At 41.0% G+C, this 144,179-nt stretch overlaps 3 protein-coding genes, 2 non-coding genes and 1 pseudogene across 7 annotated transcripts in view; 3 read left to right on the top strand and 3 right to left on the bottom strand.

Moving 5' to 3' along the window:
- The window catches only part of CIBAR1 (CBY1 interacting BAR domain containing 1), a 23,331-nt gene extending 17,730 nt beyond the window's left edge, over nt 1-5,601 (top strand). Inside the window, exons 8-9 of the mRNA XM_049781937.1 lie at nt 1,470-1,589; nt 4,752-5,601. Of these exons, the coding sequence (XP_049637894.1) occupies nt 1,470-1,589; nt 4,752-4,838 (207 nt within the window). The 3' untranslated portion in view covers nt 4,839-5,601. The remainder of the gene's footprint in view (nt 1-1,469; nt 1,590-4,751) is intronic.
- A 3,594-nt stretch (nt 5,602-9,195) lies between these two features.
- Nucleotides 9,196-12,330, bottom strand: RBM12B (RNA binding motif protein 12B). Of its 3 annotated transcripts, none has more exons than XM_049781907.1 (2): nt 10,215-12,330; nt 9,196-10,166 (listed from the first exon to the last, which is right to left on the bottom strand). In XM_049781907.1, exons 1-2 carry the CDS (start codon nt 12,302-12,304, stop codon nt 9,218-9,220), a joined length of 3,039 nt encoding a protein of 1,012 aa, XP_049637864.1. In that variant the 5' UTR covers nt 12,305-12,330; the 3' UTR covers nt 9,196-9,217. The 3 variants fall into 3 exon arrangements, with proteins under 3 accessions (XP_049637864.1, XP_049637865.1, XP_049637866.1); XM_049781908.1 differs by having other exon boundaries at nt 9,196-10,094; XM_049781909.1 differs by having other exon boundaries at nt 9,196-10,070.
- Nucleotides 12,331-55,425: 43,095 nt separating this feature from the next.
- Nucleotides 55,426-56,720, bottom strand: LOC126020458 (hypoxanthine-guanine phosphoribosyltransferase-like; annotated as a pseudogene).
- Nucleotides 56,721-61,001: 4,281 nt separating this feature from the next.
- TMEM67 (transmembrane protein 67) lies at nt 61,002-122,591 on the top strand. Its single transcript, XM_049781935.1, has 28 exons — nt 61,002-61,203; nt 64,718-64,806; nt 69,786-69,879; nt 72,080-72,179; nt 76,513-76,582; nt 76,670-76,744; nt 83,392-83,454; nt 89,495-89,652; nt 89,775-89,883; nt 91,054-91,140; nt 91,632-91,697; nt 92,889-93,045; nt 94,000-94,123; nt 95,791-95,896; nt 97,841-97,897; nt 99,167-99,265; nt 101,231-101,329; nt 102,411-102,497; nt 104,794-104,893; nt 104,988-105,127; nt 107,907-108,047; nt 112,813-112,893; nt 113,562-113,678; nt 114,501-114,617; nt 114,710-114,814; nt 115,660-115,762; nt 120,881-121,023; nt 122,235-122,591. Exons 1-28 carry the CDS (start codon nt 61,005-61,007, stop codon nt 122,313-122,315), a joined length of 2,967 nt encoding a protein of 988 aa, XP_049637892.1. The 5' UTR covers nt 61,002-61,004; the 3' UTR covers nt 122,316-122,591.
- On the bottom strand, nt 66,493-66,625 carry LOC126021153 (small nucleolar RNA SNORA51). The gene has a single exon (XR_007499762.1). It is a non-coding gene; the product is annotated as a small nucleolar RNA SNORA51 (small nucleolar RNA).
- LOC126021347 (U2 spliceosomal RNA) lies at nt 76,873-77,057 on the top strand. The gene has a single exon (XR_007499891.1). It is a non-coding gene; the product is annotated as a U2 spliceosomal RNA (small nuclear RNA).
- Nucleotides 122,592-144,179: the final 21,588 nt, after the last annotated feature.

Here is a 144,179-nt window from a genome sequence, read left to right as displayed (position 1 = left end):
TTCAGTCCCTAGCATCCCATGTGATCCCCCAAGCCTCCCAGGATTAATTTCTGACCACAGAACCAGGAGTTAACCGAGTGCTACAAAGTATGACTCAAGAAAATGTGTTTTCATTTTCTGGAAAAAGAAAATGGAATGTTTTAAGGGGTGAAATTAATCCTGTGATTTTTTAAAATTTATTTTGTAAAAAAAAAAGAAATTATTGAATTTATACCTGGAATTTTAAAAACATAATTCATTTTGTGGAAAGACTTTTTATTTGGGGGCCACAACTGGCTGTACTTAGGGGATACTCCTGGCTCTATTCACTCCTGGTGATGTTCAGGAGACCATTGGAATGCCAGGGATTGAACTTCAGCTACATGCAAGACAAGCACTCTACCCACTGTATTATTGCTCCTGCTTCCCCCCCTCCCCCCCCCCCCCCCGCAAAAGAGACTAAAAGGAAGATGCACCTTGGAAAGGATCAAAATGATACTTGCTTTAAAAAAAGTGGTAAGAGTTGAAGTAAAAGAAGCTGAAAAAATTTACATTTGATAACTTTAAATGACCTATAAATATGAACTATATAGAATATATATTTCATAAGATAAGCAAATTGGCAAAAAATTAATTGATGAAAATTATAGTGGTAGCCATAAAAGGGGAAGGTGTAAGTCAAGGGATCATTTTGGTGATGAGGTGCTTTGGATGCTATTCTATGTGTATAGGGAGTGTACACTTACACCCCTAAAAATTCACGACATTGTAAACAAGTGATAAACCAGTAACAACTTAAATAAGCAAATGGGGGGATGGTATGGTTCACTTTTAAAAGGGGAGGCACGCAGAGTGAGAGTATAACAGGTATAACAGTGATAGTATAACTCTTGCCTAGTGCAAGGGTGACCCTGGTTTGATCTCCAGAATCTCATATGATCCCCCAAGCATCATCTGTGTAGCTCAAAAAATAAATTAAAAGGTAAAGAGAAGCAGGCAGGTTCAGAGAGCTTTAAGATTTGGAACTCCTATTTTTTTAAATGTCATTCCTGAGCCAAGTGATAACACAGCAGATTAGATATGTGCCTTGTACCTGGCAGACCTGGGTTCAGCCCCAGGCATCTTATATGGTCCCTGGAGCACCACCAGGAATGACCCCTGATGTGACTTAAATAAAGATTACTATTTTGTTTAAATTTATATTAAACTGTGGGGTTGATATGGCTGATATGTTTACCTGAAATGAATTCTACATGGCTTTTTTTTTTTTTTTTGGTTTTGCCACACCCAGTGACACTCAGGGGTTATTCCTGGCTCTGCACTCAAATCACCAGTCTTGGGGTATCATACAGAATGCCAGGGGATCAAACCACGGTCCATCCTAAGTTATCGTGGGCAAGGCAAACACCCTATTGCCTGCACCACTGCTCTACAAGGCTTTCTTGATTTTCAGTGCTTACTATCAACTTTTGTCTTATCATTGCCAACAGGTATTCAGAAATTCTCTGTATCCAGCAGACTACTCATCTCGTTTAGATATTGTCCGAGCAAACTCAAAATCACCTCTTCAGAGATCACTATCATCTAAATGCGTATCTGGAACAGGACAGGTGAGTTGGAGGTCATTTGATTTAATGTGGTCTGAGCTGCCCCTTTGGGACAGCTTTTAGGACTAAACCGTTGCCCTCTATCTTAACTTCATATAACCCTCTATGTAATATGGAAAAAGGCTGTAGTTGTTATATCTTACATTGTATGATACACTTTACTCTCTAAAATAGAACACTTTAATTTTCTTGGTTTTGGTGCCACACCCAGCTGTGTTTAGGATTTACTCCTAGCTCTGTGCTCAGGAATCACTCCCAGTGTGTCCAGCAGACCATACAGAATGCTGGGGAGCCAATCCAGGTCTGCCAGTACAAGGCAAATGCCCTTCCTGCTGTACTATTCTCCCCAGCCCTAAAACAGAACACCATAAAGTAGTCTTAAAAGATAGAGAATTTATTCTCTGGTATAATAAGAACACAGATTATAACATTACATATATTATTGGGCTGGAGCAATAGGACTACAGGTCAGGCTCTTCTGCCTTGTGTGTGGCTGATTTCCAGCCAGAAGTAAGCCCTGAGCAACACCAGGTATGTCCCCACAATAAAATAAAAGTAGTCACTAGTCCAGTGCTAAAAAAAAAAAAAAAAAAAAAAAAAAAATGGTTAAAAAAAAAAAAAAAGTAAAATGTCCTCCGCAGAGGCAGGTGTGGTGGTGGGGGTGGGGGGGGTGGGGATTGGGACACTGGTGGAGGGAAAATTGCACTGGTGAAGGGTGCTGTACACTGGTATGACTGACTGAAACTCAGTCATGAACAATTTTATAAACATGATGCTTAAATAAGGTAATAATTAAAAAAATGTTTTTAGCAATGACACTCACTGAAAAAAGAGGGGTAGGAATAGACATAGTCTCACTCATCTGTGGGATATAAGAAAATTAAAGGACAGTTTGGCAATAGTATAAAGAGACAGTAGAGATTAGGGGAGGACCAGGCTATGATAGGAAGCTCGCCAAAGAGTGGTGAGTGCATAACTGCACTGACAACTACCATGACAATGATAGAGAAGTGGAATGCCTGTCGCCGACAGTCTTATTTTTCTTAAACCCATAGATGAGTGAGACTATTCTGTCTATAGCTCTCTCCCTCTGACTTATTTTATTCAACATAATAGTAGTTTTTGTGTTCCTAAGGTATATCCCTACGACTAATATAACTGGATTATACGGGTGCTCAAGTTCAGTTTTTCGAGGAATCTCCATATTGTTTCCCATAAAGTCTGGACTAGACGGCATTCCCACCAGCAGTGAATGAGAGTTCCTTTCTGTCCACATCCCCGCCAGCACTGATTGTTCTTGTTCTTTGTGATGTGTGCCAGTCTCTGTGCTATGAGATGGTACTTCACTGTTTTGGTTCAGCATTTTTGAGCTGCAAATTTTTTAGCTTAAACTTGAACCCACACCTATTTTTTTCATTTACTCTTTAAGCACAGATTGTATGTTTATGTATCTTTCTTCCTTCCACCTAACTTTAGCCTCATGATTAAACTCTATAAACCTATTACAGAACAAATTTTTTACCATTTGATACTATATCTATGTTAAAAATACATTGTTAGGGGCCAGAGATAATACAGTGTATAGGGCATTTGGACCAATACAAGTTCAATCCCTAGTATCCTATGTGGTTCCCCAAACCTGCTGAGCAAGCCAGAAATAACCCCTAACCACCACAAGAATTATTTAAAAACAAATTATCCCAGGGCTTCTCAATCATAGTCAGAGAATATTGCTGCCCTGTGCAATGTAAAGATGAGCAAAATCCTTAGCCTCTACCTACACACTGTCAGCACATATGAATGGGTAAATATATTCATGAGCATATACACTCTAATCAGTAATGTTTTTAGACACTTATCAAAATGTACCCTAAAAAGTCATATTTACTCTCAGAAAGGTCTGAAGCAAGATAATCCATGTGGCAAAAATGTGGGGAATTTAGATTCTGAACTCATTGTATTTAAATCCATACTTAATGTTCTTCCGATCCTGGTCCCCCTTCCAGCCTTGCTTTACGATCTACCTCTGCCCCACCAACACCAACACCAGTTGTGTCTCATTTAGTTCTTGGGTCTCTCCGTTTTACAGGATTTTCACATATGGCTCTCTTGGAATATCCTGGAGGATAATCAAGAATAATCCATTGAGAAAAATTCATTTAAATATATTAACTTGGGGCTGGGGCAATAGTACATAAGGTAGAGCCCCTGCCTGGTGCATGGCCAATCAGGTTTCAGTCCCTGGCATCTCACATGTTTGGTCCCCCAGCACTGCATTCCTGATTGCAGAGGATCTAAATTTGTTGGGGTCACAGCAGCAATGCCCAGATGCTACTCCAATAATGTTACTGAGGTGTCATTCAGGGGTCCTCATTCTTTTTTTGTTTGTTTTTTGTTTTGGGGTCACACCCGGCAGCGCTCAGGGGTCACTCCTGGCAGGCTCAGGGGACCACATGGGATGCCGGAATTCGAAACACTGTCCTTCTGTATGAAAGGCAAATGCCCTCCACCTCCATGCGATCTTTCCGGCCCAGGCGGTCCTCATTCTTATAAAGCATATGTTGCAGCCCTTTGACATATCTCCCCAGTCCTTAAAATATTTTTGACGCTCAAACTGAGATTATACTCTTCTCTAAAAGCTGCTGCTTCTACTTTGCTGAGGATGGACCTGAAGCCTCACACACGATTTATGTTCTATCACTGAGCTACAACCCTAGCTAAACTTTTGTCATCGGATTACTTATGTGCTATCCGTGGGCTGGCAAGATAAAGAGGCTAAAGTGCTTGCCTTGCATGCCACTAATTCCATTTAGATCCATGACACCACACATGAACCCTTGAGCCAGGAGTGATCTCTGGACATAGGAGCTAAGTAAGCTCTGAGCCACTGCGAAGTATGGCCAAAAACAACACAAATTAAAAAAATATTAACATACATAACATAGTATCCAATGGAAGCAAACTGTTAATTTCACACCTTTATTAAAAAAAATAACATGAATAAATTTGTAACTGTTTCAGTTTAATACAATAGTTCATAGGAGTATTAAGAATTAATACATATGGAAATTCTGAAATATTCACTTTGTGCCCTTTTCTGTAAAGGCATATAAAATAACACATGTAAAAATAATTTCAAATTAGTTTCTTTTAAATTTTCAACAGGTAACCACTGGTCGACTAAGAAAGGATCAGCAAGCAGATGATGATGATGAGGATGAAGACTTAGATATTACAGAAGATGAAAGTTAATTTTTATTTTCATCTTTAATTACTTGGAATTCAGTATTATTATTATTATTATTATAAAATTTTATACTGGCTTATATTAAATCCCAAAAAGAAGTTAACTGGAAATGGAAAAAAATTAAATGAAATGTAACTGACCAAAAATGAAAGTTTATAAGACTATTACACTATTATAAGAATACTATACAACTGTCATTTCAACACTGTACCTAGTGGAATATCTTTTGTATAGGTGCCATTTTTAACTGTATATTCCAAAATAATTCATAATGCATTGTATTATATACCTAGATGAGATTGCTGTAACAAGTAAGTAGACACAACCCAAAAGATCTACATTTTCACTATTTAGAGGAACATGATTTAATCACCAGAAAATGGTCCTACATACTTTCTCTGATTAAATATAAATATTTCATAAACCTTAGAAAAGCTTTCTTTTTTTCTTTGGCTTTTTATCCATTTTACTAAACCTAGTTTTATGATTCACATGTATATTGGCTTTTCAGGAAAGCAAAAGTATTGTAATCACTCAAAGGTAAAGGATGTTAGGATATCACTGTTTCACAAATACACAGAGAACAAAGTTTGCTTACTACTTTTTTTTTTAGAAAGCCATCAGTCTCATTCTGGTTTGAAAATCAAACCACTATGATATATTATACATAATTCAGTGTACAACTGAAAAATTGTAATTTTGTTTAAGGAAATGTTATGGGGAAGCCATAAATAAAAATTCAATAAAAAATTTACCAGTTATAATCTACTTATAGATTTATTTATGTATTTATAGTCGCTTATTCTGGAAATATAAAACAAGAACCATTCAGTACAGCTGATGCTTTTGTTTCTTTGAATGGGAAACTGTACTTCTTGTTTGTGGCTCACAGTCAGGCATATAGAATCATAAAGTTTAAAAAAGCAATTATAATAGAAAAATAAAGACACTCTTTTAGGACTGTTATTCGTAACTCTCTTAACAAAGGCATTGCTTCCTGAGGATAGTTCTAAGTGATAAAATTAATTTGATAACTCTTAAAAATATTTTAAGTCCTTAAATTGATGCTCTTAAATTGAAATATAATTGCAGTTTTCTGTACTATTTGCGTGACGTAGTGGGGGAAACAAAAGTTATGTTTTTCTTTCCCTTTTGTAGCAAATCACTTATTTTGAACATCAGTTGCTCTATCCTGAAGGTTAAAAAGTACCTGACATAAAAACCAATAGGCTAAGAATTAATATAAAATGCCTAACTCAAAAAAATTTGTTCTATGAAAACAGGAATACAACATGACACTTTCATCAATGTAAAATCAAGTTTTAGAGTGATGTAGTTTGGCAACTTTTTTCTTAAAAGACTAGATAGTAAATATTTTCTGTGTGAGCTTTTAATTAGATATAATTAAGGCCATCACAAAATCATAATCATTAAAGAACTAGCCACATTTATAAATGGAAAAGCCACTTCTCCCTTCTTTACTGCAAAAGAAACACAAGCAACCAAGTTATTCAACAGTCCTCCATTCATTACCACCATATTTAAGACTAGTGGCACCAAATAAATGATAGTCACAATAAACCACTATCTGATATTTACTATAAAGAGTGAAGTGACAATATCACTATTAATAGGATCGAGAACTATTGCTTTTGACAGTGTTCTTAGTATAAAAGAACATTTCTAACATGATTCTTAGCTATCTAAAAGCATTAAGCTTACTTTCTAGATATTCTTTAGCTACTAGAATGTAGCCAGAATGGTAAAACACTAGTATCACTGGATATTACATTAAGAATCAACATGCTTCCAGTGTACTTCATGCAATGAAAGCAATATTTGCTGAGATAATAATCACAGCTGGATAAAGGTGTATGAGGATCTAGCACACTATTTTTTTGTATTGAAATTGGTGATACAGGGGCCGGGTAGGTGGCGCTAGAGGTAAGGTGTCTGCCTTGCAAGCGCTAGCCAAGGAAGGACCGCGGTTCGATCCCCCGGCGTCCCATATGGTCCCCCCAAGCCAGGGGCGATTTCTGAGCACATAGCCAGGAGTAACCCCTGAGCGTCAAACGGGTGTGGCCCAAAAACCAAAAAAAAAAAAAAAAAAAAAAGAAAGAAATTGGTGGTACGCTGTTAAATTGGTTTTCTAGGAGTGGAAAATATAGCCTGGTTTGCTGCATTTCCCTATTTCCATGGTGAAAACTCCTACCATGGCCAATTTCAGTTGTAAAGATACCATTGAAGGCAAAATTGGGAAGAGAGGTGCAATAACGACTCCCAATATGTAAAAGACAGTTCCTATAATAAACATTTTAGGAAGAAAAATATATATTAATAAATTATAGAGTAAAATATGAGTTTCATAATCAAAATACAAAGCTTGCCACCTCCCAGTTAACTACGACAGTCCTACTCTGATGTAGAGAAGCATGTCCATACTATTTACTGTTCACATTTTCATTTCACCTTCGCTTGATACTTATTGGAGAAGTGCTCCCATATATTTGTCATGAAGGCAGATCAAATAAATCATCCGTGTAATTCTTAAGGATTTAAATTATATCTTGCTGATTTGTATGTTACAAAGAACAGATTTACCCTTCTGGCTATTGGTAAGCTACTTTAGTTAAACTGATTTTTTTTTGAACCATATTTACTAGTTAACTCTCTAGCAAGCAGGATAATCACTAAAATGAAAACACAAACTTTAGTTGGCTTCTTTAGGCTTTGTCATTAAATCAATGCCAAATACTTACTGTTCAGATTAAGTACTGACAAAGTATTCTACTTTGGCAATGTCCTATTATTAAATTACTAAACTACCAAAGATAAATTCAAATTTTATTATGCCATTTGGGGAATATGTGGATCACAAAACTGAGGGCAATTGTTTTATGTAAACTCTGAGGTTAACTTATTTTTTTATCAAATCATATCTCATATAATGAACAAGTGATATATAAATAACCAAATTCTTTAGCAACTACATCCTAATTTTATCCTTTTAAATAATGCTTTTAAAAGAACACGGGAGTAAGAAAATATCTTCTACTCATGAAAATATATTTAATATATTTAAATTACAAAAATTTTTAAAATGCCACTGAACAAAGTAGGCAAATATATTATGAGCATGAAAGTTTGGGCTGAAATTGGTCCATGATTTACTAGCAATTACTTCAAGTAAGTTTCTTAGCTAATCTAAATATCAATATCTCATCTATGAGATTAAAAAAAATATACTGGGCAATGTGAAGATTCCACAGGCAAAACACACTGCTGAACACACAATAAGAGCCCAATAAAACATTAATATAATGAATACAGAAAACCAAGTCCAGTAATTGCAAAATATACAAACTATGTGCTGTTTATCAGAGAAGTCAAAAATTCAAGCACAAGTCTTATTGTTGAATCTCTAAATGAATGAAGTTTCGAAATTAAAAAAACTCAATAAAAAATGTCTGTCATCAGTAAATTCTTCCTAGAAACAAACTCTATCCTTGTACCAAAAGTTTTATGTAAACATTCTGTGCTGAATACAGATTCTTTCCAGTAGTAAGCCTAAGTGTCCCCTGGTACTTATCGTTAATCTTATATTAATCTGTATTTTATTCATTTTGTTGATGAGATGTTTAAGAAACCATAAAACTACATTAACACTGGCTACTATAGAATGATTGTTGGTCCCCACCTATCATAAACACATACTAATCTATCTGCTGTAAAACATCACAAAGCAGCGGATTGTGTTTTCTTTTTATAAATACAAGTTAATTCCTCCATTCAGTTGCAACATTTTTATTTCTATAAAAATTTTGCAATGTTACACACAAGGAAACGAAGAATATCCTAGGCTCTTTACACGTAAGTAAGTTCATAGGCTGTCCATTTTTTAACTATATTAACAGGAATACTGACAGTAATATCTGAAAACAAGGAAGAGGGCCTGGCATTAATTTCGCAGGCAGCTAGCAATGAAAACACCTAACCTGAACAGTCAGTCACTGACCATTTCATTAGACAATTTGAATAAAAGGGGTACACTACAGATTAGAAACTCATGTGAACATAAAATGTATCCTCCCCAAATACAACTCTGCTATCTCTATATTTTGAGGTCTATCAGGATATCAACAAAAAGTGACGAAATCAGGGAATTATTCTCCCCCACTGTCAAAAACATATTTTAAATTAGGGAAAAAAAATGAATGGCAATCTGCAGGCAAAAGTAAACAAGACTCACATTCTATAACACACTTGTTCTACTCAAAGGTCAAAACAAACGTTTTCTTTCATAAAATTAAAAACAAAACACTGATAAAAATGCATTTTACTGCCTCAATACTGTCGGGAGGTAATTCTGAACTGGAGGTTTTCTTTAGATCAAAATTAACTTAACTTTGCGGGGGCCCACTGGCCTATCATTAAGATCTTTAATAGCAGCCACAGCTTCATTATAGTTGATCATAGAAACAAGGGCTTCCCCTGTAGGTAATCCTTGGTCATTATATTGTATTGAAACTGAGTCATTTACGACTCGATAACCATGGAAAAAACCTAGAATTTCATTAACACTGGCTTTAAATGGAAGATTCATAATTTTAATAGGCGTTATCCTGGCTGCACTACGATTTGAATTTGGATCGGGAACAAATCTCTCCTCAGAAAAACGTCCTACATTACGCTTTCCAGAGTCATACTTGTCACTTTCTGGACGGCCAAAATTTACAACAGTACGATGACTCCTAAAACCGTCAGGTGGGCCCCTCTTCTTTACAGGTGGTCTGAAATGATCAGAAAGTCTAGAGTCCTCTGGAGCTTCCCGGACATCTTCCTCAGGCAGCCACTGGAAGTCCTCATCCGAAGGGCATCTAAAATCTTCCTCCTGGGAGCTCCTGAAGTGCCTATCAGGAGTATGCCTGAAATCTCCATCAGGAGGCCCCCTAAAGTCTTCATCTGACAGGTGCCTGAAATCTTCCTCTCGGGAACGCTTAAAATGCTCTTGAGGCGGTCGCCTGAAATGCTCCGGAGGTGGTCGCTTGAAATGCTCCTGAGGTGGTCGCCTGAAATGCTCCTGTGGCAGTCGTCTGAAAGGCTCCTGAGATGGTCTCCGAAAGTTCTCCTGGGGAGACCGCCTGCAATGCTCCTGGGGAGACTGCCTGTAATACTCCTGGGAAGACCGCCTGTAATGCTCCTGGGGAGACCGCCTGCCATGCTCCTGGGGGGACCGCCTGCCATGCTCCTGGGGGGACCGCCTGCCATGCTCCTGGGGAGTCCGCCTGTAATGCTCCCGGGGAGACTGCCTGCTATGCTCCTGAGGGGACCGCCTGCCATGCTCCTGGGGAGACCGCTTGTAATGCTCCTGGGGAGACCACCTGAAATGTTCCTGGGGAGGATTGTGAAAATACTCCTTGGATGTCTTCCTGAAATGTTCTGGTGATGGTCGCCGCCTAAAGTGTTCTTGAGGTGGTTGCCTGAAGTGTTCCTTAGGATAACTACTGAAATCCTCTTCAGGAGAATGTCTGAAATCCTCATCAAGCTGCCTAAAATTCTTCGTAGGAAGTTGCCTTGAATCCTCCGGTAGCCGCCTGAAGTTTCCCTCAGCAGGCCTCCTGGAATCCTCCTCAGAGGGTTGTCTAAAATCTTCCTCTGATGGTTGCCTCCAGTCCTCCACCCGTTGGTGCCTGAAGCCCTCTTCCTGTGAGTGTCTGAAATCCTCCCAAGGGTGCCTGAGGTCCTCAGGAGATCTTCCTAAGTGTTCTTCCCGAGGGGGCCTAAATTCTTCTGGAGAATATCTGAAGTCCTCGGAGGAATGCTGAAAGTCTCTGGGAAGGTGCCTATCAAGCTGCCTGGAATCCTTCTGCGGATGTCTGAAATTGTCTGGTTGCTTTAAATCCTCATGACGTCGCCAGTTTTCCAAACGGTCAACTGAGTACATGGGTGGATCATTGGACTCAAACGAATGGAAATGGTCATCTCTATCACATGACTGAGAATTCTCTTGAATTCTTTCACTGAACGTCACTGGAAAATTTACACCGAATTCCTGCATTTGTGCTTCGGAGATAAGTCTCAGTAATACCTCTGTCCCCAAGAATCTTCGCCGGTTTAAACTTAGTTCAGCTCTCATGGCCTGTTCTTCTGACTTGAATCTCACCAATGCTTCTCCCAGACCAACTCCCTTGTCATCATAAAGCAAGTAAATATCATCCTCAGCAAGAAGAAAGTCTGCAAAGAACTTCTGCACTTCAATTTTTGTGACATCAAATGGAAAATTTCTTATATATATGCAGAGTTTCTGGCCAGAATAGCCTTCTTGAGATTTTTGTGATACAGACCCAAGCCTCTTTTTCTCTACTGACACCGGCCTTTGCTTTTCATAATATTTAATTAACTTCAACATATCTTTTCTAGATACTGGATCAATATGAACCGGACGATACTGTAAAACAGTCTTATGTAAACCTCGAGCGGTATTATAGTCTCTCAGAGTCTTGAACATCACAACGGCATTCCTTGTTCTTCTGTCATCTTTATATAAAAACTTTATCTGTTCATTAGCCAGATCCGTATCTCTAAAGAAATTTCTCAAATCTTTTTTGTTAACAGTGAGGGACAGGTTTTTTAATTGGACATAATATCCATGAGGAGAAAGAGGACGTGTTCTTCTGGGAGACTTTGAAAGAGATCGTCTTCGAGAATGTCTATCATTGATTTCTCTTGGTGGAGAGTGCTCATCAGTTCTCACAGAAATGTTACCTTCATTAATGGCATTACCACCAAATTCAATCCATTGCTCTTCTGAGCCTTGCATTACTTCTATAAATCTTGAGCCCATAAAATTCCTGTGACGCTTAAGACCACCTGAAGCATCGACACAGGAAGCAAATTTTACTATGGCATCACCGTTATTTCGACCATCATGATGTTTTAAGAAAATGACTCCATCCACCCACAAGCCAGAGAAAAAAACACGAACATCATCTTCATTTACTAAGTAAGGCAAGCCCCGGAGAAACAAGTAAGGACTCTCAGCTTTTGACGGCCGTGTCTTTCTTGGCTCTAAATCACCACATTCTGTTCCATTAGTAGGAAACTCAGCATCTTGAGCAATCAGAGAGCCATATTCAGAGTTCCTTGCTTGCTTCTTAATATCCTCAATGAAATTCGAAAAGCTGCCAACCCCCAAGGCTTCAGATCCTGGTGGCTCTATTCCTATAATCCTTTGCATTTCTGCCTTACTACTAAGAAAAAGCTCTACAGATGAATTTAAGATAAGCCCTCCAGAGCGACTTATGGCACGTCTTGCATCTTCATCTGTTGCGAAAATAATAAAAGCCTCCCCTATTTTCCCTCCAATTATATGTACTCCTCCATCAAGAATAGTCAATCCCGTGAAGAAGCGACGAATATCCACAGGCCCCGCAATAAAAGGAAGCCCCTTTAAACGGATGACTACAGCCATGCTGAGTTCAAACCACAGCAATTTTTTGACCTGCAGACAAAAAGGTACACATAATAGCAAGTCTTATTTTGAAGCACCTTATCCCAAAGTAATATCGACTTTGTTTCTGCCTTCTTCAGCATTTAGAAATGGAAACAAAATACAAGTTCACACATTAAAAAAAGTCAATTGTATCAAATTCTTTTTTAAAAACAATAAGCTTTCTCATCTACAAATAAACCAACTACTTTGAAAAAACATTTCGTATCATCTGATCTGTACAGTATGAGACTCAATATAGCAAATCTTTGTAAATATGCCAAGTGCTGCTTCACCACAAGACCACATCATTTTCATACTCAAAACATACCTTCCATTGAAAGAGAAGCACTTCACGTATTAAGGAGTTTTACCAACCACAATTCATTTTACAAATTGTGAAATGTCATCTACATTCAGAACTTCACTTCTGTTCATGATAACAAATTGACTTCAACTAGCGAGTGCCCTAGTGAGTACTTTAGCCAGACTAAAGTACAGAAGTCATGTGTACCAAAGTACAGAAGCCATGTGTACCCAGAGGTACTATTTACTGATTGATTTAAATTAAGTTTGTTAAAAGCTTTAAGCTCTGGTATCTTACCTTTTTTTTTTTTTAATTTCTTGGAGACCTGTTAATTCTGTAAAAGCAATTTAACTGTGGAAAGAAAATGGAATATAATTAATCTTTAGATCCTGTAATTGATTGTTAGAGAACAATGCCAGATTAGGATAGTCACTTTAAACTTACATATTCTAAGTGAAGTAATATGTGAAACAACTACAGGAATATTACAAAATGACCTTCTTTGTTCAAAGAGTTAAGTAATCATCCTTCAGCAAAAAGGAAGTACAAATTCTGGGTAGATATCTGCTACATACTTAAAAATGAAAAATGTACTGAAAATCAAACAACAGTTCCTGAGTTGGAAGTAACATAAGGAAAGAAGTAGTTTGTTTTATAGTTTGACTACAGTAGTAGTTACTTGTGTATAAATTTATTAAGACTGAATTCTATGCTTGCTTAAATTCTGTGTTCGCTGTCTGTAAATGTTATATCCACATTTATAAAAAAAAAAAAAAAAGCCACTGTCCTACAGGCAAACTCACTATTTAAAAACATAAAAAATTCTCAAGACCCATCACTTTCCTCAGTGAAAACCAAACCATATAGTTCATTATGTTCAAGTCTCTTGCAATTCTATTTCCCTCCAAACAGAAGGCCTAATCAAATGAACCACCACTTAAAATAACAATGAATACTGTTTCAAATTCATAAACCAACTTTCAAAATTATAAATCTAAGCCCATGGTTGCCATTTGGATATGATTTTAAATTTCATATATATTGCTCACAATTCCAAATGTAAGAGGAACCAGAACTCCAATATAATTAAGACAAATACTAAAATAACCATAAAATCCTCAGTCTACTACTGCTATTCCTTCTCATCTTTTTTTATTTTTATTTATTTATTTATTTATTTGGTTTTTGGGTCACACCCGGCAGCACTCAGGGGTTTACTCCTGGCTCTATGCTCCTGGCAGGCTGAGGGGACCATATGGGATGCCGGGATTCAAACCACCATCCTTCTGCATGAAAGGCAAATGCCTTACCTCCATGCTATCTCTCCGGCCCCATATTCTTCCTCATCTTAAACTAAAACTTACTAAATTACTAAACTTAACCTTAAGTCAGATAGAAAACATTCATAAATATACAGAAACTTAAAGTCAATAAATGTATTCCATTTCAAACAACAACCTCCTATACTGAGGAACTCAAATGGCAATGGAGAAAAAGTAAAAGCACATATAATAAAATACACTCATTTAGACTATTTGGTGATTAACCAAAAAAAAAAAAAGAATATCTTAACTAGAGATCTTTCTGGAAGGGAAACTAATATTTAATGCTTTTAGAGATGCCAAATTAGCAATATTTAATAAAGTCTTGTCAAATGTTTTATTAGCCCTCTAATAACTACAAATACGTGGTTTTAATATGCAAATAAAAGTGTTACCATTATACTAATTTTCTAATGTAAAGTGTGGTCTTGAAAACATTTTATTAGGCCTGCAAGTTCTGTTTCATTTCCATATGGCCAGTTTAAATTTGAACTGAAAAGTAAACCAGCAAAGATATCAAGAAATCACTTGACATAAGACATGTTCTATATCTATATTGTGGTTAAATGCTAACAGTAATAACAAGGGCTAGTGACAGACTACAGGAGGTAAGCCACTTGTTTGCCTTGCATGCAGAGATTCCCTCTGTCACTACACTCTGCCCAAAGTACTACCAGTCATGCCTAAGCACAGAGCTAGGTATAGATCAAGAGCACAATAAGAGCACAATAAAACCCAAATCAAAAAAAAATATGAGTATTAATAAGGTTTACTATTAAAATAGATGCGAGGCAGGGCTATATGATAAATTCTTATGCCTTCTGCTCAGTATTGTGAACTGAAAATCATCTAAAGAAGTAGATTACAAATCTGAAGTTCTTCAAGAAACATCCTAACAAAAAGTATAGCTTCCAAAATAGTATTAAAAGTTTTGGGACCGGAGAGATAGCATGGAGGCAAGGCGTTTGCCTTGCGTGCAGAGAGAGGTGGTTCGAATTCCAGCATCCCATAGGGTCCCCGTGCCTGCCAGGGGCAATTTCTGAGCATAGAGCCAGGAGTAAGTCCTGAGCACTGCAGGGTGTGACCCAAAAACAAAACAAAACAAAAAAGTTCTAAGACTCCTTCCTATTCAAATTGACTTAACAATCCTTTTCCATTAGAAAAATAAAAATCAGCAAGATACACTGTCATTTTATCACTCCTAAACTTCTTTAAAAAGAGATTGAACCTGAAAACAGGTCTTTCTAGGAATTAAGGAAGTTTTAGGAATTATATGTCCAATTTTAACTGACTAAATTAAAAAACAAAGCTCTAAGGAATTCCTTAACTACGAATCTCATAAATTGCAACTCAAGATTGTAAAAACTTCTAATTTGCCACCATCATATACAACTTAACACACCCCTCCCCCCGAGAAATATAAGGTACCACAATCAATTTCAACAACAGAGCATCTAAGAGGCCTCTCTCCCCTCTTCAACAAGAGAACAGCTGTCAAACACTTTTCCAGGTTCCCCTGTTACTTCCTAACAGCAATTCCCCAGAAATCCAATTCTACATTAGTAAAACACAGAAAAACCACTACTCTGCTTTTAAAACTTTCTACTCATGAAGGCCACAAAGTATGACTGTTGATTTCCGAAATGTTAGAAGTTCTTCTTAATGAAAAGATCTAAGGGGGAAAGGGGTTAAAGCACTAGGTTCTAAAAACTCATTTTACCATGTTTATTTTATTCAGTGACTCATCCCAACGTGACCACCATGAACAGCAAACTGTCTAGAATGTGCTTAGAGTCTAAATGATGAGGAAGCCTGAGAGGGAAATAAATGAATGGGAGGGAGACCGGATTTAAGTATCTATCAGCTCAAACTTGACATGAAACTCAAGAGTTAAGGAGCCATTTTCCAGAAACGATTGGGGGGGGGGGGGGGGTGGAGGGACAAGCAAACCAACAACAAAACCTGTGACTGTGTCCTGAAACGCAGAGTGGAGGGGCACAGCACAATCATAGCCACATTCTAACCTGAAGAAATCGCGCCCTTCAATCAATCAATCGACCCCCCACAGCCCCACACATTGGTTGTATGGTGATGATCTGCTTTCTTGCTTTTTTTTTTTTTCCTTTCCTAATGTGAACCTTGAAAAAGATGAATCAAAGGCTGTGAAGATGGAAGTTGACACAGAGCCAGTCCCCTCAGGGTGGTGATGGTGATGGTGTGTGAAGTTCAATCCAGCTTAGGCTGGGGCTTTCTCCAAAGTGGGGGGCACCATGCTCCAGAGAGGAGGCCTCCTCTTCAGCTGGGAAAATCGCTTCAGAACCCCTCTCCCTTGTGGGGCGTGGGGAGGTCGCAGCGTCCTGGGGTTCGCTTCAGGCCAGAATCCTGGGGTGGAATCCATGCTGTTGCTCTTGCTGTCACAGTCTGGCAGTTGCAGAGCCCTTTGGCTCCTGGAGGCACCGAATCTGCACCGCCCCACCCCTTCCTCGCAGGCCTCCCCCTCAGAACTCCTTCCTGAGGGAGGGCGCCCTTTTTCTCCACCCACCCCCACACAGGGACCCCCCAAACTGCTTCAAGCAGCTTTTCCTGTCAGGAAAAGGCCCCCCCAGGCCTCAGGGCCAGAATTTCTCTTGTCACCACAGACAGGCCTGGCCACGCCACAGCCAAGCAGAAGAGGGAGGGAAGTAAAAAAACAAAACAAAAAATACCTAGAAAATCCTTCAGAGATCTTCAGGGTCAAGAAGAAGAAGAAGAGCACTGACTGGAGGAGTGGCCAGAGGAGCACTGGAGTGGGGAGCAAAGGCCCCCCCCAACTTTTCCTCACTCAAGCTCCTTCCCAGCTCTGCCCGGGATAGGAACACATTCCAAAGGCTGTCACGTCTGGCAGACAGACAGAAAGACAGACACACAGGCCAGCTACGGGCCCGCCTGCTGAGAAGTGAGCTTCCTCCCCACAAGAGCTCAGGAGAAGATGGCGCCCACGCTAGCCACGCCCCGCGGCTCTGGGACAACGGGCGCTGCGCGTGCGCTCTCCGCCCGAACCGACGCCTCGCGCGCGTCCCCGCCCCTCCGGCCCCGTCTGCGCACGCGCACTGCCGCCGCGCGTTCACTTCCCGCGGTCGGAGACCGGTCCCGAAGGCGGGGCTGGCTGTCATCGCGGGTTTGGTACCCTGGAGCGGCTAAACTGCGCGTGCGCAGGCTGTTTGGGCTCAGTTGCCGGTTGGGATGCTGTTATTCCTTCTGCAGCTGCGGGCTGGAGAAGGGACAGCGAGGAGGAGTAGGGTGTTTGTCTTGCTTGCGTGCAGAAGGATGGTGGTTCGAGTCCCGTCATCCCATATGGTCCCCTGAGCCTGCAGAATCGATTTTTGAGCGCATCTGACCTGAAAAAAAAAAAGAGAGGATGTATAATCTTATGGTGCTAAATATCTATAGAAAAGTTAATGAGATTTAAATTTACATTGACTTTACTTTATATATTTATCATTTTAACAATAAATAGATTTAAGATTTATGTTGCATAGTCACTTAACATTAATTCAATAAATATTAAGGGTTATTGTATACTCCCCCAAAAAAGAACTTGTAATCATAATGCTTAAATATTTATAATAATAAAAAAAAGTTCAAAATGATATTTAAATTTACATTGACTTTATTTTATATATTTATCATTTTCACAATAAGTAGATTTAAGGTTTCTGTTGCATAATTACTTAACATTAATTCAATAAATATTAATGATTATTATAAAGCAAAAAAGAACTTGTAATCATGGTGATTAAATATTGATAATAAAAAATAATAAAGTTTTAAAAATAATGATATTTAAATTCACATTAACTTTATTTTATATATTTATCACCTTCACAATAGATATATTTAAGGTTTATGTTTCATAGTTAATTAACATTAATTCAATAAATACTAATATTATTGTTAACCAAAAAAAAGAATTTGTAATCATGGTGCTTAAATTTTTTTTATTTATTTATTTATTTTTTTTTTTTTGGTTTTTGGGCCACACCCGGCATTGCTCAGGGGTTACTCGTGGCTGTCTGCTCAAAAATAGCTCCTGGCAGGCACGGGGGACCAGATGGGACACCAGGATTCGAACCAACCACCTTTGATCCTGGATCGGCTGCTTGCAAGGCCAACACCGCTGTGCTATCTCTCCGGGCCCGGTGCTTAAATATTTATAATAAAAATAGTTTTAAAAAATGATATTTAGGGGCCGGGAAGGTGGCGCTAGAGATAAGGTGTCTGCCTTGTAAGCGCTACCAAGGAACGGACCGCGGTTCGATCCCCCCGGCGTCCCATATGGTCCCCCCAAGCCAGGGGCGATTTCTGAGCACATAGCCAGGAGTAACCCCTGAGCGTCAAACGGGTGTGGCCCAAAAACAAAAAAAAAAAAAAAAAAAAAAACAAAAAGAAAAAAAATGATATTTAAATTCACATTGACTTTATTTTACATATTTATCATTTTCACAATAGATATGTTTAAGATGTATGTTTCATAGTTAATTAACATTAATTCAATAAATATTAATGATTATTGTAAACCAAAAAAAATAAAAAACTTGACCCCAGGGCTGGAGCGGTGGTGGCAGAGGTAAGGCATCTGCCTTGCAAGCTCTAGCCTAGGACAGACAGCCCACAGTTCAATTCCCCTGGCGTCCTTTATGGTTTTCCCCAAGCCAGAAGCGATTTATGAGCACATAATCAGGAATAACCCTTGAGCATCACCGGGGGTGGCCCCCCCAAAAACAAACAAACAAACAAAAAGAACTTGACCCCAATTTGACTCTGCAGTTCAGGAGCAAAGTTCAGGGGTTCAGCCTGGTGGCGATGGTGGAAGCTGCCTGCACAGATGCTCTGCATTCCCAAAGTTGGAGACACAGAGAAGCTGAGCTGTGGCTTTTGTAGTGCTGCAGTTTCAGCAGACTCACTGAATTCGATTTTTTTCTTTTTAAAATAAGTTTTACTTTGACCGAAGTGAATTACATCTTTTACAGTAATATTTTAGGTACATAGTGACATTGAATCAGGGGCATTCCCACCACTAGTGTCCTCCCTCCAACTCTGTTCCCAGCATGCATCCCATATTTCCCTTCTTTGCCACTGGGTTGCTAGAATAAGTGGTCCCCTCTGTGTCTGGCTTGTTGTAGATTGGGTATTTTGTTGCTGTTGGTTTTGGATTTGGTGTTTGTCTGATTATTTATTTCTACTCAATGTTCATATGCCTGTTTGGTCTTGGTACCATCCATTATTTCCCCCTCAATTTATGAGGCAGAACAAAATGATTCAAGTTATGTGGTTCTGTTCGAAGGGAAAAGGGGGGGCAAAAAACAACAACAACAACAAAAGAACACCCCCCTTCACCAGTGCAACATTCCCATCACCAATGCCCCCAATCTCCCTCCTCCCTCCCCAGCCTCTTCATTGAATTCTAAAAGGCTACTTTTATTACTGCTAGTTTTCACTACTAGTTTTTACTAGTTTTTTACTAGTTTTTTTTTTTTAGTAATTTTTATTATGCTACTTTTACTGCAGTTCAACACCTACTATAATGTCAGCACCCAAAGGGTATAATAAACTCAAGTTTATTCCATTTCATACGTTCATCACTTGGTGAGGATGTGTCACTTCTGTATTGGTTTTCCCTGCCTTCTGATTTCATTAAACGTGCTTAAAAGAAAAAAAAAAAAAAAAAAAAGATCCAGTCTTCAATACTGAGAAGTGGAAAGTATGGTTTATAGACCATACTCTTCTGACCCTCTGTTATGTATTGGGTTTTATTATTTGCAGTTAGGGAAAGCACCACAATATGTCGTTGCATGATGCATGTACAGGTGAATTTAACAGACTCTAGGTAAAAACTGCATTTTTAAAACATGGTTATAGATGAGAGAGAAATTAGTCTTGAAATTATGGCTGCAAAGTACTCATCTAATTTAATGATAGGATGCGAACAAGACGACCTGTGTTTTCTAAGAATGTAAAAAGTGAGTTCCTAGAGTGAGAGCCAATTAGCAAATGTGTCTCAGATTTCTTGTTTGCAAAATGAGGATTGTAAAATAAAAATAGAAATACCCACACGTTGGATGAAGCCACACTAGGCACCGTGTTTCTAACCCCTCTGGCAGACAGGTCAGATGAAGCAGAGTAGCTGCTGAGAAATAGTACACTAAGCAGTGAGGAAAAGATTAACCAATGTTAGCCTGCTTTTTGCTTCAGGGCCTCTCTCTGCCAGGTGTTGCCTATCTGCCATGTGCTCGTTCTCTCAAGCCCAATGCCAGAACTTTATTTATTATTTATTATATTATCTTTATTATTCAGAACACCACCCTAGGCCCTGTAATCCAGGTGGGTTTTTCCATACCGAAAGAGGAGGTTAGGGAAAAAGGAAGTTGGGGGAAGGCTTCATCTACAGAAGATGATTGTAGAATCTGCTCTTGGAGCCAGAATAGCACAGCCTTTAAGGCAGCATTTTTCAACCACTGTACGTACCATGGTATACTAGAGTGTCGTGAAATATTGTCTGGTATGCCGTGGGAAAAATTCCAATTTCATCTGGAACATGAGGCTTCAGCTCAGAAATAGACCAATTATTAGATTCTTTTTTTATTAATATCTTTATTTAAACACCTTGATTACAAATATGATTGCAGTTGGTTTCAGTCATGTAAAGAACACCCCCTCTTTACCAGTGAAACATTCTCATCATCGATTTCCCAAATCTTCTTCCTCCCCACCCCACCCCCGCCTGTGCTCTAGACAGGCTTTCTACTTTCCTCATTCATTCCCATTCTTATGACAGTTCTCAGTGTAGTGATTTCTCTAACTGCACTCTGTGGTGAGCTTCATGTTGTGAGCTGGATATTCCAACCCTCCTCTCTTTTGTCTCTGAGAATGATTGCAAAAAATGTCTTTTGTTTTTCTTAAAACCCATAGATGAGATTATTCTGTGTCTATCTCTCTCCCTCTGGCTTATTTTACTTAGCATAAAAGAAACTGTGGTGCACATACACAATGGAATATTATGCAGCCGTCAGGAGAGATGAAGTCATGAAATTTTCCTATACATGGATGTACATGGACTCTATTATGCTGATCGAAATAAGCCAATCATTAGATTCTAAAGACAGAGAGAGACTGAAAGCTCTTGATGAAGAGCTACATGTGTCTTTCTTCGATTCCTGCCAGAATATCAGCTTTGTGTTCAGCCAAACAGGCCCAGGTTTCACACTGAGTAAGTGAACTGAAATATGAACAGTTATAAAATACTTTATTATTTCATAAAGTCATTATAAAATAATTTCTTTGTGTTTGATTTCTATTCAAGAGAGTTACTTTATATGTAGTCAATATAGGCACAGTTAAATTTTTCTGATGGTGTGCCTCATGATTTTTTTTCTATGAAAAAAGTGTGCCTTTGCACAAAAAGGTTGAAAAACACTGTTTAAGGGACTTGCATTGCAGGCATCTGACCTAAGTTTGATCCCTGGATAATCTACGGTGGCCTCAGCCCTAGCAGGAGTAATCCTTGAGCCCAGAGTAAACCCTGAGCACCTCCAGGTGTGTCCCAAAACATATACTATCTACTTGGGGCTGGAGAGAGAACACATCCAGCAGGGAGCTTGCCTTGTATGCTGCCATCTGAGTTTTCATCCCTAGCATCCCATAGCCCTGAGCCTGCGAAGTGTGATTCCTGTGTGCAGAGCCAGGAGTAATCCCTGAGCACCTTCTAGTGTGGAAAAAAATAGTTTAAAAATTAAAAATATATATAGCATGTGTTCTTCTGCTTGCCAGAAAATGTTGCTTTGTTTTTGTTTTTGTTTGTTTTTGGCCACACCTGGCAGTGCTCAGGGATTATTCCTGGCTTTGTGCTCAGAAATCACTCCTGGCAGGCTCAGGGGACCATGTGGTGCCACGGCCTCCTTGTCTGGGAACTTCAGGGAGTTCTCAGGGTCTCCAGGAAAGTGGGTGCAGGGTTCGGTGAAGGAAGGTGACACACTCAGTTGTTGTGGTGGATCAAAATTGTGTGTCTGTCTATTAAATACTACAGCATGTATTTAAACATGAATTTCACATGTGAGAGAATGGCTATACCTGCTTTCTTGCAAGGTTAAAAAAATATACTTTCTTGTTAGCAACAAGCTCATCAATACATACTGTTTGATCTATAAGTTTCTTTGCAACAGATAATTCACAGGCCTTTAGTGTGGGTTACAAATCTTCAGAATGATAAATTCCAATTAAAAGACAGAGTGGAGTTGAGCAGAGGCTTCTCTGGTATCTAAGGGCAAACTTGAACATCTCAAAGTTTTTTACTCTGAGGCTGGACCTTGGGTGTCAATTCTGATATAAATTAAAAGATTAAGTTTGCCAAGTGTTCCTACAAAGGGCTCCTTTTATCTGAGTGAGCAAAATATCTTTTAAAAGACTAACTGTACTTTGAGAATTACAAAATTATTTCTATGTTTCTCTTGATGCTGATTTTCCCGGTAAAGTGATATTTAATCAAGGCCATATTTGTATGTACTAATTTGGAAGTAAATGTTCAACTCTATACATACTTAGCACGGCAGCAGGAAGATTCTTATTAGGCCAAACATGTGTTTGCAACTATTGTTTGAAACTATTACTAAGCTTGAGAAATACCAACCTCACTTTTCAAGGAAGCAACCTTTTTGGGGGGTCTTTTCTCAGCCATCCGCACTGGTGGAGCCCAGCGGGCCTTCTAACTTTAACTTTCCTTAAATTGTGACAGCAGTAAATCTTTTTTTTTAATTTAATTATCTTTATTTAAACACTGTGATTACAAATATAATTGTAGTTGTATGATTACAGTCATGTAAAGAACACCCCCCTTCTCCAGTGCAGGATTCCCACCACCAATTTCCCAGATCTACCTACTCCCAACCCCAGCCACACCTGTACTCGAGACAGGCTTTCTTTTTCCCTCATTCATTCACATTATTATGACAGTTTTCAGTGTAGTTATTTCTCTAACTGCACTTATCATTCTATGTGGTGAGCTTCATGTCATTAGCTGCACCTACATGGGAGGATGGGGGGAAGTAAGGGTTGGGACTGAGGCAGTAAAATATTAGAAATGAGCTTTGTAGGGCAGTATCAAGGTCCCAATACAAGATGGATATTATGAATTTATAGAAAATATGCACACAATACTATCAATATGAAAACAAAGAGAAAAAATTTCCACTGACTGTTCCAATATAAACCAGTGCTAGAACAGCCTGCCCTCCTCCCAGAGTGCATTACCATTAGTGTAGGGAGAGATAGGGGGAAAGCCTGTTGACCCCTATAGAGTCCACCTAGACCAGTGCCCAGGGAAAAATTGAAGTCCAGGGGAGAAAAACCCTATACCTGGCAAGAGCTGGCCTGTTGACCCCTATAGAGTCCACCTAGGCCAGTGCCCAGGGAAAAACTGAAGTCCAGGGGAGAAAAACCCTATACCTGGCAAGAGCTGGCCTGTTGACCCCTATAGAGTCCACCTAGACCAGTGCCCAGGGAAAAACTGAAGTCCAGGGGAGAAAAACCCTATACCTGGCAAGAGCTGGTCTCCTGAATCAAGGACGAAATCGGAAGCCAGATGTCTGCCCGCCCTCCTCCCCATGCACCTCCCCACTGGAGTACAGAGGGAGGGGGGAACCTGAGGACCACTAAGAGTCCACCTGAACCCACTTCTGGCCATCTGAGCTGGCACCCAGGGGAAGGCCTGGAGTCAGGGGAAAAAGACAAGGATGGCTGGGGGCCTGCCAAGCCTCCCAGCACGCCCCAGGCTAGGGAGAGCAGTAAATCTTGATCCTTTTAAATACATTTAATCTCAAACAGCTGTTTTTTCTAACTCTCCATCATCCATAGGAACAACCTTTCATCTCTTGATCTGAGTTCCAAGGACCTCTATCCCTCTTGTTTTTCTTGACTTGTATCAATTCTCCTTGCATTTATTGAGCATAGACTGTCAAGCACCTTGCTAATACTTCTGAAACACAGAAAATAAAGAATTCACAGACATTTTTCCTAGTAAGCTCAGATTCTAGAGGAAACAGCACATTATACAATGAGTCATCACACACAGGAGAGAGGACAGGAGTTCATGCTTTGAGGTCTAGGATTAGACAGATCCAACAATGAATATCCAGTTCTGCAATTTCATGACTGCGAACCAATTTTTATCTTTATATTTCTAACATTTGTAGAGTATAAGTAGTCGTACTAGAGGTACTGCTGCTATAGTATCGTAGATCTCTATAATACTATTATGAAGACAAAATGAATTAATGTTTGTCAAGAACTTGATGTAGTGTTAAATAATTAAAGATGGTGCTGGATGGACGTGGATGGATGGAGGGATTTTTCTCTGCCATCCCAGGCCACGTGGCTCTGCAACCCCTATTCAGCTGGTGGGTCCCAGGTTTAGGTGAACGGTGGAATCAGACTCATCCAGAGACAGGCATCAGAAAGTATTAGCTTTATTCATGCCCTATCCACCACATGTGTGGCCTATATTCTAACCTTTTAAGCATTCAGCCATTCTTAGCTAGCGCTGCATCTTAACTCCTTTCAGCCATCTTGCCTTTGACCTCCATGCTGGCAAAAGACCAAAAGGAGAGCTAATCCCCTGGGTCAAAGGCTTTATATAACCTTCCAAGACCCCTCCCAGAAATGGGCGGGTCTCAGGTAGGTACGCCTAAATCCAGGGTGGAGTTACACTTGACACTGTCCATAACATACAATAAACTCAATCAAGAAGCAATCAAGAAGGCTGGAAAACAAGAAGGCTGGGAGGCCTGATTGCATAGCAGATAGGGTGGTTTGCCTTGCACACAGCAGACCTGGGTTCAATTCCCAGCATCCTATATGGTCATCTGAGTAATGTCAGGAGTAATTCTCAAGTTCAGTGACAAGAGTAATCCTTGAGCATTGCCAGGTGTGACCAAAAAAAAACAAACAAAAAATAATAAGGATGAGGTCGGAGAGATTTACAGCGGGCAAAACACTTGCCTTTCACTTGGTTGGATCCCTGGCACCACATTGTGGCCTCCCAGGCCCCTCTATGAGTGAGAATGCTGAGTGTGGTCCAAGAACTCCAAAACAACAACAAAAAGTTGAGTAGGCTGACTCAAATCAGAGTACCATAGTTCTGTGCCTAACTCTGCTTCTTGGTGCTTTTTATCACTTTAGTTGTTGAATTCCTCTTCTCACTTTCATCAGCTATTAAATGAGGACGATAATAGGGGAGCTGTGTGTAGATGAAATGAGCTAATAAATATGAAGACATTAAACATGCATAGAAAAGGAATAAGAAAGGCATATTTCATTAACTATATACATATATGTATGTATACACATATATATGTAGCCATTAGTAGTTCTTGAGACATTTCTTACAAAAATCCTTGAGACTATCTTGGAGACTTTTAATGATGTTTTGCTTATTCAATTGTAGTTTATTTTTTAACATTTTAAATAAAAATATAACAATTTCTTTTTGAAAATAATTTCTTTACTTAAGCAATGTGGTTACAAAAATTTCATAGTTCGATAGCAGTCACTGAATGTACATAATCCTTCCCCAGTATAAGGTCCCTGCTACCAATATTCACTATCTCTCTTCCTCCCCAATCCCCTGCCTGTCTTCAGGACAGGTATTCTATTTCTATATCTCACTACCATTGTCACAATAGTTGTTAGTGTAAGTATTTCTCTAACTATGTTCACCACTCATTGTGTTGAACTTCATAGCATGGGCCAGTCCCTCCAGCCCTCATCTCTAATGTCTCTGGGTTCTATTCCCTTACTGTCTTGTTAATCATAAAATCAACAGATGAGTGAGACTATCTCTCACTTTCTGACTCATTTCACTCAGCAAAATAGTCTTCATGTCCATCCATGAATAAGCAAATTTCATGACTTCATTGTTCCTAAGAGCTGAGTACTATTTCATTGTGTTGATGTACCACAGTTCTGTTAGCAAGTCATCTGTTGTCAGGTACCTGGGTTGTTTCCAGATTATGGCTATTGCACTGCAATAAACAAGCATGGAGAGGGCATTTCTTTAATTGCGCTTTTGTGTTCCTAGGGTATATCCCTAGAAGTGGTATTGCTTGATCAAATGGGAGCCCAATATTCAGGGCTTTTTTTTAGGAATATCTACATTGTTTACCAGAAAGGCTATACTAGACAGCATTATCACCAGCAGTGAATGAGCATTCCATTCTCCCTGCATCCACGCCATTTCAACTATGAAGTTTTCAGTCTAATATTTTACTTTGAAGTTTTCTCATTTCTGTTTTCATAAACTCTTGACATTTTTGTTTTTTTGGTTTTGGGGTCACACCCAGCTGTGCTCAAGGGTTACTCCTGGCTTTGTGCTCAGAAATCACTTTAGGCAAACATGGGGGACCATATGGGATGCCAGGATTCGAACTATCATTTATCCTGGATCGGCTGCTTTCAAGGCAAACACCCTCTGGCCTCAAACTCTTGATTCTTAGTTGTGGTTCATTCAGTTTGTTCCAAGCTTTTTTTGAGTTCTTTGAGCATCCTATATTTTTCTCATCTAAGTCCTTTAGACTCTAAAAAGGTGGTTGGTACTATTTGGGTTATCAGAGCTCGCATCTTCTTTCTCTAATCATGCTGAAAGCCTGTATTTTGGGTCACAGTTGCAGTGTGGTGTTTTGCATGTGTTCCCCGTGGATTCCATTATCTGTCTCTGTCTATATTGGCGGGGTCACTTAACTGTGAAAATTTCTAGGCACCAAGCTGATAACCCTTTCTGTCTTTCATGGTGGGGGGGGTCCCTTTCCCTGGTAAAGCTTTCTGGACTCCTGGTGCCAAGCAGATTTACCTTTCTATCTCTCTCTTTGATTGCAGAGGTCCACTCACCTGGCGAACCTTTCTGGGCTGCTGGCACCAAGCAGATTCCCTGTTCTGTCTCTGTCCTTGAAGGCAGGGATCTGCTCACCTGTGGAGGCTTATAGGATCCAGCAGCAAGCATTTCCCATTTCTGTCTGTGTTCTTGATGATGGGAGTCTTTTTACCTGGAGAGAATTTCTGGACACCCGGCACCAAATAGATTCCCGTTTCTGACTCTGTCCTTGATGATGGGGTTCCACTAACCTAACAAGATTTTCCGGGCTTCCAGCACTAATTCGATTCCCATTTCTATCTCTGTCCTTGATGGGAGAGATCCGCTTACCTGATGAGGCTTTCAGCGTGCCTTGGGCCAGGAGATTCCTTCCTTCTTTCTATTGTGGTGAGGGTCAATTTATCTGGTGATGCTTTCTGCTGCCTGTGCCAAGCAGATTTCCCTTTCTGTCTATGAGTTTGATGGCAATGATCATGTACCCTGCATGACTTCTGGACTCTCCACACCAAAAAAGATTTTCATTTCTGTCTGTCATTAATAGCTGAAATCTGCTTAATGATGAGGCCTTCTGGTCTTCTGTACCCAAAGTCAAGCAGATTTTCCTTTCTCCGTCTGACCTTGAGGAACAGAGCTGATTTATCTGATAAGGTTTTCTGGGCTCCATGTATCAAGGAGATTCCCTGTTCTGTCTCTGTCTTTGATGAAGGAAGTCCTTGTACCTTGGTAGGCTTTTTGGGCTCTTGATGCTAAGTCAATTCTGCTTTTTCTCTCTATCCTTGATGGTAGGGGTCCGCTTACCTGGTGAGGCTTTCTTGACAAGCAGAACCAAGCAGATTTTCTTTTTGTATCTGTCCTTGATATCTGGGGTCCAATTACCTGGCAGATTTTTTTTTGTTTGTTTGTTTTGTTTTGTTTGGCTCCCAGCACTATTCATATTTCCATTCTGTCTCTGTTTGATAGAGGGGAATCCTCTTACCCTGGCAAGGAATTTGTGTCTTCCACCAAACAGATTCCATTTTTAATCTCTATGCTGATGGCAGGAGTTAGCTTTCCTGATGATACTTTTTAGTGCTTGGCACCATGCAGATTCCCCTTTCTGCCTCTATCTTTAAGGGCAGAGTCCACTTACTTGCCAGGTTTTCCAGGCTCCTGGCACCAAACAAAATTCTCCTTCTATCTCTGTCCTTCATTATGTGGGTCTGATTACCTGGCTATATACTTTCTGGGTGCCCAGAGCCAAGAAATTCCCCTTTCTGTCTGTTTTTGAGATCTGGCAAAGCTTTCTGTGTTCTCATCACAAAACAGATTCCTGTCTCTGTCCTTGATGATAGGAGTCTGCTTACCTAGAAAGGCTTTCTTGGCACCCAGCGGTAAGCACATTCCTCTGTCGTTTTTGTTCTTGATGGGGTCCATCTGTTTACCTGGTGAGGCTTACTGGACTCTTGGAACCAAGAAGATTCCCCTTTATGTCTCTGTTTTGAACAGAGGAGTCCGCTTACCTGAGGAGGCTTTTGGGTCTTCCAGCACCAAGCCCATTCTGCTTTCTATCTCTGTGCTTGATGAAGGCAGGTCCACTTACCTGGTGAGGCTTTCTGGTCGCATGGTGCCATGTAAATTCCCGTTCTGTCTCTGACCTTGTTGATGTTGGAGTCCTCTTAGCTGGTACATCTTTCTTGTTTCCTGGCTCTAAACAGATTGCCCATTCTGTCTTCGTCCTTGATGGTGGGGGTATGTTTACCTGGCAAGGTTTACTGGGCTTTTGGAACAAAGCAGATCCCCTCTCTAGCTCTGTCTTAGATGGCTGTGGTCTCCTTACCTGGAAAGATTTTATGGGCTTCTAACCTCAATTAGATTTCCCTTATTTTCTCTTCCTGATGGCAGGAGACTGCTTATCTGGTCTGGCTTTCTTTGCACCTGGATTTTGCCAAATTCACCTTTCTGTCTTCTTCATTTATGGTGGGGGTCCACTTACCTAGCTAGATTTCCTGGGCTTCTGGCATCAAGCACATTCCTCTTTCTAATTCTGCTTTATGGTAGGAGTCCGAATTTTTGGTGAGAGTTTCTTGTTTCCAGCACCAAACAATTTTGCTCTTCTATATCTGTCCTTGATGGCAGGAGACCGCTTATCTTATGAGGCTTTCTGGGCAACTGATGCCAAGCAGATACCATTTCTGTTATTGTCTTTGATGACAGGGATCTGCTTACCGGCAAGGTTTTCTGGGATCTTGGTGCCATGCATATTCTCAATTCTGTCTCTGTTGCCAGGGATTCTCTTACCTGGCAAGGATTTTGGTTCTCCTGGCAGATTCCCCTTTCTGTGTCTTCCTCTTTGGCAGAGGCCATGTACCTGGCAAAGTTTCTGTTTTCTGGAGCCAAAAAGATTCCCATTTCTTCTCTGTCTTTGATAGAGTCAGTCCTCTTACCTGGTAAATTTTTTGGGTGCCTCGGGACAAGAAAATTTTCATTCCTTTCACTGTCTTTGAAATCAGGGGTCCACTGATGATGGAGGTCAACTTTCCTGGTGAGGCTTTCTTTGTACTCTATTTCATGCAGATTCCTCTTTATAAGCTCCTTCTTTGAAAGCAGGATCCCCTTACTTGTCAGGCTTTCTGTGTTGATGGTGCCAAATAAATTCCCATTTCTGTTTCTGTCCTTGATTGCATGGGTCTGCTTACCTGGCAATTCTTCTGCACATCTAGACAGTGTCTCTGTCCTTTATGTTAGAGTTTTCAACATACCTGTATGGCTTCTGAGGTGCATGGCAAAAAGCGGATTTCCCTTTCTATCTTTGTCTTTGGTTGCAGGAGTCTTACTGGACTTCCAGTACCAAGCAGCTTCCATTTTCATCAATCTTTGTTGCAGGGCTCCCCTATCTGTCTAAGATTTCCAGGCTCACAGTCTCAAGCCGATTCTGGTTTCTATCTCTGTCCTTGATTAAGTGTGCATGCCTGATGAGTTTTTCTGGACTCCTGCCATGCATATTCCCCTTTCTGACTCTGTCCTTGATGTTGGGGTCCTTTTACCTGGCTAGTCTTTACTATTTTTTAAACCTTATTTATTTGTTGATTGAGTGGTTTTGGAGCCACACCCAGCAGTACTCAGGGGTCACTCCAGGCTCTGCACTCAGAAATCGCCCCTGGCAGGCTGGGGGACCACATGAGATGCCTGGAATCAAACCAGGTCCCTCCCCAGTTGGCCGCATGCGAGACAAACACCATATTGCTGTGCTATCTCTCTGGCCCCGTGGCTAGTCTTTCTGACTGCCTGGTACTATACCAATTCCCATTTCTATCTCTCTCCTTGATGGAGGGAATCCGTTGACCTGGCAGTGCTTTTTTAGCACCCAGCTCCAAGATTTTTTACTTTTGTGTCTCTGTACTTGTGGACAGGAACCCACTTCTTGGAAAGACTTTTCTGGGATCCTGGCACCATGCAGATTCCTCTTTCTGACTCTGGCTTAATGATGGGGTCCTCTTACCGACAAGACTTTCTAGTTGCCCGGCACTAAACAGATTCCCATTTCTGTCTCTCTCCTTGATGGAAGGTGTCTGCTTACCTAGTGATGCTTTCTAACTCCTGGGCCCAAAGAGATTCCCCATTTCCTTAATGAATAGGGTCTCCTTACCTAGCAAAGCTTCATGGGCTCCCAGCTCCTAGCAGATTGCCCTGTCTGTCTCACTTCTTGATGGAGGGAGTCTGCTTACCTGGCAAGGAATTTGGGGCTATGGTGCCAAGAAGATTCCATTTTCTGTCTATATCCTAATGCAGGGGTCATCTATCTTGGTGAGGCTTTCTTTGGCTTGAGCCATTAAAATTTCCCTTTTTGTGTCTGTATTTGGGGGTAGAGGTCTACCGGGTTTTCTGGGTTCCCAGTGCCAAATGGACTCTCCTTTCTGTGTTTGTCCTTGATTGTGGGGCTCCGCTTACCTGGAGAAGCATTCTGGACATGCAGCACCAAGAGATTGCACTTTCTGTCTCTGTCTTTGGGGGTGGGTCTTATTACCTGGTCAAGTTTTTTCTGCTCCTGTCACTATGCAGTTTTCCCTTTCTATCTATGCCCTTGAAGTTGGGGTTCTGCTTACTTGGGAAGTCTTACTGGTCTCTTGCCACCAAGCAGATTCCGCTTTATGTCTCTGTCCTTCATGGTGTGGGCCCACTTACATGGTGAAGTTTTCTGGGCTCCTAGCACAAATTCTCCTTCTGTCTCTCTACTTGATGTGGGTTTCTCTTCAAGGAAAGTCTTTCTGGTTTTCTGGAGTTCAACAGATTCCCCTTTCTTTCTCTGTCCTTGATGAAGGGGTTCGTTTACCTGGTGAGACTTCTTGCCCCTTGTCACCAAACAGAACCTCCATTCTGTCTCTGTCTTAGATGCCAGGGATCCACTTTCCTGGTGTGTAGCATAAAATAAATAACGATGGGGCTGGATGGCGATGGATGGAGGCCTTTGTGCTTAGGCCCCAGCCACGTGGCTTCATCCCCATCCAGCTGGCGGATTCCAGGCCCAGGTAATCGGCGTAATCAAGACTCACTCACAGGCAGGCTTTAGGAAGAATCATCTTTATTCAAGCCCTAGCCACCACGTGTGTGTGGCCTATCTCATAACCTTTTAAGCACTAGTTATTCTTGGCCCTGCATCTAAACTCCTTTCAGCCATCTTTCCTTTGGGCTCCATGCGGCCCCAAGATCCAAAAGCCAGGGAGCCGAGCCGGGCAAAGAAAGGAACGGCCAAAGGGCCGAATTCCCTTGGTCCATGCCTTATCTAACCTTTTCCAGACCCCTCCCAGGAATGGGAGGGGCTCGCAGGTAAGGTTACGCCTACTATCCGGTTCCCAAGACCCCTCCCCAAAATGGGTGGGTCTAGGGTCTCAAATGGGTACACCCACACTGGTGAGACTTTTTGGGCTTTTAGCTCCAAGCAGATTCCCATTTCTTTGATAGCTGGGGTCCACTTACCTGAGAACATTATCTTGGCTCCTGCACAAACAGATTCCCCTCTCTGTCTGTCTTTGATAGCAGGTATTCCCTTACCTGGCTAGGCTCCAGGGCTCCCAGTGAGAAGCTTATTTCTTTCAGTCTTTGTCTTTGATCAGTTGTTCCACTTTCTTGGCATTTACTGAACTCTGGCATCAAATAGATTCCCCCTTCCTCTCTGTTACATGGGGTCTGCTTACCGGGTGAGGTTTTCTGCACACCTGGTGCACGAAGACTCCATTTTCTGTCTCTGTCCTTGATGGAAGGGATCTGCTTATTTGGCAGGGCTTACCAGGCTCAGCACCAAACAGATTCCCTTTCTGTCTCTGCCTTTGATGGACGGGTTTTGCTTCTTTGGCAAGGAATTCTAGGCACCTGGCACCAAGCAGATTTCCTTTACAGTCACTGAACTTGATGGTGGAAGTCTGCTAAACAGACACTTATTTCTGGAGTCCAAGCAGATTCCTCATTGTGCTTTTGTCCTTGATGGAGGGGGTTTGCTTATTTGGCAAGACTTTCTGGGCTCCAGCATTAAACAGATTCCCTTTTCTGTCTCTGACTATAATGGCAGAATCCTTTTATCTGATGAGGCTTTTTCTGGGCATCTGGAACCAAGTTGATTCTCTTTTTCTCTGTCTTGATATTGGCGGTACCATTATCTGGCAGTTAACTCTGGACCCCCCCTCCCCATGCATATTCCCGTTCTGTCTATTTGATAGCAGGATTCTCTTACCTGGCAAGAAATTCAGGGTTTTCTGTACCACACAGATTCCATTTTCTGTCTGTATCCTGATGACAGGAGTCCACTTAACTGGACAGGCTTTCTTGGCACCTGGCGACAAGCAGATTCCCCTTTCTGTCCTGGTTCTTGATGGTGAAGTCTGCTTACCTGGTGAGGCATTCTGGGATCCTGGCAACATGCACATTTCTCTTTCTCTCTCTTTCTGTGATGTTGGGTGTACAATTACCTGGAGAGACTTTCTGGACTTCTCCTGCCTAGCAGATTTCCACTTCTGTCTCTTCCTTGATGGAGGGGGTCCTCTTACCTGGTAATTCTTTTTACCAAGCATCCGGCAAATTCACCTTTCTATCTTCTTCCTTAACGGTTGGTCCACTTACCTGGCAATACTATCTGGGCTCACTGCACCCAGAAAATTCCCCTTTTTGTCTCTCTTTAATGGCAGGAATCCACTGACCTGGCAAGGCATTCAGAACTCTTGGCAACAAGTAGATTCCCCTTTATGTCTCTGTCCTAGATGTTGAGTTTGCTTACTGGAGAGATTTTTCTGGGATCCTGGCCCTATGCACATTCCCCTTTCAGTGTCTGTCCTCGATGTCAGGGGTCTGCTTACATGGAGAGGCTTTCTTGGTGCCCTGCAACAAGCAGATTCCCCTTAATGTCTCCATCCTTGGTGGTAAGGGGCCCACTTAGTTGGCCAGGCTTTCTGGGCACCTTGCATCAAGCAGATTCCTATTTCTTTGATTTGGTGACACTGTCTTGACTCACTGCACCAAGTATATTTCCCTTTCTATTCCTGTTTGATAGTGGGGAATCCACTTACCTGTCAACGGCTTTCCTGTTGAGGCTTTCTTTGTGCTTGTTGTCATGTAGATTCCCCATTCTGCTTGGGTTTTTAGGGTGGGTGTCTGCATACCTGCCAAACTGATGCCCCTTTTTGTCTCTGTCCTTGTGGCTGGGAGTTCTCTCACCTGGAAAGATTTTCTGGGATCATGGAATCATGAAGATTCTCCTTTCTGACTCTATCCTTTAGTTGGGCTCCTCTCCGTAGCAAGTCTTTCTGTTGGCCTGGTGCTAAACAGATTCTACTTTCTGACTCCGTCATTGATAGAGGGAATCCTCTTACCTAGCAAGGCTCTGTGCGTCTAGCACGAAGCTGATTCTCGTATTTGTCTCTGTCTATCTCAGATGGTGGGCGTCCGATTACCCAATTACGTGGAGAGAATTTCTGGGTTTCTAGCATTAAACAGATTTCCATTTCTGTCTATTCCTTGATGGCAGAGGCCTGCTACCTGGTGATGCTTTCTAGGCCAAGCCGATCTCCCTTTCTCTCTCTCTTTGATGGTGGGGAGCTGCTTACCTGGCAAGGCTTTTGGGTTCCTGGTGACAAGCAGGTTCCCCTTTCTGTCTCTGTCCTTGATGTTGGGGATCTACTTAGCTGGAAAGGATTTTTTTTTTGGTACCGGATGACAAGCAGGTTCCCCTTTCTGTCTCTGTCTTTGATGGTGCTTGTCTGCTTACTGATGAATTTTCTGGGCAACTGGCACAAAGCTGATGCTCGTTTATGTCTCTCTTCTTTTTTTTTTTTTTTTTTGGTTTTTGGTTTTTGGGCCACACCCTGTGACGCTCAGGGGTTGCTCCTGGCTATGCGCTCAGAAGTCGCTCCTGGCTTGGGGGACCATATGGGACGCCGGGGGATCGAACCGCGGTCCGTCCTAGGCTAGCGCAGGCAAGGCAGGCACCTTACCTCCAGCGCCACCGCCCGGCCTTATGTCTCTGTTCTTGATGGCAGGGGATCCTCTTCAGTTGGCCAGGTTTTCTTTGCACCTGGTACCAAGCAGATTCCCATATTTTGTTTGTTTATTTTTGTTTTGGGGTAACACCCGGCAGCATTCAGGGATCACTCCTGGCTCTATGCTCAGAAATTGCTCCTGGCAGGCTTGAAGGACCATATGAGATGCCGGGATTTGAACTACCATCCTTCTGCATCTAAGGCAAATGCCTTACCGCTGTGCTATCTCTCTGGCCCGAAGATTTCCATTTTTATGATAGCAGAGATCCGCTTACCTGTTGACACTATCTTGGCTCCCTGAGCCAAGCAAATACCCCATTCTGTCTCTCTTTGATAGCAGAGATTTGCTTACTGGCAAGGCTTTTGGGGCACCCAGTCACAAGCAGTTTTCCCTTTCTGCGTCTGTCTTTGATCAGTGGATTTGATACCTGGCCACATTTTGGGGGCTCTAACCAAAAAGCAGATTCACCCTTCTTGTCTCTCTTGATGGGTTTTGCTTATCTGGCAAGGCTTTCTGGGCACCAGGTGACAAGAAAATACCTCATAATTCTTCTGACTTTGAAGGCAGGAGTCACTTAACTGGTGAGGATTTCTGGATACCTGGTGCCAAGCGATACCATTTTTAGTCTTTGAACTTGATGGCAGGAGTCCACTTACCTTGTGATGCTTTCTGAGCATCCATGCCAAACAGATTCCCTACTCTGCTTGCATCCTTATTGGTGAGGGTTCGCTTATCTGGTGAAAGTTTCTGGACTCCCATTACTAAACAGATTCAATATCTGTCTTTGACTTTAATGGCAGAAAATACTCTTACCTTGTCTGGTTCTCTGAGTACCCAGGGCCAAGCATTTTCCTTTTTTGTCTCTGTTGTTGATATTAAGGATCCGATTACATGAAGAGGCTATCCAGGCTCCTGGCAGCATGCAGATTCCCCTCTCTGTCTTGGCAGTTGATGGTGGTGATCTTACCTAGAACCAAGTAGATTCCCCTTTCTGTCTCTGCCTTTTATAAAGGGGGTCCACTTACCTGGCAAGGTTTTTGGGCACTCGGCACCCATCTGATTCCACTTTCTGTCTCTGTCCTTGAAGATATGAGTTCAATTGGTGAGGCTTTTGGGCTCCTTGGCCCATATAGATCCCCCTTTCTGTCTCTGTACTTGCTATTGGGGTCCTCTACATAGCCTTTACAAGCCTTTTTAGTTGCCCATATTTAAGTCCCTGTCCATGACAAAAGGAGTCTGCTTACCTGCTGATGCTTTCTAACTCTTGTGCTCAAACAGATTTCCCATTTTGACTTTTCTTTGATAATGTCTTCTTACCAGATGAAGCTTCCTGTGCATCTGACGCCTAACAGATTATCCTTTCTCTCTCTTTCCTTGATGGAGGAGATCCACGTACCTGGTGAGGCTTTCTGGGAACCCTGCACCAAGCATCTTTCCTTTTTGCCTCTGTTCTTGATCAAGAGTCCAATTACCTGGTCGTTTTTTTCAGGGCTCCCAGTGCCATGTATATTCCCATTCAGTCTCTGATAGTAGAGAACTCTTACTTGGCAGGGAATTTAGGGCTCTGTCTTCCAGCAGATTCCATCTTTCTGTCTTTATCCTGATGGTGGGAGTCAGCTTACCTGGCCAGGCTTTCTTTGTGCTTGATGCCGTGCAGATTCCTCTTTCTGTCTCTGTCTTTGGGGACAGGGGTCCATTTACCTGCCAGGTTTTCTGGACTCCTGACACCAAACGGATTCCATTTTTCAGTCTCTCTCCTTGATTGTGTGGGTCTACTGACCTGGCAATGCTTTCTGGGTGCCTGGTGCAAGAGATTTCCCCTTTGTGTCTCTGTCCTTGAGGGCAGGATTCTGTTTACCTGGTAAGATATTCCGGGCTCCCAGCACCATGCAAACTTCCCACCTAGCAACATTTTCGGGGCTGCAGACACCATGTAAATTCCCCTGAAGTTAGGGTCCTCTTACCTGGAAAATCTTTCTGTTTGCCTAATGCTAAACAGAGTCCCCTTTCTGTCTCTGTTCTTAATAGAGGGGGTCTGCTTATTTGACGAGGCTTCTGGGCACCCAGTGCTGAGCAGATTCCCATCTGTCTCTGTCTTAGATGGTGGAGATCAGATTAGATGGTAGAGATCAGATTACCTGGAGAGACTTTCTGGGCTTCTAGTGACAAGTAGATTCCTATTTCTATCTCTTCCTTGATGGCTGGAATCTGGTAACCTAGCTGAAATTGGCCTTTTTGTTTCCTTTGATGGCAGGGTCCAATTACCTGCTTAGGTTTCCTGGCTCCCCTGCTCTAGATTCCTCTTGCTTTCTCTCTTGGTTGGCTGGGATCTGTTTACCTGGCATGACTTTCTGGGCTCCTGGCAACAAGCAGATTTTGATTTATGTCTCTGTCTTTAGATCCTGTGTCCACTTACCAAGTGATGAATTCTGGGCTCCTGGTGCCAAGCAGATTCCCCTGTCTCCTTCTTTGATGTGGAGGATTCTCTTAACTGGCAAGCCTTACTGGGTGTTGTATTATTATTAATTATAAAGTCCTAGCGGTGGATGGTGGTGAGGCCTTTCTCGGCTTGACCGGGTGCCTGCTAGCACCCCCTTCACCCAGCGGGTCTGTAGGTGCAGGGTGTCAGCAAAGAAATGATCCACAGCAATCAAATGAAGTTTCAGGAGAAATCCAGCTTTAATACAAGGCTCTCATCGGCTTGTGCTTTTTACACATGGCCTCTAAACTAAGCAGCCTCTCTGTAGCCCTCCTGTGTTTGCACTCTCTCCTTGCTTCTCTCTCCTTCCCCCAAGCAGCCCCTTCATTACCCAGCCACAGACCCCTCCCAGCAAATTTCCCACATTTTCTCTGTATTTGACGGCAGAGGATCACTTACCTAAAGAGCATTTCTGAGCACTTTGCACCACACTCACTGATTCTTTTTTCTATCTTTGACCTTGATGTTGGGACTCTGCTTACCTGGCAATGTTTCTGGGCACACAGCCCCGGCAGATCCCCCATTTTCTTTGTGTCCTTGAAGGGATGGGGCCCTTTACCTGGTGAGACATTCTAAGCAGATTCACTAAACAGATTCCCCTTTCAGTCTTTGACTTTGATGATGGATTCCTCTTATCTAGTGAGGTTCTGTGGGTGCCCGGCACCAAATAGATTCCCTTTCTGCTTCTGTTTTTATATTAAAGGTCCAATTACTTGGCAGTTAATTGTGGGATACCAGCACCATGCATATTCCCATGCTGTCTCTGTTTGATAGCGGGAATCCTCTTACCTGTCAAGGAATTCGGGGCTCAGAGTGTCAAGCAGCTTCCATTTTCTGTCTCTAACCTTATTGTGGGCGTCAGGTTTTCAGGTGATCCAATATGGGTGCCTGGCAACAAAAAAATTCCCTGTATTGTCTCTGTCTTTGATGTTGGGTTTTTGCTTACAACCCCCCTTGAGTATTTCTGGGCACCTGGTACCAATCTGATTCTTTTTTTTTTTTTTTTTCCTCTCTTTCAACAGATAGTGTGAGTCCATTTACCTGGTGATGCTTTCCAGGCACCCTGTCTCTGTCTCTGTCTCTGTCCTTGATATTGGAGGTCCAATTACCCGGCACTTAATTGTGGGTTCCTGGTGCAATGTATATTCCCATGCTGTCTGTTTGATAGGAGGGACCCTCTTACATGGCAAGGAATTTGGGACTCCCAGTGCCAAGCTGATTCCATTATCTGTTTCTATCTTGATTGTGGGTGTCAGCATTCCTGGCCAGGTTATCTTTGTGCTTGGATCCCTGCAGATTCCCCTTTCTGCTTCTGTCTTTGAGGGTGGAGATCCACTTACTTGCCAGGTTTTCTGGGCTCCCTGTGCCAAGCAGATTTCTTTTTCTGTCTCTGCCATTGATGTTGGGGATTGGATTACCTGGTGAGAAGCAAATTCCCCATATTTTTTATTTTACCTGCCAAGGCTTTCTGGATCCCAGCGCCAAACAGAGTCCTCTCTGTCTCTGTCCTTGATTGTGTGATTCCGCAGAAATGGCAATTCTTACTGGGTGCCCAGTGTCAGAATGTTACCTTTTCTGACTCTGTCCTTGATGGCAAGGATACACTTACCTACTGAGTCTTTCTGGTTTCCTGAACCCAGGTAGATTCCCCTTTCTGGTTCTGTCCTTAATATTAGGGTCATCTCACCTGACAAGTCTTTCTGGTTGCCAGGAGCTAAACAGACTCCCTTTTTTGTGTCTGTCCTTGATGAAGGGCTTTTGACTTACCTGTCTTGACTCTGGTGCCCAGGAATAAGGAACCCTCAATCTTAGATGGCAGGGGTTGCCTATCTGGTGAGATGTTCTAGGTTTCTAGAGCCTTTCTGTCTCTGTGCTCTATGGCATGAGTACACTACCTAGCGAATATTTCAGGGTGTCCAACACCAAGATATTCTTCCATTTGTCTCTGCCTTTGATGGTGAAGATTTGCTTACCTGCGAGGGCTTTCTGGATCCCAGCACCAAACAGTTTCCTCTCTCTGTCTCTGTATTTGATTGTGTGGTTCTGCTTACCCGGCGAAGTTTTTTTGGGTGCCCAGCACCATGACATTACTTTTTCCGACTCTGTCCTTGATGCCTCATATTCATACCTGCTGAGACTTTCTGGGCTCCTGGCACCATGCAGATTCCCCCTTCCTATCTCTGACCTTAATATTGGGGTATTTTTTTTTACCTGAGAAGTCTTTCTGGTTGCTAGACAGACTCCCCTTTTTGCCTCTGCCCATGATGGAGAGGTTTTCACTTACCCATCATGGTTCTCAGCGCCTGGCACCAAGCAGTCTCGCACTTGTATTTCTGTTTTAGATGGCTGAGGTACACTTACCTAGTGAGTCTTCTGGGCTTCTACTGCCAAGAGCTTTCCCTTTCTGTCTCTGTGCCCTATGGCGTGTGTACAGTACCCGATGAAGCTTTTAGGTTGCCCTGAACCTAGAGATTCTCCATTCTGTCTCTGACTTCGATGGCAGGGTCTTCTTACCTGGAAAGGGCTCTGGGTATGCAGCACCAGGCAAATTCTTCTTTCTGTCTCTATCTTTCTGTCCTTGAAGTTGGAGTCCTCTTACCTAGCAAGTCTCTCAGGTTGCTCGGTGCTAAACAGATTCCCTTTTTGTCTCTGTTCATGATGGAAGGTGTCCGCTTATCTAATGATGCTTTCCAACTTCCAGGTCCAAAAGTTTCCTGCCTTTTCTTTGATGGATAAGGACTCCTTACCTGGTGATGTCAGTGGAACCTAGGGCTCCAAATTGAGGGTCTGGTGAGACACAGGCCTGGAAGAAAATGCTGATGCAAGAAGTAAGGTACACAATGAAGAGTTATAATTCAAGAAATCCAGCACCCAAGCTTTCTGCTCCTAAAATGGAAAGCAGCTCAGTAGAAGAAGACCGAAGAATGAGCTGCTGCCTTCCTCAGACCCTTGCTTTCATTGACAAGAATTAGGCCCCACCCTAAGGTGGGAGAAGAATACCAAGTAGGGAATAATCCAATATCCCAGCACCAGATCACACCCTAAGGTGGAGTACAAATATTAATTCAGGTAGGACTCTTCTTCTTCTTCTTCTTCTTCTTCTTCTTCTTCTTCTTCTTCTTCTTCTTCTTCTTCTTCTTCTTCTTCTTCTTCTTCTTCTTCTTCTTTCTCTTCTTCTTCTTCTTTCTCTTCTTCTTCTTCTTCTTCTCTTTTTCTTCTTCTTCTTCTCCTTTTTCTCTTCTCTTTCTCTCTCTCTCTCACCTCTCTCTCTCTCTTCTATCTCACTCTCCCCCTCTTTCCCCCTCTCCCCCCCCATTCAGGGGATCTACTTACCTGTGAAGCTTTCTGGATAGCTGGCACCAAACAGATCTCCTTCTGTCTCTGTCTTTGATATTGTGGGTCACTTACCTGGATAGGCTTTCTGGGCTCCTATGCCACAGATTTCCCTTTCTGTGTTTGTCCTTGATAAGGGGTCCTCTTACCTGGCAAGTTTTTCTGGTTGCCCGTTCCTAAATAGATTTCTGTTTTTGTCTCTGTCCTTTATGGATGGGTTTGCTTACCTGGCAAGGCTTTAGGGCCACAACCAGTGATGCTCAGAGGTTACTCCTGGCTATGTGCTCAGATATAGCTCCTGGCTTGGGGGACCATATGGGATGCCGGGGGATAACTGCAGTCCATTGTAGGCTACCAAGGGCTAGGCAGACCTTATTGCTTGCGCCACCGCTCCAGCCTCTCTGTCTTAGGTATTTAAGACCTGCTTACCTTGTGAGACTTTCTGGACCTCCAGTGCCAAACAGATTCCCCTTTCTCTCTCTTCCTTGATGACTGGAGTAGGCTTACATGGCGAGGCTTTATTTTTTTACACCCGGTGCTGGGCACATTCCATTTTCTGTCTTTGCTTTGATAATGAGATTCTGCTTACCGCATGAGATTTTCCTTGTTCTGGCACCAAACACATTCCTCTTTCTACATCTGTTCTTGATGATGGGGACTGCTTACCTTATGAAGCACTCTGGATATGCAATGCTAAGCAGATACCATATTTGTCTTTGTCTTTGAGAGTAGGGGCCCAATGTTCTGTGAAGCTTGGGAATCCCAGCGCCATACACATTCCTCATTCTGTCTGTCTGTTGGCAGCAATCCTCTTACCTAGAAAAGATTCAGGGCTCCTAGGACCAAGCTGATTCCTCTTTCTGTCTTTGTCCTTGTGAAAAGAATTGGCTTAACTGCTTATCCTTCTGGTGACAAGCAAATTCCCCTTTCTCTCTCTGAATTTAATGTTAGTCTTTCATGGACCTTTCTGACTGTCCTTGAATTTGGGTCTTCTTGCCTGGCGATAAACAGATTCCCTTTCTGTCTCTGTTCCTGATGGAAGGTGTCCACTTACCTAGTGATGTTTTCTAGTCTTGGGTCCAGATACCCATTTCTGTCTTTTCTTTGAAGGATAGGCTCTCCTTACCTGATGAAGCTTTCTGGTTGCCAGGCACTCCCAGCAGATTATTCTTTCTCTCTCGCACATCTCTTTCTTTCTTTCTTTCTTTCTTTCTTTCTTTCTTTCTTTCTTTCTTTCTTTCTTTCTTTCTTTCTTTTTCTTTCTTCCTTCCTTCCTTCCTTCCTTCCTTTCTTTCTTTCTTTTTCTTTCTTTCTTTCTTTCTTTCTTTCTTTCTTTCTTTCTTTCTTTCTTTCTTTCTTTCTTTCTTTCTTTCTTTTTCTTTCTTTCTTCCTTTCTTTCTTCCTTCCTTCCTTCCTTTCTTTATTTTTCTTTCTTTCTTTCTTTCTTTCTTCTTTTCTGTTCTGTTTTTTCTGTTTTTCTATTTCTTTCTCTTTCTTTCTCTCTTTCTCTCTTTCTTTCTCTCTTTTCTCTCTTTCTTTCTTCTTTCTTTTCTTCTTTCTCTCTTTTTTCTTTTCTTTCTTTCTTTTTCCCTCCTGCCTTGATGCTGGGGGGCATCTGCTTACCCAGTGAAGCTTTGTGAGGACTTTGTGTCAACCAGAATCTCCTTTCTGTATCTGTCCTTGATTTTGTGGGGTGCTTACCTAGATAGGCTTTCTGGACTCCTGGTGCCATGAGGTTCCCTTTCTGTGTCTGTCCTTGATGATGGGGTCCTCTTTTTTGGCAAGCATTTCTGTTAGCCTGGTGCTCAACAGCTTCCGGTTTCTGTCTCTGTCCTATATATATACTTATACAATATGTATATATACTTATATATGTATTTATGTATAAATAGGTATATGGGGTAAACTTACCTGGCAAGCTACTGGACACCCAGCACCAAGCCAATCCCCTATTCTGTCTTTGTCTTATATGTTTGGGGTCTGTTTACCTGAGATAGTCTGGACTCCTGTCGCCAGCAGTTTCCACTTGCTGTCTCATTTCTTGATATTGGGGTCCTCTTACATCAAAAGTCTTTGTTTCCAGGCTCTAACAGACTGTTTTTGTCTCTCCTCTTGATAAAAGGGTTTCCACATACCTGTCTTGGCTCTCGTCATACAGCACCAAGCAGATTCCCATTTCTGTCTCTTGCCTCAGATGGTGGGGTCCATTTACCTGGCAAGACCTTCTGGGTTTCTTAGGCCAAGAGATTCCCTTTTCTGTCTCTGTGCTTGAGGGAGGAAGTATGCTACTTGGTGAAGCTTTCAGGGTGCCCTGCAACATGAGATTCCCCCTTCTGTCTCTGTCTTTGATGGGGGAAGGGTCTGCTTACCTGGCAAGGTTCTGGGCACCTGGCACCAAGTGGACTTTCCTTTTTGTCTCTGTCTTTGATTGCAGCAATATACTTACCTTTTTGACAGTCCTTGAAGTTCAGGTCTTCTAACATAACAAGTCTATTTAGTTGTCTGGTGCTAAATCGATTCCCTTTCTGTCTCTGTCCATGATGAAAGGTATCAGTTTACCTTGTGATGCTTTCTTGCTTCCAGGTCCAAACAAATTCCCTTTCTGTCTTTTCTTTGATGGATAGGGTAAACTTACCTATCCATAGGGTAAACTTCCTGGGCGTAAGACTCCTAACATATTATCCTTTCTCTTTCTCCTTGATACATGGGATTTGCTTACATGGTGAGGCTTTCTGGGTACCCAGTGCCAACACCTTTCCCTTTCTGTCTCTCTCCATAATTTTGTGGGTCTGCTTACCTGGATAGGTTTTTCTGGACTCCTAGTGCCACACAGATTCCCCTTTCTGTGTCTGTCCTTGATGATGGGGTTCTCTTATCTGGTGAGTCTTTCTGATTCTCTGGTGATATACTAATTCCTAATTCTGCCTCTCCTTTATGGATGGGGCATGCTTACCTGGCAAGGCTTCCTGGCACCTGGCACCAAGCAAATTTCCCTTTTTGTCTCTGTCTTAGAGAGACAGAGACTTTCTGGGCTTCTAATGCTAAGCAGATTTTCCTTTCTCTCTCTTCCTTGATGGCTACTGTATACTTACAAGGAGAGAATATCTTATAGCTGGCTCCAAGCACATTCCCTTTTCCTTCTCTGTTTTGATGATGGAATTCTGCTTCACTCATGAGATTTTCTTCATTCACACACCAAATATATTATTATTCTTACATCTGTTCTTTTTTTGGGCCACACCCAGTGACACTCAGGGGTTATTCCTGGCTATGCACTCAGAAATTGTTTCAGGCTTGGGGACCACTGGGGATTGAACCAGGTCCATCCTGGGTCAGCCATGTGCAAGGCAAATGCCTACCACTGCTCTGTCACTCTGGCTCCATCCTACATCCTTTCTTGCTGGTGGGGACCACTTACCTCACAAGGCTCTCCTGGTATGTGGTGCCAACCAGATAACATATGTGCCTTTGTCTTTGATAGCAGAGATCTGATTATCTATGAAGCTTTGGGGATCCTGGTGCCATGCATGTTCCCCATTCTATCTCTATTTGCTGGCAGAAATGGTCTTACCTGGCAAAAATTTTATGGATCCCGGCACCAAGCAGATTCCCCTTTCTGTCTCTGTCCTGTGTCAGGGATTGGCTTACCAGGTGATCCTCTCTGGGCAACTGGAGACAGCAAATACCTGATATTTTCTCTGTCTTTGATGGCTGGGGTTCACCTACCTGGTGAGTATTTCTGATTCCTTTTTCTGCATTTGATCTTGATGGTGAGAGTCAGCTTACCAGGAGATGCTTTCTGGGCACCCAGCATCAAACAGATTCCCCATTTTCTTTGTGACCTTGATAGCAGGGGTCCTCATATCTGCAAGTTTCTGGGCTCCTGCTGCAAAGCAATTTCCCTTTTCTAGGTCAGTCCTTGATGATGGGGGAATCGCTTATCTTCTGAGGCTTCTTGGCACATGGTGCTAAGCAGACACCATTTTGTGCTTTGTCCTTGATAGCTGAGGTCCAGTTACCCCTGAGCCTTTCTGGGATCCGAGAGCCATGCATAGCCCCCACCCTGTCTGTTTGTTTGCCGGAATTCTTCTTACCTGGCAAGGATGTTGTGGCTGCTGGCACCGAACAGATTCCCTTTCGGTCTCTGTCCTTGATGTTAGGGATTTGCTTACCTGGCAGGCCTTTCTAGGCTCCCAGTAACAAGCAAATGCCCCATACACTTTCTTTTGACGGTTGGAGTTCACTTGTCTGGGGAGAATATCTTGGCACCTGGCACCAAGCAGATTTCCTTTTCCATCTTTGACCTCGATGGTGGAATTCCGCTTACCTGATGTTGCTTTCTGGCACCAGGAGAGTCCCCTGTCTCTCTCTGCTTTTGAAGGTGGGAGTCCACTTACCTGGTGAAGTTTTCTGGACTCCTGGCACCATGCCTATTCCCTTAATGTCTCTGTTCTTGATGTTGGGGTTCTGAGTACCTAGAGAGGCTTTCTTGGTGTCCAGAATCAGGCAGATTTCCCTGTCTTGATGGTGTGGTTCCACTTACCTGGGCACTTTCTGGGCACCCAGCCCCTAAGAAGATTACTCTTACTTTGTCATAGATCGCTGGGATCTACTTACCTGGAGAGAATTTTCAGACATCTAGCACCAAGCAGATTCCCCTTTCTGTCTATTCTTTGATGGTGGGGATCCACTTTGCTAGCAAAGTCTTTCTTTGTGCCTGTCACCTAGTGAATTTGCCTTTCTGTCTTCTTTACTGGCAGAGGTCTGCTTACTTAGCAAGACTTTCTGGGCTAATGGTGCCTTCCCTTTTCTTCTCTGCTTTGATGGCAGGGGTCCACTTTCATTGAGAGACTTTCTTGGCTCTGATGACAAGCACGTCCCTATTACTGTATCTGTCCTTGATAGCGGGGCACCAATTACCTTATGATGTTTTCTGGGCACCGATGTCAAGCAGATACCATCTTTCTCTTTGTCTGTAATGGCAGTGGTCTGATTGCTAAGTTCAGGAGAATGATGCGCCGTTCAAAGACACCAAGACCACAGTCTCATGCAAAAGCAGGGGGTTTATTTTCTTACAAGCATATGCAGGGGCTGCGCTAGAATCCAGCATAAGCCAGAAACTGCCAGCCCTGAGCCATGAGCTTACAAGCTGTATATAGCATTTCAAACAATAGAAAGTTAGGAAGTTCATGATATCTGGCTTTTGCTCAATCACATTTTTGCAAGGTGCAGGTGTAAGCTTACAGGGTTAACATGAACAGGTTAGAACCATGTCAGAACAGAAAGAAAGTTGAACTGTAACTGGGTCTACAAGTTCCCACAATTGTGAAGGGGGGTAGGTGATCAGGGCAGTCAGGGAACTCAGGGGAAATTTTTCCTTTTTTTTTTTTGTTTTTGTTTTTGTTTTTTGGGTCACACCCGGCAGTGCTCAGGGGTTACTCCTGGCTGTCTGCTCAGAAATAGCTCCTGGCAGGCACGGGGGACCATATGGGACACCAGGATTCGAACCAACCACCTTTGGTCCTGGATCGGCTACTTGCAAGGCAAACGCCACTGTGCTATCTCTCCGGGCCCGAAATTTTTCCTTTACATGATTATCTGCGAGGTTTTATGGAATCCCAGCGCATGCAGATTCCCCATTCTGTGTCTGTTTGTTGGCAGAGATCCTCTTACCTTGCAAGTATTTCAGGGCTCCTGGAGCCAACCAGCTTCCCTTTTCTGTCTCTGTTCTTGATGTCAAAGATTTGCTTACCTGGTGAACCTATCTGGGTGTCCGTTGACGAACAAATTCCCCACATTTTCTTGTCCGTTGAGGAACAAATTCCCCACATTTTCTCATGTCCTCTGTCCTTGATGGCTGAAGTTTCCTTACCTGGCTAGTATTTCTGGGCACCTGGCAACGAGAAGATTCTTTCTTCTGCCATTGACCTTGATGGAGGAAGTCCACTTACTTGTCGATACTTTCTGGATGAAAGGTGGCAAGCAGTCTTCCATTCTGTTTTTGTCCTTGATGGCAGGCAGGAGTCCACTTGCCTGGTGAGGCTTTCTGAGCTTCCATCACTAAACAGATTTCCCTTTCTGTCTCTGACTTTTTGTTTTGTTTTGGGGCTACATCTGGTGCTACTCAGGGGTTTTTCCTGGCTCTGTACTCAGAAGTTACTCCTGGCAGGCTCGGGGATCATATAGGATGCCAGGGATTGAACACAGGTCAAGGCAAATGCCCTCTTTTCTGTGCTTTTGTCTCTGACTTTGATGGGGATTCCTCTCACCTAGAGAAACTTTATGGGTGCCTGGCACCAAACAGATTCCCGCTTTACTCCCTCCTTGATTTTGGAGGACCAATTACCTGGCAGTTATTTCTGGGCTCCGGGCACTATGCATATTACCATTCTGTCTCTGATAATGGGGATCCTCTTGCCTGGAAAGGAACTTGGGGTTTCTGGCGCCAAGCAGATTCCATTTTCTATCTGTATCCTGATTGTGAAATGGTGGATTGTGAGTTCCGCAATACCCAGAGGAAGAGGGAGCCCCATTCCCCTGTCTGGGGAGGACAAAAGACACAGGTCCAGCAGCAATTCTGATGCAGGAAGTAATCCACACACTGTTGGGGAGAAATAGCAGGCCAAAAAATCACACCGCAAGCTGTTCAATCGCAAGTCAGTCTCTCAACCACGTGGAACCAGGAGCCAAGAAGGTAGCTCTTCCTCCAGGCCTCCAAAGCAGCCTTAATTGGGATAAACAAAGCCCATCCCCCAAGGGGAGGGGAAAAATACAGATGAGGAGGCAATGGGGAAGCATGTTTTTAACAAGAAAACCAAAGGAGCCAATTGAGACACATCTAATTAGAAGGCAATATGAGGACCAATCCAAAGGCCTTTACCAACATTGATGGCAGGTCAGCTTTCCATTGAGGCTTTCTTTGTTCTTGGCAGCATGCAGATTCCCCTTCTGTCTTTTTAGGGGGGGGGGGGGGACGACACTGCTTACCAGCAGGCCTTCTGGGCTCCCAGCATCAAACAGATTCCCGTTTCTGTCTCTCTCCCTAATGCTGGTGGTCCACTTAACTGGAGATTCTTACTAACCGAAAACAAGCAAATTTCATTTTCCGTCGCTGTCCTTGATGTCAGGAGTCTACTTACCTGTACAGGGTTTCTTTGTGCCAAGTGACAAGAAGATTCTATTTTCTGTCTCTGGTTAACTGACACCATCCAGATTCCCAATACAATCTCTCTCTCTCTCTCTCTCTCTCTCTCTCTCTCTCTCTCTCTCTCTCTCTCTCTCTCTCTCTCTCTCTCTCTCCCTCCCTCCCTCTCTCTCCTCTCTCTCTCCTCTCTCCCCTCTCTCCCTCCCTCCCTCTCTCTCCTCTCTCCTCTCTCTCCCTCCCTCTCTCCTCTCTCTCTACCTCCCTCTCTCTCACCTCTCTCTCCCTCCCCTCTCTTCTCTCTCACTCTCTCTCTCCTCTCTCTCTCTCTCTCTCTCTCTCTCCATTCTCACTCTCCCCCCTCTCTCCCCCCTCCCCCTCCCTCCCTCCCGCCCGCCCCCTTGGCAGGGATTCTCTTACCTTGCAAGGATTTTAGGGTTCCCATGGCCAAGGAGATTCCCCTTTCTGATTCTGTCCTTACTGTCTGGGATTTGCTTGCCTGGTAAGCCTTTCTGGACTCCGGAAGACAAATTCCCCATATGTTCTCTGTCTTTGATGGTGGTGGTTTGCTTTTACCTTGATGGCAAAAGTCCACTTACCTGGTAATGCGTTCTGGATGCCCGGCATCAAGCAGATTCCTGATTCTGTTTATGTCCTTGACGGTGGGGGTCTTCTTACCTGGCGATGTTTTCTGGCTCCCATCACTAAACAGATTCCAAATTATATCTCTGTCTTACATGGTGGGGTTCTGTTTTTCTGACTAGACTTTCTGAGCTTCTATTGCCAATCAGATTACCTTTTCTGTCTCTTTTATTGATAGTGGGGGCCCACTTACCTGGCAAGGTGTTCTGAACTCTGGGATCAAGCAGATCCCCCTTTCTTCTCTCTTTGATGTGAGCTGCTTACCTAGGAAATTTTTGGGGTGTGCGGCAACAAGCAAATTCCCCTTACTTTCTCTGTCTTTGATGTCATGGGTCCTCTTTCCTGGCAACATTTTCTGGGCTCCAACCCCAAGAACACTCCCTTTTTTATAGGGTACACTTCTGGTGGGGCTTTCTAGGCACCCTTTGCCAAGATAGTCTCCCTTCTCTCTATCATTGACAGAGGATAGAGACCTAACATTCTATGATGATAGTGAGGGACCTAACACTGAGGAGGCAATCTGTGCCCCTTTGGCAAACAAATTTGAATTTTACTGTTCTTGATGGCTCTGCTTTCCTTGAGAGGCTTTCTGGGCACCCAATGCCAAGCCTATTTCCCTTTTTAAATCTGACTTTGATGACTGGTTGCCCTGCCTAGGGAAATTGTCAGAGTGTCCTTCCCCAAGAGATTTCCTTTTCTGTTTCTGTCTTTGTTAGCAGGAGTCCACTTACTTGGCGAGTCTTTGAGCATTCAGTACCAAGCATATTCACCTTTTTGTCTCTGTATTTGATGGCAGTGGTCTGCTTGCCTGGTGAATTTTTTGGGTGACCTTCACCAATCAGATTCCACTTTATGTCTCTGTCCTGAATGATGGGGTTCCACTTATTTGGCCAGGATTTTGGGGCAGCTGGCACTAGTAGAATTCTGTTTCTTTGATAGCTAGGGTCTGACACTATTTTGGCTCCCTGTGCAAGCAGATTCCCCTCTCTGTCTCTATTTGATGGTGGAAATCTGCTTACCTGGCAGGGCTTTTGGTTCTCCTCAAAACAAGCAGCTTTCTCTTTCTGTCTGTCTTTCACCTTTGGGTCCACTGACCAGGCAACTTTTTCTGGGCTACTGCACCAAGCAGGTTCCCCTTTCTTGTCTCTCTTTGATGGTGTCCGCTTACCTGGCGAGGCTTTCTGGACACCTGAAGACAAGAAAATTTCCAACATTTTCTCTTTCTTTGATGTCAGGGATTCACTTAGCTGGTGAGAATTTCTGGGCACTTGGCACCAAGCAAATTTTTTTGGCTGTCTTTGACTTGGATGACAGATGTCCCTGTAACAGGCGATTCTGGGCACCAACCAGATTCTGCATTCTGCTTTTGTTCTTGATAGCAGGGTTCCACTTACCTGGTGCAGCTTTCTAGGCTCCTGTCACTAAACAGATTCCCCTTTCTATCTCTGAATTTGAAAGTGGATTCCTCTGACTTGACATGGCTTTCTTTGCATCTGATGCCAAGCAGATTCCCTTTTTGTCTTTGTCCTTGATGGTACTGATCTGATTGTCTGGTGAGGGTTTCTGGACTCTTGACACCAAGCAGAATCCCTTTTTCCATCTCTGTAAAATAGAGGGGGTCCACTTAACTGGCTAGACTTTTTGAGCACTAGATGCCAATCCAATTCCCATTTCATTCTCTGTCCTTGATGTTGGAGTTCACTTCCTGGCAAGTCTTTCTAGTTTCCCACAGCTAAACAGATTCCCCTTTCTGTCTCTATGATGGGAGTGTCCTCTTATCTAATGATGCTTTCTAGCTCCCAGGCCCAAACAGATTCCCCATTTTGTCTTTTCTTTGATGCATAGGGTCTCCTTACCTGGAGATGCTTTCTGGCTGCCCAGCACTAGGAAGGTTCCCCATTCAGTTTGTGTCCTTGATGGTGGGTGATCCACTTACCTGATGAGGCTTTCTGGGCTCCTGTTTCTAAACACATTCTTCTTTCTGTCTTTGACTTTGATGGTGGATTCCTCTTACCTGGTGAGGCTTTCGGCTGCCAGGTGCCAACCACATATCCTTTTCTCTATGCCCTTGATTTGGGGCGTCCAATTGTCTGGCAGTTAATTCTGGGCTCCCGGCACCTTGCATATCCCCATTCTGTCTCTGTCTAATAGCAGAGATTCTCTTACCTGGCAAAAAAATTCAGGGCTCCTGGCACCAAGCATATTTTATTTTCTGTCTCTATCCTAATGGCTGGAGTCCACTTTGCTAGTGAGGCATTCTTTGTTCTTGGTGCTATGCATATTCCCATCTTTGTCTTTAAGGCGGGGGTCCACTTACCTGCAAGACTACTGTGGTTCCCGCACCAAACAGATCTCCCTCTTTGTCTTTTTTCTTCATTGTTTGGGTCCACTTACCTGGCGATGCTTTCTGGGCACCCAGCACCAAAACATTGCCCCTTTCTGTCTCTGTTCTTGAGGGAGGGAGTCTACTTTACCTGGCCAGGTTTTCTGGGCTCCTGGCACCATGCAGTTTCCCTTTCTGTCTCTGTCCTTGATGGTGGTTTCAATTACTTGGCGAGTATTTCTTGGCTCCTATCGCCAATATTCCCCTTTCTATAATTTTTTTTGTTTGTTTTTGTTTTTGGGCCACATCCGTTTGACGCTCAGGGGCTACTCCTGGCTATGCACTCAGAAATTACTCCTGGCTTGGGGGGACTATATGGGATGCTGGGGGATCGAACTGTGGTTCATCCTATGCTAGAGTTGCACCTTACCTCTAGCGCCACTCTCTGGTCCCCCTTTTTATATTTTCCTTGATGGAGGGGATCCGCTGGTTTTACAAGACTTTCTGGGCTCTCAACACTAAGCAGATAACCATTTCTGTCTGTCTTTGATGGCTTGGATCTGCTTACCTGGTGAGGCCGGAGAAATAGCACAGCGGTAAGGCACTTGCCTTGCATATGGCCCACCTGGGATGGACCTGGTTCGATTCTTGGCATCCCATATGGTCCCCTGAACTTGCCAGGATCAATTTCTGAGCTCAGAATCAGGAGTAACCCCTGGACAACCGCCAGGTGTGGCCCCCTAACTAACCAAATCAATCAGTCAATAAATCAATAAATAAATTGTTAAAAAAACTTAACAAAATTAGTGAAATATGGTGAACAAGTCTTGAATAGGGTACCTGATATTCTGATGTTAATGGGAGGAGTAACACAAAGCCTTAGGAGCCCTTGTGATTGCACATCAAGTAGGGCATTTGCTTTTCATGCAGCTGAGTCGGTTTCAATATCCAGCATCTTTTATGGTCCTTCAAGCTTTCCAGGAATACTTCTGAGCACAGACAAAAGAGAAAAAAAACAAATGAAGCTTGAGATCTTCAACTGTTAAAGCTATGGATTAGCAAAAGACATGTAGAAAAAGTACTAGGCAAATCCAATAACTGATATAATGGACATGATACTTGCCTTCCATGTGACTAAACCTAGTTTGTTCTTCAGCTCTGCATGATCTGCATACTCTGTATGATCCCTGGAGTACCATTAGTGTTAGTGGAGCCTAAAGTTCCAAAATGAGAGGCTGGTGAGACACAGGCCTGGAAGCAAAAGTTGATGCAGGAAATAATCCACACAGTGAAGAGGTACAAGAATGGGTTCGGGAAATCCAGTGCTCAAGTAAGGAATTCAACCACCCAAGCTTTCTGCTCCTAAGATGGAACACAGCTCAGTGGAAGAAGACTGAAGAATGAGCCCTTGCCTTCCTCAGTCCCCTGCTTATATTGACAAGAACCAGGTCCTACCCTAGGGTGGGACAGGAATACCAATAGGGAATAATCCAATATATCATCACCAGGTCACACCCTAGGGTGGAATACAATTATTGATTAGGGTAGGATCAGCAACCCAACACACTAGTTATCACTTTTTTTTTTTTTTGGTTTATGGGCCACACCCACTGACACTGAGGGGTTACTCCTGGCTATGCACTCAGAAGTCGCTCCTGGCTTGGGGGACCATATGGGCCGCCGGGAGATCAAACAGCAGTCCATCCTAGGCTAGTGCAGGCAAGGCAGGCACCTTGCCTCTAGTGCCACCGTGCCGGCCCCTAGGTATCACTTCAGAGCAAAAATCCAGGATGGTTCCTGAGCATCACAGAAATGTGGCCCAAATAATTCACCTGCTTAAAAGAAATGGTACTGAGGCTGGAGCAATGGTAGCACATTTACTTTGCACGCAGCTGACCTGGGTTTAATCCCTGAAATCCTTTTTGGTCCCCTATACTTGCTAGAAATAACCTCTGGGTGCAGAATCAAGAGTATCCCGAGTACCACTAGTTTGCTGCCCCCCCCAAATAAAAATAAAATTAAATAAATGCTACTGATAATCTTTTACCTCTGAAACTTACCACTCATTTCCAAATACAGTATAGGACCCATACCTAGTAGACTTCACCACATAGAAAACAAGACATCTCCTTTTGATTTTATTTCCTTTTTCTGATGTCAGTTCAGTTCTAGGCATACACAAGGAAGAAACCAAGACGACCATCTAAAAATAAATCCCAACGTGATAGGAGAAAACCAAAAGGCAAGTGTGTGTTAGAAAGAGAAATGTTATATGCTAGTTCGTTTCAACCCCTCACTCAGCAGCTTAAGAGTCCTTGAATTTTGAACTTTTCTTTACCAAGAGTTAAAGAGCCCACACAGAGTGTGCCTTGTCTTATTCCTTAATGTGTGGCAAAATCTTTCCTAGTTTCAGACTCAGTATTTCTTTGTCTCTTCTTAAAAGTATGTGTATCATACTTGATTAACTTCTCTGTTAAATCTGATCTTGGTGAGTGAATGACAAGGCTCCTTCTATTACAGCAGGAGAGGAAGGTGGCACATAATTCAGTTACCCACTTCCTGTATTGAGAGCAGAGCTATTGGCAATCAGCCTTCAAAACAACAACCCAACCTGCTTGCTTTGTCATGTCTTATAAAATGCTACAAAGCATCTTTCATGTAAAGTGCCCCTGGTTGGCTCTATCTTTGTAGATTTTTTTTTTTGGTCACACCCAGCAGTGCTCAGGGGTTACTCCTGGCTCTGCACTCAGAAATCTCTCCAGGCAGGCACAGGGGACCATATAGGATGCCAGGAGTCAAATCATTGTCCGTCCTGATCGGCTCCATGCAAGGCAAACACTCTCTGGCTGTCCTATCTCTACAACTCGGGCTCTATACTTTTAAATAGAAACTTCAAGCCCAAGCTGTAATGGTAGAAGAATTTGGAGTCCTTTCCTTATATTGGTAACTGTATACCATACACTGCTTAACACCATATTTTGTAGATAGACAAAAATACTGTCCCCCAATACTCCTATATTTATCTTCTTCCAACCTCCCAGGGAGTATAGGAGGGAAAAATATGAGACGTCCCACTTTTAAAGTTTTAATAAAGCCAATAAACTAGCGAATATCGAGAATAAAAGAACTTAATATGTTATTTTCCATGAAACAACTGGACTGCTTATAAAGTCCTCAAAACTTCCAAGTGCTGGCAAGACAATGGTGTATGAAAATGCTTGTGATCCTTATCTAGTGAAGGTTGAAGTCCAGAAGAGTAAAACTAGTGAAGAAAAGAAGCAAGGAGAGTGGAGTGCATGACGTTGGCAGCATTCCAAGAATTAAAGACCAGTGTGTCTAGACCAGCATGAAATACCAGTGTGCACAAGACAGTGAGGCTATAGGGCAAGTCAAACTCTGCTAGGGTTAGAATTCAGTTTGAACACTTTGAACTTTTCACTGCAATACCAATGAATTATTTTCTGAGTATTGGCATACTAGAATTGAATTTCAAGATTACTTCGGGGCAGGGGGCTAGTGCGGTGGTGCTAGAGGTAAGGAGGCATCTACCTTGCAAGCGCTAACCTAGGACAGACCACGGTTTGATTCTCCAGCGTCCCATAGGGTCCCCCCCAAGCCAGGAGCGATTTCTGAGCACATAGCCAGGAGTAACCCCTGAGCGTCAATGGGTGTGTCCCCCCCCCCAAAAAAAAAAAAAAAAACAAGAGTACTCCAGGACAGGAAAGCTAGCTCAAAGGTCTGAATGCATGCAAAAGCAGAGGCCAATGTTTAATCACTGATAATGGAGTAGCTTCGACACTTCTGGGTAGGGCCCAGGAAAGAAACAAAAACAAAAAGATCACTTTAGCTAAGTAATGTAGAGTGTATTAGATAAGTGACAAGACTATGTAAAGACAAGTTAATGGACTATTTTGGCTTCCAGTTTAAGATGGAAGTTTGAAAAAAATATTTGCTTTAACTCCATTTAGAAATTATAAGAATAGGGGCCGGGCGGTGGCGCTAGAGGTAAGGTGCCTGCCTTACCTGCGCTAGCCTTGGACGGACGGCGGTTCGATCCCCCGGCATCCCATATGGTCCCCCAAGCCAGGAGCGACTTCTGAGCACATAGCCAGGAGTAACCCCTGAGCGTCACTGAGTGTGGCCCAAAAACCAAAAAAAAAAAAAAAAAAAAAAAAGAAATTATAAGAATAACTAAAAATGAACTTCTGAAAGAAGCAAAAACTAAAATGACTTAAAATCATAGTATAAAAGCTATTTATAATGATTTCTGAGTGCATAGCTAGGAGAAACCCCTGAGCGTCAATGGGTGTGGCCCCAAAACAAAAACAAAAACCAACAAAAAGCTAAGAATAATTATCACAATAAAGTTTCTAAAACATGGAATATAAGAGAGCTCAAAAGGAAGGCACTTTCTGTTTACAAATAGACTGAGTTCACTGGGTTCTGTCCCTGGTATTGCATATAGTCCACTGATACCTGACAGGAGTGATCCTTGAGTTCAAAATCATGAGTAATCCCCGAGAACAGGCATTTATGTCCCCTCAACCAAAACCCCAAAACCAAATACATGGAAAGTGGCAAAGATCCTTTTAATGGGACCATGTGTTCCTAAATTCCTTTTTTTACATATAGGATAAAAGATATTGATTTTTATATAATTTCTCATGTTCAGAACAAGAAAATTAGGCATACATGTTCTGGTAAAAAAAAAAAAAGCGTTTGCCTTGCAAGCAGCCGATCCAGGACCTAAGGTGGTTGGTTCGAATCCCAATGTCCCATATGGTCCCCTGTGCCTGCCAGGAGCTATTTCTTTTTTTTTTTTTTTTTTGGTTTTTGGGCCACACCCTGTGACGCTCAGGGGTTACTCCTGGCTATGCGCTCAGAAGTTGCTCCTGGCTTCTTGGGGGACCATATGGGACGCCGGGGGATCGAACCGCGGTCCGTCCTAGGCTAGCGCAGGCAAGGCAGGCACCTTACCTCCAGCGCCACCGCCCGGCCCCTAGGAGCTATTTCTGAGCAGACAGCCAGGAGTAACCCCTGAGCACTGCTGGGTGTGGCCCAAAAACAAAACAAAACAAACAAAATAAAGCTTCTAGATTTTTTTTTAATGTATGTTAGCCACAGAAATACTCTAGTAGTATATAGTTCAAATCAGTGGTTTTTTTTTTTTTTGAAAGAGATAGCCTTTATTTTAAGGATAAATTGATACAGTTAAGAATTGAAAAAGTGGTAGTTTCTGGAATTTCTTTATTTGGGTATTGAAAAGAAATAACTGTTAACAAATCACCAGCACTAATCTGATCAAGCAGAAAAATAACAGTTAGTACTAGGGAAACGTTCCTAAAATAATTCCAGGCTGCGTGGCATATCTACTCTAACATCACCTCTAAGGTGCTGCTGTCGCTGAGCAAACGGACTAAACAACAGTGGCATCTTTAACACTCTGCATTTCTGCTCTTTTCGGAATATATAAAAAGGCTACCAATTAAAAAAACTAATATATCTTCTCTTTCAATGTTTCTTTCAGATACAATTTCAATCTTTCCATTCAGTAGTGGTGTCACTTGAGAGACACACATGAGTCAAACAGTAATCCAGCCGAAGGGAACTGATAGTCTAGGCTCGTAGTGCAAATAAAAGAGTTCAAGAATGCAGCGACTGACACTTCTAAAATCCCAAGCAGACACAATTCTTTAGAGGAAGCGTGCAATAAGCTCAACTAAGCAGATAGATGGCCACAGAACTAGAACATTTGCTAACGTCAACGGTGTCTTCCCTGGAATCCCAAATCCAACTGGAACATTCACGCCTTAAGCTTTGTACTTGGCCTTCCCATGTTCACTGATGACACAAACATGATTCAAGTCCCTGAAGTATTCATTATAGTCAAGGGCATATCCCACTACAAACTTGTCTGGAATTTCAAATCCGACAAAGTCTGGTCTGTAGCCAACACTGCGAGGGGTCCTTTTCACCAGCAAGCTTGCAACCTTGACCATCTTTGGGTTGGTTATACTGCTTGACCAAGGACAGCAACATCTGCATTGTTTTGCCGGTGTCAATGATGTCTTCCACGATCAAGACGTTCTTTCCAGTTAAAGCCGAGAGGTCATCTCCACCGATGACCTTGATGTCCCCGGTTGACTGGTCATTGCAGTAACTCTTTAGTCTGATGAAATCCACGGTCATAGGGATGGATCGGTCACTGTTTCTGTTCAGGGCTTTGATGTAATCCAACAGGTCAGCGAAGAATTTGTACCCCCCCTTGAGCACACACAGGGCTACGATGTGATGGCCCCCCATCTCCTTCATGACATCTCGGGAATCAGTCCATGAGGAATAAACACCTTCTCCAAATCCTCGACGTAGTGGTTAGGTATACAAAATAAATCTAGGTCAAAACCGGGCGCATCGTCACTAATCACGACGCCAGGGCTGCGGGTCGCCATCGCAGAGAGCCGGAACCAGGAGGAGGGAGATCAGGAGGAGGAGGAGGAGGAGGACGAAGAAGTCTCAAATCAGTGGTGTTTTATTTAAACAATATTTTTTTTTTTTTTTTTTTTATCTTTATTTAAACACCGTGATTACAAACATGATTATAGTTGTATGATTACAGTCATGTAAAGAGCACCCCCCCTTCACCGGTGTAACATTCCCACCACCAATTTCCCAGATCTCCCTCCTCCCCACCCCCCTACACCTGTACTCGAGACAGGCTTTCTACTTCCCTCATTCATTCACATTTTATGATAGTTTTCAGTGTAGTCATCTCTGCAACTGCACTCATCACTCTATGTGATGAGCTGCATGTCCTGAGCTGCACCTACCAGCCCTCATCTCTCTTGTCTCTGAGATATTGTTAAAAATGTCCTTCATTTTTCTTAAAGCCCATAGATGAGTGAAACCATTCTGCGTCTTTCTCTCTCCCTCTGACTTACTTCACTCAGCATAATAGATTCCATGTACATCCATGTATTGGAAAATTTCATGACTTCATCTCTCCTGATGGCTGCATAGTATTCCATTGTGTATATGTACCACAGTTTCTTCAGCCACTCATCTGTTGAAGGGCATCTTGGTTGTTTCCAGAGTCTGGCTATTGTAAATAGCGCTGCAATGAATATAGGAGTAAGGAAGGGTTTTTTGTATTGTATTTTTGTGCTTCTTGGGTATATTCCTAGGAGTGGTATAGCTGGATCGTATGGAAGCTCAATTTCCAGTTTGTGAAGGAATCTCCATATCGCTTTCCATAAAGGTTGTACTAGACGGCATTCCCACCAGCAGTGAAAAAGAGTTCCTTTCTCTCCACATCCCCGCCAGCACTGCTTGTTTTCCTTTTTTGTGATGTGTGCCAATCTCAGTGGCGTGAGGTGGTACCTCATAGTAGTTTTGATTTGCATCTCCCTGACGATTAGTGATGTTGAACATCTTTTCATGTGCCTTTTGGCCATTTGCCTTTCTTCTTTTTCAAAGTGTCTGTTCATTTCTTCTCCCCATTTTTTGATGGGGTTAGTTGTTTTTTTCTTGTATAGTTCTGTCAGTACCTTGTAAATTTTGGATATTAGCCCTTTATCTGATGTGTATTGGGTGAATAATTTCTCCCACTCAGTGGGTGGCCTTTGTATTCTGGGCACTATTTCCTTTGAGATGCAGAAGCTTTTCAGCTTAATATAGTCCCATCTGTTTATCTCTGCTTCCACTTGCTTGGAAAGTGCTGTCTCCTCCTTAAAGATGCCTTTAGTCTCAATGTCCTGGAGTGTTTCACCTACATGTTGTTCTATATACCTTATAGTTTCAGTTCTGATATCAAGGTCTTTAATCCATTTGGATTTTACCTTTGTATATGGTGTTAGCTGGGGGTCTGAGTTCGCTTTTTTGCAAGTGGTTAACCAGTTGTGCCAACACCACTTGTTGAATAGGCTTTCCCTGCTCCATTTAGGATTTTTTGCTCCTTTATCAAAAACAAGGTGGTTATATGTCTGAGGAACCTTCTCTGAGTACTCAAGCCTATTCCACTGATCTGAGGGTCTGTTTTTATTCCAATACCATGCTGTTTTTATAACTGCTGCTTTGTAATACAACTTAAAATTGGGGAAAGTAATGCCTCCCATATTCCTTTTCCCAAGGAGTGCTTTAGCTATTCGAGGTTGTTTGTTGTTCCAGATGAATTTCAGAAGTATTTGATCCACTTCTTTGAAAAATGTCATGGGTATCTTTAGAGGAATCGCGTTAAATCTGTACAATGCTTTTGGAAGTATTGCCATTTTAATGATGTTGATCCTGCCAATCCATGAGCATGGTATGTGTTTCCATTTCCGCGTGTCCTCTCTTATTTCTTGGAGCAGTGTTTTGTAGTTTTCTTTGTATAGATCCTTCACATCTTTAGTCAGGTTGACTCCAAGATATTTGAGTTTGTGTGGAACTAATGTGAATGGGATTGTGCTCAACAACACAAGGACCCAAAAATAGGGAGACAGAAGGAAATAACAAAGCTGAGAGCAGAAATCAACGAAGTGGAAACCCAAAAAACAATCCGAAAGATCAACGAAAGCAGAAGTTGGTTCTTTGAAAAAATAAACAAGATTGATAGACCATTGGCAAAACTCACAAAGCAAAAGAAAGAGAGAAACTTGATAACGCGTATTAGAAATGAGAAGGGGGAGATCACTACAGATACTGCAGAGATTCAAAGGGTATTCAGAGAATACTTTGAGAAACTCTATGCCACTAAATATGAGAACCTGGAAGAAATGGATAAATTTCTGAACTCATATAACCTTCCACGGTTGAATAAAGAAGAGGTAGCATATCTAAACACCCCCATAACTATTGAGGAAATTAAAACTGTAATCAAAAATTTACCCAAAAACAAAAGCCCAGGCCCTGATGGATTCACGAATGAATTCTTTCAAACCTTTCAAGAGGAACTACTACCAATTCTGGCCAGGCTCTTTTATGAAATCGAAAAAACAGGAATACTTCCAAATAGCTTTTATGAAGCCAACATCACCTTAATACCAAAACCTGATAGAGATGCTGCCAAAAAAGAAAATTACAGACCAATATCCCTGATGAACACAGATGCAAAGATCCTCAACAAAATCCTGGCGAACAGGATCCAGTGCCTCATCAAGAAGATCATTCACTTTGATCAAGTAGGTTTCATCCCAGGAATGCAAGGATGGTTTAACATCCGTAAATCTATTAATATAATACACAACATAAACAACAACAAAAATAAAAATCACATGGTCATATCAATAGATGCAGAAAAAGCATTTGATAAGGTTCAACACCCATTCTTGATTAAAACTCTCAGCAAGATAGGAATAAAAGGAACCTTTCTCAATATAGTCAAAGCCATCTACCAGAAGCCAGTGGCAAATATTATCCTCAATGGAGAAAAACTAAAATCCTTTCCTCTAAATTCTGGTACAAGACAAGGCTGTCCTCTCTCACCACTCCTATTCAACATAGCACTGGAAGTACTTGCTATAGCGATTAGGCAAGAAAAAGATATCAAGGGAATTCAGATAGGAAAGGAAGAAGTCAAGCTCTCACTGTTTGCAGATGACATGATACTCTACTTAGAAAACCCTAAAGACTCTACCAAAAAGCTTCTAGAAATAATAGATTGGTATAGCAAAGTGGCAGGATACAAAATTAACACACAAAAATCAATGGCCTTTTTATACACGAATAATGATAGGGAAGAAATGGACATTAAACAATATTTTTAAACAGTGAATGTGTCTGCTTCAGGATGCTTACTTTAACATGAGATTTTATACTCTGGTTTCTCTTCAGATCATAGAAATCTTTTGCCTTTTAACATGAGATTTTTATAAATTATTTATAAAATCTTGATGAATTTTAGAATCATAAATGTATATCTATGCTATAGATTAAGTTTAAAATTTAAACTATAATTTAAAATGATAAAAGTTTAACCTGATAACATCTTTAAAATTATAGATGTATGTTTATACTATAGATTAAGTTTAAATCATAATTTAAAATGATAAAATCTTTATAAATGTTAAAATCATGCATTTATATTTATACTATAGATTAAAATTAAATTTAAAATCATAAAAGTTTTAAAATGTAAAAATCTTAATACATTTTATAAATTTTTTTATCAATTCTTATGTAATTTTCAATGAAATCAGAATTATTTCTTCTTTCGGGGGAACCATACCAGGTGGGGCTCAGGGCTTAATTCTGGCCGCCTGGGGTCCCTGGTACTAGATCCTAGGTTCCTTGGGTGCTAGGGACTAAATAAAACCCAGTTGGCTGCTGCTGCTGCTGTACCTATCCAGCCCAAAACATGACTTTATTCCATAATCATCCTTTTTATTTTCCTTACGGAATTAGCCACGCCCGAGCCGAAATCTTGTCCCCCCAGTGGGTCGTTTTGCAGACTCTGATACCCACGGTTTGGTTTGAAATTCCAGGACGCGCCAGCCTAGCTCGACCTTGAGCCTGCCTCCCATCATCAGCTCAGCGACTAGGCAGTTTCCCGCATCCTTGGTAACCTAGGCAACCTTGTAACCATGGTAACCTAGCAACCTCGTCACCATGGTACCCGTCACTTGTAACCTAGCAACCAGGCTGCCGAAACAGACGCAACCGAAAGCGGAGCCGAAGGCATCCAATCAGCTGTCAGCGGCCTTGGCGCGGAGGCTGCCGGGATGTCGGGGCTTTGGAGACCTGCGCTTGCGCAGTAGCGTCGCTATGGTGGCCGTAGTCCCTGCTGCACGAGCAATGGTGCTGCTGTCCTGGTTCCTGTTGCTGGGCCTTCCTGGCGCATCACAAGCCCAGACCTTCTCCTTCCCTTTTCGGCATCCGGAGGGTTGCAGCCACGACCAGTACTTTGATATCTCCTCGCTCTCCTGCGTCCCCTGTGGAGCTCACCAGAGGAGGGATTCCAGAGGTGAGACCTGGGCCTGGAACTGTTCTCAGGGCTGGAAGCCTCTGCCCTGCCATGGATGAAATCTCTTTTTAGTATATGAAAATTTTTTTTATTTTCAAGAAAGTTCCCTTTGCAACGTTGGAGAGGAAGATTGCAATATGCATGCATGCAATAAAAAATAACCAAACCCCAAAACAAAAATAACCTCAACCAACCCACTAAAAGAACCTCCATTCATCATTCTCCCTTTGATCACCTCTTAAAAAGACATTTATTTTAATCCCGAGCAAACGTGACTTGCAATCTGGATGCTGACAAAGATGGATGCAAAAACTTTTCTAACACTACACCTTGCACTGCAGTGTCAGCTTTCTTCCTCCGTGTCCCTGTGTTCTTCCAACCCAAATCCCATTCCTCTACTCCCATATCTGTTTCCCTATATTTTTTTATGTCACTTCAGTTTTATTACAATAGCCACGATGTAGAAAAAATGCAAATGTCTAACAATAGGTGAATGGATTAAAAGGTGTTGCATATATATGATGGAATACTGTGCAATAGGCGAAAAAAGATGAGATCATGCAGTGTACTGCAACATGGTAAAATAAGTCAGATGGAGAAATACCAGGTGATCTCACTCATCTGTGATAGAAGAACATTTTTAATTCTTTTATAGAATGTAGCCTCTGAGTTCCTCAATTCCGTATGCTAATACACATGCCCTTGTATAATCCACTCTCCCTAAGGCAGGCTAAAACAAGCTTGATTCTATTGAATAGAATATGACTATAGTAATGGAACACATCCAAATTCCTACTTAAGAACAGTTTTGTTTCTATTGCCCTTGAAGACTTGTTTACTAATTTCTTTATATCCTGCACATGAGAGAGAGAGAAATCCCTGTCTGTCCCTTTCCTGAACTTAACTTCACTCAACATGATACTCTCCAGATTCATCCACATACCACAGCCAGAACATTTTCAAGTAGGAAGCATCTGGAAAGTGACTCACAAAGGTAGAAAAAGAATAGAGAACCAACCTAAGGGGTAGAGAAGCTGGTGACGGGACAGGTTAGGGAGGTTAGCATTTTATTGTCTTGGATAGCCCTTGATTTTGCTTTTCAATTTTCAGAAATTCAGAGTGAGGATTTAACCGTGATGCAGTCCCACTTTGTCACTTTTAGGATAAGGCAACTGAAGCCAACATTGATTATTCTTAATGTCCTACTTTGTGGGAATATAAAACCTCTAGTTTTTTTTGTCCTGTCTTCATCTTTGTATTTTACACTGTAGATGACATGTGCCTACATCACGGAGTTAGGGCTTAGTTTTCTGTTTCTGTGTTTCGTTTTTGGACAATACCTGGCATTGCTCAAGTTTTTTTTTTTTTTTTTTTTTTTTTTTTTACTCCATGATACCACAGAAGCCACATGTGGAGCCCAGGATCAAATCTGGGTCAGCAGGGTGTAAGGGAAGTGCCCTCTTTGCTATATATCTTTGTCCACAACCAAATCCTTCCTTTGCAAATGCTCGTTTTTGGGGGACTGGGCTATAGTACTCTTGAAAGAGTGCTTACTTTACATGTGGCAGACCCGAGTTCACTCCCCACTACTCATATGGACCCTTAAGTTCACCAGAACTGAGCCCTGAGCATAGATAGGCGTGGTTCTAAAGAAAAACAAATTAAAAAAATGAGAATGTTGTTTTTACCTGTGCAAGTTAAGTAGTGATTACTTCTTAATGTTTTCTGTCTTTTCAAACTAAGGAAATTGTCATTTGTTTGAATCAAGGTAAGAAATTTCCTCGTAAGAAATTTTTCAGACAAACTACATTGAATTCATTGAGTATATGTGTGTTGTTGGGTGAAATAGATATAGCAAATTTCCCACAGCATTAATAATACTTAATTACTAATATAAAAGTTGAATGTTGAGCTTTGTGTGAAGCTTTGCACATGCAGTCCAAGGTTCTATCATCTAGACCTAAAGTCTTCGTCCATGCATTGCTCTGTGTCACTCTGGTGGCCTTAGTACCAGCAAACGTGCTAACGGAAATAGTTCCAAATTCCCAAGCAGATGTGACCTCTCCATATAAAAATCAACTACTTGAATCTTTCTCATTATATGTATATATATATATATATATACACACACACATAAGTATAGTAGATTTTTGTTGGGTTACTGATCCTACCCTAATCAATCATTGTACTCCACCCTATGGTGTGACCTGGTTATAGTATATTGGCTCATTCCTTACTTGGAATTCTACTCCCACCCTAGGGTGGGACCTGATTCTTGTCAATAAAAAGAAGGGTCTGAGGAAGGCTGGGGCTCATTCTTCAGTCTTCTTTCATTGAGCTGCGCTCCATCTTAGAAGCAGAAAGCTTCTGTGGTTTGAATTCCTTGCTTGAGCACTAGATTCCCTGAACCCATTCTTGTACCCTTTCACTGTGTGAATTATTTTCTGTGAATCTCTACAACTGCAACTGTTTCCCCTGACCTAATTGGAATGGGGAATGGGAGCTGCCTTTCCTGTGTGGGAGCTCGGTGGGAATAAACCTTAACCAATCTCCTAAAGAACAGATTTTTATTTAATTTCTTTCCTTTGTTGTTTCTGTGATGACCAGATGTCATGCAGGAGATTGTATTCTTTGTTATGGCACCAAGGGTCTCTACAGTAGAAGCCACTGAGATGATACTTGGGCATGAATGATGGGATTCAGAGATTGAATGTTACTGCTCTGTTTTCTTGCTTCTAAAGTAGATGTTCTGCTCTGAGCTATAATACTTAGTCCCCAATAGCTCAATAATTTAATGATTTAACTTCTGTTTAACACAACACCTTTTATTTGCCAGGCACATTATAATACTTTTAAATAAAACAATACTGGAGCCAGAAAGATAGAAAGGGGTAAGGTGCATGCCTTGTATGTGGCCAGGCCCAGTTTAATCCCTTGTAACATATATGATTTCCCCACAGCACTTAAGAGTGATCCCTAAGCACAATTGGTTGTTAATAAAATCCTCAGTAGGTCCTTGACCCCAAAAAGCCTCCAAGAACAAAATAAAATAACTAATTTTGTCCTCATTTTAGCCCTAGAAAGTAGTTATTATTGCCCCTGTTTATTGAAGGGGAAGTCAAGGTACAGAGTAGTAACTTGCTCGAGATAACACAATTCTTTTTCCTCTTTGTTTTTGGTTTGGGGCCACATTCAATGGTGCTCAGGGTTTATCCTGGCTCCACACTCAAGAACCACTATGAATCGTGTTTAGGGGTTGGGACTATCTGGGGTTCCAGAGATCTACCAGTAACCAGATCAGTAGTACTTCTGTACTATCACTGTGCATACAATTCTTGAGAATCAAGATTAGAACCTACAAAGTACGTTTCTGAATTTGAATGCAAGCAGTATTAACTCTGGTTTTGCTCTTCATTTTTTTTAAATATTGCATCTTAAAATCTTAGGAATTATTAAAATTTTCCTGACTTAAATTTTTACTTACCAAGTTCAAAATTGGCTTTTTTCATTTTAGGAACTTCATGTGTATGTCTACCAGGATTTCAAATGATCGCTAATACTGGAGGACCTGGTATTTCTTGTAAGAAGTGCCCAGAAAATATGGTATGAAGTATTTATCTTTAATTTTCACAGTAAAAAATAGTAAATTAAGTATTGTATTTTAATATTTCCCCATAACCTCTAAAATGTATAAGAGTAAATTTTAGAATGTCAGTAAAATTGTACCCTGTTCTGACCTGCAGAACTTAGTAATTCGTGGGTTCATGAGGGGGTTCCAGCCTGAAAAATAAAGAGAGAGAAACAGGACCCAAGACAAAGAGTATTCTGATCAAGGGTCAAATTTATTGACACAGATGACTGGCTTATATACTCCGGCAGAGAAGGGGGAGAAGAGGGGAAATACAAGAATAGCCTTTGTATTACAGGTGACTTCATTTACAAGGTACAATTTGATATTTTTTCAAGAACATTTTGTGGTCAACTTAGACAGGTCAACTTAGACAGGTCAAACCTGGAACATTTGTGTACATCCTATTCCTACATTCTGTAGCCAACATCTGTTTCTCATAACTTTTGACAGGACAATGTTCTGTTTCCATACTTAATTTCTATAGATGCATTCAACTGTCACAAGTTCTCAGAACTTGTAGATCTCAGAACTAGTGTAGATCTGTGCTGTTTCCTGTGACTTTGGCATGTATGCATGCCACACAAAAGAAGAGTTCATGCTGTGGGAAAAGAAGGCAAGCCATACAGACTCCATCTTGAGTCTGCCCCTGACAGTACCCTACTTAGAGAAAACACACTTATTGCTTTATTTAAAAAATAAATTTCAGTCCTAGTCCAGAGAAACAGTGGAAGGATTAAGGTTATTAACTGATGGAGCTGACTGCAGTTCAATTTTCATCATAGAATATGGTCTTCAAAGCCCAGCAGCAATCTCTACTGAGCACAGCCCCCGAGTATCACTGGGTCTAGCTTCCACAAGACAAACAAACAAAACTCATGCCCATAAAGTTAGGGAAAAGTGTCTGTATTTTTTATCATGCAGAAAAATGGATGAAAATGGCACACAGAGCAATTTGAATGTGTATTATTTTGGTTTAGATTGAGTTCAGTGTCTTGAACAGTTTCATATAACAATTTATGTTCTTAAAGCTATCTGAGGTGTGATAAGTTTATGAAATGTCTGTTGCATGCCTAAATATGTTAAATGATATCTGTTGCTTTTAAAAAATCAATACATTATATCCAAATTTTGGAAAATCTAGTAAGGTGGTAGTTACTTAATGAACAGAAAGTCATGGTCTAATAGTTTTGCCAATTGGAAGTCTGTCTACCATTTCAAATTTTATAGTTATGATACTTCTAGCCTATGAAAAACAGAAAAGCAGGGTCCAAGAATGATCAAAAGGATCATATTTAGGACTGCAGTATGATCCTGTGGGTTTACCTAAACACCAGAGCTCGAGCTGAACACTAAACATCAGTCAGAACACACAGAAGAGAGATAAATATTTATAGAGCTGTACTGCTGAATTGGGCCCCAAAACAGACATATATAAAATTTAGAAAATTAATATGAAGTTACAAGTTATCTAAATTGGGGGGGGGCCACACCTGTGATACAAAGAGGTTACTCCTGGCTCTGCGCTCAGAAATCACTCCTGGATCAGGGACCATATGGGACGCCAGGGATCAAACCCAGGTTCGTCCTGGGCCAGCTGCATGCAAATCAAATGCCCTCCTGCTGCACCATCACTTCAACCCCACAAGTTATCTAAATTTTTTTGTCCCCCCATTCACAATACAGACCAAACAAAGGGCCTGGTTTGAGGTGTATATGGGGAGCATTTACTGTACCTCCTCTTTCTATGTAGTCAGTATAAAGAACACAGCCTGTGATAAGCATTGGGAGGCCTTTTCTTTTTCTTTTTTTCTTTTTTTGTGATTCTTTTTATATATAAACCTTCACCAGTGCAACATTCCCATCATCAATATTCCAAATTTATCTAAATTTTTATGTCTAACTATGCACTTAAAGATTTGATGATAATTTTGATACTTATATTTTTCTTATTTTTTGGAGTATATATTTTTAAAGTATTGATTACTGCTAGATTATCTTTAATAGAGAGCTACTGTTATGAACTTATGCCAAGCAGATTTTTCTTTCAGTCACTAAGCTAACATAATGAAAACATATCATAGAAATATATTGACAAATACAGTAACATTTCTTATATCATCTTTCAGCCAAACTTTTAAAAAAAAGTAGCAGTTTTTTTATTCTTTTTTTTTTTTGTTTGTTTTGTTTTTGTTTTGTGTTTTGGGTCTCACCCGGCAGTGCTCAGGGGTTACTCCTGGCTCCATGCTCAGAAGTTGCTCCTGGCAGGCTCGGGGGACCATATGGGACGCCGGGATTCGAACCGATGACCTTCTGCATGAGAGGCAAACGCCTTACCTCCATGCTATCTCTTCGGCCCCAGTTTTTTTATTCTTTTTTTTTTTTTTTTTTTTTTTTTTTTTATTTAATTTTTTTTTTATTTAAACACCTTGATTACATACATGATTGTGTTTGGGTTTCAGTCATAAAAGGAACACCACCCATCACCAGTGCAACATTCCCATCACCCAAGTCCCAAATCACCCTCCTCCCCACCCAACCCCCGCCTGTACCCTAAACAGGCTCTACATTTCCCTCATACATTCTCAATATTAGGACAGTTCAAAATGTAGTTATTTCTCTAACTAAACTCATCACTCTTTGTGGTGAGCTTCCTGAGGTGAGCTAGAACTTCCAGCTCTTTTCTCTTTTGTGTCTGAAAATTATTATTACAAGGGTGTCTTTCATTTTTCTTAAAACCCATAGATGAGTGAGACCATTCTGCGTTTTTCTCTCTCTCTCTGACTTATTTCACTCAGCATAATAGATTCCATGTACATCCATGTATAGGAAAATTTCATGACTTCATCTCTCCTGACAGCTGCATAATATTCCATTGTGTATATGTACCACAGTTTCTTTAGCCATTCATCTGTTGAAGGGCATCTTGGTTGTTTCCAGAGTCTTGCTATGGTAAATAGAGCTGCAATGAATATAGGTGTAAGGAAGGGGTTTTTGTATTGTATTTTTGTGTTCCTAGGGTATATTCCTAGGAGTGGTATAGCTGGATCGTATGGGAGCTCGATTTCCAGTTTTTGGAGGAATCTCCATATCGCTTTCCATAAAGGTTGAACTAGACAGCATTCCCACCAGCAGTGGATAAGAGTTCCTTTCTCTCCACATCCCCGCCAACACTGTTTATTCTCATTCTTTGTGATGTGTGCCATTCTCTGGGGTGTGAGGTGGTATCTCATCGTTGTTTTGATTTGCATCTCCCTGATGATTAGTGATGTGGAACATTTTTTCATGTGTCTTTTGGCCATGCGTATTTCTTCTTTGTCAAAGTGTCTGTTCATTTCTTCTCCCCATTTTTTGATGGGGTTAGATGTTTTTTTCTTGTAAAGTTCTGTCAGTGCCTTGTATATTTTGGAGATTAGCCCCTTATCTGATGGGTATTGGGTGAATAGTTTCTCCCACTCAGTGGGTGGCTCTTGTATCCTGGGCACTATTTCCTTTGAGGTGCAGAAGCTTCTCAGCTTAATATATTCCCATCTGTTAATCTCTGCTTTCACTTGCTTGGAGAGTGCAGTTTCCTCCTTGAAGATGCCTGTAATGTCCTGTAGTGTTTTGCCTATGTGCAGTTCTATATATCTTATGGTTTTGGGGCTGATATCGAGGTCTTTAATCCATTTGGATTTTACCTTTGTACATGATGTTAGCTGGGGGAGTTTTTTTATTCTTTATTAATTTTGGTTATATCCATGTTTGCTCTCAAGCATTCCTAAATCATATAATATACAAAGCCAACTTTTGTATGATGCCATATTTTACCAGAAATCTTTACTATCTAATGGCTAGAAGAAAATATTCCTATAATTTGATTTCAATAATTATTTTTATATACTTGATGTATAATAAAATATACATTTTAAATCAAAACTTAACTTTGTTGTTTGTTTTGGGGCCATACCTGGCCACGCTAAAGGCTCACTCCTGGTTCTGTACTCCAGGATCATGGGTGATACTGGAGATTGCACCCTGTCTGGCTTCATGCAAGGAAAGCGCCCAGCCGTCAAAACTTTATTTAATGGTTTGGGGGTCAATCTTTGTACAGGGAATCACTGAGTGATGTTTAGAAAATAAGGGTTTATTGAACTGAGTTATTAAGATTGATTTAATAAGTTAAATAGGAGTTAATTGAAGGATTAACTTTTGTCGAAGTTAGTGGAGGTCTCGAGAGAGTTCAAGTTCAAGTGCTTGGTAGAGCACGTGTATGTATGAGATGGAGTTTTATTCCTGGAAAATGTTGCTCCTCTGGCACTGCAAGATTTAGCCCCTATTGGCCCAGGCCAGCCCGAGCAGTGACCTGCCAATCCCATTGCCAAGAGCTGAACAAAGCAGAGCCAGGAATGGCCTCAGAAACCCCAGTCCCCAGCTTTTCTGGGGCTGCCCTCTTAAAAATATAGGCTATATTAATGCATGTTTAATTCTGAAGCATAAGTATAACTTACTTATTGAGAAATTTTTTGTTTGGGAGGGGGGTCATACCTAGCAGTGTTCAAGGGTTGTTCTCAGGGGCCGGAGCTGTGGCGCCAGCGGTAGGGCGTTTGCTTTGCACGACTGTCCCATATGGTCCCTCAAGTCTGGGGTGATTTCTGAGCGTAGAGCCAGGAATAATTTCTGAGCATCACAGGGTGTGGCCCAAACACCAAAAAAAAAGGGTGGGGGAATTGTTCTCAGACCAGTGCTAATGAGTTATTCTCAAGTGCTTAGAGTTCATGGAACCTGGCCTCCTGCAGGGAAAGATCTATTTCTGCCTTTTGAACATTTCTCAGCCTTTTCAAGAAATGTTACATAATTTGTGTCTGATTTATTTAACATTGACTGAATAGTCCCTACAGTGACTTTTGGACATTGGAGGTTAGTTAATAATTTAAGGAATTTTCTTTTCTTTTTTTTTTTTTTTTTACTTTAGAAAGGTGTAACTAAAGATGGCTGGAACTGCATCACTTGCCCTGGTGATGTAACACCTGAAGGAAGATGCCGCTGTCCCACTGGGCATATTTTAGGTAAGGAATGGCTTCTCAGTAAGATAGTAAAGAATCTGATGAGTAGGAGTGATGCTTTTGGTTAGACATGAATCAAAATAGCTTGGCGATTCCTTAACAGTATTTCTGGGAGGAGTTTACATTATTTTTGGGCCACACCTGGTAATTAGTGACTGTTGCTCACCATGTCTTCTGAGGTTTAGTGGCGCCCGGAACTAATTGACCCTGGGTCCCTTGCTTGCAAAGAAAGTGACTTAACCCTGTTCATTAATTAATTGGTTGGTTTGGGGCCACACCTGGCAGTACTCAAGGTTTATTCTTGGCTTTTTTTTCAGAGATCATTTCTGGTGGGGCTCAGCTTTTCTGATGGGGTACCCAGCATCGAACCTGCCTATCTCTCAGGTCCTGAACAATATTTTTTAATTTGTTTCCAAAATTTAATGATAGCATCAGGCAATTGGAATGTGCATAAAAACACCTTACCTGATCTGGAGGGGCGAGCATGGTTTGTGCCGCACCTGTTGATACTTAGGGACGGTTTTTGTCTGCTTAGGAGTGATTCTTGGTGCTCAGAGACCATATGTGTTGCCAATGTTTTGAACTGGTTGCTAGGATGCAAGGCATGCACCTTAGCCCCTGTGCTATCTCTCTATCACCCTAGTTGATCCTCTCTCCCCCTAGCTTACGTTTTGAAAAAATTAGAGGCCGGAGAGATAGCATGTAGGTAGGGCATGTGCCTTTCGTGCAGAAGGTCATTGGTTCGAATCCCGGCATCCCATATGGTCCCCCGAGCCTACCAGGAGCGATTTCTGAACGTAGAGCCAGGAGTAACCCCTAATCAGTGCCGGGTGTGACCAGAAAAAAATATGTATCTTTGAGGTAGGAGTACTAGTATAGCTGAGAGGGAGCTTGCCTTGTATGTGGTCAAACTAGGTTTGAGTCTAGATACCTTAGATAATGCCCCAACCCTTCCAGGAGGGATCCTAGAACGTAGAGCCAGAAGAAAGCCCTAAGCATCATCAGATGTGGACTCCAAATCAAAAATCAAAAAATAAAAATCTTTTTGGGGCATGAGGAGGCATATTTGGCAGTGTTCAGGGGTTACTCTTGGCTCTGCACTCAGAAATCGCTCCTGGTAGGCTCAAGGGATCACATTGGATGCGGGAGTCAAGCCGGGGTCCGTCCATGGTTGACCACCTGCAAGGCAAATGCCCTACCGCTGTGCTTTTGCTCCAGCCTGCTTTCTTCTATCCATCCATCCATCCATCCATCCATCCATCCATCCATCCATCCATCCTTTTAAAACTTGTTTTGGTATGCCTGGAATGCATTTCCAGGACCTCACACGTGTGTTCTGGCCTCACATATGCAAGACATGCATTCTACAATTGAGCCACATCCTCTACCCAATTTTTGTGGGTTTTGTTGTTGTTTTATGTGAGGATTGGGAAAGCTTCCATGTTTTTTGGTTTTGTTTGTTTGTTTTTTTTTAGTCACACCCAACATGCTTAAGGATTATTTATGGCTCTTCAGTAAGAATTACTCCTGGTGGACTCTGGGAACCAGATAGGATGCCAGAGAACAAATCTGGGCAAATATCTTATTGCTGTACTATCATTCCAGCCATAGGCATGCTTCATTTTTCTAGTTTATTATATTTTATTTACTTAATGGTTTTTTGGCCATGCCCAGCTGTGCTCAGGAGCTTACTCCTGGCTCTTTACTCAATGTGGTGCCAACGACTGAACCCTACTTGGCCACATGACGTCAAGCACCTGCTGCTGTATTCTCTCTCTCTCTCTCTCTCTCTCTCTCTCTCTCTCTCTCTCTCTCTCTCTCCCTCCCTCCCTCCCTCTCTCTCTCTCTCTCTCTCTCTCTCTCTCTCTCTCTTTTTTGGTTTATGGGTCACACCTGGCAGCACTCAGGGTTTACTCCTGGCTCTAGGCTCAGAAATCGCTCCTGGCAGCGATGGGATGCTTTGATTTGAACCACCTTCCTTCTGCAGGGAAGACAAACGCCCTACCTCCATGCTATCTCGCCTGCTCCTGCCCTTTCATTGATCTGCTTGTTATAGATATTTGACTTGCTTTTATGCAAATAAGTTAGTTACCTTGAAAATTCCTAAAATAATGTTTAATTCTTAAGTTCTTAAAGTAACATGTGGGCCTCACATGTTGATGAATAATTATTATATCTTGACTTTTTTTTTCCAATTTTTTAGTCGAAAGAAATGTAGATGGAACATTGTTGTCTCAAGCGGTTTGTAAGTTCTGTAATGGCAGTGAGGACTCTTTTACCACAGCAGATGTCCTAGAAAATAGGTAAGCAGGATTCTGGTTGTTTATATCATTAAATTTTATTTATATAGAATCTATTTTTTTGTTTTTTGTTTTTTATTTTTGGGCCACACTCAGTGGTTCTCAGGGGTTACTTTTAGCTCTGCATTCAGAAATCACTCCTGGCTTAGGGGACCATATAGGATGCTGGGGGATTGAACTGTGGTCCGTCGTAGGCTAGCACTGGCAAGGCAGACACCTTACCACTTGCACCACTACTCTGGCCCCTGGAATCTATTTTTTAAAGAACTCTTCTATTTTATTTTATTTTATTTTATTTATATATTTATTTATTTTGTCTTTGGGCCACACCCAGTGGTGTTCAGGGGTTACTCCTGGCTGTCTGCTCAGAAATAGCTCCTGGCAGGCACGCGGGACCATTTGAGACACCGGGATTCGAACCAACCACATTTGGTCCTGGATCGGCTGCTTGCTAGGCAAACGCCACTGTGCTATCTCTCCAGGCCCAAACTTTTCTATTATTACTACTTGCTCCCTACAGTAACTCACAAACTGATTGAATTAGACATTAACAGAAAGAAGTTGCAACTGAGAAAATGACAGAATAAGATTCAGTCTCTTAGTGATTATTTGATCTTAGAGAATCAGTAAGTCTGCCTGACAGCTCACAAATAAATGCCTAACAGCCCTATAACATAAATTCACAATAAAATGTAGCTACTTTTGCTTTTTGTGTAATTCTTACATCTTTGTAATCAATTTATATAATAACTTCTATACCTAACAGCCTTACTATGTGTCATTTACATGAAAGATTACATTAATAAATTTAATAAATTAAAAGATAGTTTTTGGGCCGGGAAGGTGGCGCTGGAGATAAGGTGTCTGCCTTGTAAGCGCTACCAAGGAACGGACCGCGGTTCGATCCCCCGGTGTCCCATATGGTCCCCCCAAGCCAGGGGCGATTTCTGAGCACATAGCCAGGAGTAACCCCTGAGCGTCAAACGGGTGTGGCCCAAAAACCAAAAAAAAAAAAAAAAAAAAAAAAAAAAAAGATAGTTTTGATAAAAGGTACCCTTTATTCTTTACTTTTTGTTTTCTTTTTCTGCATCTCTCCATTATATTTTGATATATCACTCCTTGTCTCTAATTCAGACTATTATTCCTATTTTAGTTTCTCTAGTACTTTTTTTTTTTAGCTAGGTGAGCGCTTGCCTTGAACACTTCCAGTATAAGTTTAATCTCCAAATTTCATATGGTCCCCTTCGCATTACCAGGAATGATCTCTGAGTGCAGAGCCAGGAGTAAGCCTTGAGTACCACCACTTATGGCCCAAAAACCGAAAAGAAAAACATACTTGGGCATCTTTTCCTGGGGATACTTATTATAATTAGATCTTTTTTTCTCTCAAGTTGACCAGGCAGGAGTCTGCCTCTTAGGCTGATCCCCAAGTCTCTCCTTTTTTTTTTTTTTTTTAATTTTTATTTTTAATTATGAGAACAAGGGTGCAAAGAAAGAGGACAAGGTAAAGTTACAGTGGAAGGACAATCACCCATAACATAATTCTCAGAAGTCCCCTTGCTGATATCTTAACTTTGAAATTTCAGCCAAAGAACATTAAGATAAATAAGACAGAATCCATGTACAATTACTTTGTCCCTCAAGTCCCCAGATTGTAACACATTATAATATTTCTTAACAGTACACAAGGCAATCTAAAGCCATAAAACTTACGTAACTCCTTAAACATTACAGGCATAGTATTTTCTTACATTTCCATATACATGCATATTAGCTTAAGTTAACCTCAAATTTTAAGTGAGTTCTTTTTAAGGATTAGAGTCAAAGGAGCACAGTAAAAATGGTGTTAGAGTGGCAATTGTTGCTTGCATAGGCCCACCAAAATATGAGGGACATGGAAAGAAATAACCTTGGCTTAAGTACAAAGAGACCAGACCCCTGAAGTTTCCTGGCACGAGACCAAGTCTAGGCTCCAGGCAAGCTAGATTGTCCAATCCAATACATTGTCTGCAGTGCCAACACACTTTTATTTTTCACACAGTCTCTGTTGTTGGTATCATGTTTCTGTATTAAAGATCCTGGAATCTGCATATCTTACATTGAAGTCAGGATGTGGAGCATCCTCTCCTTTCACCTCACAATCAAAGGGCAATGCAGGGAGCCCTGTCCTGTAAGCAGGTCGTTGTTGTTGTTAAGTCTTCTCAGTGTTAAGGGAAGTCTCTTTTGAGCAGGTCGAAGTCTGAGCAGTGTAGGTCTTCCGTGGTAGAGGATTGCTTCCAGGTGATGTTATAGACCAGCCTGGATGTTTCGTGGATGGCTTTCCTGGTTCAGGGGAGAATGGATTATGCCCTTTGTTCAGGGTGTAAGGTCCCTTTGCACTACAAGATTTGTGTGTTCCAATCTCTATTAGATAGGATCTTATTTGTATGTATAGTATTTTCCCATTTTAATGTGCCTATGCAAATAAGAAGCAATGCCACATGGTGTTATTGGTGCATATGGGGGCCGTAAGAACAATGACAATGATTCCCATGACATGGTTCAATCATAAGCATTACACTGGGGGACTCTTCCACCAAAATTCCTTGTTAAACAGCAGGCAAACACACCAAGAAATCCTGGTATTCGGAGTGTTCTGAGCCCAGCCGAGCCTCTGTAGTTTTTGGATGCCTAGGGAGGAATTTCTCACCCCCTCCCCCCAGGGCCTGATTAACCAGGCGTGGCCCTGAAGACCTGCCTGGTGGGGGGGGAATCTTGTTCCCCTGGACTAAGTGGTCAGCTCAGGGGTCCTATGGCCCTGGGGGGAGGGGGTGAGAAATTCCTCCCTAGGCATCCAAAAACTACAGAGGGTCGGCTGGGCTCAGAACACTCCGAATGCCAGGATTTCTTGGTGTGTTTGCCTGGTATGTTGGGGGCTCTGGGCAAGTCTCTCCTTTTAAGACTTGCCCAGGCCATTTTGGAGAATGACACCTAGCGTCCCTGTTCTGTCTTCCAAGTAATGAATTTTCATGCAATCCCATCAGAGACCCCCCCTTCCCCAATTAGGTGCTTTTTTCTTCTCCTGTATTATTCACAAAAGAAATGTGATATCATAGTGGGTAGGGCATTTGCCTTGCATATAGCTTATCCAGGTTTGACCTCCAGCATTCCCCTGAACAGGCCAGAAGAAGTGCAGACCCAAAACAAAACAAGTCTTGGTTATAGTCATTCCACCCTGGAATTGTCCCCATCTTGACTTAGCTCCCAATTTTTTTATTTCATGAGACTTTCTCATGTTCCTGAGAAACTTGCCAACTCTCTTTGTCTTGGTGAATTTTCTTTTCTCTTCCTCTTAATACAATTTCCTAAAAAAAAAAAAAAGTTGGTAACAGGTTCTTTTAAGGAAAAGATATATGTCTGGACCCATTGACGCTCAGGGGCTATTCCTGGCTATGCTCTCAGAAATCACTCCTGGCTTGGGGGAACCATATGGGATGCCAGGGGATCGAACAGTGGTCTGTCTTAGGCTAGCGCTTGCAAGACAGATACCTTACCTCTAGCACCACCACTCTGGCCCTGATGTATGTCTGTTTTCAACTATAGTAACTTTTTGCCTTGTGTAACTAGATACATTGAGAATATATTTGAAGTAACAACTTATAAAAACAGAATGGATTTCATTCTGAGTTGGTTGAATTTTGGTGGGTGATGGTGATTTAAGCATCTTTACATATCAATATTCTATAATTTCCAAAGAATACTTTCCTAAATGTATTTGTTGGGCAAATGTATTTATACCTTGCCTCATAATACAAAGAGGAATATTAAAATGTCCAACTCAGGGGCTGGAGAGAGAGGACAAGGGAGACTCAGATTTAATATTGGCTTTACATAGTCTCTTGAGCATTCTTTGATTGAAGCAGCCCCTTAGCATAAAACCAGTAGTAGCAGCCGGAGCAATAGCACAGCAGTAGGGTGTTTGCCTTCCACGCAGCCAACACAGGACAGACCCTGGATCGGAAACCTGGCATCCCATATGGTCCCCCAAGCCTGCCAGGAGTGACTTCTGAGCGGAGAGCGAGAAGGAACCCATGAGCGCTGCAGGGTGTGACACAAACAAAAAAAAAAGAGAAGAAACAAAAACAACAACAACAAAAGAATCAGTAGTAGCCTCTGAGCCCTGTTGGTGTGACCCATAAATCAAACCAAACCAAAACAAGAACAATGCAAGTCACTGTCTCTGATTTAAAAATGTTAATAGTTGCTTAACTCAATAAATATTTTTGAATTGATGTTTTTACCTAGGCCTAATACAATTCATTAATATTTTAAAAATATTTCTTTTTTACATTGACAGGTGTGTTCGATGTGAACCAACATTTATCAATGCCACTGGGTCGTGTGCGTGTTCAGAGCCCAACATTTTGGTAAGGAGAATCAACTTGACAAAGATTCTATCTTACAATGAAAATGTTTATAGCTTTTGATAAACTCATTTTTTCTTATTTGTGAAGACAGGGGGATTATGCATTTCCAACACGGGCCAGTTTCCTCTGCGTAGAATTTCTGCTGTTCGTTATGGGGAATTTGTAAGTATGTTTTAGGTTATTATTTTCCTTATTATTGTTCTGCTATTAAAGAACTTTTTGTAGGTCTATCTGTAGTAACTAATCTGATAGATGTGTCTATATCACTTTATTTTTAAAAATGCTTTGTTATTGCTTCTCGGCCATTTGGCTAAGATCAAATGTAGTATCTAGTAAGTTTAATATCTGATACATCCTCTATCTGAGGACAATATATTAAATGAATATTTGGAGTAGGAGTCAGAATAGGAGCTTGCTCCATCCACTCCATGTATCAATATGGTATTACAGTACCTCCAGGAATGGTGCACCCCCCCCCCCCAAAAAAAAAAGGCTTTGTTTTTGAGCCACACCCAGCAGGACTCGGCTTCCTCATAGCTCTGTGCTCAAAGGTCAGTCCTGGAAGAGGAGTGGGGGACTGTATGGGGTGCTAAGGGATTAAACCTGGGTCAGCTGTGTACAAGGTACAAGTACCCTACAGTACTATTTCCTCAGACCCCCATTTAAATTTTTTTTTATTATGATGATATAACTTACAAAGTTATTTACAATACAGTTGTTTCAGGCATTCAACACCCCACTAGTGAGACTTCTCTGTATGTATCCAGGTTCTCACCTGCCACTTAAGTCTGCCATCTTAGCAGTCACAAGTGAAATAAATCTATATTGCTTGTTATAACAAAGTATGTGAGTGTAATTATTAAAAGGTAGATGAATAAAATCAATTTGTGATCATTTTTATATCTCAAAATGGGGTTACTAAAGTCATTGTCTGAGGATTTACTGAGCTGACTGGTACTAGCTGTGACTTCTGTATTATTGTTTTCATTCATTGAACTTGACGGTCTTTTGTGCAGCTTTTCTGTTCAAACTTGCAGTGCTTCTGTTGGGCTTCACTACTGTGAAATTTGGAGGTGTTGTGTGACCACATATAGGACCTTGTGCTTCAGGAGCTTTGTAACTAGAATAATATGGTGGCTTGATATGCCTCACAAGTGGAACTGGGCCGTTTTTATACCACAGGGTGTCAGATGTGGATGGAAGCTGCTGGCCCTTCAGGCAGAAAGAGAATCTGTCTGTTCCCATGCTAAGAAGACTCCCGAGTTCCCAGCCTCTATCTGTGTTCCTGGGTCAATTCAGTGGTATCTCGTTGGAACTGAAGAGATAGTAGGGTGTTTGCCTTGCATGTACCCCACCTGGGTTCAATCTTTGACATCCCATATGGTCCCAACCTCCAGGAGTAATTTGTGAGAGAAGAGTCAGAAGTAACCCCTGAACATCATTGGATATGGCTAAAAATAGAATGTTTAGGATGATAATGTTCTTTGTATAATCTGTAAAGATATAATAATATAGTTGAGAATACTGGGGACTCTAGATTTGAGGCTGGGTTTTTTTTTTTTTTTTGGTCCCATCAGGCAGCTCTTGGGGTTCCTCCTGGCTCTGTGCTTAGAAATCACTCCTGGGAGGCTCGGGGGACCATATGGGATGCCGGGATTTGAACCACTGTCCTTTGCATGCAAGGCAAACACCCTTCCTCCATGCTATATTTCTAGCCCCTACTAGTCATTACTTTTATATCCTTGCACATACTTAATATTTGTAGAGTGCTGAGCATAATAATAAATATCACTCACACTGCCTGTGAGGTGGTAGCTGCTAGAGAAATGAGGGTTGTTCTTGTCTGACCAGGTTTCTTGTTTTATAGAGAAGATGGAGTTAGAGCCGAGAGTTTAAGCATATGTGGCAAATGCTGGCGATGGCAAGATTAGGGGTGTGAAACGGGAAGTGAGTGGATAATTGGAATCCAAGAAAAATGGAGTCAACTGACCACTAAGAGTTAGTTATGGGCCCGGAGAGATAGCACAACGGTGTTTGCCTTGCAAGCAGTTGATCCAGGACCTAAGGTGGTTGGTTCAAATCCCGGTGTCCCATATGGTCCCCCATGCCTGCCAGGAGCTATTTCTGAGCAGACAGCCAGGAGTAACCCCTGAGCACTGCTGGGTGTGGCCCAAAAACCAAAACAAAAAAAAATAGAGTTAGTTATGACATTGCTGTTATCCAATATTCCTGCAGCACTTGAGGATCCAGGTGCTAAAACAGTCATTGAATAAGTTGAAGCAAAAACTAGGTTTCAGTGTTAACAGCAGTAACTACCTAGGATCTCTAGGTAGCTACTAGTTTACTCTAGTTATCTCTAGGTAGTTCCTACTCTCTTACTAGTATCTCCACCAAGCTGACTGCCAGAACTGTTTTTATTGAGTACAGGAACCACCCCCAGGTGAGGCAGCTATCCTGAGCCCGTCTCATCCAGGTTTACATATAAGACCATCTGAAATGACAGAAGGAATGCAAGCTTTCCAACTTCATATGCATTTTTCTCACTTGAGCTTTGGAATCAGCTATTTCTCAGAGCAGCTCTGGAGGACAGTATTAAATCATTCAGATCATCAACATTTGTTATGCCCTTGTAAGAGAAGTAGTGGGAAAGTATATACCTGCATGCTTAAATTTATATGATATAACATAAATATAATAACATATACATACATGCTTAAATATATATAAACATCTCTTAAGTGTGCAAGGCAAGTGCCCTACTCAGGGTACTGTACTATAAGGGGTCCCTAAGTCCAGTGCCTGTAATAAGCCCTGAGCGCTGCTGGGGAGAGCCCCAAAGCAAAACAACAATAAAAAATATGGATATTTTTATCTCTGCACTTTGCTGTATGGTCAATTCTTTTTTTTTTTTATTAAATATATTTTTTATTTTTTATTTTTATTTTTTTTATATTTTTATTATGAATTATGAGAACAAACGATGCAAAGAAAGAGGATAAGGTAAAGTTACAGTGGAAGGACAATCACCCATAACATAATTATCAGAAGTCCCCTTGCTGATATCTTAACTTTGAATTTTCACCAAAGAAAGTTAAGATAAATAAAACAGAATCCACGTGCAATTACTTTTTCCCTCAAGTCCCCAGATTGTAGCACATTATAATATTTCTTAACAGCACACAAGGCAATCTAAAGCCATCAAACTTACGTAACTCCTTAAACATTAGAGGCATAGTGTTTTTTACATTTCCATGTACATGCATATTAGCTTAAGTTAACCTCAAATTTTAAGTGGGTGTGTTTTAAGGATTAGAGTCAAAGGAGCACAGTAAAAACGGTGTTAGAGTGGCAATTGTTGTTTGCATAGGCCCACCAAAATATGAGAGGCATGGAAAGGAATAGCCTTGGCCTAAATACAAAGAGATCCTACCCCTGAAGTTTCCTGGCATAAGACCAGCTCTAGGCCTCAGGAAAGTTATCGTTCGCTCCAAGACATTGTCCGTAGCGCCAACACACTTATCACACAGTCTCCGTTGTTGGTCTCATGTTTCTGTATTAAAGATTCTGGAATCTGCATGTCCTACATTGAAGTCATGATGAGGAGTGCCTTCTCGTTTCACCTCACCATGAAAGGGGAATGCAGGAAGCCCTGTCCTATAAGCAGGTTGTTGTTGTTGTTAAGTCTTCTCAGTGTTAAGGGAAGTCTCTTTTGAGCAGGACGATGTCTGAGCAGTGGTAGGGTCTTCCGTGGTAGAGGATTGCTTCCAGGTGATGTTATAGACAAACCTCACCATAAAGGGGCACTACAGCAAGCCCTGTCCAGTAAACAGGTCATTGTTCTTGTTGTCTTCTCAGTGTTAAGGGATGTCTCTTTTGAGTAGATCGATGTCAGAGCAGCTGTAGGGTCGTCCCTGGTACAGGAATGCCTCCGGATGATGTTATATACAACCTTGGATGTTTTGTAAATGTCTTCTGTAGATCAAGGGGTAAATGGAGAATGCCCATTCTTCTGAGGCCTGTGCCAGGTCTTTATGTCAATGTTCAGGGTGTAAGGTCTCATTGTACTACAAGATTTGTGTGTTCCCATTTGTATTAGATAAGAACTTATTGGTATGTATAGTATTTTCCCATGTCAGTGTGCCTACGCAAACAAGATATAAAGCCACGTGGTGCTATCAGATATATGGGGGCATACGAACATTTCCAACAAGACCCATGACTTGGTTCAAACATAAGTATTAAACTGAGGGATTCTTTCACACCAAATTCCATATTGAGCAGTTCACAAAGAGAAGATAAAAAAAAAAATGGGGGGGGATCATCACTGTATAAGAAAGTATTTAGCAAAAGTTATAGCCGTCAAAGAAAACACCAATAAAATGTTGAAAAGATATGTGTCCTTTTTATGCCTTTTAAAATAGTTGTGTGGGTGTTAACTCTAGGGCACCACTTTGGTCTGTGAATTAGGACTCAAGAGTACTTAAGTTAGAAAGGGTAAAAAAGGAGTAATGATGATAGGAGTTAAAGAAGTTAAAGAGAAATATGAAATTATGAAGGGGTATGCAAAAGGGCAGAGTACAAAATGGACATTCTGCATACATAAAAACATAATTCAATGATAGTGAGTACTATTAATGTTTCTTGTGAGAGTACTATTAATGTTTCTTGTGCTATCGCCCCCGCGCGATTTTGAAAATGTAGACTGGACAGAGATTACCAGTGCCAGCCAAACCTCCTCCTGCTAGACTCCCGGCTCCCAGGAAGGAGAGATCCTTCAAGAAGCTGGGAGAACAGAAGTTCAGAGCCCCACCCAGACCCTCCCTAAGGAGCCGCATGGATAGTGGGGGAAGGCCTAGGGTCCTTCAAGCTCCACCAAGGGACCCAACTCACCGGCTTGCCCAGGGGTGTGGCCCGGGGAAGCCCTGGAGATCTGGAGCAAGGCGGCAGAGGGGTGCTGGGGTTACCCAAATCCCGCACCCCCCCTAGGCCTGGCCAAGCAGGCCTCCGGCATGGCATGGGCCTGCCAAACCTCCTCCTGCTAGACTCCCGGCTCCCAGGAAGGAGAGATCCTTCAAGAAGCTGGGAGAACAGAAGTTCAGAGCCCCACCCAGACCCTCCCTAAGGAGCCGCATGGATAGTGGGGGAAGGCCTAGGGTCCTTCAAGCTCCACCAAGGGACCCAACTCACCGGCTTGCCCAGGGGTGTGGCCCGGGGAAGCCCTGGAGATCTGGAGCAAGGCGGCAGAGGGGTGCTGGGGTTACCCAAATCCCGCACCCCCCCTAGGCCTGGCCAAGCAGGCCTCCGGCATGGCGTGGGCCTGCCAAACCTCCTCCTGCTAGACTCCCGGCTCCCAGGAAGGAGAGATCCTTCAAGAAGCTGGGAGAACAGAAGTTCAGAGCCCCACCCAGACCCTCCCTAAGGAGCCGCATGGATAGTGGGGGAAGGCCTAGGGTCCTTCAAGCTCCACCAAGGGACCCAACTCACCGGCTTGCCCAGGGGTGTGGCCCGGGGAAGCCCTGGAGATCTGGAGCAAGCTGGCAGAGGGGTGCTGGGGTTACCCAAATCCCGCACCCCCCCAAGGCCTGGCCAAGCAGGCCTCCGGCATGGCGTGGGCCTGCCAAACCTCCTCCTGCTTGACTCCCCGTATGGTCAATTCTTAAACAACCAATTCAGTGTCACCAGTTCCATGAGATTAGCTGATATGCCTGGAGGCATGCTTATTAATTCCGGTGAGGCTGTAATTGCCAGCGAGTCTACAATAACTAGTAACTCAATTGTGACTCTAATTGGAAAAATGCATTTACAACATGGCAGGTCAGATGTTTTCTTGGAGAACATAAAGTTGGAGCATAATTACTTTTCTATAATTGGACGAAAGAGTGCATCCATTTCAACCCTAGGACTATGCATGCTAAGCAGGAAAGATTTCCCATGTATGTAGAACACTGTGTTTCTTTTGCTTTTTCCCAGTTATAGTAAAGTTAACTTGCATCTTTTTTTTTCCCTTTGGATTCTCATTGATACTCAGAGGCTTTCCAGCCTGTCATGCCTGCGTCAGTGATTTAATGCTAAAGCCCAAAATGCATTGCTGCTTTGAGCGCTATGATGCTTCAGGCTTCCATGGGCAAACCTGGTGATGCTCAGAGTGCTTCCCAGTTCATACCCAGTGATGCTGGGGTAGCCTCCTCCATTCCCCCCCTCCCTTTTTTTTTTTTTTTTTTTTTTTTTTTTGGTTTTTGGGTCACACCCGGCAGCGCTCAGGGGTTACTCCTGGCTCTAAGCTCAGAAATCGTTCCTGGCAGGCTTGGGGGACCATATGGGATGCTGAGATTCGAACCACCATCCTTTCGCACACAAGGCAAACACCTTACCTCAATGCTATCTCTCCACCATCCCCTTTTTTTTAAATTTTTACAAATACCTTTTAAATTTCTTACAACTTAACAGAATAGTTATCCTTATCAGCAAATATTGACCATGTTAAGATCTATGTTTTGTTTTTTGCCACTTTGGGTTTTTTTTGTGTGTGTGTTTGGGGTTTTTTTGGTATTAGTGGAATTTCATATTGAAATATTATGGACATACTTTGTTCCTTTGTATTTTGTGTGTGTGTGTGTGTGTGTGTGAGTCTAACCATCCTATTTGTAGTAGCTATAATTGATAGGCTTTTATTTTCATAAGAATCTTTTCTGATAACATTGAGAAAATATTGTTAGTCATTGTTAGTCATTTCCTACTCAGTAATATGTTTATTAATGTCTTCTTAACAGCATGAGGAACTTAAAATTGAATCATCTTTTTGTTTCCAGGGTGTGTCTTTCATATCAGAATGGTTTGTGAAATATTTGCAATCTTCAGCAGCTGCTTGTTGGGTAAGTCTAAAATTTTAGAAAACAACTTAATTTTTGCTTGAATAATTACATGCAATTTTTTTAGGTCATAGTGTTTTCCTCTAAGTAAACAAATGTTCTTGATTATACTCTAAGAAAAATAAAATTTTAATACACTGACATTAAGTAAAGAAATTGTCATTCAGTGGCCAGGAAGGTGGCACTAGAGGTAAGGTGTCTGCCTTGCAAGTGCTAGTGTAGGATGGACCAAGGTTCAATCCCCCGGCGTCCCATATGGTCCCCCCAAGCCAGGGGCTATTTCTGAGTGCATAGCCAGGAGTAACCCCTGAGCGTCAAACGGGTGTGGCCCGAAAACCAAAAAAAAAAAAAAAAAAAAAAAAGAAAAGAAAATGTCATTCAATTTAGGTTTAATTATGCAAAAATCAAATGTGTGCAAGTTTATTTTGTTGAAATTGACTGTTAAGAGAAACTGATTCATTCAAAGTACCATGTAATAAATGTTTACTGATTATGTAATTTGTGCCAGATTCTGTCAAATCAGGTTATACATTTCAGGAAAAGAGAAAAATAATTTCTTTTGCAATTTTACCTCCTGCTTCCCATTTTTTGGGCCACATTCAGTGGTACTCAGGGGTACTCCAGTTACCTGCTTGGGAATTGCTCCCAGCAGTACTCTGGATCTCTGCCATAGACAGCATTTCCCTGGCCAAAAGGTTTTTGTTTTTGTTTTTATTGTCTTTTTTTTTTTTTTTTTTTTTTTTACAGTGCCAGGTATTAGACTGGGCCCTTACAGAAACCAGGCAAGTGCTAAAGCCACCTAGTAGCATCCCTGCCTAGAATGATATTCTAAGTAAATGTTTGGTGTGGGCCCGGAGAGATAGCACAGTGGCGTTTGCCTTGCAAGCAGCCGATCCAGGACCAAAGGTGGTTGGTTCGAATCCCGGTGTCCCATATGGTCCCCCGTGCCTGCCAGGAGCTATTTCTGAGCAGACAGCCAGGAGTAACCCCTGAGCACCGCTGGGTGTGGCCCAAAAAACAAAACAAAAAAAAATTTAAAAAAATTTTAAAAAATGTTTGGTGCTATTAGATCAAGATAAAGATAATGGAGATCTATTTCATATAGGGTGACCAGAACAAGTTAGATATTGGAACAGGCTTGAAGAAAATGAGAATAAGCCTTGTAAACAGACAGTAACAAGTACAGAAGTATTAAAGTAGGACTCTGGCCTGGTCATGCTTAACAAGCAGGAAGGACTTTGGAGTGGCTGAGAGCTCAGGAATGAAGCAAGTGGCTGTGGTGAGGACCTAGAGTTTAGTCTATTTTATTTTTAAACTTTATTTTTTAATTGATTGATTGACTGATTGAATTTTGGGCCACACCCAGTGGCACTCAGCGGTCTCCTGGCTCTGCAATTAGAAATCACCCCTGGCAGGCTGGAGGACCATGTGGAATGCCAAGAATTGAACAGAATCCCTCCTGGGTTGGTGGCATGCAAGGCAAGGCGAACGTCCTAATGCTGTACTATTTCTTCAGCCCCAAGTTTAGTCTATTCTTTTTTTTTTAATTTTTTATTTTTAATTATGAGAACAAAGATGCAAAGAAAGAGGACAAGGTAAAGTTACAGTGGAAGGACAATCACCCATAACATAATTCTCAGAAGAAGTCCCCTTGCTGATATCTTAACTTTGAACTTTCAGCCAAAGAACATTAAGACAAATAAAACAGAATCCATGTACAATTACTTTGTTCCTCAAGTTCCCAGATTGTAACACATTATAATATTTCTTAACAGCACACAAGGCAATCTAAAGCCATAAAACTTACGTAACTCCTTAAATGTTAGAGGCATAGTATTTTTTACATTTCCATGTACATGCATATTAGCTTAAGTTAACCTCAAATTTTTAAGTGGTTTTTTTTTTTTTTTTTAAGGATTAGAGTCAAAGGAGCACAGTAAAAACGGTGTTAGAGTGGCAATTGTTGTTTGCATAGGCCCACCAAAATATGAGGGGCATGGAAAGAACGAGACCCTACCCCTGAAGTTTCCTGGCATAAGACCAACTCTAGGTTCTAGGCAAGTTAGATCGTCCAATACAAGACATTGTCCATAGTGCCAACACACTTTTCACACAGTCTCTGTTGTTGGTATCATGTTTCTGTATTAAAGATCCTGGAATCTGCATATCCTATATTGAAGTTAGGATGTGGAGCATCCTCTCATTTCACCTCACCATTAAAGGGCAATGCAGGAAGCCCTATCCTGTAAGCAGGTCATTATTGTTAAGTCTTCTCAGTGTTAAGGGAAGTCTCTTTGAGCAGGTCGCTGTCTGAGCAGTGGTAGGGTCTTCCGTGGTAGAGGATTGCTTTCAGGTGATGTTATAGACAAACCTGGATGTTTTGTGGATGGCTTCCCTGGTTCAGGGGTGAATGAAAAATGCCCTTTCTTCTGAGGCCTGTGCCAGGTCGTTATGTCAATGTTCAGGGTGTAAGGTCCCTTTGCACTACAAGATTTGTGTGTTCCAATCTCTATTAGATAGGATCTTATTTGTATGTATAGTATTTTCCCATTTTAATGTGCCTCTGCAAAAAAGGAGCAATGCCACGTGGCATTATTAGTGCATATGGGGGGCCATAAGAACAAGTCGAACAATCCCCATGACATGGTTCAATCATAAGCATTAAACTGGGGGACTCTTTCAACAAAATTCCTTGTTGAACAGCTCATAAAGAGAAGATAAAAAGTGGTTAGAATCATCACTGTATAAGAGAATATTTATAAAGACTTATAGTTGTCAGAGAAAAAACACAAAATATTCTAAAGAAATACGTGCCCATTTTATGTCTTTTGAAACAGTTTGGGGTTGTTACACACAATGCACGGCTTTAGTCTGTGATTAGGATTGTGCAATACTGAAGTTAAAAAGAGTAATGTGGGTTAGTGATGTTTGGGGAGAGTTAAGGAGTAAAAATGAGCTTTGTAGGGGTGTGGGAAATGGCAGAATACAAAATGGACATTCTGGAAACGCAAAACCCAAGTTAGGGAGAAGGCCTTAAACATGGGGTCTCCTCCAACCCCATACTGGTTAGAGCTAGTTTCCAGCTCAAGAGAGGATCGAGAGCTGGAAGCCAGGATCTGGCCGCCCTACACCCTGTGTCCTTCCCACCCTAGTGCTGAGGGAAGGGCGGGACAGCTTGGGACCCCATCCAGGAGGGAACCCCCATACCCACCTTGTCTGGCCGCCTGGGCTGCCACCCCAGAAGCCTGGAGGCCGGGGGCAGAAGAGGGGAAGGCTGGGGGCCTATCAAGGCTCTCAGCGCACCCAAGTTAGGGAGAAGGCCTTCCACATGGGATCTCCCCAGCCCCATGCCAGCTAGAGCTAGCCTCCAGCTCAAGAGAGGATCGAGAGAGAGAGAGAGCCGGAAACCAGGATCTGCTCGCCCTACACCCTGTGCCCTTCCCACCCTAGAGCTGAGGGAAGGGAGGGGAAAGCTTGGGACCCCCCGAAACCCACCTTGTCTGGCCGCCTGGACTGCCACCCAAGAAGGCCTGGAGGCCGGGGGCAGAAGAGGGGAAGGCTGGGAGCCTATCAAGATACGATACGATAAAGCTAAGTTTTGTGCTTTGTTGATTGATTTGTTTTTTTTATTTTTGTCACACCTGGCAGTGCTCAAGGGTTTCTCCTACTGGCTCTATGCTCAGAAATCAAACCTGGCAGGTTCAGGGGACCATATGGGATGCTGGAGATGGAACCTGGATCAGCCACATGCAAGGCAAATGCCCTACCGCTGTGCTATCACTCTGACCCTTTATGTTTTTAGTTTTGGACCACACTCAGCCTCAGCGGTGCTCCTGACTGACTCCTTTTTCTGTGCTAAGGAATCACTCCTGGTGGGGCTCTGAGTTGCCAGGGATCAAATTCAGATTGACTGCATATAAGCCAAGAGCTCTATTCACTATAAAACTGCTCCTGCCCTAAAACTTCAAAAAATTATTTTATTAAAACCATTGTGATTTCTAAAATCCTTCATAGTTGGGTTTCAGACATATAATAAGTCAGGGTCAATCCCACCAATAGTGTCAGCTTCCCTCCACCCGTGTTTCCTGAGTGCATCCCATATCACCCTCCCTGCCCCCGCAGCCTGCCAGTAAAACAGGCCCCATTTTAAGTTTAGTTTGTTGGAGTCTCTTGATTCCATTGTTGTTGACTTTGGCTTTAATATTTAGTTCTGTCCTTCGTTTCTCTACCAATGTACTGCTTGGCTCCTAGCTCCCATCCTTACATATTTGCTTTTCTCCTTCACTCAATTTCTTTCTTTCTCTTTGCTATACTCTGGGACCAAGGGTATTGGAGACAACTCCCATTTAAACCATTGCATTTCTTCATACAGTTATTCTAAACACCACATACATTTGCTGTCATTCTGTATTTATCCTTCTGGCTTATTTAACATAATATATTCCAGTTTCATCTATGTTGCAGATAATAACATCATTGCATCATTCCTTACAGCTAGTAGTTTTCCATTGTGTTTATATATATATATATATTTAGTTCATTTATATATATTTATAATTTATAACTTATAAATTTTAGCAAATTTATAATTTATTTAGCTATTTGTGTGTGTATATACACCACATCTTCACGATCTACTTGTCTGTGGTTGGACATTTATTTAGGTTGATTCCTACTCTTATCTATTAGCCTGACTGCTGCTGTGAATAGCGGTATGCATAGATCCTTTTGGATGAAGTTTATTAATTCAAAGTGAGATTGCTGAGTCATATGGCAGCTTAATTTTGAGTTTACTGAGAACTCTCTAAACTGTTTTCTTTTCTTTTTCTTTTTTTTTTTTTGTTTTTGGGTCACACCCAGCAGCGCTCAGGGGTTCCTCCTGGCTCCACACTCAGAAATTGCTCCTAGCAGGCTCGGGGGACCTTATGGGATGCCGGGATTCAAACCACTGTCATTCTGCATGCAAGGCAAATGCCCTAACTCCATGCTATTTCTCCGGCCCCAGTCCAAACTGTTTTCCATAGGGATTGGACCAGTCTGCATTCCCACCAGCAGTGTAATGAGAGTTCCTTTCTCACCACAGCCTTGCCAGCATAAATTGTTCCCAAAATTGTTGATATGTGCCATCTTCACTGCTATAAGATGATATTTCATTGTTGTCTTGATTTGGATTTTCTTAATAATAAGTGGTGATGAGTATTGAAACTTTTGAAGGATCCTTTTGTATGTTGGGTTTGATACTGGGGTCAGAATATAAAAACTCATCCTTATGAGGCTGGCGTTCCCTTTGATCTTCATTCAGGCCCTGAAGGGATAATTCTGAAGCAAAGGACAGGCTTTGATGGGAGGAAGACAGATATTAGAAGAGATTTTAGTAACCTGAGTGCAATCATAGGCGATGGCCACAGGACTATCATAAAGAAGTATCTAGCTTCTGGATTTAGCCAGTACAATTTACTGCTAAAATGAATATGGAAAGAGAGAAAAAGAACAGAACTACAGTACTGTCTTTTTAATTTTTGGTTTGGGGTCTAACTCAGCATGATCTGGGCTTACTCCTGCCTCTACATTCAGGAATCAATCCTGGTGGGGCTCAGGGGAATATTTGAAAACTCTTTGCCCACTAGATCAAATACAAAATAACTGTAAAAGTGTAGTTTTGGGGCCACACCTGGTGACACTCAGGTGTTACTCCTGGCTATGCGCTCAGAAATCACTCCTGGCTTGCGAGACCATATGGGACACCGGGGATCAAACCCAGGTCTGTCCTACCGCTGTGCTATCACTCTGGCCCCTACTTCAGTTATTTTTAAATGCCATATCATGAAGTGCTCCTTAGTTCCTTGTCTTTATGTTTTCACTTAAAATTCAGAGTTAAAATGTACATTTTTTGGAAAGTTCTTTTCTCTTGTAAAGAACCAAAATTATGTCCCCAAATGTTTGTAGAATAGATTAAAATTAAAACCAAGAATATGTGTTGTATCTATTTTTGCCTAAGCATTTAAATATTACCTCATGTTTCTTTGCCATTTTTCTTTTCTAGTTGCACGCTAATCTAACATCGTGCCAGGCCCTCGGAAATATGTGTGTGATGAATATGAATTTCTATTACGACTCTACTATTTTTGATGCCTGTCGACTGTTTCAGCTTGTGTTTGAAAATATGGCTGGACTGCACACTGTTCATTCCATTTCATTTTGGTAAGGCTATTTTGATTGATGAATAACCGTTTTACCAAATGCAGTGCAGTTACATTTACACATATTTAAAAAGAAAAAAAACATTGTCTTTCTATTGCTTAAACAACTGTAATTATTTATAGGAGACAGAATCTTCCATGGCTGTACTATGGAGACCTGCTAGGATTAGCTCCCCAAGTACTCAGTACTACTTCTCTTCCTACAAATTTCAGTTTTAAAGGAGAGAACCAGGTATAAATCTATTATTACTGGCTAACCACATTTTTTGACGTATAAAAAGGGAATATGATTGTTACTAGTTATAATTTGTTTGTCTTTGTTTTATTTTGGAACCATACGTGGTGGTGTTCAGGGTTACACAGGCTTTCTACTCAGAAGTTACTTCTGGCAGTGCTCAGAGGACCATATGGAATTTGGGGGTCAAAACTTGGTTGGTTGCACGCACGGCAAACTTCCTAACCCTATACTATTGCTCCAATCAATTAGTTGTAATTTTTGCTTTAGTTTTTTTTTTTTTTAGAGCTATACCTGGTGGTGCTGAGGGGTTACTTCTGGCACTGGGTCAGGAATCACTCCTGGCACACTCCAGCACCACATGGGATGCTGCAGATCAAACCCAGGTCAGCCGATTGCAAGGCAAGCGCCCTACCGATTGTACTATCTCTCCAGCCCCCTGCTTTAGGTTTTTGAAAATTTTGATCACTAACTTAAATATGAGCTTTTTTTATTTTTATTTTTATTTGGGGGGTGTCACACCTGGCAATGCTCAGGGCTCTGCACTCAGGGATCAATCCTGGCAGTGCTCAGGAGACCATATGGGATGTCAGTGAGGATTGAACCCTGGGTGGCTGCATGCAAGCCAAATGCCCTTCTTCTGTGCTGTTGCTCCAGCCTTAAATATGAGCTTCTTAAGGAAATAATAGAGTTTAACAGTCTTGAATATATGCTTTTGACAGCAAGTAGTACTGGAGGGTTTGGAAAGGGTAGTTCTCACCAAATGCAAAACAATATCTTTGCTTCTGTATCTCTGTATGTATAAGAAGTGCTTTCAATGATTGATTGATTGATTGATTGATTGGAGTTCCAAACTTTTGTCCATATAAAATGAAAAAAAAAAGATTATTTTCTTACACAAAGTCTCCCAATCTATTTCCCTATTTAATGCATTTGAAAAGAGGTGATATATCATGAATACTATCTCAATTCTGAAGTAATAATTTTTATGCAAAAACGCCAGTCCACTTATTTTAGGTGTGTAGTGCTGTTTAAATTAGTGTTGCTTCAAAGGAAAGATAGTTTAATTTCTGGAGAAAAAGGGTCAGTCATAATGAAAGTTTCTTTATGAACTTTTGGATAGCTTTCAATGTATCTGACATTTTTATATTCTTTTTCTTTAATCAGAATACAAAGCTGACATTCGTTGCTGCTTCTTATGATGTCAGAGGAAATTTTCTAAAGTGGCAGACTTTAGAAGGAGGCATTTTACAGGTAACTGGTTTTAGCTAAATTACCTTAGTTTTGCTAAGTTTTTAGTTAAATTTTAGCTAAATTGCCTTAGTTTTGCTGAGGCAAGATAAGGAAAACCTAGATTAGTGCTTGAAAGCTACTGTTATTTTTCCTATGCTCTCAATTGAATTTTTCTTGTTTTTGGAATGGGGTCACAACAGTGGGTTTTAGGCCTTACTCCTGGCTCTGCATTCAGAAATAACTCCTGGCAGACTTGGTGGATGATATGGAATGCTGGATATCAAATCTGGGCTAACCACCTACGAGGCAAATGCCCTACCTGCTTTGCTGTCGCTTCGGCTCCTAAACTGAAATTTGTTATGATTTTATAACAGAGACGCTCCTTTAAACTTTTATACCCTTAACCTTATGTATTATGTAAATTATATTTTGTTCTGAGACTTGAGAACTTTGGTTATTAGCAAAGAAAACATTTGTGAGAGATATTCTTCAGTTATATTCTTTTGCTGTAGCTTTGTCCAGACACAGAGACAAGACTAAACGCTGCATATTCGTTTGGAACAACCTATCAACAAACTGTAAGTTAAACTGCTTTTGACCATTTATTTTTAAAATTCATTTTTCACACAAGCAATAACCTTGATGTTCTGTATATTGAAAATTTTCATTATAATAATAATTTCAAAGATTAATATATATATTAATTATCTGGACCTAGAAAACCTTCATTAACATGGAGAGATTAAATTGTCATCTTTGGAACCTTAAACATTGTATGATATTTGATTTTTTTTTTTTTTTTTTTTTTTGGTTTTTTTTTTGGGCCACACCCGTTTGACGCTCAGGGGTTACTCCTGGCTATGTGCTCAGAAATCGCCCCTGGCTTGGGGGAACCATATGGGATGCCGGGGGATCGAACCGCTGTCCGTTCCTTGGCTAGCGCTTGTAAGGCAGGCACCTTACCTCCAGCGCCACCGCCCGGCCCCGATATTTGATTTTTATAATCAGTCATTGACTTCTAGATATATGTCAAAAATAATGCTTTGAGCATGTTTATAGTAAAAATAGTACATAATTATTTATGTCTGATTAAAAATGTTGCTCCTTCAGACTGGACAAATAATATTAGAATTAAGACTTTTGTCTTTCCATGCAGCTGACCCTTGCACTGCATGTTGCCCCTTGCACTATTAGTAATTTAGCTCATGAGCACTATCTGATATGATCTGACAGTCCACTCTCCTAATTAAAAAAAAAAGAATAGTAAATTAATTAAATCTTACTCCTTGGGTCAGAGAGATAGCACAGCAGTAGGTCATTTGCCTTGCAAGCGGCCGATCCAGGACAGATGGCGGTTCAAATCCCTATATCCCAAGTGGCACCCATGATTGGTAGGTGTGATTTCTGAGCGCAGACCAGGAATAATCAGGTACTTCAGATAAGCCAAGTGGAACCAGGTATGTGGCAGCACATGTCAGAGGCTGTCGGTCTGATCTCTTATACCATGAAACAAACAAAAATCATGATTTATTTATTTATTTATTTATTTATTTATTTATTTTGGTTTCTGTGTCACACCAGCGACGCTCAGAAGTCACTGTCTCTGCTCAGAAGTCATTCCTGTCAGGATTTGAACTGGGATCTGTCTGTGTTGGCCACGTGCAAAGCAATTCCCTTACCACTATGCTATCGCTCCGGCCCCAACAATCATGATTCTTTGATTTGTAATTTTCATTTTGGATGCTTGTACTTAAAATTTTATTTTTCAGTGTGATATTCCAGTCTCTAAGATCTTAGCCGACTTTCCCACTCCAATATTTTATGATGTATACTTTGAATATACGGATGAAAATGAACACCGCTATATTTGGGCTATACCCGTGTTAAACCTAAATCTTCAGCACCATAAAATGTTTGTGAACAAAGGTAAGACCATCCTTTCTCAGAACTGAAACTCATAGATAAGTTAACTGTGATCTTTTATAAACCACACATTCCATTTATATATTTTCTCTATATAACTACATGCCAAAAAATGTAAAGAATAAGATTGCTGGCATAGTAATTTGAATTTCTTACTAAATGTGTCAGACTTTTTGTGGGTCGGAGAGATAGCATGGAGGTAGGGCATTTGCCTTGCATGCAGACTGATGGTGGTTTGTATCCCAGCACCCCATATAGTCCTCAAGCCTGCCAGGAGTGATTTCTTAGCACAGAGCCTGGAAGAACCCCTGAGCGCTGCTGGGTGTGACCCAAAAACCAAAATAAATAAATAAATAAAGAAAGAGACTTTGTTTTTGCTTTGGGCCCCACACCTGGTAATACTTATGGGTTATGCCTGGCTCTGCCCTCAGGATCACTTTTCATGTTCCTAAGGGAACCATATGGTTTGTTATCTTGGAGCTGGGGATTGAACCCTGGATGGCCTTGTGCAAGACAAACTACCTTACTCTACTATATCTACCAGCCCCATGTTTAGAAACATTTATTGCTGAACTTGCATCCTGAGAAACATAGTAGACTATAAACTGGGGTAATTCTTCAGACTATCCTTGAGCTGATTTTTTGGACAGATTAGAGTTTAGGGGGTTTGGATTTTGTTTTATTTTGTTTCCCATATTATAAAATTCTGCTTATTCAGGAATTTTCAGGGAGCATACTTCCCAACTGATAAAAACCCAGCCAGAGACACTCAAGCATTATTACTAGAAATGTCTTATGGTGGTGGCATTTCTTGAAATGACTTTATCTAAATCAGAAATACTAATATTTTTTGTTTTAAATTTAATCAGTACTGTCTTTGAGATTCATAAGGGACGAGCTGGAACAAATGCAGTTTCTTTTTAATGTAGTTTTTTTTTTCTCTTTTTATGATAAAAGACAGTAACTCTGACAAGTGGCTTCTGACTCGACGCATTTTCTTGGTGGATGCGCTAAGTGGAAAAGAAAATGACTTAGGAAGTCAGCCAAGAGTAATTCGAATTGCTACCCAAATATCGGTGAGGTAAGCAGACTTCTGACTACTAAGTTAGACTTGAAGTATATGAGAAAATGGTGTAACCAAAGTTTGTGCCCTTGGATACTAAATGAAAACAATAAAGACAATTTAATCAGAACAAAACACTAGATCTTTTTAGATATCTCAGTAGGTTGTTAGACATTTAGAGCCAAGAGATAATTATATCAAATCACATGAGTTTTGGATTCACATTCAGGGCATCCTGCTAGTCCTGCTGAATTAGAGTGAGTTGGAGGTAGAAGGGAGGGTGGTGGTGGTAGACACATATGGCCAAAATGGGTGAAAAAGAGCTTAGCAGGTAACCCCAATTTGGTTGCTCTCCTCTGTCTTCATCTCCTTTAGTAGCTGCTTTTAGGGTAGTCTTAGTTAAATAAAAAACTTTATTCGTACCATACTGTAACAATCACAGTTGTGATTATGTTGTGCAGTCTCTCATTCTTTACTAGATCTGTGCATTTTCACCCCTCAGATCTTAACTAACTTTTCCACTCCACTTAACTGATAATGTATGTCTTCTCGGAATATCCCACTGAAAACCAGCACCAGCTACCACAATGCTGTAAGCTTGGCGTTTCGCTATGCATTGCATTTTTCACAATTTTTCATTTGACTTTTAGAAAACTATTCTGAGGTAGGCAGTACAGACACTTGTGTCAGCTATCTTGCTGAAATTCTAACCACATGTTTAACATTTTTTTCAATCGGCTAATGAAGTATTCCTTCCTTGTGAAAGCTAACTCTCAGTGCTTACCATTTTTACTTTTGAGTTTATACACTCTGCTATTATGTTGAATTGAGCAAAATAAACCCCAGTGTGTGCCATAAACAGTTCTAGAGCTCGGATACTGTTTTGTTAAGAGTTCCTTTTTCTTATGGGGCTGGAGAGATAGCATGGAGGTAAGGCGGTTTTCTTTTATGTAGAAGGTCAATGGTTCGAATCCCAGTGTCCCATATGGTCCCCTGAGCCTGCCAGGAGCGATTTCTGAGCATAGAGCCAGGAGTAACCCCTGAGCGCTGCCGGGTTTGACTCCCCCCCCCCAAAAAAAAAAAAGAAAAAACCAAAGAGTTCCTTTTTCTCTTTTGAAAATTGGAGTAGTAATTGCTTTTCTTTAAAGTTCATATAGCACTTACCTTTGAATGTTATTGTACTTTAAAAATAGTTCACAGTACTGTAGGATTTTACGTAAACTTAATAGGACCAAGAGCAAGAGGAATGTCTTAATTTGTCCTAGAGAGTTTATTTTAATTCAATTTTATTTTTAATGTTTTTTTGGGTTTCTTTTTTTTTTTTTGGTTTTTCGGGCCACACCCATTTGATGCTCAGGGGTTACTCCTGGCTAAGTGTTCAGAAATTGCCCCTGGCTTGGGGAGACCATATGGGACACCCTGGGATCGAACCGTGGTCCTTCCTTGGCTAGCGCTTGCAAGGCAGACATCTTACCTCTAGTGCCACCTCGCCGGCCCTAATTTTAATTTTAATGTTAACCACTTACGATAGCTTTTATTGTTGCCATTCTGCTACTCTGTGGTTAAGCTTTTACCTTCTGGTTCTGAGAACAAGACCTTTCAGAGTAAATTCACAGCAGAGAAGTTAAATATATGTTTAAAGATATGGATATATTTATAACTAGAAATGTATTTCCCTTAAACAGCATACACCTTGTACCTAACACAAAAACTGGAAACATCTACCCTCCTTTAATTACTATAGCATACAGTGACATTGATATCAGAGATTCCAAAAGCCAGTCTGTGAAGGTAAATTCCTTATTAAATCAATATCCCTCTATGTGTTAATAAAATGCTGATACCATTTGTATTATTATCAAGAGACTTTTAGTTTGTGGTTATTTCTTTTTGGTGGGGGCAAGTGAATCACATTTGGCAATACTCAGGGGTTATGTCAGGCTGTATTCAGGAATTACTCATGGTGATGCTTGAAGTTCCATATGTGACGACAGAGATCGAATCCATGTTGGCTGCCTGCAAAACTGGCAATATATTCTCTGTGCTATCATTCTGACCCCTAGAGACTATTATTTTTGTTGTTGGTGGTTTCCCCCCTCCCCCTTTGTTTTTTGGGTCACATCTGACAATGTTAAGGGCTTTTGCCAGTGCTTGATGGACCGTAGGTGGTGGATATTGAACCCAGGTTAGCCAAGTGCAAGGCACTCTGTACTATTGTTCCAACTTAGTTAGGCCTTTTCCAAGTTTTAAATAAATCCTGCTCTTAGTCATGACTTGGTCCTATTTTGCTGCTAATAGTAAGAAGTTGAGTTGAATAAATCTTAAGTATAAGAAAGTAAAAATTGGGTTTTTTCAGTAGATAATGCCACCAGCAGCTGGATTCCTTGTTAAGGACCCTCAAGTCTGATGAGAAATGCGGTGTTTTCTCCTGTCTTCTTGGTCCTTCTTACTTACAATAAGATTTTATCTCCCTGCCTTCGTAAACTTGGTAAACTAAGTGCCACACTCTGCTCAGTTTCTCTTTTCATTAGCCATGCCCATTTGATAATGGCAAACTTCAGGAGGCAGAGATTCTCATCCTCAGCCTTATTTTCTAACCATAGCCTGAAAGTGAAGTGGAGAGTTCAGTGAGGACCTGCAGTCAGTCAGGTGGGCTTTCTGCTCTTCTCCCAACTTGATGAAACTAATTCCAGAGCCACAGTTCTGTGACTGAGGGGACTGGTATATGGAAGAGACACTGTGTATAGACTACCACAAAGAAGGAGCTGACAAAGCTGGTTATTCCTCTCTAGGTTTTTAGTCAGATAAAGCATTCCTGCTTGGAAGATAATGCGGTGAATGAGAGGATAGAGAGTAAAACCTGAAGAACCCTACTATCACTCTGGTCCTCAAAAGAACTTTTAAAGCACCATTAATAATTCTTCAAAGGAGGGCCAGAGCAATAGTACATTCGTAGGGTGTTTGTCTTGCACATGGCAGACCTGGGTTCAATTCCTGACATCCCATATGGAACTTTTTTTTTTTTTTTGGTTTTTGGGCCACACCCTGTGACGCTCAGGGGTTACTCCTGGCTATGCGCTCAGAAGTTGCTCCTGGCTTCTTAGGGGACCATATGGAACGCCGGGGGATCGAACCGCGATCCGTCCTAGGCTAGCGCAGGCAAGGCAGGCACCTTACCTCCAGCGCCACCGCCCGGCCCCAAACTTTTTTTTTTTTTTTTGGGGTTTTTGGGCCACACCCATTTGACGCCCAGGGGTTACTCCTGGCTATGTGCTCAGAAATCGCCCCTGGCTTGGGGGGACCATATGGGAGGCCGGGGGATCGAACCGCGGTCCTTCCTTGGCTAGCGCTTGCAAGGCAGACACCTTACCTCCAGCGCCACCTACCCGGCCCCCCATATGGAACTTTAATTACATGGTATTATGTTCCAAGTTGCATCATCATAATCTGCAACTGTATTTCTACCTTAGGATCACCAATAAAAATTTGTATTTCTCTCCTTTGCCATATAGAAGTATATTTAATGTTATTTACTAGGAGAAAAAGGTAAAGAGAAATTAATTGATAATGTGTTTACCTCTTGTGCACATATTATAGAAATTGACAAAAAATTGAGTAATTCTCCCATGTAATTTTATATAGTTTAAAAACCTTTAACAAATGTTTATGAATGTATTTTTATGATTTGTGTTACATAATTTCACTTTGACTTATTTGCTTTCTTTTAAATATCAGGTTTCTTTCTCAGTCAAATATGAAATGAACCAAAGAGAAGCATATGTCCAGACAGATGTAAGTTTAGTTTAATCTGTTAAAAATATAGCGTATTTTAAAACATGTTTAGATGTGCAGAAAAGTTGTCAAAATGATGAGTTTTGCCATGTTGTTGTCACTTACCCTCATCTGATATTAACATCTTGCACAGCCGTAGCTCATTGATCATGATCAGAAAATCAATACTGATGTGTATGAATTTAACTAATGTTAATCCAAATACTCTAAATTTTACAAATGTTTTTGCTTATCTTTTTTCTATTCAGGATTCAGTTCAAGAGTCTTAACACATTAAGCAATTATAGCTCCTCAGTGTCCTTTATTTTTATTTTTTGGGTCATATCTGTTGTTGCTCAGGGCTTACTCCTGGCTCTGAACTCAAGAATTACTCCTGGCAGTCTCAGAGGACCACATACAGGGGATTGCACCCGGGTTGGTCATGAACAAGGCAAGCACCCTACCTGCTGTACTATCACTTTGGACCCTCCTTAGTCTCCTTTATCTGACAGTCCTTCAGTCTTTGATTACCTTAATATTAATTCTTAATTAAAGAATAACTGGTTAATTTTAATTTGACTCTCAACTCTATTTACTGACATTTTCCTGTGTTTAAATATGGCTTCGGCACTAATCTGCACTATCATTTTCAGTGCATCCTATCAGAAGATACATGTAGTATGTCTTCTTACTGCCATGTTAACTTTGGTCATTTCACTAAAATTATGTCTGTGGGAATTTTGAAAATAAATGTTTCTCATTTTGCCCTCTAAACTTGAGCTTTTATTGGCAGTTATTGAAAAGGTTTGCAGTTGGGGCTGGAGAGATAACATGGAGGTAGGACATTTGCCTTGCATGCAGAAGGATGGTGGTTCCAGTCCCAGCATCCCACATGGTCCCCTAAGCCTAACAGGAGCAATTTCTGAGCGTAGAGCCAGGAGTAACCTCTGAGTGCTGCTGGGTGTGACCCAAAAACTAAAAAAAAATAATAAAAAAAAAAGGTTTGCGGTGATATTTAATGATGATTTTTGTTTGTTTGTTTCCATAATTTCTTTGCAACCTCATTCAAATCACTTTGGCCTTGAATTTTTGTTTTCCCTGCAGTTATAACTCATTACTGTTTTGTTGTTCAAATTGTCTTATATTTTGCTGTTGGGAGTTTCTTCAGCTTGACTCTGCTGTCCTTTCAATATACCCTCTACCATGCTTTAGAGTACCTTCTATTTTTAGTTCTTTTTAACATTGATGAAGAACAGCACTTGAACTTCAAATTGTATTTTTTGTCTTTAGATTGCTCTGGGTGTGCTGGGGGGACTGGCTGTCTTGTTATCACTTTTGAGGACAGCAGGGTGGAAGAGGCGCATTGGGAGTCCCATGATTGATTTACAGGTATGGTCTCAGAAGTTATTTGAGTACACTTCAATCTTTTGACTTATTTGGGGGGGGCTAAGGGAGGAGGAAGGGATTGGACCAGCTTACTCCTGGTGATATTCAGGAGGCCATACACAGTCCTGGGGATCAAGTTGTCTATATATGCAAGGCAGTTTTGCCTTATGCCTATGCTATCTCTCTGATTCTTTTCTGAACATTTCATATCATTTTATTAAGACACAGCTAGGCGGGGCCAGAGAGATAGCATGGAGGTAGGGCATTTGCCTTGCATGCAGAAGGATGGAGGTTCGAATCCCGGCATCCCATATGGTCCCCCGAGCCTGCCAGGAAAACAGTGCACTTGTAACTAGTACAGAATTACTATATACAAATAAAGGAAAAGGCAAAGAGATTATTTAAAAATAATTATCATTGTTACTGAAGCAAAGCAACTTTAAAAATGCCACCCAAGGGGCAGGAGTGGTGGCATGGAGAGGCAAGGTGTCTGCCTTGCCGGCACTAGCCTAGGACGGACGCAGTTCAATCTCCCAGCATCCCATATGGTCCCCCAAGCCAGAAGCAATTTCTGAGTTCAGAGCCAGGAGTAACCCTTGAACATCACCGGGTGTGGTCCAAAAAAACAAACAAAAAAATGCCACCCAAAAAAGGTGTAAAATAAAATAACAAAACCCAAATCCAACAAATATAATGTATGTATTCTTTATGTACTATACATTATGAATATATAATGAATATAAATTCATGTAGAATATATATTTATATATTGTATAATAAGAATATATACAATAGATATAAGTAAATAAAATAAATATATATATTAAATATCTACTTATAAATATGTATATTTAGGGGCTGGAGCAATAGCACATCAGTAGGGTGTTTGCCTTGCACGTGGCTGACCCAGGACAGATCTTGGTTTGGTCCCAGGAGCCACATACGGTCCCCCTAGCGAGGATCAATTTCTGAGCGCAGAGCCAGAAGTGACTCGTGAGTGTCACCAGGTGTGGCCCAAAAATTAAAAAAAAAATGTGTATTTATAAAATACAATTTATATATATTTTTGTTTGTTTTGTTTTGTTTTGTTTTTTGGTCACACCTGGCAGTGCTCAGGGGTTCCTCTTGGTTCTACGCTCAGAAGTCACTCCTGGCAGGCTCGGGGGACCATGTAGGATGCCGGGATTCGAACCACCGTCCTTCTGCATGAAAAGCAAACACCTTGCCTCCATGCTATCTCTCCAGCCCCAATTTATATATTTTACAGAATGCTTCTGTAAACAGAAGCATAAATAGATTCCTTTCTGAAAGATAGAATCTGTGGGTTGCAAAAAGGGAAACAACTGTTGCCTTCACCAAAATATTGTACCAAAAAGATACTGGCAACTAGAATTTGATAATGAGAATAACTTGTCTTTTTCTTATCTTCCCTTCACCTCTGGCAGATTTGTAACTGTAGTTTTAAATGCTTCTCTTTCCTCCACTTAGACCAAGAGGCCGATTTTTTTATTTACTTACTTATTTATTTTAATCTTTAAAAAAATCTTTAAGCAACCATGATTACAAACATGTTTGTAGTTGGGTTTCAGTCATAAAATGAACACCCCCTTTCACTAGTACAACCATCCTACCACCACTGACCCCCATTTCCCTCCTCCCCAACCCTGCCTGATTTCAACACAGGCATTCTACTTATCGCACTCACTAGCACTGCCATGATAGTTGTTAATGTAGTTATTTCTCAAGTACACTTACCACTCATTGACTAGAAAAATGCTCAGTGTCCTTGTCTCGCCTCTTTTCCATCCCAGGCTGGTCTCCACATTTACCTCACAGGAAACACACTCTCCTTTTTATTTTTTATTTTGAGTTTTCAAGGAGCTTGAAGCGCTAGGTAGATATATAAATAAAAATGATTGTATAAAATAGGTGAAATCTGTAAGGATTGTGATTCTCTTCCAATTGCAGACCTTCATGAAATTCTTGATATACTATGCTGGTGATCTAGCCAATGTTTTCTTCATCATTACAGTGGGAACAGGTCTCTATTGGCTGATTTTCTTCAAAGTAAGTGAGTTTCTCAATTTAACATATGCCAATAGCTGGTAAGCTATCTTTTTCTCATTATTTTTTTTCTTCTGGTGGGGCAGGACACACCCAGCGGTGCTCAGGGGTTACTCCTGGTTCTGCAGTCAGATATCACCCCTGGCAGACTGGGGGACCATATTGGATGCTAGGCATCAAGCTGGGTCCCTCCTGGGTCAGCCACATGTAAGGCAAATGCCCAACTGCTTTGCTATCTCTCTGGCCCCTGTCTTTTTTTTTTTTTTTTTGTTTCGGGGCCACACTCATTTCTCAGAGAATACTAATTACTTTACAATCAGGAATCACTCTTCCTCATAGAATTTGGTGGGGGGCTATATGGGATGCCAGAAATTGAGCCTGGTCAACCGCATGTAAGGCAAGTACTTACTTATCTTTCTGCCCCAGCAATCTTTTTCTTTCTTTTTTTTTTTTTTTGTTTTGTTTTGTTTTGTTTGTTTTTCAGCCACACCCGGTTGATGCTCAGGGGCTACTCCTGGCTAAGCACTCAGAAATTGCCCCTGGCTTGGGGGGACCATATGGGACACCTGGGGATTGAACCGAGGTCCTTCCTTGGTTAGCGCTAGCAAGGCAGACATCTTACCTCTAGCGCCACCTCACCGCCCCCCCCCAGCTATCTTTTTCAAATAACTATTTTATTTGTGGTTATTTCTCACCAAAAGTACTAAGGCAAATGCCAACCTCACCATTTCCTGGGTGTGCTGTGCTTATTCAGTGATTCCTGAAGTAAAACATTTCTAAACCGGGGCCGGGCGGTGGCGCTGGAGGTAAGGTGCCTGCCTTGCCTGCGCTAGCCTAGGACGGACGCGGTTCGATCCCCCCGGCGTCCCATATGGTCCCCCAAGAAGCCAGGAGTAACTTCTGAGCGCATAGCCAGGAGTAACCCCTGAGCGTCACAGGGTGTGGCCCAAAAACCAAAAAAAAAAAAAAAAAAACACATTTCTAAACCGTTTTTCTCTATTGTGATTTCTTTTATTTATAAATGATGCTCAGTAAACAACTGTGAAAATGTGTGCTCATGTTTCTAATACGATTTTCATCAAAGGCCCAGAAGTCTGTCTCAGTTTTGCTCCCAGTACCAGAGCAGGAAGAGCGTTTTGTCACTTACGTGGGATGTGCTTTTGCCCTTAAGGTAAGTTTTAAAGGACAGGCTACTGGATTTCAAAGACATACTATAAGCCTTGCCAGTAAAATTGAAATGTTTTCAAAATTTGTGGTGAGAACTGCTTTTGAAAAGTACAAATTAGTGTGTTTTACTGAGGAAGTTTACTTTTATTTATAGGAGATAGCTCATTTGGCAAATCTATCTTAAATCAGTTTTTCTAAGAATCTGTAAATATATTTGGACTAATGTGAGTTATAGTTATTGTTTATTATTATTATCATTATTATTATTATTATTATTATTATTGGTCTTTGGGTCACACCCGGTGACACTCGGGAGTTACTCCTGCTCTGCGTTCAGAAATTGCTCCGGGCTTGGGGGACCATATGGGATGTCAGGGATCAAACCAGATTCATCCTAGGTCAACCTCATCTATGGCAAACGCCCTGCCACTGCACTGTCACTCCAGCCCCTATCATTATTATTTTTTAACCAACCTTGGAGGTACTCAGGCTTAGTCCTGGCTTTGTACTTAGGGATCACTCCCGGCAGTGCACAGGGTACTGACTGTGGTTCTGGGGGTTGACACAGGGTTACTGGTGGGCAAAGCAAGTGACTTAACCTTTGTAGTTTCTGTCTACCCCTCTGTCATAGTTACAGCTAACTTAATAAGTCAGGTATAAAGTCATTAAAGTGTGATGGTCTATTTACAGAATACAAAATACCTTAGGCATGAATTTTTTCTGTGTTAATTAAGGTTCTTTGTAGGTGCCGGAGAGATAGCACAGCAGTAGGGTGCTTGCCTTGCATGCGGCCAACGAGGGAAGGGGGACCTGGTTTGATTTCCTCGATTCCAGCATCCCATATTTCTGAGTGTAGAGCCAGGAGGACCCCTGAGCTCCACTGGTGTGGCCCAGAAACCAATCAGTCAATGAACCAATCGATAAATAAAGTTAAAAAAAATGTTTAAGAAAAGGTTCATTATTAACATTCTGGATGAAGTACTGCAATCTTAGAAGTTTTCTGTGTCAATATTTCTTGTCTCCTCTGCCCCTTGTTTTTCTGACCATGTTTGTGAAAACCATTGATATGCCTTTCTGGTATCTGACATCACAATTATTATGGTTTTTTGGGCCACACCCATTTGATGCTCAGGGGTTACTCCTGGCTAAGTGCTCAGAAAATTGCCCCTGGCTTGGGGGACCATATGGGACACCGGGGGATTGAACCGGGGTCCTTCCTTGGCTAGTGCTTACAAGGCAGACACCTTAACCTCTAGTGCCACCTCTCCATTCCCATTTATTATGGTTTTTAAGTATTTGTATTCCCCATTGATCTATGATCTCCAAGAAGAATTATCCCATATACAGACTTCTGTTTTCTGTTTGGTCAATAATATACCTATTCTGATCTTTCTCAAAATAGTGATTCTGCCTCTCTGGGGAATGCTAGAATGGCCTCAGAATGTAATAGGAATCCAAATTTCATTATGGGGTCCTCTTTACTTGCTGAAGAGGTGGATTGAGGGAAATCATATAGAGTAATTATTTTCTTAAAAGGGATGTGGTAGGGCAATGGGCTTGGCAGTCACTGATCTATTAGGAAGAATGCCTTCATTTAAACCTACTGCTTGCATTAGATAAAACAGATGTGTCCATAGTATTTCTTTTAAAATCATAAATTTCAATACCAAAAACAAACAAAAAAACCTAACAGAGAGAGCATTCTGAATTATTGATCCTTTAAGAAGAGTAAATTGTAGTTGAAAATGTCTTTGCATATGTAGAAATCAGATTATTAAAAATTCAAATATACTTTCAGAATCTTTGGAAAGAGTCACTTGTGCAAAGCTCTGTGTGAATAAAAGTTCTCTCTTTTACACATACAAACACACACAGGCTACCTCATCTGTCACCTTTTGTCCTTTTCATATTTTGAAGTATGATAGAAGGGACCAGAGACGGAATACAGAAGTTCTAGCACTTGCTTTTTCTGTGGCTGATCCTGGCAGTGAATATGACCTCCCAAATTCTGCCGGAATTTATTTCTGAGTGTAGAGTTAGGATTAAGCCCTGGGCACAACTAGCTGTGGACCAAAAGCTCAACCCCCTGCCAAGAGAAAGGGAAGAAGAGAGTCAAATGGACATATATGGGAGCATTCTGTGAGTTTGGTGATTCCAGATTATTTGATCTAGTTCTACTGGTATTATTTCATTTGACATTTACAGAATTTCTATTCCCTGAGCGTAGGATATTTGTTGCTGTCTGGGTTTTGGTTTTGTAAACATCCTTACTCTGAGGGTGTTTTGTTTGTCATTCTCAGGCTCTGCAGTTTTTGCATAAGCTAGTATCCCAGATTACCATAGATATTTTCTTCATTGATTGGGAGCGACCTAAAGGAAAGATACTTCGAGCTATTGAAGGTAATTGGCATACCATTTGTACCCAGATTCCTTTGCTGCCTTTTCAGGACCAGGAAGCTGAATCATATTTACTCACTCATTTCTTCCTGACCAGGTGAGGGTGGTGTCCGGAGTTCAGCCGTCCCTGTGAGCATATGGAGGACGTATTTTGTCGCAAACGAATGGAATGAAATTCAGGCTGTGAGAAAAATTAACCCACTTTTCCAAGTAGTTTCTGTTCTCTTCTTTTTGGAGGTAGGCACTATTTGATATTATTATGTATAACTTTTGAGTACCTCATCAGTGTTTTGGTTTGGTTTGGTTTGGTTTTGGGGCCACACCTGGTGAAACTCAGGTTACTCCTGGCTCTGTGTTCAGAAATAACTGCTGGCAGGCTTGGGGGACCATATGGGACACCGGGGATTGAACCCAGGTTCGTTCTGAGTCATCTGCATGCAAGGCAAATGCCCTACTACTGTGCTATGGCTCCGGTCCCATCAGTGTTAATTTTATGCAGGTCAGCTAAGTTTCCAGGTTAGTGTTCAAATTTTCTAAAGTTTAAATATTACTGTCATGTAATGACTGCATGACTTTTAAAAAAAATCTGTTAGGAATACATACTTTGAAAATGCCCATCTTTATTTTTTTATTATGGTATATAGTTCAGTGATGTTAAATACATTCACATTGCTGTGTTGCCAATCTCCAGAGTCTATTTTTTACCTGGTAAAAATGCAACTGCAGATTCACTAAACAGCTCATGCTTGTGATCCCTCCACAGCCAGCTATCACCTTTCTATTTTTGCTGTGTAAAATGCAACTAACTATTCTAGGTAAACAGGACCTTTGAAACCACTGGTTTATAGTCAGAATCTCTGGGAAATTTAGTCAGATTCTTTCTTTATTTTGGTTTTTGGGCCACACCCAGTGACTCTCGGGTTACTCCAGGGTATGTGCTCAGAAATCGCTCCTGGCTTGGGGGACCATATGGAATATTAGGGATCGAACCAAGGTTCGTCCTGGGACAGCGATATGCAAGGCAAATGCCCTACCACTGTGCTGTCACTCCAGCCCTTTTGCCAGATTCTTATACCCAGCCTCCTGCCTCAAGATTGATTCAGTAGTTCCAAAGTGACCCCAGCTCTTTATGACCCATTCTCACTTCAGTTTAGCTATTATAGCAATCATGCAGATTGCAAAAGGGCCACAGAACCCAATTTGGTCCCTAACACCACGTGGCACTTTCAATACTGCTGGAGGCAGCCCTGAAATTCCTCTGCATTGCTGGGTGTGGCCTGGAGGTTTCAGAAAACTACCAGCACACAAGCTGATACACATCTCTGTACCCTGGCCTTGAGGCAGGCTGGTGCTGTTGGCTGAGTATCTCAGGATGTGACTCTGGCCCCCCATCTCTGTTTCAAAATAAAGCTACTATGATATCGTTAAAGTTCCAACATTATTATTGAATACCTGTGGGGTTTGTCTGCACAAAGAGCTATAACTGAACAAGGGAATACATAATAATATTCATGTATATATACATATATATCGCTGTTTACTTATATTATGGATCAGGTTAAAATTATTAAAGACCATTTGTATACAGTACTGAATGTGAGTCTAAAATGTGAAAACTATTGATGAGTAGCAGGCATCCTCAGGAGTTAGCTACTTAAAAGATTGGATATAAATTACTTTTATATCTCTGTGCCTTAATTTTTTATTCTTCTGCTTCCTTTCCCTCATTCCTTGTCTTAAAGCTAGAAAATGGGTGAGGTGAACAGTATTGTAGAAGTTCACTTGTAGTAGAGGTTCTTTTGTTTGTTCATTTGTTTTTCTTTCTTTCCTTCCCTCTTGTTGTCATGATGGTCATGGTGGTAGTGAGTACAGATTACGTCTGCTTGGCTGGGGTGCTTGCCAGGTGTTGAGCCCTTGGATGAGATGCTTGCTGGGACCAAACACTTTAGTTGCAGGGCATTAGGGGTCATGCACTTGCACTTGGGTGCACAAAATCACTAAGTGCAATCTGCATTTAGCATGTTGTGAGGTGGGTTAGATACTCATATTATTTTATGTATATAAAAGGCCAAAGAATACTATTTTATTCTTTGGGAAAATATATTAAAATAATTTGAAAAATATGTGTATTACTTATGCCATAAAGATCTCAGATTCAATCCGAGCATCTCCATTTATGCCAAGCATAATCCTGGTGGCATTGCCTTTGGTCATTCCCAGCACCAAAGCAACGTATGTGAATACCAACAGCTTAAAGTAAGCAATTGACTCCAAGCTAATGCTGCTATTAAGTTATTAAAATTAAAAAGGGGAATTTTCCTTTCAGGAAAATTATTTTAAATATAAGGTGTTAACATGAGAAGCTATTTTGGACAGCTAAATATAGTTAAATGAGCTCCAGAGGGGCGAGGGCAGATGCTGACCACACTCAGTTACATGATATGATTCTGTGCAAGTGTGTATTGATTCCATTTGAATTACCCACAAAAGACAAACATAAAAAATAAATTACCATCTTAGAAAATATGTAGCCCCTTCCCCAAGAATAAGCAGAGCAAAGTCGAATAAATACCAACCTGTGTTTATTCCTATTTTTCCGCCCTCACCCTTCAAGTTTCCCAAATCCTTTATGTAAAGATGGTCTGTTGTAGAATTGCAAGATTATGGTAATAGGTTCTGCGTTGTCTGTGTAAATGCTTGTTTTCTTTTGTAATAAAGGGAAACCACAGATAACTAGTGATTTTTATTTAATCCTTCTATAGTCAAGACCTTAAGAAATGAAACTAGTGTTAAACATATCTATGTAGAGCTTTATTCTTATGTGTTTCTGTCCTTAGAAATAAATGCCTATTATTAGAGAAAAAATTGAAAAGCTATTTTTCAAAAGAGACTGTGATTTACAAAGACCTTTTACAACAGGGTGTTAGCCATACAATGTTCCTACCTCCAATTCTATCATTTCAGACGATAGAAAATGTAAGTGTGTTTAAATGCTACATTTCTTTTTTAATTTCAGGTTGTGGGATTCAAGAACTTGGCACTGATGGACCCATCCTCTAGTCTTTCCAGAAACCCAGTTAGCTACATCGCTCCTTACAGCCGCATTCTGAGATATGCAGTATCAGCTGCCCTTTGGCTCACCATTGGATTTATACAAGTAACGAGAGATTTTTCTTTTCACTTTACTTGCCTCTTTATAGTTGTAGTTCTCTTTATAGAGCGATGACTTCTGGGTTTCTGCTGCAGACAAGTGGCAAGAGCAATAATAATGACAGGACTTCATATACAGTGTAATCTTTCTAGTAACCTCTAGAGTTCTTTTGGTTCTGTTGGTGTTTTCATGTTACAGAGGAAGACACTGACGTACAAAAAGATCGAGTTGCTTAAAATCATTTAGTTGGTGGTTGCAGACCTGGAATTTGATTTCAGAATACAAGATGTTATAAGTAGTGGGCTACACAAGGTCTTTTGGAGTCTGAAGCTTTCTACTCATGGAACTATTATTATTATTATTGAAGTATTAATATTTTAAATTTTGTTTTATTTTATTGAAACCATCATGATGAACAAAGTCCTTCATAATTGAGTTTCAGACATACAATGATCAGGGCCGATCCCACCACCAGTATCAACCTCTCTTCACCATGTTTCCAGAGTACATCCCAAACCCCACCCTTTGACCCCCACCCTTCCTGTTAAAAAAAAAGCCCATTTAAAGTTTATATTCTTAGAGTTTGGGTCTCTCGATTCCATTGTTATTGACTCTGGCTTGGATATTTAGTTCTGTCCTTTTTCTTCATCTCCACCAATGCACCTGAGACCGCTTGGCCCCTGAACCCCATCCTTTCATACTTGTGTTTCTCCTCCTCCCCTCAGTTTCTTTCCTACTCCTCACTAGACTTTGGGGCCCATGGCGTTGGAGACAACTCCCACTTAGACCATTGCATTTCTTCATGTAGTTGTTCTACATACCACATATAAGTGATAGATATTCTGTTATTTATCCTTCTTCGTCTGGCTCACTTCATTTAACATAGTATCTTTCAGTTTTAAAAGTATAACTTATTATTTATATATATGAAGCATGGATTCTCAAATTGCCAGCGCCCTTTGTGGATTTTTTTTTGTAATATAATGCAAACTAAAACAATTATTAGCACAGCAGTAGGGTGTTTGCCTTGCACGCGGCTGACTGGGACGGACCTGGGTTCGATTTCTGGCATTACCATATGGTTCCCCAAGCCTGCCAGGAGCAGTTTCTGAGTGCAGAGCCAGGAGTAGCCCCTGAACGCCACTGGGTGTGACCTGAAAACTAAAATAAATAAGTAAATAAATAAACAAAAAAAAAACAAATAACTTTTTTAAATCTTAACCTCAGGTCCCATAATTTAAACAGGACAATTTTTTCCTATATTTCCTCACCTTTTTCTTCTTCTCTATTTTCTTTTTTTCCCACATGCTTTCTTGACGTGCAATTGGCATAAACATTTTAAGTTCCAGGCATGCTGGGCATTGTTGTTGATTTTTATTTATATAAGATTTAGATGTGCCATTTTTTAATTTTGACATCTCTGTATACTATCCTTAGTTATTATAAAATAAAAGTGTTTTTGTTGTTTTGGGGCCACACTGGCAATACTTAGATCTCATTTCTGGCTCTTTACTCAGGAATTACACCTGGCAATGCTCAGGGGACTATAGGGGGTGCCGTGTGTCAAACCTTGAGCTAACTACCTGGAAGGCAAGTGCCCTACCTGTTGTACTATCTCTCTGGCCCCTATATTATAAAAGTTTTAAAGTAAAAAAGGAATGAAAAAGAAGGAAGCAAAAGAAACAACTAAAACACTTAGCACTAATACCTGCTCTGTTCTTTGTCATAGGAGAACACGAGCTTCTCCAGAAGGGAAAATTCCCTAATACCTGTCCTTATAACCCTTGCTTCTAGACTTTCCCATGAGTAAAATGAATCACACTATTGGATTAAAAATCCCTTTCACTTTGTAAAAGTAGTCAATAAAGATAAACATCCTACAAGTTAGCGAACAGTTATCTGTCTAAAACAACCCGTGTTTAAAGTCTCTGATTGAAATCTCAAGTCTTAAGGGTTTCAATCCAGATAGAGTTTTGTAATCTGAGACTAGAATATGTTATTTTTAATCATATGCTTCTCTTCTCCTTCCCTTCGAGTTGCTGCTGTTAGGTGTCCAGGGCTTGCACACTTACCTACATTGTGCACACACATTAGTTATGGTGCCTGCCAGTCACCACATTCTTCGCTATCACACTAGGGAAGTGTCACGTCTTGCTGTGGATTGTGTTTTTGAGTGTCTTAATCATTGAAGGCCCCACCGCATATCCCTGGCGGCAAGATTGCGTTCTTACTATGGGTTGATTTTGAAATTGGAGCAACTTGATTGAACTTGGGATTTTTTGTTGTTTGTTTGTTTGGTTGGTTTTTGGCTCATGCCCAATAGTACTAAGATGTTCCTCCTGGCTCTGCACTCAGAAATCACTCCTGGCAGGCACAGGGGACCCATATGGGATGCCAGAATTTGAACCACTGTTTGTCCTTGGTCAGTTGTGCAAGGCCAACACCTTCCCGATGTGCTATCTCTCTGGCCCACTGACTTGATTAAACTTGAAGCAGATTTGACCATTGGAAGAGATAGACAAACAAAAATTTAAATTTTTTTTTTTTTTGGTTTTTGGGCCACACCCGGCGGTGCTCAGGAGTTACTCCTGGCTGTCTGCTCAGAAATAGCTCCTGGCAGGCACCATATGGGACGCCAGGATTCGAACCAACCACCTTAGGTCCCAGATTGGCTGCTTGCAAGGCAAACACCGCTGTGCTATCTCTCCGGCCCCCAAAAATTTAATTTTGAAACTAAGATAGAACTGAAAAGGTTGGAAGATTGATTTATCATCAGTGTAATAAAATTATTTCACTGAGTACATTAGATTCTTTTGGATTAGATTAGATTAGATTTCTGTAAATTCCTAGAGAATTTAAATGAATGGCATTTGAAATCTTTCAGATTTGATAAGCAATCTTTTTTTTAAATTTTTTTATTTTTTAATAATATTATCTTTACTTTAGCACCATGGTTACAAACATAAAGTGAACACCCCTTCACTAGATTCAAATTATCTTAAGTGGCAGTGGCTGAAATAAAACTAACCCCCCTCTCTCATGAGGAAGAAAAGCAGTGTTGAGAAGGGCAGGGCAGTTTGGGTTAGGATTGGTTCACGAATCTACTCGGTTCTGCTGCTTCATTAGCATTTCCACTCTGCATCGAGTAGAACGGCTGATGGGACTAATGGAGGAAACTGAGAGAACTCAGGCTTTCCCTTCAAGAGCCTTTTCAGAAGTTGATCAACATCACCTTGTTCTTAGTTTTGACTTATGTCCATATCTGGCAACATGGGTGTGTCTCAGCTGGATGCCAGAGTAGTAATGATCTATTGTAAGTTTATATCAGTGTTTATTCTTTAAATATCCTCAGAAATCCTTGACCAATCTGTTAAGAGTTGTATATATTTGCCTATAAAAAATCTTCTTGGTTCTCATAAAGTTAAGTTTTATTGTTTATTCCCGGGATTAGAGTAATATTTTTTTTCTTTTTTTTTTGGTTTTTGGTTTTTGGGTCACACCCGGCAGCACTCAGGGGTTACTCCTGGCTCCATGCTCAGAAATCGCCCCTGGCAGGCACAGGGGACCATATGGAATGCCAGGATTTGAACCTTCATCCTAATGCATGAAAGACCAACGCCTTACCTCCATGCTGTCTCTCCAGCCCCTAGATAATATTTTCAACTTTTGAGTGGTAGCCTTTAAGTTTTTTTCATTTGAATGTTACATTTTTATGTTATAAATAAAAGATTATATTAATTGTGTGCATAGAGTGCTTAGGGAAATGTTCCAGCCATACCTAATATATTCATATGTTTGAAAATATTTATTTGATGAGCTCAAAGTTATGCTGTAACAGTAACAAATTACAAATTGTGGTGTTAAGCAGAGATAAGAGAGCAAATGGAGATAAAAGGAGTTCACATTAGGAATTGCGGACAGCTTTAAAATTCACTGGTTAGGAAATGTTCTCAATAGCATATCTTAAAAACCTTCTCTGAAAACTCTTTGTTTTAGTTTTGGCTTTTGTAGCGCACTCAGTGGTGCACTGCCCTTACTCCTTCCTGGCTCTGCTCAGAAATTCCTGCTCAGAAATAACTCCTGGCAGGACTAAAGTGACCATATGGGATGCCAGGGATTGAATCCGGGTCTGCTATGTGCAAAGCAAGTGCTCTACCTTCCATCACTGTGCCCTTAAAATATATTTTTTTATTTGTCAATTTTTTCTTTCTAGAGTTACTAAGCCTAAGAAATCATAACATCTGAATACTTAGCACATTATCTACAGTTAAAATAGTGTTTAAAATGCTATTTATGTGTGCTGCTCCTAAGAGAAAAATAATATGAAAAGCAACTTTTCCAATGACTTTGGGAGAGATAGCATGGAGGAAGGCGTTTGCCTTTCATGCAGAAGGTCATTGGTTCAAATGTTGGCCTCCCATATGGTCCCCTGAGCCTGCCAGGAGCGATTTCTGAGTGTGGAGCCAGGTGTAACCCCTGAGCACTGCCGGGTGTGAGCCCCCAAAAAAATCAAAATCAAAATCAAATGGAAGGCTTGCTAATCATCTATTTGTTATTCCTAAACATTCTTAAAAATTCAACCTCAGTGAATCTTAACACCCTTATACAAATAATCTTCCTTTGACAGAAGAATCAGAAATGACAAAATTTTTGTCCTACAGGAAACATAGCTATTATATTCTTGGTTGGAACTCATGTTTTTAATTTCATGATTATAAAAGAAAATTAAATTCTAAAAGTTAATAAGGATGAATTTGGCTTCATGTTTCAGATTGTGTTCTTTGCTGTTTTTTATGAGAGATTTATAGAAGACAAAATTCGACAATTTGTTGATTTGTGCAGTATGAGCAATGTAAGTACTTAAGAATTTAGCTTGCAACTTTTATTTTTTCCATAGTAAAGATCATGAGTATTAAAAGAGTATTAAAGAGGCTTTAAAAGTGATTTAGTGGGGCCCGGAGAGATAGCACAGCGGCGTTTGCCTTGCAAGCAGCCGATTCAGGACCAAAGGTGGTTGGTTCAAATCCCGGTGTCCCATAGGGTCCCCCGTGCCTGCCAGGAGCTATTTCTGAGCAGACAGCCAGGAGTAACCCCTGAGCACCACGGGTGTGGCCCAAAAACCAAAATAAATAAATAAATAAATAAAAGTGATTTAGTATGATTGGATTTTTAGTCTAATTTCCTCTGATTGTTAATTCCGGGGATAGATATAATAAGCTACAAGTTATTATTTACTGTATCAGTTTTTTCTTCACTTGCAGTTTGATTGCCAGTTTCTTATGCTTCCAAATAGTTCACTTATTCCACAAGTCTAAAGTTTTCAGATATCAACTATGTGCTTCTTGGGAAATATTTTTCATCTCTTATTCATTATTCCTTATTACCTATTATTCTCTTGATAGGTTTTCCAGAAATTTCATCCTTACCATTTTGAAAGAACTGTTTTCAAAGGACTTTATTTCTCTGGAAAACCACGTGTTGCTTGTCGCTCCTTTTTTGTCTCTCTCTCTCTTTTTATAGATATCAGTGTTTCTATTATCGCACAAATGTTTTGGATATTATATTCATGGCAGATCAGTGCATGGGCACGCAGATACTAATATGGAAGAAATGAATATGAATCTTAAAAGAGAAGCGGTATGGTTATTGTATATCTTTTATTTTTGTCTTTTTTCTTAATTCGAAATTTACATTGATACACTGTGTGTGTATTTTAATCCTCTTAGAGTTCTAAGCTCATTACTCTGAATATTGATGAATGAAATTAATCAAATCTCATTGAATAGCTCCTACATAAGCTATCTTTTAGAATAGCAACAAAGTTGTTCATGATTGAGTTTCAGTCATTATTATATAGTGTACAACACCCTTTACCAGCACTCTTTTCCCTCCATCAGTGTCCCACTTTCTGTCATTTCTGTTTGAAATTTTCACATTTCTACTCTCATATCTTTTTGAGTCTCCCATTCCATGGTTTATTTGAGTTTTCCTTATCACCTATACAGGTGGCTAGTACTAGCTGGGTCTTTAGAACTACCACCTAGTCCATGGGGCTCATAGACTAGAAGAAAGGCATAGCCACAGGGTGTGACAGAGTAGTCACCCTCTTTGGTGCATACTGAACGGGTGTGAGAATGGCTCTGCTGCCAATCTGTCTCTCTGCCTCCATTTCTTGGGAATGTGTTACTGGATGGAGCCCAGCTGGTGTGGCTGGAAGACCCCATATTTTCTAATGATAAAATGTTATGTTTTATTTGGTGGTACACAGCAGCAATTATCAGGGCTTACTCCTGGTTCTGTGCTCAGGGATCACTCCAGGTGGGGCTTGAAGATCCTCTGTAGTACTGGGGATTGAACCAGGGTTGGTTGCTTTCAGGGCAATCGCCCTACCCACTGTACTATTTCTTGGGACCCCAAAATGTTATAATTTTGATCTTAACTTCCCTTTTTACTTTTCAGGAAAATCTGTGTAGCCAAAGAGGTTTGGTACCTAACACAGATGGCCAGACTTTTCAGATTGCAATTTCTAGTCAGATGAGACAGCACTATGACAGAATTCATGAGACACTAACAAGGGTTTGTACACTGATCAGTTATATTTTGTCAATATTTTCTATTATTTAAAAATGAGTATGCCATGTTCCACTTTTCTGTTTCTTTTCTTTTAGAAAAATGGCCCTGCTAGACTATTGAGTTCATCATCAAATACTTTTGACCAGAGTGTCAAAGCATATCATACAATGAATAAATTTCTTGGCTCTTTCATTGATCATGTATGTATTTTGACATTTTATATTGAAACTTCTTAAACAATTTTTAAGAATATAACCAGGAGTGTGATTTTTTTTTTTCAGTCAGATAAGGGGATTAAATGCTTTTTTTTTTTCTGTTGTGGGTCTTTGTGGGGGTTGGGAGGTTCTTTGAGTCACTTCCCACAGTGGCTGTTCCTGACTCTATGATAGGATGATCCTATGTGCTCAGAGGACCATTTGTGATACAGCAAGTACCTTTCAGCCCATTGCATTGCTTTTCTTTATGAATAACAGCATTAATGTGGCATAGAGGTCAAATTAGATTTACAGATAAATTTAAGATGAGATTTTATGTGTCTATAACTTAAATTGTCTGATTGCCTCCATGTATGCACTAGAGTTTTAAAGTCAGAATTTTAGTGTATAATTCATTATAAAAACATGTTTTTTGGACTAGAGCAGTCATCCTTCAAGTAGGGCATTTGCAAGAAGCCGACCCAGGTTTGATCTCTGTGATCCCATATGGTCCCCTAAACTCTCCAGGTGAGATTCCTGATCTCAGAGCCAAGAGTAACCCCTGAGGACTTCCGGGTGTGACTCCAAAATCAAAACAAAACAAAAATATGTTCTTCTTTGATTGTATTTCTAAAAAGCTTCCATGTTTTGAATTGACTTTTTTTAAGTATATCTAACTCTAAATGCCACTAAGAGAATTTTGTTGAAAACCCAGTGTATTAATTTCACTATCTTTGAAGAACAAATTTTTGTGTATACTATTTATTTTCTATTTTCTCCCTAATTTTACAAAATCTGGGTCTATCTGTTTCACTGCTATTTTTTAAAAGAACTCATTTTTTTTATACTAGGTTCATAAGGAAATGGACTACTTTATAAAAGATAAGTTGCTTCTTGAAAGAATTCTTGGAATTGAATTCATGGAACCAGTGGAAAAAAGCATCTTTTACAATGGTATTTTTAAATGTTTTGATTTGATTGTTGTTTCAATTTTGATGTAAAAGGACTTGTAAATTTTTCTTTTGATTTATAATTTTATATAAAAACAACCTAATATACATAATAGACTTAATAATAGTGTTCTATATTCTGTTTTCTAATGGTACAAAACAAGAAACAAATCTGTAAACACTAACTATTCTGAGACTAAAAAACTGAATTCCAAAATGAATGAAAAACATAAAAGATATTTTTATTAATACATAAAATTTAGATTTTAGAAGAATATTCTTTTGAAACACGTAAACAAGAATAACATCATTTAGACTTTTTTTTTTTTTCTTTTTTGGTTTTTGGGCCATGCCTGGTGGTGCTTAGGGGTTACTCCTGGCTCAGAAATAGCTCCTGGCGGGGCCGGAGAGATAGCATGGAGGTAAGGTGTTTGCCTTTCATGCAGGAGGTCATCGGTTCGAATCCAGGCGTCCCATATGGTCCCCTGTGCCTGCCAGGAGCAATTTCTGAGCGTGGAGCCAGGAATAACCCCTGAGCACTGCCGGGTGTGACCCAAAAAAAAACCACAAAAAAAAAAAAAAAAAGAAATAGCTCCTGGCAGTCACAGGGGACCATATGGGATGCCGGAATTCGAACCAACCACCTTAGGTTCTTGGTGGGCTGCTTGCAAGGCAAACGGCACTGTGCTATCTCTCCAGCCCCTAGACTCTTAAAAAAATATAGCTGTCCAAACCTGAAGATGACTCATTGGCTTAAAGCACTTATTCAGGAGTCTCAAGTCCTTGAATTTAGACCCAAAACCACCCATAAGACCTGAAGTGACTTTGACATCTCTGTTGTCAGGGGCCTCCAATGAGAAAGGACCTATATGGTGGTTCAGTGACTTAGAATGTGGCCAGAACAAATGTAAATTAGTGAGCTTAATTCTTGGTTTTGAGATATTTTGAACGTTCTCTGTTCTGCTCCTTGAGGAACCATGAACCACCCCACACAGAACAATTCCTGAGGCCACAACAGAGAATATCTCCTGAGGGCACGTAATCAGAGGTGAGCTGTCTCCACCAACAAAGGACCGAGCCAGAGGAGCCAGAGGAGCCTCCGCCGCTGTGCATATCTTCTAGCCAGTGAACCCCAGCACAACACGTAGAAAACACCACAGTACAACTATGACAATGGGAAACAATGCAGGCTGACACTATTCATAGAGAGTGAAGATGGCAGCTCTGATTACCTGAAATATGCCAACCATCTAGTTAACTCTCAGATAAGGAGAATAGAGAAAAAATATGGAGGATGTTCATAGAACTCAAAGAAAGAATGGATCAAGCTGAAAGAATTACAAATAAGAACCAAGAGGATATGAAAATAAAAATGAGCCAGCAAGGTGAGAGGTAAGGTGTCTGCCTTGCAAGTGCTAGCCAAGGAAGGACCGTGGTTCAATCCCCCTGGAGTCCCATATTGTCCCCCAAGCCAGGGGCAATTTCTGAGCTCTTAGCCAGGAGTAACCCCCGAGCATCAAATGGGTGTGGCCCAAAAAACAAACAAACAAAATAATTTGGTGGGTGCTGGCAATGTGGCGCTAGAGGTAAGGTGTCTGCCTTGCAAGCACTAGCCAAGGAAGGACTGCGGTTCGATTCCCCGGTGTCCCATATGTCCCCCCAAGCCAGGGGCTATTTCTGAGCGCTTAGCCAGGAGTAACCCCTGAGCATCAAATGAGTGTGGCCTGAAAAGCCAAAAAAAAAAAAAAGAGAGAGAGAGAAAACTACAAACTGAAAAAATGGAACTGAAAAACTTAGTAGGCGAAGTGAAACCACTGGAAAGCGCCTCCAACAGAGTAACAGCAACTGAGCACAGAATCAGTGAGCTGGAAGATGAGATGCATCACAACTTCATACAACAGAAGAGATTGGAAAAGATCCTTAAAGAAAATGATCAGACAATGGAAAAATCTCAAGGAATATGAACAGACAGAAATAAAAGTTTTTGATAAATTCAACAGAAACAGCATAAGAATTATTGGAGTCCCAGAGACCCAGGAAGAAAATCCCCAGGATGATTCAATAGTCATTGCAGAGAAACTCTCAGAGCTAAAGACTGCATGCAACCAAATACTGCATGCCCAAAGAGTACCAGCTAAAAGAGACCCAAAGAAAAGTACCCAAGACACATCATACTCACAATGACGAATTTCACAGATAAGGATAGAATACCGAAAGCAGCAATATCAAAAAGGGAAATTACATTCAAAGGAGCATCGTCAAGATTTACAGCAGACCTGTCACAAGAAATCCTCAAGGTCAGAAGGCAGTGGTGGGATGTAGTGGCAAATGAAATGAATGTTTTGCCTAGAATATTGCACTCATCAGATTCATTTTCAGGTTTGAAGGAAGTATACATAGCTTCATAGATTAAAAAAAAAAAAAAAACCAGCTCAGAAACTTAACAGACTCAAAACCAACCTTAAAAGAAAAAATGAAAGGTCTACTTTAAGACAAGACAGACCAACATACATACCAAACTTCAAAAAGATGCCCCTAAACTCTATGACAATGATCTCTCTTAACATCAATGGACTAAATGCACCTTTTAAGAGACACAGAGTGGCAAAATGGATTAAAAAGCTGAATCCAATGTTCTGCTGCCTACAAGAAACACAGCTTAATAGTCAAAACAAACAGACTCAAAATCAAAGGTTGGAGGACAATCATCCAAGAAAATAACTTCTTTACAAAGCTGGAATGGCCATATTAAAATCCGATGACACAAACTTTAGACTCAGAAAAGTTATAAGGGACAAAGATGGACATTTCATAATAATCAAGGGATATGTACAATAGGAAGAAATCTCACACCTAAACATATTTGCACCCAATGAGGGACCAACAAAATATTTAATACAGCTGTGACAAATCTGAAAGAAGACATCAAGTGCAATACAATAATAGTGAGAGACCTTAACACCACCCTGTCAACTCTTGATAGGTTAACCAAGCTGAAATCCAACCAAGAATATAAATATACTAACTCTGAAAAGAGAAATCAAAGAAAGTAGCTTAGTATGTGTGTACTACAGGGCACATCCATCCAGAAAACTGGATACACATTCTTCTCCAATGCACATAGATCATTCTCCAGGATAGACCACATGCTGGCCCATAAAACATACTTCCATAAAATCAAGAGGATAGGAATCGTGCAGACTACCTTCTCAGATTACAGTGCACTGAAATTAGAAGTGAACTACAAAAGGACACAGAAGAAAAACTTTGACACCTAGAAATTAAACAGCTCGCTACTGAACAATCAGTGGGTCAGAGAGGAAATAAAAGATTCCTGGAAATAAATTCGAATGAAGACACAAATTATCAGAATTTTTAGGACCCAGCAAAAGTGGTAATAAGGAAAATGTATAGCTTTGCAAGCATACATCAGGAAGAAGGAAGGGGCCTACATAAATAACTTACAGGCACAGCATACAAAACTGAAAAATGATAAAAAAAAAAATGGGCAGAGGAAATGACAAAGTTTAGAGCAGAAGTCAATGAAATGTGGAAATCCAAAAAGAATCCGAAAGATTAATGAAAGCAAAAGTACATAGTGCTGGAAGTATTTGCTATAGTATATAGCAAGAAAAAGATACTAAGGGAATCCAAATAGGAAAGGAAGAAATTAAGCTCTCACTGTTTGCATATGGCCTGATACTATATTAGAAAACCCTAAAAATGGAGCCCAAGAGATAGAACAATAATATATTTGCCTTGTATGCAGCCAACCCAGGAGTGATCTGGATTCATTTTTCAGCATGCAGAACCTGACATGAGAGATTTCTGAGTGCAGAGCCAGGAGTAACCCCCAAGAGCCACCAGGTGCCCTTCCCTCCAAAAAATAAAAATCCTAAATACTCTACCAAAAAGCTTCGAGAGACAATAAATTCATATAGAAAAGTGGCAGGCTACAAAATTAACATGAAAACATCAATGGTCTTCTTATATACCAATAATGATAGAGAAGAAATGGACATTTTAAAAAAACCACTTACATTAGTGTCACACAAACTCAAATACCTTGGAGTCAACTAAAGAGGTGAAGGACCTATTCAAAGAAACTACAAAACATACAAAACACTACTTTAAGAAATAAAAGAGGACACAAGGAAATGGAGACACATATTCTGCTCATGGATTGGCAGGAAATGTCAATACTCCCCAAAGTCCTGTACAGATTTAATGCAATCCCTCTAAGAATACCCATGACATTTTTCAAAGAAGTGGATCAAACACCCACGAATAGCTAGAGCAAACCTTGGTAAAAGGAGTATGGGAGGCGTCATTCTTTTCAACTTTAAACTATTACAAAGTTATAGTCATTAAAACAGCATGGTAGGGGCCAGAGAGATAGTACAGCGGTGTTTGCCTTGCAAGCAGCCGATCCAGGACCTAAGGCGGTTGGTTCAAATCCCGGTGTCCCATATGGTCCCCCGTGCCTGCCAGGAGTTATTTTTGAGCAGACAGCCAGGAGTAACCCCTGAGCACCGCCTGGTGTGGCCCAAAAACAAAAACAAAAAAACAGCATGGTATTGGAATAAAGACAGGCCCTCAGATCAGAGGACTAGACTTGAGTGCTCAGAGAATGTTCCCCAGACATACAATCAATCTTTGATAAAGGGTCAATAAATGCAAAACGGAGCAAGGAAAGTCTCTTCAACATGTGTTGGAATAACTAGTCATTTGCATGTAAAAAAAGTGGACTCAGACCTCTATCTAACAAAGGTGGTAATATTTTTCTTCTTCAAGTTAGAGCAATGGAAAATGACACTGGAAGGGAAAGAAGATAGATTTTGTTTGAACATGAGATACCTTTGGGATATCTAGGAAGAGATGTCCACTAAGGCCCTAACTGCAAAAGGGACTGAGTCTTAGGTGAAAGTAAGGCCCACAGTTAATCAAGGAGTCTTATGTAAGGTCTTTGTTCATGCAGTGGTAAGATTACCCAAGAAAAGCATGTTGAACAATTATTTTTTTAAATATTTATTTTTTAAATATACATACAACTTGTATGTTTATCACAGGTTTATTGTATTTTCAGTGTCTAATTTATTATCAATATTGCCTTTTTTAATAGATGAAAATTATTCATTCAATAATGTTCTGTATTATGGAAATGAAGCCATTCTTCTTATTTTTGATCTGCTGTTCTTCTGTGTTGTGGATCTGGCTTGCCAGAATTTTATTTTAGCAGCCTGCCTTACATACCTACAACAGGAGGTAAGTTAAAAGTTGCTTTCTGGATTCCTTTTAAAAGACTTACATTATTTTCTTAGTATAGAGTTACAAAATTTACTTTTACCAGAAATAATTATGATGGGCTGAAGCAATAGTACAACTGGTAGGGCATTTACCATATGCATTGTCAACCCAGGTTTGATCCCTGGTATCTCATATGGTACCTAAGCACCATCAGGATTGATTCTTAAGTGCAGAGCCAGAAGTATTCCCTTAACAATCCTAGGTGTGGCCCAAATCCCCCCAAAAGAATATGATTATCCTTTTCCCCAAAGCAGTATTTCAGTGAACTCCATTCTTTACTCTTCTTCAATGCTAATGGAATACCTGTACCAAGAATGGGTATATTAATATCATGAGGAAATTTGAAAAGAACCTAGTAGGAAGACACTTAGATTGCTCATCTTTCAGATGGCAGGAGGGAGAAGCAGCATAGATGCTTCTGCAACAAAAGATAAACACCAGAGACCTGGCTTTAGGAGCCAGGCCCCAAGAAGCCCCGTCACTCATATAGTCCCTCATATGGATAATAAACAACCTCCTCTATTCCCTCATATGAGTGGGCCATGAATCTGAAATAGTGATTTCAAGAAAGGACAGACTCTTTGAAATGCTATCATTAATATTACCCACATATTTCCCCACTATGTCCCGGAAGTATGCAAGTTAATAAAACGTTGTAAAATGTTAATAGAAGTCAGTAAAATGTAATTTATTAGTCCTTAATAGTCATTAGAAAATTCTATTCCTTCCAGGTAGACTCCTCTGATTTTTTAGAGCTAGAGATAATTGCCTTGCCATATATTTTTCTTGCAGGGGCGTGAGGAGCCACCTAATAGCTTCTCACTGGCCTTTGGGAGAATGGGTTGGGTCAGGGATTGATTCAGGTTGATGCATGCCAGCTTGCACTCCAGTCCTCTCAGCTAGCTCCCAACCCCTTCCCAAGTGTTCTTTTGAGCCAATGATTTGCAGTCCCCTGAAAAATAATTCCAAATAGCAATGTTTGCTGCTTTGATATTATTTAAGATGATAATAGTCCTGAAATAATTTTATGTATAACCATAGTACTCAGATCTCTTTACGTAAAATAATAGCCAGAGAATTAAATTTAGATATTTTAGTTGCTGTGAATGTTTTGTTTTTTTTTTCTATGTATATTCTCTTCATTCTTAATTGTTGAATTTTCCCCCCAGATTTTTAGATTCATTCGGAATACAGTAGGACAGAAGAATTTGGCATCCAAAACATTGGTAGACCAAAGATTTCTTATTTAATTCATTAAGTAGATAGCTCAGAGACTCAATATAATTATGACAAAAGTTACGTCTCATAGGTCAGTTTGCCATTTTTTTAAAATTGTTTTTTAATCTAAAGATTTATTTTTATAGCTTTTATAACACATCCCCTGTGTATATATAATGTATAGAATAGAAAATGTAATTTTTCTGTTATGTATAGTATTTAATTTACTATCTTATGGATAGCATTGACATGGGAGCAAAAGAATCTTAAATGTTTCTTTCAACAGAACTCCTTTTAGGATAATCAAAGCAGTTGTCATTATTTATATTTATTGATAATTTTATAGTGAATTTTCCTTTTTTCACGTTGTCAAAATTGTTTTGATTTTAAGTTCAAACCCAGTATTTCCTTGTTTTATATATTTTATGTCAAATAAATGTTGAAATATTTTCGAAGTTACCTAGAATTTTTTTTTTTTTTTTTTGCTTTTTGCTTTTTGGGTTACACTGATGATGCTCAGGGGTTAGCTCAGAAATCACCCCTGGCTTGGGGGACCATACGAGATGCCGGGGATTGAATCGTAGTCTTTCCTAGGTTAGCATTTGCAAGGCAGACACCCTACCGCTTTCGTCACCGCTTCAGCCCAAAGTTACTTAGAAATTTTAAATTGTACTTTTGTGGGGCCAGAGCAATAGCACAGCTGTAGGGCATTTGCCTTGCATGTGGCTCCCGGCATCCCACCTGGTCCCCTACTCCAACCCACCCCCAGCTTGCCAGGAGCGATTTCTGAGCACAGAGCCAGGAGTGAACCCTAGGTATGGCCCCAAAACATAAACAAACAAACAAATAAATAAATAAATTTTTAAAGTAAATAAATAAATTGTATTTTTGTTGGCTCCGTTTGTCTTATTTCAATTGTACACTTTGGCAGTAGATTATTCAATATTGAGTTATTAGATATTGTATGAAATGACATGTGTTCGTTGCTTTGTACACCTGCCGATGAGGTCAACATTCTCTTTTTATAGAGTGCAATGTGCTTGCATCTCTGACATAACCTGTCTTTATTAAGATGTTATGTGTGATTATGGGAGTTTTATTTTATTTTTTTATTTATTTTGAGGGTAGAGATGTTTGGGCCACACCTAGTGGTACTCAGGGGTTACTTCTATTTATGTGCTCAGAAATTATTCCTGGCAGGCTTGGACATATGGGATGCTGGGGGTCAGCTGCATAAAAGGCAAATGCCCTTGGGGCTGGAGAGATAGCATGGAGGGAAGGCTTTTGCCTTTCATGCAGAAGGTCATTGGTTTGAATCCCTGCATCCCATATGGTCCCCCGAGCCTGCCAGGAGCAATTTCTGAGCAGAGAGCCAAGAGGAACCCCTGAGCACTGCCGGGTGTGACCCCAAAACAAAAACAAACAAACAAAAAAGGCAAATGCCCACTGTTCTGTTGCTCATCAATATTTTATTTTGATTTATTAAAAGTATTCTACTTATTAATTTTTTCATTTGTATTAAAGCACTGTGATTGACAGTACCTTGAATGATAGATTTTCATGCATACGTTATTCCAACACCACACTCACCAGCAGTGTTCTCTTCTCCTGCCTCTAATAGGATTTTTCTTTTTCTTTTTTTTTGATTGAATAAGGGTATTTTTTATTGATCTATTGTAACCACAGCAAATTTATACTGAAATTTGAATTTATAGAGACTAAAGCCCACAGAATAATCTTTCATCATATAGGAAGTGACTAGTAGAACACTCAAAAGAAGTGCTTACAGGGATTCTCTCTTCTAGAGAAAAACCTCACCTAATGAGTAACAAATCGGCACCTCCCTGAGAACATTTTGAACAATTGTGACATGAATCAAGAGAAAAAAACGAGTACTCTGTATCCGTTGTAGACACCTATCTTTATTTGATTCTTATATCACTTTCTGCTTTCCCTTTCTTCCTCACTCATTTTGATGTGTAAAAACCCACTAAGACCTGATTAAGAACCCACCTAAATTTAACATAGATACCCTTAACTATGTCAACCTTGCCTCAGGTGATTTCTCTCTCTTTTATTTACTTTTTTTCCCTTTTTTTAAATATATTTTTTATTTAAGTAACATGATCATAGTTGGATTACAGTCATAACCAAAACACCCCCCCCTTCACCAGTGTAACATTACCCCCTCCCCCCTTCCCATCCCCTGCCTGTATTCGAGACAGGCATTCTACTACAGTTATTTGTTTATAAGTTCAGTAAGTTGTATTTTTTTTTCCTTAAAGGATAAGAGTAAAAAAATATAATAAAGGTGTGATAGTGGCAATCGTCGTTGTTTGCATAGGTCCAGAAAAATGGGGAAAATGGAAAAAAATCCTTGACCTGATTACAAAAAGGCCTCACCACAGAAGTTTATTGGCATAAGACCGACTCTGGGTTCCAGGCATAGCAGTCCATCCAACTCGAGTCATTCTCAAGGTCCCGGTGAAACTTTTTCACACTTTAGCTATTGTTAGTATCAGATTCTTATATTTAAAGACTGGATTCTGTGCATTTCTATCATCGATGTCAGGCTGATGTGGAGCATCCTCTAGTTTCAGCATACCATTAAATGCAGAGCGATCTGCCCTGCATGCAGACTGTTGCTGAGTCGTCTGTGTGTTGGGAGCACTCTTTGGAGTAAGTCAATGCCAAAGCAGTGGTAGGTCTTCCCTGGTAGAGGCTTGGATCCTGGTAATGTTATAGACAATTGTGATTGTTTCCATAGATGGTATCCATTGTTCAGGTGTGTGTGGGCGATGCCCATTCTTCTGAGGCCTGAGCCAAATCATTATGCCAATGTTCAGGGTAAAAGGCCTAATTACCTTACCAAATTTGTGTTCCCATCTCTATTAGATAAGAACTTGTTTGCATATGTATTATTTTCCCATTTTAATGTGCCTATGCAAAAGAGAAGCAATGCCACAGATATTGTTGGTGCATCTGGGGGCCGACGAATAAAATCAAAATTCCCCATAACTTGGTACAAACATGAAGTCTACAGCGATACTCTTCTACCAGTATTGCTTATAAAACATCTCAAAGGGGGCCCGGAGAGATAGCACAGCGGCGTTTGCCTTGCAAGCAGCCAATCCAGGACCAAAGGTGGTTGGTTCGAATCCCGGTGTCCCATATGGTCCCCCGTGCCTGCAAGGAGCTATTTCTGAGCAGACAGCCAGGAGTAACCCCTGAGCACCGCCGGGTGTGGCCCAAAAACCAAAAAAAAAAAAAAATCTCAAAGGGGGAAAATCAAACAATCAAATAACAAATCCAGTAGGCAAAATTGTCACTATATGAGGATATTCGAAAAGAGTTATAGATGTTAAGGGAATACATCTGAGATATACAAAGGAGATACACGTGACCCTTTTATGTTTTAAAAATAGTCAAGAGGGAGGGGGGTGTTTCCCAGACACCACTTTGGTCTGTGACTTGGACAAGCGAAGAGAGCATGGAGCCATGTCCTCCCCTTGTTGCCTGCTGAAGCTTCTGACTCCCCGAGAGGCCACTTGCTCGGACTGAGCAGTTGTCCATGAATAATCCTGGGGACAGGGAGGAAGGAGAGAGAAGGCTGTGGGGAGCAGCCGAGACTGCATCTTCACCTTATTTTGGCCAAAAAGCCTACAGCATGGAACCTTGCCGTGACGCGTTGCCTGCTGAAGCTTCAGACTCCACCAAAAAAATTACTGTGAAAGATATGTAACCCACCTTGGCCAAAACAAAAATCCTTAGTACAGAAAAATGGTTAAATGTGGGGTAACAGGAGCTGGGAGTGAGAGAGTAAAGGAATAAAACGAGTGCCTACACAGCATTCAGATAATGACAAGCAGATGAAAAACAATAATATCCATATATTTCTCATAAAGTTCGGTTTCACAATGAACAGGTTTAATAAGAAAAATACCCTGGTAAGTCCTAATGCCAGTCCTGCACCCCTTCCTAGGCCTGGTTACAGAGGCCTTTGGCATGGCGAAGGGCTGCCAAACGCCATGCTGGCAGGATCTCCCAGCTCTGCTCCCAGGAAGGAAAGAGATTTAGGCTTTCCCCATTTCCCTCCCGGCTCCAAAGGGAGGGGTTGGGGTAGGGGCTCTGGCCTTCTGGCCTTCTGGCTCCGGAAGGATCTCTTTCCTTCCTGGGAGCTGAGCCGGGAGGTCCTGCCAGCATGGCATTCGGCAGCCCTCCGCCATGCCAAAGGCCTCTGTAACCAGGCCTAGGAAGGGGTGCGGGACATGGGTCACCCCAGCACCTTTCTACCTCCTTCCTCCGGTACTCCAGGGCTTTGCCTGGCCACATGGCTGGGCAAGGCAGCGAGGTGAGTCCCTTGGAGGAGTTAATTGGTTTTCCTAGGCTTTCCCCATTTCTGGGGTGGGGGCTCTGACCTTCTGGATTTTTCTAATTATTGTTACTTTTTTTTTTTCTTTCTTCAAAAACAAGTTCATTAAAAACCAAAAGAGAAAGAGGGTACTTTTGATGTTGGTTTCGGAACACACTTGCAGTGCTCAGGGCTTACTCCTGGCTTTTCACTAAAGAATCATTCCTGGTGGGGCTTAGGGAAGCATATCAGGTGCTGGGGATCAGACTCAGGTGTGCAAGACTAGTACCACTTACCATTGTATATACACCTCTGGCCTCTAGTTTTTATATCTTTAATTCACATTTTAATAACACTTCTGAAGTTTTGTCCTTTGGTTATGTTTGAAGTTTATAAATAGCAAATAGTATATTTATTGACAACATTTCCTTTCTAATTTCCCCAATACTTACTCTATGCAAAAAACAGCAAAACCTTGCCACACCAGCAACCCCCTTTTTAAATTCTTTTTGTTTTTTTTTTCTTCTTTTAAACTTGTATTTATAGCTTCTAGACAGGGGCTCCTGCCTGCTTGCTTGCTTGCTTGCTTTCTCTTCCTTCCTTCCTTCCTTCCTTCCTTCCTTCCTTCCTTCCTTCCTTCCTCCTTTCCTTCCTCCTTCCTTCCTTCCTTCCTTCCTCCTTCCCTTCCTCCTTCCTTCCTTCCTTCCTCCTTCCTTCCTTCCTTCCTTCCATCCTTCCTTCCTTCCTTCCATCCTTCCTTCCTTCCTTCCTCCTTTCCTTCCTTCCTTCCTTCCATCCTTCCTTCCTTCCTTCCATCCTTCCTTCCTTCCTCCTTTCCTTCCTTCCTTCCTTCCTTCCTTCCTTCCTTCCATCCTTCCTTCCTTCCTCCTTTCCTTCCTTCCTTCCTTCCTTCCTTCCTTCCTTCCATCCTTCCTTCCTTCCTCCTTTCCTTCCTTCCTTCCTTCCATCCTTCCTTCCTTCCTCCTTTCCTTCCTTCCTTCCTCCTTCCTTCCTTCCTTCCTTCCTTCCTTCCTTCCTTCCTTTCTTCCTTCCTTCCTTTCTTCTTTCTTGTGTGTGTTTGGGTTCTTTTGCTTTTCTTTTTAACAGCCATAAAACATGAATCTTCTTCTGCCTCATATTTCTATGTCTTCCTACAAATTGAGAAAAAAGAAGTGGACGATACCAGGGCAAAACAGTCTCATGAGCATTGTGTGAAAGCAAAAAATGATCAGCCATTGGGGCTGGAGCAGTGGCGCAAGTGGTAAGGTATCTGCCTTGCATGCGCTAGCCTAGGACAGACTGTGACTCGATCCCCTGGCATCCCATATGGTCCCCCAAACCAGGAGTGATTTCTGAGTGCATAGCCAGGAGTAACCACTGGGCATGACTGAAAAACAAACAAACAAACAAAAGATCAGCTCTAAATATCCATCCCAAAGTCAACGGCAACAGAATCAAGAGACCCAATCTACAACAAGCTATACACAAAGGGGACCCATTACAGTAGCAGTTCATGGGGCATCGGGGGAGGTCTGGGATGCATGCTGGGAACAGGGGTGGACGGAGGACAACACTGGTGGTGGGAATGGCCCTAATTCACTGTCACTATGTACCTTAAATATAACTGTCAAAGACTTGTAATTTTTTTAAAGGCAAATTTTAAAAAAAGTAAATTTAGGCATTATATGTAAGTAGACTTGAAGTTTTTGTATTCTCTTTGGAAACATACTTCGTGGAACCCAGAGACCACACCTGGATCCCTCTTGGCTGTTCTCTGGAGACCTTGCACACCAGGAATCTAACTTGGGCCTTCAGCATGAAAAACAAAAATGAGATCAGTTGACTCACCTGAAGAAACATGAAAAACACATTTAAAAATTACTTTAAACTAGTTCTCTGCAGTTTAATTTTGTTTTGTTTAGTTCTTTTGCGGGGAGGAGCACCCAGTGGTGCTCAGGTTACTCTTGACTTTGTATTCTGGAATCACCCCTGGTGAGCTCGGGACTCTGGAATTCCTGGGATCAAACCTGGTTGCCTGTGTTCAAGGCAAGAGCCCTACTACTGCACTCTCTCTCCATCCCCATTAATGTTGTTTAGGTTTGTTTAACTATCTTCAGATTTTCAGACACAGCCTATTTGTTCACATCACCACAATATGAGATCCCCTGCCTAGTTTCCCACAATATTCATTTCCATACGCCCATTTCTGTAGCATAAAATTACTATTTTGTATCTTTTGTGTTTGTTTTTTGGGCCACACCCGGTGACTCTCAGGGGTTACTCCTGGCTCTGCACTCAGAAATCGCTCCTGGCTTGGGGGACCATATGGGATGCTGGGGGATTAAACCGTGGCCCTTCCACTGTACCACCGCTCCAGCCTCTGCTTTGTTTCTTTTCCTAATTTTATTAATTATCTAGATCAATGTACCTTAATTCTTTAAGAATGGAAATTGAGATTAACCTAGAGATCCTTCACAAGCTACTGTGTACTTTGTAGCCTCAGAAATAGGTCCCTAAAATTAATTCAGCACATCAGTTTCACTATTATGAGTTGTCTATATTTGCTGACTTCCGGCATTGCTGTCTGGACTATAATTTGAGAAGACTCCTGGCTTCCTAAATTTAGATATACTGAGAAAGAACATTAATTCATCTTGCAAGAATACAATAAAATATTTTTTTCTGTCTGTAAATAAAAGTTGAATTGAGATGTAAATGAGAAGCATTGTGTGAAGTTTAATGAGAAAGCATTAAGCAGAAGCCTGGAGTTTGAATTAACATTTTTTTCCTGTCACAGGATTTGAATTAAAATCTGTCCCTGTCACCTATGGGATTTGAACTGAAATTTTGTTCCTGTCACTTATACCTTGAAAAAGGTCATTTTTCATGTTTGCACTTTATCTGACATCTCTACAGTGGAAATAATAACCTTAATCTGCAACTTGTAATCTGCACCTAACTCATTAGGATAGACATAATGGTAAACTACGAATACTGGAAATCTTACGATTTTTTTGTATAAAATTTATCCCTTGGCTGAAGGGAGAGATAGCACAAGGGCTTAGGTGCTTGACTTGCATGCAACCCAACCCTGGTTGAGTCTCCAGCAACACAGACTATCCTCTTAAGTGCTTAAAGGTGTGATCTGTGAGCAAGATCTCTGAGCACTGAGTGTGGTCAAATCCAAAACAATAATAATGATAAAATATCTGCCTCCAATTTTATTTCTCATGGGCTGTGGCTTAGCAAAAGACATATATCACATGCATGGGGCCTGGCTTTGATTCGTGACTCTCACAAATCCTATGATATGCAGATTATAGTTCTTAATAATTAACAAACAAAAATCCCAAGACCTGCTTTTCTCTCAACCACTCAGTGTCTCTTTAGTAAGATTTGATGGAAAAAACATCTTAATGGATCCTGGTTCAGATTAAAAATAAAGACTATTTCTTAAACGGCTTCCTCTATCTTCTCATTCATATATGTATTTTCCTTCGAATATTTCTTTGGCGGGGGCTATCCAGGACTTGCTCCTGGATCTACACTCGAGAATTACTCCAGGCAATGCTCGGGGGATCCTATGGAATGCCAGGGATCAAACCCACGTTGGACACGTGCAATGTTAAGTGCCCTTCCTATCCACGTTCCATCACTCCAGCCTTCATTTAAATATTTCTCCCTCTTTCCTGTCTCCAGATCCCCGGAAAGATCTCACAATGAATAGAGGAAATGGGAATATTAGCCAATATATAAAGATCTAAAAAATTCTATAAACACCAAAATGGAATGTGGTAAAAGTTACTAACTGACCCTAAAAAAATAAGTTATTTAGTATAAAATGTAAAGATAAGGGCCCGGAGAGATTGCCTTGCAAGCAGCCAATCCAGGGCAAAAGGTGGCTGGTTCAAATCCCGGTGTCCCATATGGTCCCCCGTGCCTGCCAAGAGCTATTTCTGAGCAGACAGCCAGGAGTAACCCCTGAGCACCGCTGGGTGTGGCCCAAAAACCAAAAAAAAAAAAAAAATTTAAAGATAAACCACATGAGTAGTCAAATGGTCTGAGAAGGTGCGTAAGGCAATTGGTGAACTTTGAATAGGACTGTTTTTTAAATACTTTTCATTTATTTATTTATTTATTGTATTTAATATTTTTATTGTAAGAATTTATTCAAGAGACAAAATTGATTAGCATAATGAGGTAAAATAACATAACATAATATAGTGACATAACATAACATATAATAAAATTGATATAATAATAATACATGTAAGTCAAAGAAAGTTTCTGATTAAAAACACATTTTTTTTTTTTTTTTTTTTTTTTTTTGTGGTTTTTGGGTCACACCCGGCAGTGCTCAGGGGTTATTCCTGGCTCCAGGCTCAGAAATTGCTCCTGGCAGGCACGGGGGACCATATGGGACGCCGAGATTCAAACTGATGACCTCCTGCATGAAAGGCAAACGCCTTACCTCCATGCTATCTCTCCGGCCCCAAAAAACACATTTTTTTTCCATAATGGCTTACATATCTTTCACAGTAGTATTTTAGGTACATATTAACATTGAGTCAGGGGAATACCCATCACCAACTATGTCCTCCCCCCATTCCAGTTCCCTTTCTACAACCCATATACCCCACCATCACCCCCCAGAGTAGTCTTTTCATTTGTTTATTTCTTTATTTATCTATCTATCCATTTATTTATTTATTGGTTTTTGGGTCACACCCGGCAGCGCTCATAGGTTACTCCTAGCTCTACACTCAGAAATTGTTCCTGGCAGGCTTGGCAGACCATATGGGATGCCAGGATGCAAAAGCCTTACCTCCATGCTATCTCTCTGGCCCCATGTTTTTGGTTTTTTTGTCTTTCAAAAACCTGAGAATTGACTGGTGCTAAATTAGCTAAATTTTAGAAATACTTGCAAGGTCCTCTCCAGCTGTCTTTGATGGCACATTGACCAGTCTAGGAGCATGCCCCTGTCTTTCTGAATTCTTAACTAAACACCTTGCTATTATTATATTCTCCAGTCCTAAAGTGCTTACCCTGCCCTGCTCTGCCCTTGCCTTTGAACCTAATAAAGGGTGGAGATGTCGCCTATATATCCTGGCTAACCTTCGTGCTTTATCGCCTGGCCCTGCGTGAGGTGGTATGTCTTGGTGTCTTCATGGCGTGCTTTTACGACTATGATTCTCATCACATCCTGTTCTCCCAGAACCCTCACTGACTGATACATCAAGGAATTCATAACCATTCATATAGGCTTAGAGGGAGATAGAGTTGAAAGGGAAACAAGATCTTTCATTAAAGCTTTTAACATCCAACCACCCTATAGCCAGAAGTAGACATAGCACAGGAATTAAAGCACTTGCCTTACATATGGTTGACCCTGGTTTGATCTCCCTGCCTCCCAACCTCCCCCTAAAATGTCTTGAAAAAAGAAAACTAAAGCAAAACCCCACATTAACAGGTTTAACCAAGCTAAGTTTACTAGTCCGTCTTCAAATGCATATTTCAACCACAAAATGTTAGTGGAGTGGTGTGGGATAGTACAAGATTGCTCTAGACTAGTTGAAGGGCCATAGGTTAGGAGTCCTGATTCCCAAGTCTCCAACTTTGACCATTGCCTGGTGAAAGTCCTGGTTCACAGAGAATTGCCCCTGAGAGTCAGCAAATGGAGCATCTGTGAGAAACTGGAGTTAAACTCTATATAAGCCCTGCTTCCCCACTTACTTAGCTTGTGGGGTATTTGGTAAGCAAGTCACTTAGCTCCCTGTAACTAAAGTATCCTCAATCTGTAAATGAATATAAGAACGTCAACCCAGAATTACGAGAAAGGTGAAGTGAGTTAATGTTTGTGCAGTGTACATGCACAGTGCTGCTACATACATGCCATGTAGTCTTGAATCTCATTAATAATTAATTCTCAGACCCAAGTCAGCATCACTGGAACCTGCACAAAGACTTGGTCACAATTATTAGATGTGCAGATATAACTAAACTCATCACTCTTTGTGAGTTTAGTTAGAGATATAACTACATTGCGAACTATCCTAACAGAGAGAATATATGAAGGAAATAGAAAGCCTGTCTAGAGTACAGGTGGGGGCGGGGTGGGGAGAAGGGAGATTTTGGGACATTGGTGGTGGGAAGGTTGCACTGGTGATGGGGGGGAGTGTCCTCTTCTATGACTGAAACCCAACCACAATCATGTTTGTAACCGAGGTGTTTAAATAAAATATTTTTAAAAAAAGAGAGAGAACCATTTGGAAAACAAGAAGAAGAAGAAGAAGAAGAAGAAGAAGCAGAAGAAGAAGAAGAAGAAGAAGAGGAGGAGGAGGAGGAGGAGGAGGAGGAGAAAAGAAGAGGAGGAGGAGGAGGAGAAAAGAAGAAGAAGAAAAGAAGAAGAAAAGAAGAAGAAGAAGAAGAAAGAAGAAAAGAAGAAGAAGGAAGAAGAAGAGAAGAAGAAGAAGAAGAAGAAGAAGAAGAAGAAGAAGAAGAAGAAGAAGAAGAAGAAGAAGAAGAAGAAGAAGAAGAAGAAGAAGAAGAAGAAGAAGAAAGAAGAAGAAGAAGAAAGTGCAGATATATAGACAGGTTCTAGGTAGTCTTTTAAATTAATATCTTTATTTAAATACCTTGATTACAAATATGATTGTGCTTGGGTTTCAGTCATGTAAAGAACACTCCCTTCACCAGTGCAACATTCCCATCACCAGTGTCCCAAATCTCCCTCCTCCCCACCCCACCCCCACCTATACTCTAGACAGGTTTCTACTTTACTCATTTGTTCACATTGTTAGGATAGTTCTCAATGTAGTTATTTCTCTAACTGCACTCATCACTCTTTGTGGTGAGCTTCATGTAGTGAGCTGAAATTTCCAGCCCTCCTCTCTTTTGTCTCTGGGAATTATTGTACAAATGTCTTATATTTTTCTTAAAACCCATAGATGAGTGAGACTATTCTGCATCTATATCTCTCCCTCTCATGTTAGATACAGTCTTTAGGCATTTAAAAGAATGTTGTTTTTGTCACAGTCATTATAAAAGTGATAGTATGGCTGAAGGATAGAAAACCTACAGAGAGAAATCCACCAGCAGTTCCCAGATAGTTGCTTGATTTATGACAAGGATGTTTTTTCAACAATTAATACAGGTCGAGCTGATGCCTAGACCTCTTTGGTGTTACAGCTTTTTATTTAACAGCTCAAGTTGATAATCTCCTGATTGAATCAACTGTAGACAGGAATCTCAACATTTTAGACAGAATTCATCATCATTCTCTCTCTCTTTCAGTCTCTCTCTCTTTCTCTCTCTCTCATTGACCCTCAACCTGATCATGTATACCTAATCAGATTGTATATGTATGTGATGAACTAACTGAAATTTTCATAATTGTCACTTCTCCCTTATAGTGGCCTTAGTCTTCCACCCCTTGTTTATTTCTACTATTGGGTTGGTTTGTGGAATCAGCCAATTGTACAAGGAACAAACCCTTCATTTTCTCCTTATCTGGCCCCCTCTCTCCTTCTTCTAAATCACAACTGTCAAATTAGTATTTTTAGCCCGAAGTCGCACAGAAAAATCTGGGGGGCAAACCAGTAGCACAGCTGGTAGAGCATTTGCCTTGCTTGTGGCCAACCCAAATTCCATCCTCGGCATCCCAGATGGTCCCTGATCCTACCAGAAGTAAATAAAACTTCTAGAAGTTAACAGAAAATATTCATTATTTGGTTTAACCAGAAATTCTTCAAACCCCCAAAGAAAAAGTTATTAAAAAATGTTTTTGGCTGTCAACAATATACATTATATTTACTTAATTTACATTTAAATAAAAAACTTTATCAAAATATAAAAGGCTTCAGTTAAGAAGAGTCATTTAATAAGCAGCAGCAGCAGCAACAACAACAACAACAACAACAAAAACCTGGCAGAGGCTGGGGGTGTTGAGAAACAGGGCCATAGCTTGATGCTGTGCATGTTTGAAGTTCTGGATCCTTGACACACCTGATACACAAATACACTCATGTCTCACTTCCCCCAACAACTGGTAACCAAAATGGGGAGAAAAGCAAAAGAAAGCAGAATGAAAAGTACTCATCTTTATCATCCTAAAAATACACAATCAAAATATACTACAGTAAACCACTAAAACGACTAAGATTAAAAAACTTTCAAATGCCACATATTTGTCAGACTGTGAAGCAAAGGAATTCAAGTGCTGCACTTGATAGGAAGTGTAGAGGATTTATCTGAATAGGGACCTTCGGATGAGTCACCTTGAAGACCAGGGTGGTGGCAGTCGTGCTGAAGCTGAGGTGACAGCAGATGGCAGTAGAGTTCTAACGCGTAGTGCTTTGGCTCCTTAGGGTAATGGAGCCATTGGCACTCCCCATCCACCCATCCATCCTTCCTTCTTTTTTTTTTCTTTTTTTTTTATCTTTATTTAAACACCGTGATTACAAACATGATTATAGTTGTATGATTACAGTCATGTAAAGAGCACCCCCCTTCACCAGTGCAACATTCCCACCACCAATTTCCCAGATCTCCCTCCTCCCCACCCCCCTACACCTGTACTCGAGACAGGCTTTCTACTTCCCTCATTCATTCACATTTTATGATAGTTTTCAGTGTAGTCATCTCTGCAACTGCACTCATCACTCTATGTGATGAGCTGCATGTCCTGAGCTGCACCTACCAGCCCTCATCTCTCTTGTCTCTGAGATACTGTTAAAAATGTCCTTCATTTTTCTTAAAGCCCATAGATGAGTGAGACCATTCTGCGTCTTTCTCTCTCCCTCTGACTTACTTCACTCAGCATAATAGATTCCATGTACATCCATGTATTGGAAAATTTCATGACTTCATCTCTCCTGATGGCTGCATAGTATTCCATTGTGTATATGTACCACAGTTTCTTCAGCCACTCATCTGTTGAAGGGCATCTTGGTTGTTTCCAGAGTCTGGCTATTGTAAATAGCGCTGCAATGAATATAGGAGTAAGGAAGGGTTTTTTGTATTGTATTTTTGTGTTTCTTGGGTATATTCCTAGGAGTGGTATAGCTGGATCGTATGGAAGCTCAATTTCCAGTTTGTGAAGGAATCTCCATATCGCTTTCCATAAAGGTTGTACTAGACGGCATTCCCACCAGCAGTGAAAAAGAGTTCCTTTCTCTCCACATCCCCGCCAGCACTGCTTGTTTTCCTTTTTTGTGATGTGTGCCAATCTCAGTGGCGTGAGGTGGTACCTCATAGTAGTTTTGATTTGCATCTCCCTGACGATTAGTGATGTTGAACATCTTTTCATGCGCCTTTTGGCCATTTGCCTTTCTTCTTTTTCAAAGTGTCTGTTCATTTCTTCTCCCCATTGTTTGATGGGGTTAGTTGTTTTTTTCTTGTATAGTTCTGTCAGTACCTTGTAAATTTTGGATATTAGCCCTTTATCTGATGTGTATTGGGCGAATAATTTCTCCCACTCAGTGGGTGGCCTTTGTATTCTGGGCACTATTTCCTTTGAGATGCAGAAGCTTTTCAGCTTAATATAGTCCCATCTGTTTATCTCTGCTTCCACTTGCTTGGAAAGTGCTGTCTCCTCCTTAAAGATGCCTTTAGTCTCAATGTCCTGGAGTGTTTCACCTACATGTTGTTCTATATACCTTATAGTTTCAGTTCTGATATCAAGGTCTTTAATCCATTTGGATTTTACCTTTGTATATGGTGTTAGCTGGGGGTCTGAGTTCGCTTTTTTGCAAGTGGTTAACCAGTTGTGCCAACACCACTTGTTGAATAGGCTTTCCCTGCTCCATTTAGGATTTCTTGCTCCTTTATCAAAAACAAGGTGGTTATATGTCTGAGGAACCTTCTCTGAGTACTCAAGCCTATTCCACTGATCTGAGGGTCTGTTTTTATTCCAATACCATGCTGTTTTTATAACTGTTGCTTTGTAATACAACTTAAAATTGGGGAAAGTAATGCCTCCCATATTCCTTTTCCCAAGGAGTGCTTTAGCTATTCGAGGTTGTTTGTTGTTCCAGATGAATTTCAGAAGTATTTGATCCACTTCTTTGAAAAATGTCATGGGTATCTTTAGAGGAATCGCGTTAAATCTGTACAATGCTTTTGGAAGTATTGCCATTTTAATGATGTTGATCCTGCCAATCCATGAGCATGGTATGTGTTTCCATTTCCGCGTGTCCTCTCTTATTTCTTGGAGCAGTGTTTTGTAGTTTTCTTTGTATAGATCCTTCACATCTTTAGTCAGGTTGACGCCAAGATATTTGAGTTTGTGTGGAACTAATGTGAATGGGATTGTTCTCTTAATGTCCATTTCTTCCCTATCATTATTAGTGTATAAAAAGGCCATTGATTTTTGTGTGTTAATTTTGTATCCTGCCACTTTGCTATACAAATCTATTATTTCTAGAAGCTTTTTGGTAGAGTCTTTAGGGTTTTCTAAGTAGAGTATCATGTCATCTGCAAACAGTGAGAGCTTGACTTCTTCCTTTCCTATCTGGATTCCCTTGATATCTTTTTCTTGCCTAATCACTATAGCAAGTACTTCCAGTGCTATGTTGAATAGGAGTGGTGAGAGAGGACAGCCTTGTCTTGTACCAGAATTTAGAGGAAAGGATTTTAGTTTTTCTCCATTGAGGATAATATTTGCCACTGGCTTCTGGTAGATGGCTTTGACTATATTGAGAAAGGTTCCTTTTATTTCTATCTTGCTGAGAGTTTTCATCAAGAATGGGTGTTGAACCTTATCAAATGCTTTTTCTGCATCTATTGATATGACCATGTGATTTTTATTTTTGTTGTTGTTTATGTTGTGTATTATATTGATAGATTTACGGATGTTAAACCATCCTTGCATTCCTGGGATGAAACCTACTTGATCAAAGTGAATGATCTTCTTGATGAGGCACTGGATCCTGTTCGCCAGGATTTTGTTGAGGATCTTTGCATCTGTGTTCATCAGGGATATTGGTCTGTAATTTTCTTTTTTGGCAGCATCTCTATCAGGTTTTGGTATTAAGGTGATGTTGGCTTCATAAAAGCTATTTGGAAGTATTCCTGTTTTTTCGATTTCATAAAAGAGCCTGGCCAGAATTGGTAGTAGTTCCTCTTGAAAGGTCTGAAAGAATTCATTCGTGAATCCATCAGGGCCTGGGCTTTTGTTTTTGGGTAAATTTTTGATTACAGTTTTAATTTCCTCAATAGTGATGGGGGTGTTTAGATATGCTACCTCTTCTTTATTCAACCGTGGAAGGTTATATGAGTTCAGAAATTTATCCATTTCTTCCAGGTTCTCATATTTAGTGGCATAGAGTTTCTCAAAGTATTCTCTGAATACCCTTTGAATCTCTGCAGTATCTGTAGTGATCTCCCCCTTTTCATTTCTAATACGCGTTATCAAGTTTCTCTCTTTCTTTTGCTTTGTGAGTTTTGCCAATGGTCTATCAATCTTGTTTATTTTTTCAAAGAACCAACTTCTGCTTTCGTTGATCTTTCGGATTGTTTTTTGGGTTTCCACTTCGTTGATTTCTGCTCTCAGCTTTGTTATTTCCTTCTGTCTCCCTATTTTTGGGTCCTTTTGTTGAGCACTTTCTAGTTCTATTAGCTGTGTCATTAAGCTACTCAGGTAAGCTCCTTCTTCCTTCCTGATGTGTGCTTGCAAAGCTATAAATTTTCCTCTCAGTACTGCTTTTGCTGTGTCCCATAAGTTCTGATAGTTTGTGTCTTTATTGTCATTTGTTTCCAGGAACCTTTTGATTTCCTCCTTGATTTCATCTCGGACCCACTGGTTATTGAGTATGAGGCTGTTTAACTTCCAGGTGTTAAATTTTTTCTTCTGTGTCCCTTTGCAGTTCACATCTAACTTCAGAGCCTTGTGGTCAGTAAAGGCAGCCTGCAAAATGTCTATCTTTGTTATTTTATGGAGGTATGTTTTATGTGCCAGCACATGATCTATCCTGGAGAATGATCCATGTACATTGGAAAAGAATGTGTATCCAGGTTTCTGAGGATAGAGTGCCCTATATATATCTACTAGTCCTCTTTCATCCATTTCTCTTTGCAGGTCTAGTATATTTTTGTTGGGTTTCCATTTGGTTGACCTATCAAGTGTTGACAAGCCTGTGTTGAGGTCTCCCACAATTATTGTGTTATTATTGATATCCTTCTTCAGATTTGTCAACAATTGTATTAAATACTTTGCTGGACCCTCATTCGGTGCGTATATGTTTAGGAGAGTGATTTCTTCTTGCTGTACAAATCCCTTGATTAGTACATAATATCCATCTTTGTCCCTTACAACTTTTCTGAGTATAAAGTTTGTGTCATCTGATATTAGTATGGCCACCCCCGCTTTTTTAAGGGTGTTGTTTGCTTGAATGATTTTCCTCCAGTCTTTGATTTTGAGTCTATGTTTATTCTGACTATTCAGGTGTGTTTCTTGTAGACAGCAGAAGGTTGGCTTCAGTTTTTTGATCCATTTCGCCACTCTGTGCCTCTTAACTGGTGCATTTAGTCCATTGACATTGAGAGAAATAATTGTCATGGGATTTATTGCCATCTTTGTGTAGAAGTTTGGTGTGTTTTTTGTTCTGTCTTGTTTTTAGAGTAGATCTTTCAGTTTTTCTTTTAAGGCTGGTTTTGAGTCTGCAAAGATTTTGAGCTGTTGTTTATCTGTGAAGCCGTGTATACATCCGTCAAACCTGAAACTTAGTTTTGCTGGGTGCAATATTCTTGGCGAAGCATTTATTTCATTGAGTTTTGCCACTACGTCCCACCACTGCCTTCTGGCCTTGAGTGTTTCTGGTGACAGGTCTGCTGTAAATTTCAAGGATGCTCCCTGGAATGTAATTTCCCTTTTTGATCTTGCTGCTTGCAGTATTCTATCTCTATCGGTGGGTTTCATCATGGTGACTAGGATGTGTCTTGGGGTGTTTCTACTGGGGTCTTTTTTAGCTGGTACTCTTCGGGCATGCAGGATTTGGTCACATGTTTTCTTTAGCTCTGGTAGTTTCTCTGTGATGATGTTCTTAACCATTGATTCTTCCTGAAGATTTTCTTCTTGGGTCTCTGGAACTCCAATGATTCTAAACTTGTTTCTGTTGAGCTTATCAAAGACTTCTATTTTCATCTTCTCATATTCTTTGAGTAAATTTTCCATTGTCTGATCATTTGATTTGAGGCTTTTTTCTAATCTCTTCCGCTGTGTAAAGTTGTTATGCATCTCGTCTTCTAAGGCACTAATTCTATCCTCAGCTGCTGTTAACCTGTTGGAAAACTCATCCATTGTGTTCTTCAATTCGTCTACTGAGTTTTTCAGACCTGTTATCTGATCTGATATTTCAGTTTGGAGTTTTCTGATTTCTATCTTCATATTCTCTTGATTTTTATTAGTGCTCTGATTTATACTTTCTTTGATATCTGTTAGCAACCTCCATATTTCGTCTCTAAACTCCATTTCTGAAAGACTGCTTAGGTAGTTGGTCGTTGTTGGGTCATCAGAGTTTCCATCTTCATTCTCTATGGTTGAAGTTGGTCTGCGTAGTCTCCCCATTGTCTCGCTTACGCTGTGGGTTTTTCTACGTGTTGTGGTGGTACTCATTGGCGAGGTGGAGTGTGCGGCCGCGAAGCGCAGCAGAGCGGCCGCGCTCCGGCCCCCAAACACTCACCTCAGCCGAGGCAAGCCATCAGGGGATGCCTGGGGAGGCCCCCAAATGTCTGCCAAGCAAAGGAAACCAGCACAATCCACAACTCCAACAGAAAACACGCCTCAGCGAGACACGCCTCAGCCGAGGCAAGCCGTCAGGGGATGCCTGGGGAGGCCCCCAAATGTCTGCCAAGCAAAGGAAACCAGCACAATCCACAACTCCAACAGAAAACACGCCTCAGCGAGACACGCCTTGAAGAGATTAATGCTGAATGAGGTCAAAGTTCCCAGGTTGATGCAGGCTGGGGGAGGTCCCAAAATGTCTGCCGGGCCTAGGGGTCCAGCAGTCAGCCTGATCCGCAACTCTGGCCCCCAAACACTCACCTCAGCCGAGGCAAGCCGTCAGGGGATGCCTGGGGAGGCCCCCAAATGTCTGCCAAGCAAAGGAAACCAGCACAATCCACAACTCCAACAGAAAACACGCCTCAGCGAGACACGCCTCAGCCGAGGCAAGCCGTCAGGGGATGCCTGGGGAGGCCCCCAAATGTCTGCCAAGCAAAGGAAACCAGCACAATCCACAACTCCAACAGAAAACACGCCTCAGCGAGACACGCCTTGAAGAGATTAATGCTGAATGAGGTCAAAGTTCCCAGGTTGATGCAGGCTGGGGGAGGTCCCAAAATGTCTGCCGGGCCTAGGGGTCCAGCAGTCAGCCTGATCCGCAACTCCGGCCCCCAAACACTCACCTCAGCCGAGGCAAGCCGTCAGGGGATGCCTGGGGAGGCCCCCAAATGTCTGCCAAGCAAAGGAAACCAGCACAATCCACAACTCCAACAGAAAACACGCCTCAGCGAGACACGCCTCAGGTCTAGGTCTCTGTCTTTCCGGTGGCCCAGCCCCTCCATCCTTCCTTCTACTGGGCTTCCAGGATGTAGGCTAGAACCTGGGCAACTCAGAAGATAAGCAGTGTTACTCAGTGTTGAGCGCTGAGGATTTTCAGCTCAGTTTTGGGGACTGATTCCAACAATGCACTTATTCCCTGGACTTCCATCCATGTCCTAGGCCCTAAAATGGATCCTCCCTAGGGAGAGAAGGAGGAGAAGAAGCTTATCTAATGACTGGAATGCCATCATATTTTGTTTGTTTATTTATTTATTGTTTGGGGGGCCACACCTGCCAGTGCTCAGGGATTACTCCACAGACTGCACTTAGGAATAACTCCTGACAGTGCTCTCGGGAACCAAATGGGATGGATGCCTGGATTGAAACGAGGTTGCAAGGCAAATGCCCTGCCCGCTGTGCCATCACTCTGTCCCCCCTTCCTCATTTTAATGAGATATATGTTTACATCGTACACATTTTAAAATCAAATGATTATCCAGATTAGGCAGGTAATACAAAAACTGCAAATACAGTATCTCCAATTAAGGCTTTACATATTTTCCTTATATATTATAATAAACAATACATCATAATGTGGTATGTGGCATGCTATGTTGTATGTTAATACTCTGCTGCTTTAATGCAATTTTATACATTTTCTTCTAGTAGTTATCACAGGGGATGGTGCTGGTGGGAGAACCTAGGGCTGATTCAGGCTGAGCTCCCAGTCATGCCATGCCAAGCCCATATCAGTTTAGGGAGCCATTTCACATGTGCTGAACATGTATGTGCTCTGCCACATCAGTATTGCCAAAACATTGGGGTGGTGCTAAAGCTCTGCAAAGATATAAGGACCACATGCTTGCTCGTATATCACATTTGTCATTAGAAAGGGGACCTGTGACTTAATAAGTATTTGGGGCTTCGTGAAGGAAAAGTGAAATAGGCTCGGAGTTATGTACATTAGAATGTTCAAGAAGCTGCTGGAGCTGGTCCTCTGAGGGCCTCTGTCATTTTCTAAAAGTTGGCAACACAAGGCTGCCAGGGTCACGGTTTTGAGACTGAGCAATTCCCATTATAGAAACCAAAGCAAGACTTTGTTTTGTCATAGCAAGCCAAGTGCCTTCAACTAAATTTTTCTTACTTAGGGAATCTTCCCTCTGAACCCAAGAGCACATCCCAGGTCCTAATTGTCTTCAAGGATGCCTTGTCCTGCATGCTGGGGGCAGATGTTCTCCAAATCATGTTTTAGTATTGACAGTGTCACAACCGCTTGCCTTGAACAGATCTCAGGGACAGAACTGATGCAACCAGAAAAAAAAAAAAAGAGCTTGTTAGCTTGCTGACCAGAACAGTTGAAAAAATAATTCTAATAAATCATAGAGTAATTTTTCCTGTTACCCATTACTGAACTCTTCTCAAACCTGCACTGATTTGAAATCATTGTAACCAGCATTTGCAGGACATTTTGATTCCGAAAATATTTATTTTAATAAATAGTCAGGGGTCATTTCATGTGTCCTTATCTTTAACTGCCTGAATCATTTCATCATAGAAATGGAAGCTTCAGGGAGACCCATTAAAAAAGCATTTTCAATAATATTTCTGCAAATTACTAACCTGCTTTAGTCTGACCACCTGAAGGTCAATTACCAGATTTATGCACAGAATATCAACCCCAGACATGACATTAACCAAGCCATAACTCCAAACCTATTTTATTCATTCAGTTTGTGTGTCTTGATTTTGTTTGTTTAGGTGCTCTTTGGGGGGGCATGCTAGGCGGTGCTCAGGGCTTACTCCAGGCTCTATGCTCAGGTATCTCTCATGTTAGTGTACTGGGTGCATAGGCAGGCTACATGCAAAGGAAGCAAGCAAACACCTTACCAACCCCATATTATCTTTCTGGTCATGACCTGGAGTTTTGTGAACCTTCAGAAAAGACCTCATTTGAGAACTATTTTTTTGTATTATCAAGAGCAGGGTAAGTAAAAGCAAAGATTTTGAGTGTTAAGATCTGGATATGAAGCCCTTACATCCCTGTCTGAGTGCATGTAAACAAACTCTTCAGCCTCTCTAAATATGTTCTTCAACTGTCAACTGCATAATGTCTGTCTCAGGAGGGTCATTTGTAAGGATTAAGGATGATAACAGAGGTAAATTTGTAAGCAGGTGCTTACAAATAAATAGAGTGCCTGCCATTATAATTGACAGCCACAAAACAAGTATTGACATGCTTACCTCACTTGCCTGCCTGAAGTAAATATAGATAGGACAGTCTCAAGGTGGAGATTCAGGACCACAGTGCCACAGGAAAAAAATCAATCTGGCCTAAACAGCAGGCTCAATGTGGAAAAATACTGGGGAGAGATTATTGCAATCTGCAGCCAAATAAATCGAGTCTCCAAAAAAAAAAAGGAAAAAGTGGCCCTACAAGCTTATTTCATGTATTGTGTCTAGTTCTAAAATGAACCTGGTTTTATTATTTTTTAATATATAAAATATTTATTTAAGCACCATGATTGAAAGCATGATTGTAGTTGTGTTTCAGTTATAAACAGAACACCCCCCTTCACCCGTGCAACATTCCCATCATCAATGCCCCCCATCTCACTCTTTCCCCACACCCTCCCTGCCTGTATTCGAGCCAAACATTCTACTTCTTTCACTCATTAAGATTGTCATGATAGTTGTTAGTGTAGTTATTTCTCTAACTGCACTCCCCACTCTGTGGTGAGCTTCAGTTGTAAGCCAGTCCTTCTGGACCTCCTATCTATTATCTCTGGGGATTATTACAATAATGTTCTTTAAAAAAAAAAACCATAGTTGAGTGAGACTATTCTATATCTATCTCTTTCCCTCTGACTTATTTCACTCAGCATAATAGATTCCATGTACATCCATGTATAGGAAAATTTCACGACTTCATCTCTCCTGATGGTTGCATAATATTTCATTGTGTATATGTACCACAGTTTATTTAGCCATTCATCTGCTGAAGGGCAT

This window comes from Suncus etruscus, chromosome 10 (genome assembly GCF_024139225.1).
Source record: "Suncus etruscus isolate mSunEtr1 chromosome 10, mSunEtr1.pri.cur, whole genome shotgun sequence".
Classification (NCBI taxonomy): domain Eukaryota; kingdom Metazoa; phylum Chordata; class Mammalia; order Eulipotyphla; family Soricidae; genus Suncus; species Suncus etruscus.
The sequence above is the reverse complement of the archived record's forward strand: the minus strand, read 5'-3'. Positions and strand labels throughout refer to the sequence as shown.

Coding starts and splice junctions, on each gene's coding strand:
- RBM12B (XM_049781907.1), bottom strand. CDS start 12,304: ATGGCTGTAGTCATCCGTTTAAAGGGGCTTCCTTTTATTGCGGGGCCT. Junction 10,167..10,214: donor CCTCCCCAGGAACATTTCAG/GTGGTCTCCCCA, acceptor GGAGCATGGCAG/GCGGTCCCCTCAGGAGCATA.
- TMEM67 (XM_049781935.1), top strand. CDS start 61,005: ATGGTGGCCGTAGTCCCTGCTGCACGAGCAATGGTGCTGCTGTCCTGG. Junction 69,880..72,079: donor TCCCACTGGGCATATTTTAG/GTAAGGAATGGC, acceptor CCAATTTTTTAG/TCGAAAGAAATGTAGATGGA. Junction 94,124..95,790: donor GCTACCCAAATATCGGTGAG/GTAAGCAGACTT, acceptor TCCCTTAAACAG/CATACACCTTGTACCTAACA.